This window comes from Chelonia mydas, chromosome 4, assembly GCF_015237465.2.
Source record: "Chelonia mydas isolate rCheMyd1 chromosome 4, rCheMyd1.pri.v2, whole genome shotgun sequence".
Lineage (NCBI taxonomy): Eukaryota > Metazoa > Chordata > Testudines > Cheloniidae > Chelonia > Chelonia mydas.
Genome location: NC_057852.1, coordinates 91,192,864 through 91,332,624, shown reverse-complemented (window position 1 = coordinate 91,332,624; position 139,761 = coordinate 91,192,864). Strand labels below are relative to the sequence as shown.

The 139,761-nt window shown below is 43.2% G+C and overlaps 1 protein-coding gene and 2 long non-coding RNA genes across 9 annotated transcripts; 2 read left to right on the top strand and 1 right to left on the bottom strand.

Moving 5' to 3' along the window:
* Positions 1–32,278: 32,278 nt before the first annotated feature.
* On the top strand, positions 32,279–115,279 carry DCUN1D4 (defective in cullin neddylation 1 domain containing 4). 7 transcript variants are annotated; one of them, XM_037897800.2, is made up of 11 exons: positions 32,279–32,456; positions 49,041–49,111; positions 69,325–69,364; positions 78,943–79,057; positions 94,653–94,744; positions 100,304–100,374; positions 105,335–105,426; positions 108,139–108,247; positions 110,415–110,519; positions 110,840–110,945; positions 111,041–115,279. In XM_037897800.2, exons 1-11 carry the CDS (start codon positions 32,432–32,434, stop codon positions 111,094–111,096), a joined length of 882 nt encoding a protein of 293 aa, XP_037753728.1. In that variant the 5' UTR covers positions 32,279–32,431; the 3' UTR covers positions 111,097–115,279. The 7 variants fall into 7 exon arrangements, with proteins under 7 accessions (XP_037753728.1, XP_037753729.1, XP_043400325.1 ...); XM_037897801.2 differs by having other exon boundaries at positions 32,304–32,456; positions 110,843–110,945; XM_037897805.2 differs by having other exon boundaries at positions 32,414–32,452.
* On the top strand, positions 37,541–40,465 carry LOC119566124. Its single transcript, XR_006290101.1, has 2 exons — positions 37,541–39,193; positions 39,699–40,465. It is a non-coding gene; the product is annotated as an uncharacterized LOC119566124 (long non-coding RNA).
* LOC122465344 lies at positions 81,950–83,568 on the bottom strand. The gene is made up of 3 exons (XR_006290102.1): positions 83,337–83,568; positions 82,446–82,550; positions 81,950–82,347 (listed from the first exon to the last, which is right to left on the bottom strand). It is a non-coding gene; the product is annotated as an uncharacterized LOC122465344 (long non-coding RNA).
* Positions 115,280–139,761: the final 24,482 nt, after the last annotated feature.

The window sequence follows — 139,761 nt, the reverse complement described above, 5'->3', positions numbered from 1 at the left end:
TCTTCATGGTTTGGCATCATGATACACATGCCAAAATTAAAACTCCCAGGCTCAGAGTGGAGTAAGATCTAAACAGCAGGCTACTAGCATCAAGATTTACATACCGCTTCTAGTGGCCAAGATTCATACTCTCAATATATTAGGATGCACCCAACAGGGCCATAATGACAGGATTCACATTAGAGAGATAAGGTGGGTGAGGTAATATCTTTTATTGGGCCAGCTTCTGTTGGTGATAGAGACAAGCCTTTAAGCTTACAGACCTGAAGAAGAGCTCTGTGTAAGCTCAGAAGCTTGTCTGTCTCACCAACAGAAGTAAGAAGAACTCTGTGTGGCTTGAAAGCTTGTAACTTTCACCAACGGAAGTTGGTCCAATAAAGATATTACCTCATCCACCTTGTCTCTCTAATATCCTGGGACCAACAGGGCTACAAAAACACTGCAAACAAAAATGGAGGATTCACATTAACAGCCCAGAGTGACCATCACAGCAGGACACTATTTTCAGGATTCATATTCCTAGCATAATGTCGTCATTGCACCAGGGAACTAGCACTACCAGCACAATGAGATAAATATAGCTGTGTATGTGCACACCAAAAATTCACAGTACAAGCACCCAGGGATCCATACATCAGGATAGCAGTGTCAGAATTTCTACTTTGGGGGGAATTCTGCACCAAAAAAATAAAAAATTCTGTGCCAAAATTTTAAAAATTCTGCGCACAATACTTTTAAATTCTGCAAAATTCTGCATATTTTATTTGTCAAAATAACACAATATAATCATACTAGTTTCAATTATTTTGGTAATTTATTTCAAAATACCTGTCAGCATCTGTAACAATAGAGACAACCAAAGAGTTTCCCACAGGAGTAGAGAATTAAAGAAACCCCTACAGCAATGCAGCTCTTGTTTCTCTGTTATGCTTTGTTGGGCATCTCAGTCTGGATATGTCACATGTGCCAGCTGGGCACATCTTTGGGGGAAAACTCTCTGCCTCTCTGGTCTCAGATACCCACACCCCTCCCCTGCCACCGAGCCCACCCACACCCCATATCCCTTAGAGTCAAGGCGTGGGGTGCCCCCCAGCCCAGACACGAGCACCTCCTACTGCCCAGGGATCCAGAGAGAGAAGCAGCCTGATGCTGGGTCCTGGGCTTGTATGGAATTTCCTGCATGCTGCCTCCTTTCTTCAGGATGTGGTGGGAACCACAGCTGCCCGCAACTCTCCGGCTCCCTCTTCCCCTCCGCAGTGTCCTATATTTGCGAGCAGGAGAGCTGGGCTCTGCTGAGTCCATTGGCCCCTAGTGGTGGCCAGCAGCTCTACAGCACCAATTCTGTGGGGAAAAACGAAATTCTGCTCAGAACATTAATTCTGCATTGCACAGTGGTGCAGAATTCCTCGTGGAGTACATACAGAAATGTAATTGCCGCACCTCTCAGAAGCAGTGCAAAGGTTTGGGGGAGTCAGGGGTAATGGAGGAGGTGAGGGAGAGGGAATTAATTGCTGGGAAGGAGCCTGGGAGTGAACCTGGTGAGCTGGGTTGTGGCATAGGTCTGCAGTTATGGTCATCAGTGTTACGAAGTGGTCCACTGGTGGAAGGCTTGTGTCATGATGGAGTTGAGCCGCGCTTGGGGTGTGGGTGGAAGAAGTATGGGACTGTTTGGGTTTTTTGATGGGGGAGGGATTGTTAGGGAGTTGGGGAACCTCCCCCTTCCAGACCCTGGCTGACCCCTAGCTTCTCCCATTCAGTCAGACACATCTGCCCCGTCTCGATGTTTCCATGCACCCACCCCATTCCCATATGGCACTGCACCCCGACTCCCATTCAGCCCCTGGCTCAATGTTGTCCCCCCACTAGCTTCTATGCTCCTGCTCCAGTCTGTCCTCCCCACTCGCCCTTCTGAACCCATCTGTATGACCCTCAGCAGCCCTGTGTGCCCTGCTCTGTCTGTTTCTCCTGCCCCCATATCCTGTGCCTCCTCACCTGGCCCCTCAGGCAGGACGCTGTGAGGAAGGCAGACTCTGCCCCCGCCCTTTCTGTGGCTGGCTGCTCCAGCTGCCCTCTCCTCTAGTGCCACATCAGCCCCGGTGGGTAAAAGATGCAATTGCAATGTGACCATAGGCGCCGACTCAGTGGCTGCTCCGGGGCTGGAGCACCCACAGGGAAAAATTGGTGGGTGCTGTGCACCCATCAGCAGCTCCCCACCCCACCCCAGCTCACCTGCGCCTCTGCTCCGCCTCCGCCTCCTCCACGAGTGCGCTGCATGCCCACTTTTCCCCCCTCCCTCCCAGTGCTTGCCTCCGTGAAACAGCTGTTTCACGCGGCAAGCACTGGGAGGGAGGTGGGAGGACGGGGAACGCGGCACGCTCAGGGGAGGAGGCGGGGATTTGGGGAGGGGTCCAATAGGGGTAGGGAGGGGGCGGAGTTGGGGTGGGAACTTTAGGGGAGGGGGGGCACAAGCACCCACTGGCGCCATGAGAAGTTGGTGCCTATGTGACCCCTCTTGTGGTTTCCCTTTGCCCCCATCAGAATCAATTATTCTCGGGGAGGGCAGAGGTGAAAGTAAGCCGGTCTGGTCCGGTCCAGAGTACCGGCAAGAGCTGGTACCCAGCCGACAGTACCAACAGGGGGCAGCTTTCCCAGGCCAGCAATTTAAAAGGGCCCGGCAGCAGTAGCCGGGGCCCCAGGCCCTTTAAATCACTCCCAGAGCCTCGCTGCTGGAGCCCTGGGGTTGCGGCAGCGGTTGGGAGCCCCTGGCCCTTTAAATTGCCACCAGAGCCCTGGGGCTTCCAGCTGCCGCCACAGCTACCGCTACCATGGGGCTCTGGTGGTGATTTAAAGGGCCCGGGGCTCTGGTGGTGATTTAAAGGACCCAGGGCTCCCAGCCACCAGTGCAGCTATCACGACCATGGGGCTCTGGCGGTGATTTAAAGGGCCCGGGGCTCCCAGTCCCTGCCTCTTCTGATTGAGTCCCCACTCCCTTCTGGTTGAGGCCCCACCCCCCTGCTCAGGACCCCAGCCTGCGTACTGGTAAGTCCTTTAAGTTACTTTCACCCTTGGAGGAGGGGGAAAATCTCTGGAGGGCATTGCTTCTACGCTTTTTCAGTGGCGCAAAATTCCCCCAGTACTGCATAGCTGAGATGTAGCATTAGTGCTGCAACAACTGTGAAGACTCGCAGAGTCGTCACTATGCTGAAAGGGAGGACTCAGAATTAGTACTGGTGGCATCCTGCCCAGAAGTGGAGAAATTTCCGATGGGCTGGATGAATGTCAACGTGGAAGAAGGCATCTTTCATGTTGAGAGTCATGAACCAGGCTCCCCAGGTAAGGAAGGGGATAAACGATGCCAGCATTATCCTACAGAATTTGGATTTTCTGATAAAGGTGTTAGGCACCTAAAGGTCTAGAATGGGCTCTGCCCTCTGCTCTTCTTCAGGATGTGGAAGTATGGTGAGTAAAAGCCCGATCCCCCTGTATTGAGGTGGGACAGGCTCTATGGTATCCTTGTGGAGCAAAGTGTCCACTTCTTGTTGGAGGATGTATTGATGGGACAAGTCTCTGGGGGAAATCTGGGGTCAGGGGCGATGAGACAGAAAGGATAGGAATTCTGTGGCGTATCCATGATGGATGATCTCCAGTACCCAAAAGTCCATGGTGATCTTGCCCCAATTGTGGGCAAATAGGGTAACACAGCCCCCAGAAATGATATGGGGTGCCGCGGGAAGCATCAGGAGAAGTTCACTGTTCTCAACCTCCACATCAAAACTGCTGTTTTGACTGTTGCTGGGATAGGGTAGAGGAGGTGGTTGTGAGCAGTGCCATCTACATAGCACCTCCTGCTGGCACTGGTAGTAGGCTGGGTAGGGCGCATGCGGTCGGGGATGGAACGGTTGCTCCTGCTGCCTGCGTCTCTGGGCCGGAGTGTAAATACCCAAGGAACTGAGTGTGGCCCAACAGTCTCTTAGGGAATGGAAGGATTAATCCATCTTTTCATGGAATAACTTGTGCTTATCAAAGGGGAGGTCCTTGATAGTAGTTTGGACCTCCCTGGGGAATCTGCATGATTGTAGCCATGAGTCTTTGCACATCACGATCCCGGTTGCCAGAGAGTGCGAGGATGTGTCATCTGTGTCCATAGCGGCCTGGAGGACCACCTTGGCCACCAGTTGCCCCTAGTCTACCAGCGCCTAGAATTGCTGCTGTTGGTCCGGAGGCAGCTTGTCCCTGAACTCTGCTAGCCTTCATAGCTGTTAAAATCATATTTGGCTAGCAAAGACTGATAATTGGCAAATGCGGTACTGCAGCCCTGCTGAGAAGTAGACTTTCCTGCCTAGCAGGTCCATCCATTTCGCCGCTCTGTCCGGGGGAGTAGATTTCTGTAGGTGTTAGTGTTCCTCTTCTGCTGCTGCATGGATTGCAAGAGAGTTGCAGGGCAGAGTGGGTAAAAAAGAAAGTCTGCCTCGTTAGCTGTTGTTAGGGGGCTTATTCCTTCACCCGCTTACTTCCCTGGTCCTTCTTGCATGATCAGAGAGCAACAATACCCGAAGTCCAAAGGTGCAAACAATTCGATGTTTATTGGGGTGAACTTCCAGCAAGCATGATTCCAGTTTCCTTCCTTAGTGTCCCCCTTCCCAGTTCTGACACCACAGAGCCTTACCTGTGTCCCTGTTTCCATCCCCCCCCTTAGCAACACATGATTCCAATTTCCCCACCCGCATTCCCTGTTCCCATTCCCCCACCCCCGGCTTCCTGATCGACTGCAGACTATATAGTAAAACTTGTGTTCTGCTTAGCTATACCTTAACCAATCATTTTACTGAAATTTAACTAACCAATCTTAACATATTGTAACATGATTATTTAATCAGTTATATCCCACCACCTTAATTAGTTTACACCCAGCAAAATTAATTATACAGCAGACAGAAACAATCACGGAACCAGACAGAGATTATACAGGCAAACAATAGGGAAATGGGGACTATAATGATAGAACAACACAGAAATGAGGATTTCACATCCCAGCTGTTGATAAGTGAGTTCTTGCCAGACAGCATGCTATCAAACTAAGTTTCCTTTTACATTTTGTAGGCACTTCCCTTTCTCAGGAGGTGATAGGCACTATCAGGACAGGATTGTATTCCTAACAGCCCAATAGCACCTTATTTCAATGTGACTAGTTTGGGTATGTCTACACTACGAAATTAGGTCGAATTTATAGAAGTTGGTTTTTTAAAAATCATTTTTATATAGTCGATTGTGTGTGACCCCACACAAAATGCTCTAAGTGCATTAACTCGGCGGAGTGCTTCCACAGTACTGAGGCTGGCGTCGACTTCCAGAGTGTTGCACTGTGGGTAGCTATCCCACAGTTCCTGCAGTCTCCGCCGCCCATTGGAATTCTGGGTCAAGATCCCACTGCCTAATGGGGCAAAAACATTGTCGTGGGTGGTTCTGGGTACATGTCATCAGGCCCTCCCTCCGTGAAAGCAAGGGCATACAATCGTTTCACGCCTTTTTTCCTGAGTTACCTGTGCAGATGCCATACCACAGCAAGCATTGAGCCCGCTCAGCTCACTGTCACCATGTGTCTCCTGGGTGCTGGCAGATGCGGTACTGCATTGCTACACAGCAGCAACCCATTGCCTTGTGGCAGCAGACAGTGCAATAGGCCTGATAGCCATCGTTGTCATGTCTGAGGTGCTCCTGGCTGCCTCGGTAAGCTCGGACAGGAGCGCCTGGGCAGACATGGGCACAAGGCCTAAAATAGGAGTGACTCGACCAGGTTATTCTCTTTAGTCCTGCCAGCAGTCCTATTGTACCGTCTTATGGCAAGCAGGCAGGAGATGAGGATGGCTAGCAGTCCTATTGCACCGTCTTCTGATGAGCAGCCAGGAAATGAGGATAGCTAGCAGTCCTACTGCACCGTCTGCTGCCAGCCAAAGATGTAAAAGACAGATGATCAAAACAAGAAATACACCAGATTTGTTTTGTATTCATTTGCTCCCCCCTCCCTCCCTTCGTGAAATCAACGGCCAACAATCATTTCGGTGAGGCCTGTCAGGGGCATCTTGAAAAGTTTAATGGAGATTCAGTCCTGCCTGAAATACCATGGGGGAGGTATCGCTCAGTGGGTTGAGGATTGGGTTGAGCATTGGCCTGTTAAACCCAGGGTTTTGAGTTCAATCCTTGAGGCGGTCATTCTGTGTGACAGTTGTTTTTGTTTCTCCTTGATGTAAAGCCACCCCCTTTGTTGATTTTAATTCCCTGTAAGCCAACCCTGTAAGCCATGTCGTCAGTTGCCCCTCCCTCTGTCAGAGCAACGGCAGACAATCGTTCCACGCCTTTTTTCTGTGCATACCATATCATGGCAAGCATGGAGCCTGTTCAGATCACTTTGGCAATTAGGAGCACATTAAACACCATGTGCATTATTCAGCAGTATATGCAGCACCAGAACCTGACAAAGTGAAACCGGGCGAGTAGGCGATGTCAGCACGGTGATGAGGACATGGACACAGACTTCTCTCAAAGGCCCTGGCAATGTGGGCATCATGGTGCTAATGGGGCAGGTTCATGCCATGGAATGCTGATTCTGGGCCCGGGAAACAAGCGCAGACTGGTGGGACTGCATAACATTGCAGGTCTGGGACGATTCCCAGTGGCTGCGAAACTTTCGCATGCTTAAGGGCACTTTCATGGAACTTTGTGATTTGCTTTCCCCTGCCCTGAGGCGCAAGAATACCAAGATGAGAGCAGCCCTCACAGTTGAGAAGTGAGTGGCAATAGCCCCGTGGAAGTTTGCAATGCCAGACAGCTACCGGTCAGTCAGGAATCAATTTGGAGTGGGCAAATCTACTGTGGGGGCTGCTGTGATGCAAGTAGCCAATGCAATCAAAGATCTGCTGATATCCAGGGTAGTGACCCTGGGAATGTGCAGGTCATAGTGGATGGCTTTGCTGCAATGGGATTCCCTAACTGTGGTGGGGCCATAGACGGAACCCATATCCCTGTCTTGGCACCGGAGCACCAAGCCGGTGAGTACATAAACCACAAGGGGTACTTTTCAATAGTACTGCAAGCACTGGTGGATCACAAGGGATGTTTCACCAACATCAACGTGGGATGGCCAGGAAAGGTACATGACGCTCGCATCTTCAGGAACTCTGGTCTGTTTCAAAAGCTGCAGGAAGGGACTTTATTCCCAGACCAGAAAATAACAGTTGGGGATGTTGAAATGCCAATAGTTATCCTTGGGGACCCAGCCTACCCCTTAATGCCATGGCTCATGAAGCCGTACACAGGCAGCCTGGACAGTAGTCAGGAGCTGTTCAACTACAAGCTGAGCAAGTGCAGAATGGTGGTAGAATGTGCATTTGGATGTTTAAAAGTGTGCTGGCGCAGTTTACTGACTCGGTTAGACCTCAGTGAAACCAATATTCCTATTGTTATTGCTGCTTGCTGTGCACACCACAATATCTGTGAGAGTAAGGGGAAGACATTTATGGTGGGGTGGGAGGTTGAGGCAAATCGCCTGGCCGCTGGTTATGCGCAGCCAGACAGCAGGGCAGTTAGAAGAGCACAGGAGGGCGTGGTGCACATCAGAGAAGCTTTGAAAACCAGTTTCATGACTGGCCAGGCTACGGTATGAAAGTTCTGTTTGTTTCTCCTTGATGAACCCCCTCCCCCCCACCCTTGGTTCACTCTACTTCCCTATAAGCTAACCACACTCCCCTCCTCTCTTCGATCTCCATCACCGCTTGCAGAAGCAATAAAGTCATTGTTGCTTCACATTCATGCATTCTTTATTAATTTGTCACACAAATAGGGGGATAACTGCCAAGGTAGCCCAGGAGGGGTGGTGGAGGAGGGAAGCACCAGGAGGGGTGGTGGAGGAGGGAAGGACAAGGCCACATAGCACTTTAAAAGTTTAAAACTTATTGAATGCCAGCCTTCTGTTGCTTGGGCAATCTTCTGGGGTGGAGTGGCTGGGTGGCCGGAGGCTCCCCCTCCACGTTCTTGGGCGACTGGGTGAGGAGGCTATGGAACGTGGGGAGGAGGGCGGTTGGTTACACAGGGGCTGTAGCAGCGGTCTGTGCTCCTGCTGCCTTTCCTGCAGCTCAACCATACGCTGGAGCATATTAGTTTGATCCTCCAGCAGCCTCAGCATTGAATCCTGCCTCCTCTTATCATGCTGCCGCCACCTTTCAGCTTCAGCCCTCTCTTCAGCCCACCACCTCTCCTCCCGGTCATATTGTGCTTTCCTGCACTCTGACATTGTCTGCCTCCACGCATTCATATGTGCTCTGTCAGTGTGGGAAGACAGCATGAGGTCAGAGAACATTTCATTGCAAGTGCATTTTTTTCACCTTCTAATCTTCACTAGCCTCTGGGAAGGAGAAGATCCTGTGATCCTTGAAACACATGCAGCTGGTGGAGAAAAAAAAAGGGACAGTGGTGTTTAAAAAGACACATTTTATAGAACAATGGGTACAGTCTTTCACAGTAAACCTTGCTGTTAACATTACATACATAGCACATGTGCTTTCGTTCCAAGGTCGCATTTTGCCTCCCCGCACCACGTGGCTAGCCCCTCCCCTCTCCCCCCTCCCCATGGCTAACAGCGGGGAACATTTCTGTTCAGCCACAGGCAAACAGCCCAGCAGGAACGGCCACCTCTGAATGTCCCCTTAAGAAAAGCACCCTATTTCAACCAGGTGACCATGAATGATATCACTCTCCTGAGGATAACACAGAGAGATAAAGAACGGATGTTGTTTGAACGCCAGCAAACATACACTGCAATGCTTTGTTCTGCAATGATTCCTGAGTACGTGCTACTGGCCTGGCGTGGTAAAGTGTCCTACCACGGTGGACGGAATAAGGCTGCCCTCCCCAGAAACCTTTTGCAAAGGCTTTGGGCGTACATCCAGGAGAGCTTCATGGAGATGTCCCTGGAGGATTTCCGCTTCATCCCCAGACACGTTAACAGACTTTTCCAGTAGCTGTACTGGCTGTGAATGCTAGGGCAAATTAATCATTAAACATGCTTGCTTTTAAACCATGTATGCTATTTAAAAAGGTACACTCACCAGAGGTCCCTTCTCTGCCTGGCGGGTCCAGGAGGCAGCCTTGGGTGGGTTCAGGGGGTACTGGCTCCAGGTCCAGGGTGAGAAACAGTTCCTGGCTGTCGGGAAAACCGGTTTCTCCACTTGCTTGCTGTGAGCTATCTACAACCTCCTCATCATCATCTTTCTCGTCCCCAAAACCTGCTTCCGTGTTGCCTCCATCTCCATTGAAGGAGTCAAACAACACGGCTGGGGTAGTGGTGGCTGAACCCCCTAAAATGGCATACAGCTCATCATAGAAGCGGCATGTTTTGGGCTCTGACCCGGAGCGGCCGTTTGCCTCTCTGGTTTTCTGGTAGGCTTGCCTCAGCTCCTTACGTTTCACGTGGCACTGCTTCGGGTCCCTGTTATGGCCTCTGTCCTTCATGCCCTGGGAGATTTTGACAAATGTTTTGGCATTTCGAAAACTGGAACGGAGTTCTGATAGCACAGATTCCTCTCCCCATACAACGATTAGGTCCCGTACCTCCCGTTCGGTCCATGCTGGAGCTCTTTTGCGATTCTGGGACTCCATCATGGTCACCTCTGCTGATGAGCTCTGTATGGTCACCTCTGCTGATGAGCTCTGCACTCACCTGCAGCTTGCCATGCTGTCCAAACAGGAAATGAGATTCAAAAGTTCGCAGGCCTTTTCCTGTCTACCCGGCCAGTGCATCTGAGTTGAGAGCACTGTCCAGAGCGGTCACAATGGAACACTCTGGGATAGCTCCTGGAGGCCAATACCGTCTAATTGCATCCACAGTACCCCAAATTCGACCCAGCAAGGCTGATTTCAGCGCTAATCCCCTCATCGAAATCAAAAAGGAAATCGATTTTAAGAGCCCTTTAAGCTGTACCGGGACCAGCTTTCCCAGAGGGCAATTTAAAGCCCTGGAGTAGTGGTGGTGGGGCTCTGGCAGGGATTTAAAGGGCCCCAGGGCTCCAGCCACCGCTACTGCCCCGACCCTTTAAATCCTCGCCTCAGCCCTGCTACCGAAGCCCTGGGGTAGCGGCGGTGGGCCTCAGGAGTGGATTTAAAGGGCCGGGGCGGTAGCGGCGTCTGGAGCCCCGGGGCCCTTTAAACCCCTGACGGAGCCCTGCTGTCGCTACCCCAGGGCTCGGGCAGCAGGGCTCAGGTGGGGATTTAAAGGGCTAGGGGCTCCGGCAGCCGCTACCACAGTGGAGCCCCAGGCCCTTTAAAGCTCTGCCAGAGCCCAGAGCCCCGAGGTAGCAGCGGCAGCCGGGAGCCCCCAGGGCTCCTCAGTGATTTAAAGGGCCCGGGGCTCTGCTGCGGTAGCGGCAGCTGGAGTCCTGTGCCCTTTAAATTGCCCCTGAGCCCTGGGGTTCCCAGCCGCCTCTGCAGCTGGTAGCTCGGGGATGATTTAAAGGGCCCCGGGCTCCCAGTCACCACTACCACAGCTGGAGCCCTGGCCCTTTAAATCAAGATTTAAAGGGCCCAGGGATTTAAGGCCCTGCTTCTTCCGGTTAAAGCCACGCCTCTTCCAGTTGAGGCCACGCCACCGGCTCAGGACTACAGTGTACCGGTAAGTCCTCTAACTTACTTTCACCCCTGGGGGTACGGCAATCTGGGTTGCGAGTCCGGACTCATGACGGCGTATGGGAGAAAATGAGGGCTCCCGCTCTGAGAGGCTCTCAGACTCTGAAGATGGTTCCAGCAATGGGGGAACTGTCGGTACCAGAGGGCTGCGATGCAGCAATGGCATGTGCTTCTCCAGTAGCAGCAGCGCAGGTTTTTCTGCTGGAGAGGGGAGGACGGTGGTGAGTGGGGATCTGGAGAGGAGCAGAGAATGTGGGTATGGGAGGAACAGTTTCTCTGTCGGTAAGAGAGGCTCCAACTGCCCAGGAATGTGTCTCGTCCCTCAGGACATGAAGAGGGCCCACGCAGTGTTAGCAATGCCAGCTGCTCCAAGGGGCACAGAGGCACCAGCAGGACGGGTGGTGCACTCGCTCCTGAGGGTGCCAGCCTGGGTACCAGGGCAGTCATCGGTTCTGTCGGATTCCGCTTGTGCTTTGCCTTATCCTCAACATGGGGCAGCTTGGGTGCTGGGCTGGCTGGATCAGTGCGTGACCTCTCACCCGACCTGACTTGGCTCGGAGAGGAAACACTGTGCTTATGAGCGGTTCAGGTTAGGGATTTGCTCTTATACCCGTGGCCGTGGTTTTTACCCTCATGACAGGGCTTGTCTGTTGCCTTCAGTAATGGAGGAGCTGAAGGAGAGAGCAGTAATGGCCGGGAAGGAGCCTGTGAGTGAAGCTGGTGCGTTGTTGGGTGTCGGTGGGAGAAGTATGGAACAGTTTTTTTGGGGGGGAGGGACTGTTTGGGAGTTGGGGTCCCATTCAGTCAGACACATCTGCCCCTGTTCCCATGTTTCCCTGCACCCCCACTCCCATCCAGGCCCTGGCTCAATGCTGTCACCCCACTAGTTCCTGAGCTTGCACACCAGTCTGTTCCCCTCACTAGCCCTTCTGAATCACAGCAGTCTGTGTGCCCCACTCTGTCTGTCGTAACCTGGCTCCACAGGCAGGGTGCGGTGATGAACACAGTGGGCTGCTGGCTGTTCTGGTGCCACAGCAGCCTCTGGTGGGTGAAAGGCAGAACTGCAGCACTTCTTGGGCAGAATGTATTTTCTGTGAGAAATTTTTTTTGCACCAGACGTGAATTCTGCACATGCACAGTGGCACAGAATTCCCGCAGAAGCATTGCAGAGGAACATTTGGAGGTGGGAGCAGTGATGCCAGGAGCTCTGTGCGTGTAGGGCAGTTTCCCCCACATGGTATGCATAAGGGGAGGGCAGGAGAGGTGCACCTGATGACTCACCGCACAGCCCACATGGGGTAAGTGACCTGCAGGCACAGAGCACCTGGGGTTGCAACTCGCCCCGCCCCCCACCCCAGCACTCTTGGGGGATATGGAAGAACATTCGGGGGAGGCAAAGTGGTGATGCCCCAGGTGCTCTCTGCTAGTAGGTCAGTTTCCCCATATGGGCTGAGTAAAGGGAGGGCAGGAGAGCAGACCCTCGCAGAGCTCTAGCTTTGGGGCCATTTTCAGGGAGGGGAGCCAGGTGGCTGAGCTGCTTCCCAAGCTTCTGTGCAGTCGTGTCAAGCCCAGAGTGAATTACTCCTGGGGGAATTGTGCACCTGGCTCAGCTGCTAGTCCTGGCAGGGCGGGGGTGGAGAGTGGGGAGAGGACATCCTCTTCCCTGCATGGAGTGGCCAGGGCTGGGGCTGGACCAGTAAGGAATCATAAAGAATCTATTTGTCAAAAAACATTTCCATAATCTTTTTTGTCTGTATTAAAGTCACACTTACCAACAGGTATTTTGAAATAAATTACCAAAATAATTGAAAATGGCGTGATTATATTGTATTATTTTGACAAATAAAATATGCAGAATTTTGGAGAATTTTAAAATATTGTGTTCAGAATTTTTAAGTAAATAGGGAAGGTTAAATGTGAGTGGAATGTGCTTAGGCAGATGGGCAAAGGGGACAGGCTTTAGTAATGGATTTGTTTGATGTACGCATTGCATGTGCTGAAGAAAATCATAATTACTGGACAAGTTGTCTTTTGGACTGAGAAACCAGTTTAGACTTGTTTTATTGAACAACAACAAAAGATAGTAGCCACCCCAGGAGAACAGGGTATATTTCTTTCTAAAAAGGTGACATAGGGAAAGAAAAAATCTGACTTACCGGTCTTTCTGAAAGACATATATTTTGACATATGTCATGTAAAGATTTCATTTCAGTTTAGTAAGGTTAATAAAATACAAAGTAGTTATTACATGTTTGTTCTTATGATTAACTTTGTGACCTTTACAAGTTTTAACTGGAGTAAAGAGCTTAGTTGTGTTCATTAAAGAATTTGTTTTATGCTAATGTTGGTTTTTAAGTTGTAGCTGGTAAACATGGCAAATAATTAAGGACAATTAAATAATGAACATAAACTATATTTGGGATTTCAAGTATACTGTAATTTAAGTACCACTAACAATCAGTAAATCCAGAAGTTAGATCTATGCCTATTATTAATAGTATTAAGCCTTTTGCTCCCTCCCTGAATATAGAAGTCATACTACACTTATCAACGCACGTGCGGGTCAATGAACACTGCTAAAGAAAACCTTCTGGCACATGGCGCGCATGTGCAACCACGTTTAGAATACATATAGGGACGGACCATCACACGCAGAAAAACTACATATTACACTTGCAGTCCTGCTATTACAACAAAAAATATACATATTGGCTGCAGTCTTTTCCAATGAGAAGTTGTAGTGCACTTTTTTCATGGGAGGGGGCGGGAGAGTAGGACAATAAAATAGGGTCTAAACCCTACAGCATGCATTTGCAGCTATTTTAAATTGTATTTTAAGAAGTATTTTAATTAATTGATACATTTTGACATGCACAGTATATTTAGAAAAGGATGTGATTTTTTAAGCGTAATTATGTTTCCACGTGTTTTTAACAAATTGCTAGACTCTGAAATGTTGTAAGGTTTCAGAGTAACAGCCGTGTTAGTCTGTATTCGTAAAAAGAAAAGGAGTACTTGTGGCACCTTAGAGACTAACCAGTTTATTTGAGCATGAGCTTTCGTGAGCTACAGCTCACTTCATCGGATGCATAGCATATCGTGGAAACTGCAGAAGACATTATATACACACAGAGACCATGAAACAAAACTTCCTCCCACCCCACTCTCCTGCTGGTAACAGCTTATCTAAAGTGATCATCAAGTAGAGCCATTTCCAGCACAAATCCAGGTTTTCTCACCCTTCCCCCCCCCCCCCCCCCACACACATACAAACTCACTCTCCTGCTGGTAATAGCCCATCCCTCTTTGAAACCTCTCTTTATAATGCTCATGATAATCAAGGTGGGTCATTTCCAGCACTAATCCAGGTTTTCTCACACCCACCCCCACACACCCCCCTCCAAAAACCACACACACAAACTCACTCTCCTGCTGGCAATAGCTCATCTTACAATGTGCACAGCAATAATCCAAGTTTAACCAGAACGTCTTGGGGGGGGGTTTGTAGGAAAAAAACAAGGGGAGATAGGCTACCTTGCATAATGACTTAGCCACTCCCAGTCTCTATTCAAGCCCAAATTAATAGTATCCAATTTGCAAATGAATTCCAATTCAGCAGTTTCTCGCTGGAGTCTGGATTTGAAGTTTTTTTGCTTTAAGATAGCGACCCTCATGTCTGTGATTGCGTGACCAGAGAGATTGAAGTGTTCTCCGACTGGTTTATGAATGTTATAATTCTTGACATCTGATTTGTGTCCATTTATTCTTTTACGTAGAGACTGTCCAGTTTGACCAATGTACATGGCAGAGGGGCATTGCTGGCACATGATGGCATATATCACATTGGTGGATGTGCAGGTGAACGAGCCTCTGATAGTGTGGCTGATGTTGTTAGGCCCTGTGATGGTGTCCCCTGAATAGATATGTGGGCACAGTTGGCAACGGGCTTTGTTGCAAGGATAGGTTCCTGGGTTAGTGGTTCTGTTGTGTGGTATGTGGTTGTTGGTGAGTATTCGCTTCAGGTTGGGGGGCTGTCTGTAGGCAAGGACTGGCCTTTCTCCCAAGATTTGTGAGAGTGTTGGGTCATCCTTCAGGATAACCATCCTTCAGGATAGGTTGTAGATCCTTAATAATGCGTTGGAGGGGTTTTAGTTGGGGGCTGAAGGTGACGGCTAGTGGTGTTCTGTTATTTTCTTTGTTAGGCCTGTCCTGTAGTTGTAATGAATGTTGTAATGAAAAGTAAATGAGGATGTTACTAAATTGCTGCGGTTATGATTATCAAACACTTAGGGCCATATTCTGTGCCTTATGTGAGTACAAAATTCCTATTGACAAAAATAAGGCTTCTGTGCATGGTCAAAAGGCAGATTATGGTTTTGTCTCAATGTGCTGTTTTTTTTAAAAAAAAGCACATTCCTTTGCTAGCATTTCCTTTTTAGCATATCATGCAATGAAATATTTGTTTACATAAATTGTATACAGCATGTATGGTTTTTTTGGCATTACAGCAAATTCCCCACCATGTCACCATAAACATGTTTCTCAAAAGCACTTGGCAGAGTTTAAGTTCTGACACTAGTGTTGCCAGCTCTTACACTGATCTAATGATATATCCTCTAGGTCAGTCGTTCTCAAACTTTTTTTTTGCAGACCACTTGAAAATTTCTGAGGGTCTCAGCGGACTACTTAATGATCTTTCCAAATGTTGTTTGTACCATTAGCTAACTATTGTAAAGCAGGTTTCAGAGTAGCAGCCGTCTTAGTCTGTATCCGCAAAAAAAAAAAAAAGGAGGACTTGTGGCACCTTAAAGACTAACAAATTTATTTGAGCATAAGCTTTCATGGGCTACAGCTCACTTCATCAGATGCATTGAATGGAACATATAGTAAGAAGATATATATATATATATATATACAGAGAAGGTGGAAGTTGCCATACAAATTGTAAGAGGCTAATTAACTAAGATGAGCTATTATCAGCAGGAGAAAAAAACTTTTGTAGTGATAATCAAGATGGCCCATTTAGAGAGTTGACAAGAAGGTGTGAGGATACTTCATATAGGGAAATAGATTCAATATGTGTAATGACCCAGCCACTCCCAGTCTCTGTTCAAACCCAAGTTAATGGTATCTAGTTTGCATATTAATTCAAGCTCAGCAGTTTCTCATTGGAGTCTGTTTTTGAAGCTTTTCTGTTGCAAAATTGCCACCCTTAAATCTTTTACTGAGTGACCAAAGAGGTTGACGTGTTCTCCTACTGGTTTTTGAATGTTATGATTCCTGATGTCAGATGTGTCCATTTATTCTTTTGCGTAGAGACTGTCCGTTTTGGCCAATGTACATTGCAGAGGGGCATTGCTGGCACATGATGGCATATATCACATTGGTCGATTTGCAGGTGAATGAGCACCGGATGGCATGGCTAATGTGATTAGGTCCTGTGATGGTGTCACTTGAATAAATATGTGGACAGAGTTGACATTGGGCTTTGTTGCAAGGATAGGTTCCTGGGTTAGTGTTTTTGTTGTGTGGTGTGTGGTTGCTGGAGAGTATTTGCTTCAGGTTGGGGGGCTGTCTGTAAGCACCACCCGGAGCCCACAGCCCGAACCTCTTCCTGTGCCCAACCCTCTGCCCCAGCTCGGAACCCCCTCCCGCACCCAGACTCCCTCCCAGAGCCCGCACCCTACACCCTCTCCCACTCTCCAACCCCCTGCTCCTGCCCTGAGCCTCCCACACCTCAAACCCCTCAGCTCCAGCCTGGAGCCTCCTCCTACACTCCAAAACCCTCAGCCTCGTCCCCCAGCCCAGCACTCCCTCCTGCACCCCAAACCTCTCATCCAAGTCCCACCCCATAGCCTGCATCCCCAGATGGAGCCCTCACCCCCTCCTGCACCCCAACCATCTGCCCAGCCTGGAGCTCCCTCCCACATTCTGAACCCCTCAACCTCACTCCCCAGCCTGGAGCCCCTTCCTGCACCCCAAATCACTCATCCCAGGCCTCACCCCAGAGCCCGCACCCCCTCCCACACCTCAACCCCCTGCCCGAGACAAGAGCTCCCATTCCACACTTCGAATGCCTTGTCCCCTCTCCCCAGCCTGGATCCCCCTCCTGCATCCCAAACCCCTCATCCCTGCCCCCTCCCCAGTCTCGGGTTGAGAATACAGTAAGGTGGAGTCTCCATCTGAGGAATCTCCATCTGCATTTTTGTGTAGATTAAATGCTGATTTTTCAACTAGAAATTATCACACGCACAATGGCAGAGAAATAGAGGGGTGGTTAAAAAGTCAAACAGACTAAAATTATGATTTGAGGGGTTTTTGAAATGATTTTTTGTGGCAATCTTGTGATTTTTGAGAGTCCAGCTCATGATTTTTCATCTCCTGAGGTTGGCAATACTGTGGTGCTGCAACTGTGTTGTGCATGCAGAGCTGCCATTGAAGAATATGGAAATCTTAAATACAGGTCAATTTCAGTGTCAGATAAAACCTTGCATGTCTTGCAGTATGTTGTTGAGTAGTTTATTAAAAGGACACTGCCAACTTGGAAATCAGAATTGTCTGAAAACTTGGTATCTACTGTCCTTCCAATAACACCTGAAATTACTGTTACAAAAGAAATTAGTGGAGGGGAAATTCCTTTTTTTCCCCAATTTTGTTTGCTTTGTGCATTTGACAAGGACTTTGTGCATACTCAGTTTCCCTGTGTAATCAGTTAGAGGCTGACTCTGCAAATACTTAGTAGTTTTACTCATGTGAACTTTGCAGGAAAAGACCTTCCTAAACATCAAAATCGGACCAGAAAATCCCTTATAAAGAATTTTTAAAAATAATTTAAAAAATAAAGAAAACCAGGACATTCCATTTAAAAGCAGAATTTTCTTTGTGCTTTCTCAATGTAAAATAAAAAATTCAAGTTGATTTGTCCTTTTAAAGCAGGAAATTATTCTAATCTTTTCAAACCTCAGTTACCTTATCTAAATGGACAACTTTATTAAGAATAAACTGGTTCTGAAGTCAGCCATCAAGTTCTAATTTATGGTATAGATTATACACGATGCTGTTTGCTCTATAAATGTCATCCTGGGGGCTTAGTATGCATGTTCAGACATGGCTTTTGTTCTCTGTGTATTATATGCAAAATTTCCATTAAAAATGTTCTCCAAAATCTCTACAAAACATGAAGGAGTTTGAACATCATCCTTTTAAAAATAAACTATGTACCTGAATGTGATTTTATATAAATGATGTATAGGTTTATGTATTCAATGCTGCAGATAATAACATACATGTATAAACTACTATTTTATCAGAAAAAGACAGTGTGCAAATGTAAATATACTGAGTAATAGATGTATTACACATTCACAGTTATATTAACTCAGGATGGGGTTCCAAACAGTCTAGGGCAGAGGTGGGCAAACTACGGCCTGCGGGCCACATCCTGACTGCGGGACTGTCCTGCCTGGCCCCTGAACTCCCCACGGGGGAGGCTCTCCCCGAGCCCCTCCCCTGCTGTTCCCCATCCTCCACAGCTACGCCGCCGTGTGGGCAGTGCTCTGGGCAGCAGGGCTGCGCGCTTATGCAGGGCAGTGCGGCAGCGTGTCTGGCTCCGGCAGGGCGGCGCAGCTCCAGACATGCTGCTCTGAGTGGCATGGTAAGGGGGCCGGGGCTGGGGGGTTGGATATGGGGCAGGGAGGCAGTCAGGGGACAGGGAGCAGGGGGCAGTTGGATGGGGCGGAGATTCGAGGAGGAGCGGTCAGGGGACGGGGAATGGGGGGTGGTTGGATAGGGCAGAGGTTCGGAGGGTGCAGGGGATGAGGAATGGGGGGGGGTTGGATAGCGGGTGGGGTCCTGGGGGGCAGTTAGGGGCGGGGATCCCAGGAGGGCGTGGTCAGGGAACAAGGAGCGGGGGGGGGGTTGGATGGGTGGGGGGTTCTGAGGGGGTCAGTCAGGGGGCAGGAAGTGGGAGGGGTCGGATAGGGGATGGGGAGGCACAGCCTTCACTGCCCGGCCCTCCATACAGTTTCGCACCCTGATGTGGCCCTCGGGCCAAAAAGTTTGCCCACCCCTGGTCTAGGGGATGGTAGAGAATACTAGTATATGTATCTACTACAACCACTAGAGCTGGAAAAATAACATTACTGCATGTTTTTCTGAATCTGCACATCAAGCCTAATCAGCTATCTGTGAGATCCTTCATGCTTTTTTCAGCAGGTAGGATAACTTGATTTATGACTGCCACCAACAAACTCACTGCTTTAAAAACCAATACACACCCAGAGATTTTCAAGGTATGAAAGAGTTGTGCCAGTACAAGTCCTGGGCATAATTAAGAAAAATGCCTTTCCAACTACTGTGGTACATGACTGATCTTGCTATTTTCCATCAGTAACATATTTTCTCATGTCACAAGTAGAATGCCATGTGAAATTGAAAGTTTGTGTGTCTGCTTAATTGTACATTGAGACAGTATTGAAGTAGGCATTACAAGCTGTATACTGAGAAGTGATGACATTATGGCAAGGTTAATCTCTCTTCCCCTCCCTTCTCTCCCTCATTCCATGCCGAATTTAGGACCGTCACCAGTGCCTTCCATTTTTGCAGGTGTCCTGCTGCAGTCTTAGCTTCTTCCCATGTCATTTAACAGTTATTGTGGGTTAATAGGGTTAACTTATTCTTTCCAGGATACATAGATACAGTTTAGGTTAGAAATGTATTGTATTCATGTGTATCTCAGTTGACAGAGACCATATTACAATATATCTTTTTATTACCAAATTACTGTTTATCCTGAAAATATTAATTGTGTTTGACTGTTCCAATTCTATTGGCCCTTAGTTCACTCCATTCTGATTCTTGAGATATTGAGGAGGATTTTAGATTTTTTAGATTAGAAGGCTTTAAATTTTTCTAACATTAATAGATTTGGATTTTATGAAGGTGCATAATTCCAACACTATGTGTATTCTGTGTCTGATTTCCTAATATGGGGCCAAATACTGCCCTCCCTTAAACTCATGCAACCCCATTAAAGACCTAGGAATACATGGAGTTACAGGAAGGCACAAACTTAACCCATGATTTATTTATTTGTCTCTCCCCGCGTGGTTTTACTGTGTTGCATTTCCAGTTCACATAGAAGAATGCATTCCCTCCTCTGCTCTGGATGTGCAGTACTTATTCATGGCTGGGATTCCAGTGGTCCCCCATCATTCTGGTATCCAATATTTCTGCAACTAATTCAACAAAAATCCTGTTTTTGTTCTGAGGTCATTACTTTTTATTAAATATTAAAGTAGATTTTAGTGTTTGTTTGGAGTGTATGGATCTAAATTCAGTGGGTGAAATCCTAGCCCTATTGAAGCCAATGGAAGTTTTGCCATTGATTTGCAAGGGACAGGATTTCCCTCCATATGTTTTGTGGGGATGAAAAATAGATGGATTAACTCTGGCTATAATGTACAAATATTTGCTTTTCTCTTACTTTGTTTTCCCTTCAACTTATTAAACATATTCTCTCTGCTGTATGACCAAACATGTTCTTGATTAAAAAGTTTAAACCAAAGTAAATCATTAATAATAATAATAATTAATAAAAAGCAATACAATACAACATATATGATGATATTGGAGAGAAAGTGTTCATTCTACTAGCTCATTATAATTGGAGGATAATGCTTTCATGTCTGGAAACCCTTTGATGATAACCAAAGGTCTCTGCTGAAAAACTGGGTAGCCCACTGATCCAGATGTTGGAGAGAAGGATGAGGAGTATGGGGAGCCAGGAGAAATTAAGAGCAAAGCTGTACAAAATCAGGGAAAACTCAAACCATCACTTGGCCTTGGCTTACAATAGGAATGGATAATTCTATAAAGCTTACTCTTTTCTATGCAACACAGTGCAAGTGATTTCTTAATATAAAGTATTAATTTGGTTTGTCCCTAAAACTGTTTGATTCAAAGGTTTGGTGGTAAGGTTTGAATAAACCACTGAACATGGGGGTAGGGTGCCCATTATTGTAAAAGTCTGGGTAGGTGCTCTTATGTGATATGTGTGTGTGTTATATTTCTTCCTAAGGTGAAAAAGGACATTCTGCTATATGGGAACACTAACTCTCAATTACTTGTTTTTTTGTAATTTCAGAATTTTACCATGTACATTCAGTCCATACATTCATATGAAATTAACATAATCGGGGGCTGTTTTTTCTCTTTATTGTGTCTGTTTTTGCTTTTGCCTGTTACATTGTGTGCTTTGTTAAACTCTTATTGGTCCCTTTTTAAATGTGATGGGATTTTTTTTGTAAATGGGTAAGGTTTATTCCATTACATCTTACTCTACCTCATGGATCATCAACAGTATAGCCAGCTAAATTTTGATTGTATTGACCAGCAATAAAGATTCTGCAAAGTAGTAGGAATACAGCTTGATTTTTTTACATGTCAGATTAAGCATGCGCTGGGCTGATGAGAAAAAATCTTAATTTGTAAACTTGATGTGGAAGTCACTGATAGAAAATAAATATGGAACAGCAAGAGATCATCGTTACAAAGTCATTTTATTGTGGTGGCCTCATTTTAAGACTGACCTTGCTGAAGTCATGATCAATTTCCACCCAGCTAACTTTATAAATGTGGGTTAATAAAAATCCTGAAACTCATTCAGTCCTTACGTGTGTGTTTTAAATATTAGGATGGCAAGTTCTCAAATAAGCATCAGCGATACATATTGTGTTACATCTGCACAACCTATTAAGGCCATTTAAAGACACAATTCTGAAGCAATTTTTAGGAGATGATATCGTAGGTTGGTGGTGAAATTCCTTATGTCTCAGTAACTGGGTAAAAAACCCTCAAACCTTCTCTCCCTTCAGAGGACTGGGTTAGATTGCTGACTCAAATAATGTATTCTAGTTTATGGAAATGTGATGGTATCTCGTTATACAGCTCAATTTGAGAAACTCTTGTTTTGATATTTATACATTATTTGAGCAACACATTCAGTTTAAAAAAAATGGGTAACTTTCTGAATCAGAAATACATAAAAACAGAGGGCCAAATCCCTATTTTCTTCTAGTATGTGTTAATGTGGATCCCGTTGTATGTGTGCATGCACCTTGTGCCCATGGGATCAGAATATTTTGAATAGCACTGTCTATCAGGGCTGCACATGCATCCTGTGCCTCTTTGTGCTTCTCTATGAGGTCATAAATGGTAGGATGGCCCCAACCCTCCCCCAGTTCCCTCTTATCACTTGTGGTAGCAACATGGAACCTGGCAAGTGTCCAACATACTAATCCTCTCAAATTCTTAACAAAAGTTTCAAACTCTTTTGATGCATTGATATGACTGCCATGAACACTACTCACCTAGCTGAACTGAATATTGACAGCCAGACTTCCCCATGTAGCTCCTCAACATGGCAGATTCAAAACCTGTGGGCTACAAACCTGGCCCATCCTGCAACAGACTAATTCTATGGAAAGATGGGCAAAGCAGGTGCCCCTCCGGTTAGGAGAGTCTCATATACTGTGTAGCTGCTCAGCATGCCTAGCATTCTCCTTATATAACCTACAAGTCAAGAGCTGCATGGTTGAAGCATCATCTGAAGAAATCTGTGAAGGTTTCTTTAGACCCTGAGGAGATGAGCATCAGAGTCCCACCAGCTTCATTCAGCATCTCAACAAGCACACAAGTGACACAGAAGACCAGCACAGAGAAGAATGCCAAGAAAAGACCTGGTACTGACACACACACCCCTTGCCACAGAAGCCAACTCCATTAGTGCCATAGACACCATTGTCACTAAAGCTGATGCCGACACTGAGAGGGACAGTTCTGAACACAGAGGCAGAGCCCCAGGCAGAGCTCAATGATTTCCTACTGCAAGGACAGGATACTTATCAGGACATAAAACCATCAAGCCTCCCTCACGGGCTGGTGACAAGAAGCAACCTGCAGCACAGTGTGAGACTTCTCTGGCACCCACCTCAGCTCCACTGATGTATTCTTCAGCATTGACGCCTACAGCTGAAGATGTGCCTCTGGAAGAACCAGGACCATCACTGGTACAGAGGCACCTACCTTTAGACCCAAATACCAAGAATACCTTGGCATTACCCCAGATGAAATTTATTCTTTCTGTCACTGGAGCAACTTTGAGTACAGAACCCTCTCCTCTGACATCCATGGTGACACCATAGAAAGTCCTGTTTGCTTTTGCTACAAGACCCAGCTGCCCTCTCACTAGAAATGGCACTGGACTGCTCAATATCAAACAAGCCAGTCCCATTCCTCCAGCATGCTAATATGGCACTACTGGGCTTACTCAGGTCTGCCACTGCATGCCTCTCTAGGAGCTAGTGTCCACTGCACTTAAGGAGTTAAACATCCCTCCACGGCACTCTCCCAATTTGCTTCTCCCGCAGAACAGACAGGACACAGGGAGGACTACCGGGAAGAACCAGACCTGGGGTTAGGGCAACAATAGTGTCCTTTGTCACCACCAAGACACCCTTCATTTTCGTCATCTGATGAAGCAGTGTCCTCAAGGTGGGATGACTTCAAGGCATTCTAAGAGTTCCTTGTGAGAATTGCAGAGACTCCAGAGACGTCAGTCATATCAAAGAAATCTCACCAGCTGTTCAATATTCTGATAATTCCTGATCCAGCCAAAATCATCCTTTCCACAAATGAGGGGTTGCTTGACCTAGCTAAGACCCTGGGCCACACACTGGCTAGGATAACACCCATTGCAACAGTAGTAGAGAAGCAGTAACAGCTCCCTCAAAAAGGGGGTGAGTACTTTTATGCTCACACCAACCAGGGCTTGTTTAGTTGTCTCGATAGTACATGAAAAATCTAAATCAAACAAGAATACCGTAAGACAAGGACCCCAAAAGTCTCAATCTGTTTGGGAGAAAATCTTACTCCTTGACCTCCCTGTAACTATGAGCGGCAAATTGCCAGGCTTGACTTGCTAAATATGACTTTCTGTCCCAGGCCAGAGTGACACCTTTTCTATCCTTTCAAAATTCCCTAAAAGAAAAGGAAGAAAACTCTAGAAAATAGTCAAGGAAGGCCAATTGGTGGCTAAGATGGCCTTACACATGGCAATGGATGTCTCTGACACCACAGCCAGATCTATGGCCATGGTGGTGACAATGCATAGAGCTTCATGGCTCACACATTGCGCATCCCTAGGTAGATATTGGCCATGTCTTCCTATACCTGAATACTTTGCTGATCAGAGGAAGATGCCAACAGGAGACTGCTGCAACCACAGAGTACATCCCTTCCCTGTTCCCCCAACTTGGACTCCTTGTGAATTATGAGAAATCCTTTCTCACACCAACACAGATGATAGAGTTCATGGAAGTCATGACAGACTCCCGACTGGCAAGAGCTTACCTTCCAGAGGACAGGTTCTGGTCTCCAGTTGATAAAAAATGACCTACAATTAAGTCCAACAATGACAGTGTGTACATGTTTGAGGCTATTAGACCATATGCTGGTGTGTACGTGTGTGATGCTGCTTGCCAGACTTCATCTACAGCCCTAACAACTATGGCTGAGGTTGGTATATTCATGTGACCAGGAAAATCACAGACCTGCCCTCAAGTCTTATGAGAACTCACGTGGTGGCTGGACCCGAAGAACATATAAAAATGGCTGTCATTCTTTGCCCCCTCCTCAAAAATGATTTATAGACATCTCAGGGACAGGTTGGGGTGCCCACCTGAATCATCTGCAGATGCAAGGGACCTGGTTCTAGGTGGACCTCAAACTATGTATGAGTGTCCTGGAACTCAGGACCATCAGATTGGACTGCATGGTGTTTGTGCTCTTCTGCAGAACTCCACAGTGCACATTTTGACACACATCCAATGCACAATATAAAGAAACAAGGAGGAGCTTGGTCATCCCTACTTTGACAATCAGAGTATAGGCATCCTAAGGGGAGAACAGAAGGTTTAAGTACCCCGAAACAAGCAATTAAACCAACTGACTGCATACTGTCATTTTACTATAAAAATATCAAGGTCTTTTATGAAAGCTTGTTATGTTCAGAATTTGATGGTCATTATGAGATATGTATAGAGACCATGGTTATGAATGTATGTACGTTTATGTATGTATGTATGTGTATATATAGAAAATAGTAAATTGTAACTGTGGTGCAACTTTAGCATCATCTCATAATAGGGTAGTGAAACAATGCGGGAGAGAGGGTCTACTAGGCAAGCCAGTTGTTTAAAAAAAATACAACGTGAAGTACCCATGCATCCATTATCTAACTTGGGAAAAGGCAATGGAGGACCATTAAAGTTAATGGGAAGGCACTGAGACATCCTGGGTATCAACTCAAGAGGGAATTTCTGCTGCTCTGAATAACCATGAGTCACCCTGCCAGAAGAGGGCGGGGGGTGGGTGGGAATCCTTTTAAAAAAGAGGCCTGAAGATGAAGTTTTCATTCAGAACTTGAAGGACAGTCTCAAAGGTGGAAGGCTGTCTGTGAATGCTGGAACCTCCCACCCTCCAAGCTAGGGGGTATGCTGGAAAACTGTTTAAAAGCAATAAGTAACTTGTGTTAGAAAAGGGATTTTATCTACTATAGATGTGTAAAGCCTGAAGTTGCATCTTTATGTTCATTTACTGAATAACTTGTATGTGTTTGCTCTCCCCTACTATTTCATCTTTGAATCTACGGTTTTTCTATTAAATAAACCTTTTGTTTATTTTCACCCAGGTCTCTTGTGCAAACTATATGGAGTATTCAGAGTAGCAGCCCTGTTAGTCTGTATCCACAAAAGGAAAAGGAGGACTTGTGGCACCTTAGAGACTAACAAATTTATTTGAGCATAAGCTTTCGTGAGCTACAGCTCACTTCATCAGATGCATTCCTGACTGGTTTCTGAGTAGCAGCTGTGTTAGTCTGTATTCGCAAAAAGAAAAGGAGGACTTGTGGCACCTCAGAGACTAACAAATTTATTTGAGTATAAGCTTTCGTGAGCTACAGCTCACTTCATCGGATGCATTCAGTCACTGAATCAAGATTCCTGCAGTCACTGAATGCATCCAATGAAGTGAACTGTAGCTCACGAAAGCTTATGCTCAAATAAATTTGTTAGTCTCTGAGGTGCCACAAGTCCTCCTTTTCTTTTTGTATGGAGTATTTGTCCAAAAGTAAGCTGGTGTCTGGGGGACTGGTGTCATGCCTGCAGGGGTGATGAACTAGAGGGAAAAAATCAGAGTGTCTGGTGCTTAAGAACCTGTGAAGGATGGAATTGGAGAGACTCAAGACGGGAAGGGCTGTTAGTGTCATCTTGCAAGGAGGAAGTAGGCTGGTTGGAGTCAGGGTGAGATCTTGTGTTTGTGGGCAGGCTGCTGGTGTCAGGGATCTGAGCCAAAGCAGCACAGCATTAAGGAACCCCAAAGTTACAGGGCAGGTAGTGACAGAACCCTTTCCTGGTCTTGTGTGATCCCCAAAACATCACACCTACATCTGCCAGGAAGCCATCAGGCTTTGGACATGGTGTCATTAACAAGGGGTAACCCTGTTGGCTCTACACCTTTCAGGAGTCAGCAATGACCTAGCAGGCTTCTTAAGCAGACATGTGGCAACAAACTACAAGTGATCACTGCAAAAGTCCATCACAGAGCCGATATTTCATCAGTGGGGGACTCACACAATAGACTTGTTTGTCACAGACAATAACACCAAATACTTGATCTTCTGCTCCAGAGGAGACTTGAACCTGGGATCACTACCGGATGCTTCTTGCCTTTGGTGGTCTCAAGTTCTCCTTTATGCCTTTCCATTGATTTCCCTGATCCCCAGGATAATATCCAAGATCAGACAGGACAAGGCTATAGTGATCCTGAGAGCAACCTACAGGGCAAGACAGTTTTGGCTGTCATATCTATTGTAGATGTTCAGGCAGCCTCCCATACACCCTCCAAACTGTCTGGACATAAAATCTCAGCACCATGGTAACAGACTGCATCTGGACCCACAGCTGTTGCACTTGATGGCTTGCATTTTGGCTGGCTGAGCATGCCTGAAAGAGACTGCTCCCTGCAGATTCAGTAAACTGTTTTACAGAGCAGGAATCCTTCCACTAGGAAGACCTACTCCTCAAAATGGAAAAGTTTCTCCCGATGGGAAACCTAACACCAATCTAGACCCAGTAGAGGCTTTGATACCAAAGATCCTTGACTACATGCTACACCTGAAACATGCAAGGCTAGCATTTAGATCTCTCAAGGTCCATCTTGCAGCAATGTCAGCATGTCATGCTCCAGTACAGTCGTACTTTACCTTCTCACATCTGATAATATTAAAATTCCTCAAGGGCCTCTTTCATACTTACCCACAGATTAGAGATCTGTCTCCAGATGGGAACTCACTGTCATCCTAAAATTCAGAGAGCCTCCTTTTGTGCAGCTGTCAGATTGTTCGGTACACCACCTTACCCTCAAGACAGTCGTTCTGGCTACCATCGCCTTGGCACAGAGAGTCAGCAAACTCTGACAGACACTGCTATTCAAAAGAATGCCACCTTGTGCACATGAGATGCATGCACATCTACAGTGGGATCCGCACTGACCACGACATCCCAAAAATCCAGTTACCATAGGATGAGTAACTGTTCTTTTTCACTCAGTCCATATTAAGTCAAAACTTCCATTGACCTAAAGAGTTTTGCTTGAGGAAGAACTGTGGAAGGACTTCAGGTTTGCTCACAGTGCACAAGATACAGAAGAATTAGATATGTAAATTCAAGTATTTAAACATAAACCACCACCTTTAAAAAAAGCAATAATGCTTTTCTAATGAAAGAGTACTACATTTGTGGTCAGTTCTATAAAGGGAGAGCTCAAGCTCAGAACAGATAATAATCCAGAACTCCTACGCCAGTACTGGGAAATCAAAGCAACTAAATAAATGAATTTAGTTGCTCCCTGAGTGGGGAGCACGAAGTCGGGCAGGGAGTAAGGAGGATTAAGATGGGCTGGAATTATTTAGCTGAGTGATTTGGAATCAATTACATAAATTCAGTTGCCCCTTTCAACCACATGAGGTCTCCTTTATCCCTATTTCAGTAATAGAGCTATGATATTGTACATGAACAGAGCTCACTCTTGTGGAACTCTGTTGTATTTCCTAAATTAAATCTTTTCAGCAGCATTATGTAAAACTGTTTCGTTTGTTTTTACCAGGGATTCATATCTGTAAATGAATGAGATCTGTGATTATTAGATTTTTCTGAATGTATTGTTTCTCAAATCTCTGATCCACCCCTTTGTTCTGTTTCTGTGATAAGGGTGCTGTTCCCTAGACAGTTCTCTTCATATTCTTAATTTAAAAGGTGTAGTGGTTTGTAGCCATATGGATTATGTTTCTGGCAGTCAAAATTATTTTTCAAGACTGTCCTTTAGCAAAGCAAGATAAGCAAGTACTTTAAAGCCATGTGGTGGCCTTAACAATTCACAGCCTGATTCCCTTGGTCATGAATCGTTGACACTACTAGGACCCCTCCACCCCCAAGAACTTGTGCCTCAGTTTTCTACTCCACATTTCTGGTAGCTGGAGGGAAGGTGAAGACAACTCGCAATGTGACTTCTGTCACTAACTGCAATTTGGCCAAGTACATTGCACAATATGCATTTTCCTTTATGTGCTCATCATTTTAACTGTCAATAAAAAAATAAAAGCAGCATGAACTGAAAAGGACAAAAGTCCTCTTTACATCTGGAGTAAATTCCATGTGGAGGGGGAAAGGGGTAAGAAAAGGACGGGAAAATGTATATAATTTTGCCACATTTTTCCAGAAAATCAAAGAATTTCCCAATTTCTGTCCTGTTTTTGTTTGCCCTACATGGTGAAGCTAATTCACACATTGTGTGATCGATTTCCCATGCAGTTATGCTAGACACTTTTTGCTTTTAATTTATGTAGAGCTAGCAAAATCTGCAGAGAAATGTCAGAATCCACTAAGCTCTCAGTTAATTCACATTATAAAATATAAGGGATGGTCTCAAAGACTTGTAATGCCACAAGAGCCTTATATCTAAAATACAGTATTTATGCAATAACAGCCTTAGCAATGTAGAAGACCAAAGCTCTTGTCAGACTCAACAACTCCCACTCCTCAGCACGCAAAGAAGCTGGGAACCACAAAGATGTCTGCTGAGTCTCTAAAAACAAAATGTAGGCTGGATCAAACCACAGCACCTCTGTCTGGTGATTTATACAGCACTTCACAGCCACAGTTAAAGGGGACATATGCACGTTCTCCAGGCTGGAATTAAGGTGCACATTATAATAATGGCCCTTGCTCACAGGGGGCGGACTGTGAAAATTAAAGCAAGTTTTGACACACAGGAGGCAACAGAAAATGAAGTCATTTCAGTGTTTATCTATGGGTTTCTTTTGCATTGGTAGCTCAAATTTTAGGGCCAGTACCTGGAGGGGAAGAGAGAGAGAGAGAATGTACGTGTGTGTTTGTACACCAACTTGTTTAAACCATCTTGGATCACTGGGTACAGTGTCTGGAACATTTCAGGTGGTTTTTTTTTTTGTTGATTTACAATATTATTTGCTTTATAATTATAGAAAGTCTAAGCAGCAACATTTCTCTCTGAATTTCTCCAATGTTCAAGGATATTCAGATCTGGGTATTATGATTCTGTCCTTCCCCTCTTTATAATGAAGTCAGCTTACATCTAAGTAAGATATAAAAACGAAGAGTTTGCTGTTTTTTCCGCTGCTTTTTCTTTATCATTTGGCTTTTGTGTCAAGGTGGTGATGTACCATTAATGCCAACTAGTAAGAGGAAAGGAAAATAGTGAAAAAAGGAAAAATACTAAAGATGAAGGGGAAGAAAAATTCCAGTTTTGCAAGACTTGGCAATATGGCAGAAAATTCTTGCTTGTACAAGTTTCAGAGTAGCAGCTGTGTTAGTCTGTATTCGCAAAAAGAAAAGGAGTACTAGTGGCACCTTAGAGACTAACCAATTTATTTGAGCTTAAGCTTTTGTGAGAGCTGTAGCTCACAAAAGCTTATGCTCAAATAAATTGGTTAGTCTCTAAGGTGCCACTAGTACTCCTTTTCTTTTTGCTTGTACAAAGACTTTTATCCATGGATATGTGGACTGTGCTCTGATTTCAGAATTAGTGTATAACATTGCCCAACAAACATTAGGAATCCATATTCTGAAATGAAGTTTGTCTTGTGGTTAGTACAAGAAACTAGGAGTCACAAGCAATGAGTTGTATTCCGAGCTCTGTCACCTTCTTTGTATGACTGTTGATGAAGTTACTCAGCCTCTCAGTGCCTCAATTTCCCTTTCATTAAAAGGGAATTAAACTTAATCTGTGTTGCCTGTGCAACCTTATCTACCCTTTTGTGAGTCCAACCTATGCACCTAATGAGGCAAGGATTTTGTGAGAAATCTAGTATGTGATTATGTCATTAAAGGTTGTATCATAATGCATATGCACAAGGGAGCAAAATTAAGGTTGCATGGGCAACCATAAATCTGGTGTTTTCTACCTTTTGAGTCTGACTTTGTAAACTAAATTTTCTTTAACATAGTTTTTTTCTTAAATAATTCCCTAAGATTCCCCCCCCCCCCCCGTGGTAAAAACAACTTCTATGGTAGGTACATCTCCCCCCCACTCCCCTTATATATCACTACTGGGCTTAAATCCAGGACTTTCAGCATTGTGGTTGCCTTCTTCCACTTGAGCTACAGGACTATGTTAGCTGGGAGCAGAAGGCTGTTATACCACTGGGGATGTGGGCCACTGGCACCATGTACTGGTCTAGAAGGATGGGTGGCAGGCATTTGGACTGCTGTCTGTCTTTCTCTCCCCTCATCCATGCCCAGAAATGGGGAGCTCCTTCCCTATGTGTTCCCTCAGGGTGGAGGGGAACGGAAGACTAGGTCTCTGCGTTGGAGTTTAGTTAGGGGAAAGGAGGAGCAACCACTGCTGTTTTGTTGGTCTTCAGGTGTTCCCAGTACACTACTTAGTAGTGCTTTGCAATATGCCTGACTCGTTAGCATGTTTGGGAGCTGCAGGTGGGGGCATTATTTTGGTAGGCTGCCAGAATTTTACCACAGAACACAACAGGAAAAGGAAAATAGAGATTTTGAACAGCTTTTTAGTCAACTAAACCTGAATGATGTTTCATGAGACAAATGAATGGCACTCCTCTGTGCCAAGGACTTTCTTCCCTGCCACATTTCAAATGCCTACTGTGTTAGGATTTTTTTCTCAAAAAAAAAAAAAAAAAAAAAACCACACAAAAACAAAACAAACCCCAAAACAACCCACCACCAACCAAAAAGCTACACTAATATTTTATAAGGGAAAATTTTATACAACCTAAATACATGAGGTTCTTGAAGCAGGAATGGCCCCAAATAGTTTTTGGCCTCCTGTGGAGAAGCCAAGCCAAAAAAACCCCCCAAAAAAACCACACACCTGAGCAGAATAGCAGTATAGCACCCCCTAGAGATAACACCCAGGGCAACCACCCTGCTCGACTGCCCCTAGAATTGGTCCTGTCTAGAAGCTCCCATGTTATACTAAGGGAGTGTCTACACAGACAGGTTTCAGAGTAGCAGCCGTGTTAGTCTGTATCCACAAAAAGAAAAGGAGGACTTGTGGCACCTTAGAGACTAACAAATTTATTTGAGCATAAGCTTTCGTGAGCTACAGCTCACTTCATCAGATGCATTCAGTGGAGAAAATGAGATAGCCCCAGCCATTCTCCCAAAGCCCCCACCCCGCAAGGCTGCCACCCTTTGCTGGAACCCTACCAGGCCCCCTCAGGAGGCAACCACCCTTTGCTGGAATTCTGCCATGCCCCCTACCCCCAAATGCTGCAATGCTGCCTCCCCGCTTGCCCCCCCCCCTGCAGGGGGGGCTGGCATCTCTGCTCACCTTTCCCTCCACCCCACCTTTTTGACACAAGTGGGCATTTGTCCTGTTTGCTCTTGCCAGCTGATCAAGTCAGCAAGAGAAAACGGGACAAATGCCTCCTTTTGAAAAACTAGCAGCAACGGCTGGGACAGGACTTAAAAAAGAGACTATCCCGACTCCCAGCCAAAGCGGAACATGTGGTCACCCTGGCTAGTTCCGCTGCCCCAGCCCATCCTCTGCAGCTGTGCTGGAAGCCTGTTCTTCCCCTCGCGGGCTGGAGGAAAGTCAGCTCTCAACAGCTTCTTGCAGGGCATCTCTGCACAGCTCCCGGCTAGACCAGACTAGGTGTGAACACGGCGCGCTCCACAGCCCCTACGTTACTTCACTCAGCTCCCCTACCCCCGCGAGCTGCTGGTCTGGACTCTGCTCTCTTTAACCAATCACAACAGCCCGTGGGCGTGGTCCATAGCCTCCAAGACCAATCAGATTCACGGGAGAAACAAAGTAGTGTTCTTTGCACGCGCTATCCGAGCCAGAAATAATTGACGTAGGCAAAGGCCAATCAGTATGGCCGGGAGGCGGTACTCGTCGAGAACTATAACCAATAGGACGGTGGAAGTAGGCGTATCGGGTAGTGTGGGCCAGGCAGAGGGGGAATGACAGGTGCGTGGCCTAATTGCGCAGTGAGGCAGGCGTTAGCGCACGCCAGCCCGAGCCAATGGCGTGCGTGTATGGGCGGGGCAGGAGGCCCCGTGCCTGGGCTCTGTGATTGGGAGATAGAGACAGAGAGAGCCCGGTCGGGCAGTGTGTGCGCTGCACGAAAATGCACTCGGATGCCGCCGCTGTCAGTGAGTAGCGGCCGGGCCGGGCATCCTGCTGCGGGGCGCCCGCAGGGGGCAGGCTAAGGGAGTCTCTGCCCGAGGGTCGCGCGGCTCGGGGGGGGGGCGGCCTCTCGCAGCCCGTCCTGGGGGCGCTGTGCAGGGCCCGAGGGGGGAAGCCCGCGGGACGGGGGCAGCGTGGGGCCTGCTGGGGGCATTTGCGGGGCATCTGACGACGGGGGCCCCGTGAGGGCGCCCCCCACCTGAGAGCCGCGGCGGGGCCGGCTGGGCGGGTGGGGAGCTGAGTGGGGATCCCGCAAGTGCCGGGGGCGGCAGGCAGCCCGGTGCCGGCTCTGCGGCATCGGAAATTCTGCCAGGGAGCAGTTTGTGCCACTACACCGGGCGCTGGCAGAGACTGTGACGCAGTTTCTCCAGCCTCGCCCAGGGGCCCCGAGTCCGGGCCCGGCCCCGCAGGGTCCCTCTCTGGGGCCGGGCGTGCTGAGGGGCGGGTGTTCCGTTCAGGCGCCGCCTTGCGGCTCGTTCCACCGGGGGTAATTTAACGGGTTCAGTGTCAGTCCGGTGCGGGAGAAACGGGCTGTGAAGGGGAACGAGCCCGGTGCATTGTGGGAGCGGGAGTCTATCCTGCTGCAGAGCGCGGTTGGGGTCAGCGCCGAGGAGGACTACAACTCCCAGCGTGCACCGCGCCCCAAGTCTCCCCTGCCTGGGTAACTGCAAGTTACAGCCTGATGCTCTGTGGCCAGCCCGGGTGCCCCGCAGTGGGGGTCGGCTTAGGCATCTTGCGGGGGCAGCGCAGGCAGCGACATGCTCCCCACACCGGCGTGGGAGTCTGGGAGACGAGGCTAGAGCTGTCCCAGGAATAGCTCTCTTGAGGTGGGGAGCAGGAGGGAAGGCTGGGCAGCGTGCTGCCCTTTGCAGGGAGAGGGGGGAGCACTGATTGGGCTCTGTCTCTGGGGTACGATGCCTTCCGGGGTAGGGTGCAGGGGTCCTGAGCACGGGCAAGGCTTTGTTTTAGGAACAGGTTGCCTGCTGAGGTGGGGGGAGGCAGGGATGCTGAGCACGGATAAGAACGTGCTTCAGGAACTTGTTCCACCCTTAAAGGGTGGGAAGGAGGCTACAGTCCCAAGCACAAGACTCAGTAACATGAATTTGTTGCCTGACTCTGATGCGTGAAGAGGCACAGCACTGAGAATAAGCACTTATTTATCTCATGGCAAAGACTGATCTCAAACATTGCTATGTCTTCATATGTTCTTTCTTATTTTCGGTGGTCTCCAAAAGTCTGAAAATAGCTTTTAGAAGAGAAACAGTGTACATCTTGGATTTTCTTGAACCCATCTTCTACCTTTGAAAATTAGAGGTTGGAGAAAAAGAGCCAGGCATAGGAACATAGTGTATATTTAACCATATAGGGTTGGGTCATTGCTCCAGCAAGCCTGATTATTATTAATTTGTATTGCCATAGCTACTGGGAGCTGGTAACTAGCACTTGTTGCTTCAAAGGAATGTAGAAATGTACCATCCCAAAATTTACATAGCTAATGGCATAGTGAAATGTACATTGGTAAATAAAATTCTCTTGAGCCCTGCAGTGCAGAGTTTATACCGTGAAGTTTGAGGTTACACTAACCCTGTTTTAACATAAATAATACCATATATTTAACATAAGGTAAACAAATGGGATAATTATCCTGCAAACACGTTCTCTACAATACAGATATGGGCACATCAGCATATGTTTTATGTTCTATTCAGTCTTTTCAGAAGTTATTACTAAGAAAAAAATAAAGGTTCACACCCTTATTCTGAAGATGTGTTAGCTGGAGCTGATGGATACTTCCCTCTGCTCCCTCATTTGGGATGTTTTAGGTTATCTAATGCCCACTTAAGGTCTTCTTTTAATTTCTCAGTAGGAAACTGAGAGTACTGTTTACGGTTTTCGAGCTGTCACTGGCTTCTAGTACTCCCCATCTTTCTCTTCCACACTGTCCATTGAAATGCAACTGTCCCTGACAGTTCTGTGGATTTCCTTTTTTTTTTTTAACCCACTTTCATAAAATCATTTGGGTATAATATATCTCTATGCCAACTAATCAAGCTTTGCAAAACTTTGCTCCTCAAGTGTGAGTAAGTCATTTTCAGTATAGATTTAAAAAATAATTTTTTTTATCATTAGTATTATGGTTTCAGTAAGTAGATGTCCTGGGCTGGTAAGCTTTTATGGTAATTTTGCAAGACCTACTTAATCCTTTTATTTTTCTTCCCTCTTCCACCTAATCAGGAAGGACTTAATTATTTCTCAAGCATCTCTGATAGTTTAATATCTTCTGTAGTCTTGAAAATCTTTAGTGATGGCCATTCTTTAACTCCTTGGCAATTTATAACATTGCATGTCTACTTACATATAAATATTTTCCTAAATTAACACATTTTTTGTCTCTAGTTTATTCTTCTATTCTCGTTGATTAATGTGGATGATTGAGATAAGAATTAACTGTTCTCTTAATAGCATAGCTGTCCATATATTGATGAGTCTAGAACAAGACTAAGATGAGACATGAACAATCCTCATTCTTTTAATCTTTCCTCAGAGATTTGATCTTGCTAAACCTCCGTTGTTGCTCTCCTATGATATGAACTCTGTCAATCCAGTTTCTAACTCTTCTCAATTTTTTTTCAATCGTTCTTTGAAGATGACTACTTGCTTTGAAACATTCCCTAAAAGATGTGAGGTATGCTTGCCCACCTCATCCCCAAAACAAACATGTCATCTCAAGATTTCTAGCCAGTTCAGTGATATAATTGGAAATCACTTCTGTCTTCTGTATTATAAGGCCACATAATGAGTTTCATTAATGGTAAGTGGAGTGGCTTTTTCTCCTCATCATCTGTCTCCATTCTTTCAAACTGGGGAGTGTTGGATGTGTGTGATTCTAACATTTTAGTGTGGTTTTGTTCTTATGTGTGATCTACTCTGACATTTTCATCTGGAGGTACCAATTCTCTATTTCGCTCCCTTTTTTGTCCCTCTATGGCTTTGGGGGGACTGAAAGAAAAATTTTTTTCTTGTTCTTCCTCTTTGGTCCTGTTTGAATTCTTATTTCTCTGTCTTAGGGGAAAACTCTCTTAGATACTATGTCTCCTATGGTTTTCTAAAGGCACTGGCCTACTGCTGGCTATAAGGCTGGTGATTTTGCATGAGTTTTGTGCTTGAGGAGGAAAGAAAGAAGTACTGGAGGACCCATGACAATATGCAACTCCTATACCCATTGTAAATACTTGAGCACTCAACACTACCACTGGTTCAGTCGGCCTATACAGTGATAACTAAAACTAACAAAAACTGCAAACAAAATGCGTCTTGTGGGGTGAAAAATCTTTTTTTGTGGTTATACATTTTTTTTGAGGGGTGGAGGCTTATGTATTTAAAGAATTTCTCCAGTTTTTTTACCCTTCTGTTTACATTTCTATATCATTCTTTATAATTTGAACCTGAAATTATATCTTAAATGCTAAATAAAAGGGAATTTTGTGACATAGTAAGATCTGAAGATGATTTTCAAATTATGCACTCTTGTTTAAGACCAGTTTTCCAGTGGAGATGGTATCTGCCACTTGAGTTCTATATTTGCTTTATTATGAATGAGTCAAAACTGCTAATCCTTCTTCAGTCTAGGAAGGAGTCTCTGAATATTCAGCTAAATAACATGTCACACACAACCAACTGGAACATTGTTTGAGCCAAATTAGGTGGTAGACATAGACCTTATTTATTTCCCCAGGTGCCCATTGTTGGCACTGATTTTTACTGAACCATGGCCCATCATGTCACTCCTCTTTACATTTTGTTAAGATTCTCTCAGGAATGTATACAACCATTTTCATATTTAATGGGTGTGCAAGTCATGGCATCTTGCAGAGACAAAAACTCATGCAGTATTAGGCCCTGCCTACACATACATTTGCACTGGTTTAGTTAATCTATTTTAATTAAACCAGTGAACCCCTGTGGGGACCCTCTTGTTTTGATTTAAGAGTGAATTATTTTGGGTTAACTCAAACATGTTCTTAATTAATTTAAGGTAAACTGAAAAGTTTGGTTTAAACTAAATAACTGTCCATACAGCCTTTTGTATTGGTTTAATTAAGGTGTGATGTCAAAATTAATTTTATGTTTAAAGCAGTGCAATGCTGTAGGTAGGCCAGCTGTTACTGTTAACATTTGTCAGATACCTAGTGGAATAAGGATTTTCTCCATAGAAAAAAGTGACTTTTTTTTTTAACCTTGCCCTTATATGCAACATGCAGATTGAAATAAGTAATCTTGGAATCCTGAGTTGCAGGTGACCTATGAAACTGATTAGCAACACTTCACACTAGTTTAAAAATAACATATTATGCTTTGAGTCAGGTGTAAATTAGTGCATCAAATGACTCGCCTCCCTGAATCAAATTTTGTTTCTTTTCTCTGTTTTTTAATGTTAAAATTTATGGCTATATCTTTAAAACATACCAGAACAAAGTTCAGTAGGAATCTTCATAAAAAAGAAACCCTAATCTTCAGCTTTTTGTTTTCTGCCTTTAGTTATGAATATAGGGGTTTCAAAGCTGTGCATTTTGGAAATTGTGGGGTTTAGGTCTTGATTGAAAATCTTGATGCATTTCAGATCTGGGTTTTCATTTTAAAGTTTCTTTACAAGGTAAACTGAGACACTGTTATGAATCTCTCTGGTTACTCAATTACAGACCTAAAAGTTGCAATTCTTCAACAAAAAAACTTCAAAAACAGACTCCAATGAGAGACTGCTGAATTGGAATTAATTTGTGAACTGGATACAATTAATTTAGGCTTGAATAGAGACTGGGAGTGGATGGGTCATTACACAAAGTAAAACTATTTCCCCATGTTTATTCCCTCCCTCCACCCCCCCCTGTTCCTCAAACGTTCTTGTCAATTGCTGGAAATGGCCCACCTTGATTATCACTACAAAAGGTGTGTCCCTCCCTCCCCCCTGCTCTCCTGCTAGTAATAGCTCACCTTAAGTGATCACTCTCATTACAGTGTGTATGGTAACATCCATTGTTTCATGTTCTCTATGTATATAAATCTCCCCACTGTATTTTCCACTGAATGCATCCGATGAAGTGAGCTGTAGCTCACGAAAGCTTATGCTCATATAAATTTGTTAGACTCTAAGGTGCCACAAGTATTCCTTTTCTTGTTATGAATCTGTAGGCAGACCTAGGTCTTGTCAATTCTGAAACTTAACTGTTTTAAAAACTGATTCCAGTTAATGTGGTTTGCCTGAGTGAGGAGAGGTAATATTTTTCAAGTGACTTTGTAGATAGGCTGGCATGAAATGTTGTTTGGAATTTTTGTAAATAATTCTGTTTCTCCATTGTGCAGTCATACCCTTTTTAAACTAGGTTCAGGGAATACAATTTTGAGCATATTTCCTCTCTTCCCTACTTCCTCTTCTTCTCTTTCCCAGGGGATGTTGGCTTCAAAGTCAAATTATTATAATCTAACTGCTGAACAATGGACTGGGTACATTCAGCAATTGGATTTTCTTGCTGTGTCCCAGTGTTTCATAGTACACTGTGGCCAATACATCTGTGTTTTAGGTCTGGTTTACACTACAGAGTTAGGTCGATACAAGGCAGCTTACATCAACCTAACTGTAAGCATCTACACTAAAATGTCGCTCCCGCTGATGTAACTATGCTGTGCTATGCTGACTTAATAGCGCTTAGGACGATGCAGTGTCAGTATAGGCACTGCATTACGTACGTTGACTTTAGTGGCCTTTAGGAGGTGTCCCATAACGCCCGACGGTGACCACTGTGCTCACCATTTTGAACTCCGCTGGCTGGCTGCTAGGTACACAGATACATGCTCCTCTCCTTTTAAAGCCCCTCAATTTTTTGAAATTCTGTTTCCTGGGTATGGAGCGCTCACCTAACAACTACCTAGCTGACCATGCTGGCTCCATGCTGCAGATGCACTGCTGCCTGGTGTACACAGGAAATGATGGATCTCTTGGGTCTGTAGGGATAAGAGGCTGTGCAGGCACAGCTCTGCTCCAACCATAGAAACGTCAATATCTATGAGCAGATTGCTTGAGGTATGGGGGAGAAGGGCTACAAGAGGGACCTGCATCACCTGCAGCAATGCTGTGTGAAATCTAAGGAGCTGCGGCAGGCGTTACAGAAGGCAAGAGACAGTCGCTTTGGTGCGGAGCCGAAGACATGCCATTTTTACAAAGAGCTGCATGCCATCCTCTGCAGAGACCCCATTACGACCCCCAAGAGCCCTATGGATACTTCGGGGGAGATGGAATCACAGCCCTTGGAGTGAACAGCAAGGAGGAAGTGTTGGGTGAGAAGGGGTAGGATTATGGGGGACAGGTGTCGGGGGATCCAGTGGTGCAGCAAGCCCGGCCTTTTTTTTTGACTCCAGAGCAGTCGAGCCAGTCCCTACAGTCCAGTATGGTGAACTTGATGCAGGGGAAGGAACCTCTGGTAAGTATGCAGTTTGCTTTGATATGGCAGGGACACATCTGTTCATTTACTCTTTTTTTTTAATCATGTTAGAAGAGGTAGTGAAATAACCCATAGAGACAGAGTCACTATTTGCTTCACATTTTCATGTAGAATAAGGCAGAAGGGGCCCTGCAGAACAGTTTGTTTTTGTGTACCAGGATGTCCCGTGAATCCTCCAAAGAGATCTTGAGGAAACTTTCCTGAAGGTAGTTCGCAATCCTCTAGGGATGGCTGCCTTATTTCTTCGGCAGCTGTAAGACACTTTCCCACGCCACTTTGCAATTACTTCAGCAGGCACCATTGCAGCATACAGGGCTAGCAGCATACAGACCCAGTCTGCAGCCGGACACATGCAGGAGCTGTTCCCTTTCACCCTCCGTTACCCTCAGGAGTGAGATATCCTCTAAAATCACTACTGCCTGTGGAAAATGGTGTCAGTATTCAGTTCATTTTCCCTGTCCACATATACTGATTCCTGTATATTTCCTTCCCTCATCTCCCCACACTGTATTGTCCCAAATTGCTCCCTCCCCTCTGGGCTGTACTCAATATGGCTGGGACTGCCGCCATGCTCTGTGAGTCCCAAAGAGAAGTGAGAATGTAGTGTTTGTAACTTGTGTGGATCAAGGGGAGTGAGTTCAGTATACCAAGTTTGCATTTATCTTGTGAATACACTCACAGGAGTACCTCTGTGCATTGTATCTTTTGCAGCTGGAAATGTGGCCTTGCTGTCTTTCCATCCACAGTAGTGGAGTGGCTCAGCCAGATGAGGAGGAGAAAGAAGAGGACGCAGGATGTCACGTTCCAAGAGATCCTGCAAGCCTCTGGTGCTTCAGATATCGAGCACAAGGCTTGGAGAATCCCCTAGCAGAATGAATGGATAGGGGTAGTACGAAGAAGAGAAAAGCACAGGAAAAGGAGAGAGATATCCAGCAGGAGATGCTAGCACTTCTCAAGTAGCAAACAAACATGCTGGAGGCTCTTGTTGACCTTCAGGTTCAACAGACCCGTGCTCTCCTCCCTCTGCAACCCATAGAGAACTGCATTCTGGGACATCCCTATGCACTCCCACATTCCACATGGTGTCTTGGGCAGCTTCAGCTACCCCTACCGCTCCACCCTGCGGGAGAATACAGGCAATCACAGCCACCAATACACTGACCTGTGAGAGAGACGGTTTATGTATGTGTTGTGAAATGGAAATGACTGTTCTTTCCCCTTCAAAGGTTCTTTTCCCTGTATTTATAAAGTTTTGTTCAGTTATAAATGTCTGTTTGCATGAGTTTGGAATAAAAGTCCATTTATGGAAACTTAATTCAACTTTATTAGTTCACAACATATGCTGGCTGGAGCTGATATCATTCACAGATAATAGCAATAGGTGCATTTGCAGTGTTATAGTACTACACACGCAACACTCCTTACAAGGTTCATACCGAGGTGCGCAAAAAAAAAAAAAAAAAGCCAGGCAGGGCACACTACAACAACACACGTTACTGTGGCTCACTATGGAAAAGGTCTTTCAAAGCCTCCCTGAGCCGCATAGCTCCCTATTGAGTTCTTCTTATAGCCCTGGAGAAAGGGATAGGCAGAGTCTCCTAAGATCACTATTGGCATTTCAACATCCCTAATGGTAATTCTCTGGTCTGTAAAGAAAGTTCCTGCTTGCAGCTTTCTGAATAGGCCTGTGTTCTTAAACATGTGTGTGTCATGCACCTTCTCTGACTACACCGTGTTGATGTCAGTAAAACGTCCCCAGTGATCCACCTGCGCTTGCAGTACCACAGAAAAGTAGCCCCTTCTATTTATGTACTCTGTGGAAAGGTGGTCTGGTGCCAAAATAAGGATATGCGTGACATCTATTGCCTCACTGCAGTTGGGGAATCTCATTGCTGCAGAAGCATCCACTATGTCCAGCACATTGCTCAGAGTCACAGTCCTTCATAGTAGGATGAAATTAATAGCCCTCCACACTTGCATTATAGCAACTCCCATGGTGGATTTCCCAACTCCAAATTGATTCCTGACTGATTGGTAACAAACTGGTGTGGCAAGTCTTCGAGACACTGATCACCACTTGCTTTTGCATTGTCAGTGCAGATCTCATTTTGGTGTCACTGCTCCAGAGGACTGGGGCAAACTCCACACACACTTCCTGGAATGCGGCCTTGCACATCCGAAAGTTCTGCAGCTACTGCTCATCATCCCATAGCCGCATAGTGATGCGATTCCCACCAGTCAGTGCTTGTTTCTCGGACTCAGAACCGGCACTTCACCATCTGCAGCTGCTCCATGAATGCCAACAACAACCCTGAATTGTTTCTTTCTATATCCCACAGCAAGCTAGCCACGAAGGAGTTTGTCATGTTTCCCACAGCTCCTCTGGTGGCTCTGCAAATACTGCAGGATCAGGCGCATTGTGCTCGCAGTGCTCATCACAGTAGTGCAGAGCTGTGCAGGATCCATGTTTCTCACAGAGATAGTGGATGTGTGGGTCTGCAGGGGTTTTGAAAAAAGATGCGACACATTATGGGATGCAGATAAAATTATGGGATGGAGAAAACTGAATCATGGCACGTTGAAATCATGTTCCCACTCACGCCTTTGCAACTTGTTTGCTCCATGAAGCACTGCAAACCGTTCCCCAAACACCCAGCACTGGATGGTGGCAAGTTGCACAGTGGGATAGATACCCACGGTGCACTGTTCTCTGCATTGATGCAAATGCTAGTAGTGAGGACATGCACCACTGACAAGAGCATAGTATGGATGTGCAAAAGCGATTTAATTACTGTGGCGGCTGTATGTCGACTTAACTTAGGTCGACTTAATTTTGTAGAGTAGACTTGCACTCAATAATAGAAAGCAATGAGAGCTGGCTCTGATCTAGATTTTAAATAAGAGTACACATGGAGGGGAAAATAAAAAAAGAACAAAACAACCACATAAGGGGATATTTGCTGGATACTTAATTTTTCAATATAAACAGTAGATATGGCAGTTAATCTGCATATCCGTTTTATGAAATACTTTGGAATCAATGGGTATGAATAAAAGAGAGAGAGTTCATGTAGATTCTCCCACACACTCAGCAAAGCATTCCAAAATTTTAAGGGGAGGTCTTATTTGTTTTTCAGTTACTAATCTCTTTAATACCAGTGTTAATTGATAGTGAATCAACACTGCGCAATAGTTATGGTTCTATTTTAGCTTCAATTAGAGATTTCTTAGTTAGTCAATTCTGCAAACTAATTAGTTTAGCCTTCAATTTTCTACTGTGTTCAAACTCCAAGGTGACCTTTTTTTGAAAACCCAGGCGAAATAAATCAGTTTGTAGTTCATGCAAGTGCATGTGGGTAATACTCTTGGCTGTATGTTCTGATCAAGTTTGAACTCAGGTAGCTCGACAACAACCAAAGGTAGATTAGATTTCCAACGAGAACTGAAACACAAACCAGGTTTGAAGAAAATTGGTTCAGTTTTAAATTTGAACACTTAAAGTTCAAAATTTCACAAATGCACAGTAGAATTTTGGTATGTTTTTAAATCCATTCAGCGTTTTGGGTTGGTTTTTACGCATTGAGTTGCTGCTCATGCAGATCTTCCTGTGGGATCTGTAGTCTTAAACTGACTGTCATCTTGACTGTAATCTGTTTCTTCTTGAAACATGCCAAATATATTGCAGGTTCTTTCGCTTTGGCTGTGATTGTCAGATAGTTGATGAAGGGCATTTTGCAAACACTATGTAGTTTCTTTTCTATCTTTGTTCTGTAGTTTTTTTTGGTTTTGGTCACATCATGATTGATCATGACAACTTGACCTGGCTAAGCCAACTTTGTCAATACTTGTTCTTAATTCAGGCAGCATTTTCTACTGAACTTCATACCAAAAAGGTTTGAAACTCGTAGTCTTGGAACGCTTCTTATCTCTTTTTCTCTTCTTACAGTGTTGGGATTGGAAAATGTTAACAGTATTTCCCTCTTCATCTGTATTACATAGTTCATTTTGAAGCATCACAAAGTATTTTAGGAAATCTGGAGTTAGCAATTGCTTCAGTCACCAGTGCAACACGGTTAGCATTAGGGTGGAAACCAGTGGACAGATATACACAATACATCAGTTTTGGCAAAAGACACTGAAGCAAGCCTCATATTTTATTGAAAGTGCCATAAACTAATCTTTTTAGTGGCCACAGAGCAAGCAGACTCTCTGGTCGGCTACTTAGAATCATAGAATATCAGGGTTGGAAGGGACCTCAGGAGGTCATCTAGTCCAACCCCCTGCTCAAAGCAGGACCAATTCCCAATTAAATCATCCCAGCCAGGGCTTTGTCAAGCCTGACCTTGAAAACCTCAAAGGAAGGAGATTCCATCATCTCCCTAGGTAACGCATTCCAGTGTTTCACCACCGTCCTAGTGAAAAAGTTTTTCCTAATATCCAACCTAAACCTCCCCCACTGCAACTTGAGACCATTACTCCTTGTCCTGTCATCTTCTACCACTGAGAATAGTCTAGAACCATCCTCTTTGGAACCACATCTCAGGTAGCTGAAAGCAGCTATCAAATCCCCCCTCATTCTTCTTTCTGCAGACTAAACAATCCCAGTTCCCTCAGCCTCTCCTCATAAGTCATGTGTCATAAGTCTCATGCATTTGACCCCAACACAATAAATTGCATGGAATTCAGCTGCCATAGACTACCTCGTTTTCCTGCAGGAAAAAACTGAGTAGTGTCTGACAAATCGGTGTTCTCTCTATCCTTCCCTTAGTAATTTTGGCTGCAAGATATTGGTCTTGAGAAGGAGGAGGTGATAATAGTTGTGAAAATGTTTCCATCTCTGTTCATGTAGAGCTGTAGCGTGAAATAAAATCATTCTGTATCTTGTCTTGCTTTCACTTCTCCGAGATGTGGGATCAGTTTGAAAAGTGGTGTATAAAATCAATAAGTATTAATAAAACCAGGCCCCATCCTAAAACTACAACACTGCTTTTGTGACTGGTTAGAGGCATGTTCATCTTAACAGGTTACGTGATTCAAAGTGTTGATACAGCAAGTCTTCTGCCATCACAGTCAGAGTTGCACATCCACACACAACCTTTTACCTTTTTGTATGTTGCAGTCTGAGAAAATCTGGGCAGCTATCCCTAAATGCCTCTTCAAGAAATGAAGTACCCAGAGTTCGTTGTCACAAAGTAGAACCATTTATCTTATGGGGTAATGCACTTTGGGATGTCCCTCCCAATGTAGCTAGGAAAGAGGAAGGTTGGCTAACTTGGTAACACAGGCATGCTTAAGGTATCCTGTTAACACTCCGAAGAAAGTTTACTGAGCTAGCTAGGCTAGCTTCTAGCTAGCAAAACATGAGTTGCCATGATTATTACTAAGAGTGTTTAAGTCAAAGGGTGTGCGGGGCCCATGTATAAAGCCAGCAGTACTATTAATTGAAAAACTCAGTTAAAGTTGTAGTATGGACAGGACCTTAGTCTTTCAAGACCTACTTCATTTCCAGGTTTGGAAAACTAGTCAATGTTGACTTAATTCCTTTTCTTAAGATGTTTTCAAATGCTTTTAGATCCCCAACTCTACTCTTACCACCAGTTTCAAAGACACCAACTTATGGCAAACTGGGAAAATGGTATATAGGAGAACTTGAGACCACCAAAGGAGAGAAGCATCTGATTGTGATCCCAGGCTCAAGTATCTTCTGGAGCAGAAGTGCAGGCATTTGGTATTATTGTCCATGACAAGTCTATGGTATGAGTCCCGCACTGATGAAATATTGGCTCTGTGATGGACTTCTGCAGTGATCACTTATAGTTGGTTACTGCATGTTGTTAACATGATGTCCAAAGCCTGATGGCTTCCTGGCAGATGTAGGTATGATATTTTGAGGATCACCCAGACCAGGGGTTCTGTCACTGCCTGCCCTGTAAGCTTGGGGTTCCTTAATGCTCTGCTGCAAGCTCAGAAGGAGCTTTGAGCGCCTTAACTTGGTTCCCTAGCCTACTGCTAGCCTTTACTTTTCATAATTAAATCCCCCCAAACTTTCTGTTGTTTTGATTTTAAATGTATAACACCACTTTACCAATTAGGAAAAGATGTGATTTTTTTTAAATCTTTTCCCTTTTGATTGGAGTTAGAATTAAAATGTCATCTGTTTTCACATTATCATTAATAATGTTCACATGAATACGGTCAACTTGGGATGGACTAGGGTTTAACTGCTGCTGTAAATAAATGTAGAAAACATTTTTGTGTAGGTCCCATCAAATGTGATAAACAGCTTTAATTCTTGAATTTTTAAAAAACATTCACTTAAAATTTGAAGACATTTCCATCAGACTATAACTGTGAGAAAGTATATTAGATATTAAGATAAATTAAGTGTCTTTGAAACCCCTAATATAACACATTCTTTTAATGGGCACCAATTTAAATCATATTTTAGATTGAAAATATTTTGCCTAGTATTGTTACAAGTACCACCCACAATTACTGTAACTGTTAGTTTAGAATAAAACAATTGTTCAACATTTTCAGCTCATTTACTCTGTACGTTCTGTTACTCTTGTCAAGGTTCCCTCTCCACTCTGAACTCTAGGGTACAGATGTGGGGACCCGCATGAAAGACCCCCCTAAGCTTCTTTCTACCAGCTTAGGTTAAAAACTTCCCCAAGGCACAAATCCTTTCTTGTCCTTGGATGGGTACTGCTGCCACCACCAAGTGTGTTAGACAAAGATTCAGGAAAAGGACCACTTGGAGTTCCTGTTTCCCTAAAATATCCCCCCAAGCCCCTTCACCCCCTTTCCTGGGGAGGCTTGAGAATAATCTACCAACCAAATAGGTAAACCAGATTCTTAAAAACCAGAACTTTATTATAAAGAAAAAAAAGTAAAAGAAGCACCTGTGTGTAATCAGGATGGAAGGTAACTTTACAGGATAATCAGATTCAAAACACAGAGGATTCCCCTCTAGGCAAAACTTTAAAGTTACAAAAAAACAGGACTAAACCTCCCTGTAAGCATAGGGAAAATTCACAAGCTAAAAACAAAAGATAATCTAACGCGCCTTGCCTTATTTACTTATAATTTATATATTACTTATATTTACATATTTTGCAATATTGAGACTCATTTTAGGATGATCTTAGGAGAAGGAGTTTTCTGACCTGATCCTTCTCTGCTTCCCCAGAGAACACACAACACAGAGCACAAACAAAGACTTCGCCGCCGCGCCCCCCCCCCCCCCATTTGAAAGTATCTTCTTTCCCCATTCTTCCTTTTGGTCAGGTGCCAACTAGGTTATTTGAGCTTCTTAACCCCTTAAAGGTAAGGAGGAATTCTAGGCTACCCTTAGCTGTATGTTTATGACAACTTTAGATACTCAGTTTAACTCTGTGTGGAAATTTCACCTAGCAACAGAGAAAAGAAAAATATTTAGATTGTGAAATCCTCAGGGTAGGGATTGTGTCTCACTATATTTGGACAGTGCCTTGCACATTATGGCTGCTACTGTAATACGAATGATCAGATTTTTTTAGTAGGAAAACTGAGTATAAAAGGACAAATTGTAAGGAGGGCTCAAGAAGAAATTTAGTACCTGAAACTATTTTTTACTCATTTTGATTGAGGTGTCCAGATCCTCCTTGAATGACTTGCATTACTACTATTTCACATCTTTGGAAAGAAGGTATATAGGTGATACTGCATGCACCTTGTGATGTACCGAAGGTTCTCCATCGCCATCTCACAGTTGCAACAGTTGTCATTTCAGCAAATGATAAAGGAACTGGTTCTTTTGAGACCATCAGCAACATTGCTTTCATTCTCATGGTAGCAGTGTGCTTCAGGTGCATGGTTCCAGTCCGTAAAGGTTTTTGGATTGAGACTACTTTTTAAACAAGAAGTCAAGGCCCAGTCTGCTTTGTGGCAGTAAGTGTACTTACCACCATGTTTCAAAAAGGTCCATAAATGTTTCTTTTTTAGTGAGTTTGGCTGTTGATATTTCAGCTAGTCTCTTTTAAAGAAATTTCTTCTGATTTTGCTGTTCTGTCCCTTTGTTTTTAGAATTACTATATTAAGTAGAAAAGGATTACTTGTGGAACCTTAGAGATTAACAAATTTATCTGAGCATAAGCTTTCGTGAGCTACAGCTCACTTCATCGGATGCATCCAATGAAGTGAGCTGTAGCTCACGAAAGCTTACGCTCAGATAAATTTGTTAGTCTCTGAGGTGCCACAAGTCCTCCTTTTCTTTTTGCGAATAGGCTGCTACTCTGAAACCTATATTAAATAGATTATTTATATAGAGTAGCTCAGTTTTTGGCTTTCACTGTGCAATTTTTTTGATCAGTCTTGTTTGGCTGGAAAAAAATCAGGGTAAATCAAACAATGCGAGAGAGAATCTAGCCAGTATTGTTAATAGAGCATAGTAATAAGATGTGGTCTGCCCTTGAATTAAGCTATACTAGGTATGGTGAGGAACAGAATTATAGATCAGCAAAATTATTCCTTCCAGCCAAGGTACTGAATTAAAAACTATGACTTTGTGTCTCTGAAATGTTAAAAACACTATTTTATCCACTATTATGAGAGAATTCCAAATCCATGCATAATGTAGATTATTAAAGAGTTGGGACTTCCCTCAACTACACTTTTTCACTTACAGCAGTGTTCCTCTTATGAGAATAATCAGAATTGTCCTGTACTTTTATATAGACTTAGTTTGTAATGTCTCACATACCTTACCTATGTACTCTGGTTTCCATAGAGTGTGTATTTTGAAGACTATTTTAGAATATTAAAGATGGAGGTGTGGAAATTATATTTTTTTGCTATTTTCTGTGACCGTTTTATTTGTTCAGAAGCTGGAGAGAGACAAATGAAATGTTCCTATGCAGAAATGCTTTAATATAATGACTGGTATTAGTAGTGTGACCATATGTCCTGATATTAGGAGCTTTGTCTTATAAAAGCAACTGTGCTCCCCTCCTCCCCTAAAAAAGTCCTGATTTTTCACACTCGCTCTCTGGTCACCCTAGGTATTAGTGGATCCTCCAGGTAAAATTCTTTTATGCAGGAGGGTTTATGCTGGTTATATGGTTGATATCTCTTTGACTGTTCTGAGAGGGCTGTTCAGATAGTGTTGTACAAATGTTCACTACCATTTTTGGTCTCATTTAAGTTCATAGAGCTACTTATCACTACATTTGGTAATGTTTGCATGATTAGTCCCAAATAGGATGCTTCTCAGGTTATGCACTTTGGCCCTGGACTGTGCTTCACTACTGACAAAGGTTAACTTTTGCTAGCTTTGGATCTTGGCATACTTTTATTTTTAGCAAGAATATTACGCTTTGAATACATGGAAGAATTCCATTGACTTAGTGTTAGACATGAAGGAGCCTTAGGCATGGGGAGGAGTTTTAAAAACATAAATATAAACTCAGGTTAAGAATCTTGCATGAGACATCAAAAGTAAGGAAATACAAAATTAATGTTTTCATTCCTTAGCTAGGTATTGCTGCTTTGTGCCTCTTGTATCTGTAGGCAAAAGTCAGCATAGGTCTTGTATAAATGTTTCCCATCGCTTTCGTTGGAGAATATGTACTTGCATTTATATTAATCTGACTAACTTAAAAATGTAATGTTTGTGATAGTTAATCAAATTTTCCTAGAAGGAATGTGCTTTGGCTATTGACTTACCATAGGGATGGATGGGAAAGTGAGAGGATAGGTAGAGTGAATTTAATTTTGCCTATGGTGGAGGAGATCTGTGTGTGATAAAAATACATAGAATTTCTTGTAATGAGTTGCATTTACTAATTCCCATGCTGTGGCGAAAATTGTACAGTCTCTTTCCCCAAAGAGATGGGGAGAGCTTTTTATTGATGTTACGAAGCCTGAGTGAATACTTGTCATCAGAGCCTGGTAGTGGGTTTTTTTAAAAAAGAAGAGAATACATAAAATCTTGTTTCTAGCAGTAAAAACTATATTCCATAGTGTAATTTAAACCAGGATAAGAGACAAAACTAAATTTTATTTTTCCTCTAGATTTTCAGCTGAACTCTCATCTATCAACACTGGCAAATATTCACAAGATTTACCACACCCTCAATAGGCTGGTAATGACTTGCAATCTTCTCTATATTTAATAGCTAGTTATTTACTCTTGAATGCATTTATTTGTGCTATGAAATATTATTATACTTAAAAGATTTTTTTTCTTTTCTTGTGGGAGGGCAATGGGTTTGGGGGAATCCACATTAAGGTTTCACAGTGAACTGTCACTTCTTGTGCTTTGATTGCTTTAGGTTGCATGTGTATGCACAAGAGGTCAAAATTAAGATATGGCTGTGTCCAGTGGAGCCCTCGTCTCAGTATATGTACATTACGGTATGCATGGAAGCATGTGTGAAAACTGCATTGTTCCTTTTGCTTACAGTTTTCATCAGTGTGAGGCTCCTTACAGTAAATGTGGGAAAACACACTGTAAACACTTCCGTCCATTTAGAGCAATACAAAGAATGAGGCATGGGCTGTTGATGATCCTTGCCTCCTTCACTGAACAGTCTCAGTATTTTCCACAGAATAACTAGCCATCCATACTCTTACAGTTTAGGGCAACTGCACCTGTATTTCCCGCAGTGGTCCACGCACTGTCAGGCTTTCAGTTACTCAGTTTTTTCTCCTGGATGGATACACATGTCTCTCCCCCTTCTGACTAGAGTATTTTTAGGCTGCACAGATGCCTGTCTTCACTGTGCATGTCCCAGCACAGATAGGTTGCTTGAGAACACCTGCTTGCTTTTCTTTAGGGATGGTTACCACTTTTAATTGCTGCAATTGTAAGGTGCCACACAGCACTTTCTGTGCAAGCCTACTTTATTTGTAAGGTAAAAAGCATTACAGAGAAAACATTTAAAACAGTAAAAGAACCCAAATGGGTGCTAATAAGCTTACCAGAATTAACCACAGCCCTAACATGGATTCTGACAGGAGCTGTTCTTTAATCTCCTCACCTAAGGAGATTTCTTATGGTTACCAATTTATTACAGCTTCAGCTCAGAACAAGCACCCAGTCTTATGTGACCTCAGTAGGCCAACTCCTTCCAAACCTATTTTAAGGATTGGGGCTTTCTGTAAATCAAGGGCCATGTCCATTTTCTGGATCAGGAAGAAGGCCATGAGCCAGTTTAATACCAGGCTGTTTTATTTAAAAACCTTTTTTGGTCTGTTGGTTTCTGGAGAAAGCAGTTTGAACTAGTATATATAAACTTTTCTGGGGAGGTGGTTTCTCTGGAAATGTTACAATCTTGGTGAATTTGCCGAATTATCCCCTGGTGTTCTCCTATTTACCTTTCCCATGGCAATACACACAATTCCACATACATAATTGATTTTTAATGAAACAATGAACTCCAAAGATGTTAAAATGAATTCATTAAGGTTTAATTTAATACAATATGTTTATTTAAGGTATTGAAGGAAATTTAGAGCATTATATCTTCCTCCTACAGAAGTGGGTGTAACTAGCAGGCTGGCTGACACCCTAGTGGAACCCACTAATTGAATCAGGGCCGACGCATTCTTCCTGAAAGTGCGGGGGGGGCATGAAGCCCCACCCCCTCTGTGGCTCCTCCCTTGTCTCCCTATTTCCCCTGAGATGCTGGCCAAGCTGGAAGCTGGAGCCGGGCTTGGGAGCTTCCACATGCCCAGGGTGGGGAGGAACCTGAGAGCAGCCCCCAGCCTGTGTCCTTGCCCCCCAGACTCTTCACCCAGGGCAGGTGGAAGGTCTGTGGCTCCCCACAGCTGCCCAGGCTCCCCAGGCTGCTCTTATCTGGGCCAGGCTCCAGCTTCTGGCCTGGCCAGGGGCAGGCCTCAGGGACTGAAGACCTGCAGCCAGGCTGTGGTAAGAACTGCAATGGCAGATGTGGGAAGCCATGTACCCTCCATCTGCCCTGTCTGGGGGGAGGGGCATAGACTGAGGGCTGCTCTCGGCCCACCCTGTCCTGGGCAAGTGGAGAGTCCCCAGCTTGGGGGTGGAGGGGGTGGAGAGGAGGTGCAGGGGGCCAAGCCCATGGCGAAAAGTGGACGGGCCAGGCCCATCTACTTTGAAAAGTGGGAGGGCCATGGCCCCTTGGCCCCCCCCACAGCCTGTTCTGGCACCCCTGGACTGAATGCTTGGACAGATTTATTTCCTGGATGGCGGTTTTGTTAGTACCTTTTGTAATTTCATGTTTAATTTGTTTAGGTAACAAACATTTTGCTAGCACGCTAGCATATTTTCTTTAAAAATTTGTACAGCATCGTTGCATAACCGTTCTACACAATATCTTTTTTTAGAATCTATGAAGCTGATCTGTTACACGCCCCTTCTTACTCTTGTTGTTCCACAACTTTTGGGTGTAAACTTGAGACCTAATGTTCCCCACTTACATCTCCCATGTCTCTTGGTTGTCCAAGTGGTCAGCCGCCTCAGTTCTGGATTGAGGTTCCCCAGCCCCCATGGGAATATTACATTTGAGCCATTCTTTGGCTCAAAGGGAAAAATAGAATCATAGAATATCAGGGTTGGAAGGGACCTCAGGAGGTCATCTCGTCAAAACCCCTGCTCAAAGCAGGGCCAATCCCCAACTAAATCATCCCAGCCAGGGCTTTGTCAAGCCGGGCCTTAAAAATCTCTAAGGAAGGAGATTCCACCACCTCCCTAGGTAACCCATTCCTGTGCTTCACCACCCTCCTAGTGAAAACGTTTTTCCTAATATCCAACCTAAACCTCCCCCACTGCAACTTGAGACCATTACTCCTTGTTCTGTCATATGGTACCACTGAGAACAATCTAGATCCATCCTCTTTGGAACCCCCCTTTCAGGTAGTTGAAAACAGCTATCAAATCCCCCCTCATTCTTCTCTTCTGCAGACTAAATAATCCCAGTTCCCTCAGACTCTCCTCATAAGTCATGTGCTCCAGACCCCTAATCATTTTTGATGCCCTCCATTGGATTCTTTCCAATTTTTCCACATCCTTCTTGTAGTGTGGGGCCCCAAACTGGACACAGTACTCCAGATGAGGCCTCACCAATGGTGAATAGAGGGGAATGAACACGTCCCTCGATCTGCTGGCAATGCTCCTATTTATACAGCCCAAAATGCAGTTAGCCTTCTTGGCAACAAGGGCACACTGTTGACTCATATCCAGCTTCTCGTCCACCATAACCCCTAGGTCCTTTTCTGCAGAACTGGTGCCTAGCCATTCGGTCCCTAGTCTGTAGCAGTGCATGGGATTCTTCCGTCCTAAGTGCAGTACTCTGCACTTGTCCTTGTTGAACCTAATCAGATTTCTTTTGGCCCAGTCCTCTAATTTGTTGAGGTTCCTCTGTATCCTATCCCTACCCTCCAGCATATCTACCACTCCTCCCACTTTAGTGTCATCAGCAGTGTTGCTGAGGGTGCAATCCATGCCATCCTCCAGATCATTAATGAAGATATTCAACAAAACCAGCCCCAGGACCGACCCTTGGGGCACTCTGCTTGATACCGGCTGCCAACTAGACATGGAGCTATTGATCACTACCCTTTGAGCCCGATGATCTATCCACCTTTCTATCCACCTTATAGTCCGTTCATCCAGCCCATACTTCTTTAACTTGCAGGCAAGAATACTGAGGAGATCGTATCAAAAGCTTTGCTAAGGTCAAGAAATAACACATCCACTGCTTTCCCCTCATCCACAGAGCCAGTTTTTTTTTTTTTTTTTTTTTTTTTCATAGATATTTAGGTCAGAAGGGACCATTATGATCATCTAGTCTGACCTCCTGCACAACGCAGGCCACAGAATTTCACCCACCACTCCCACAAAAAAACCTCACACCTATATCTGTGCTATTGAAGTCCTCAAATTGTAGTTTAAAGACCTCAAGAAGCAGAGAATCCTCCAGCAAGTGATCCGTGCCCCATGCTACAGAGGAAGGCGAAAAACCTCCAGGGCCTTCCAATCTGCCCTGGAGGAAAATTCCTTCCCGACCCCAAATATGGCGATCAGCTAAACCCTGAGCATATGGGCAAGATTCATCAGCCAGATACTACAGAAAATTCTTTCCCGGGTAACTTGGATCTTGCCCCATCTAAAACCCATCACAGGCCATTGGGCCTATTTACCATGAATATTTAATTACCAAAGCCATGTTATCCCATCATACCATCTCCTCCATAAACTTATCGAGTTTAATCTTAAAGCAAGATAGATCTTTTGCCCCCACTACTTCCCTCGGAAGGCTATTCCAAAACTTCACTCCTCTGATGGTTAGAAACCTTCGTCTAATTTCTAATCTAAATTTCCTAGTGGCCAGTTTATATCCATTTGTTCTTGTGTCCACATTGGTACTGAGTTTAAATAATTCCTCTCCCTCTCTGGTATTTATCCCTCTGATATATTTATAGAGAGCAATCATATCTCCCCTCAACCTTCTTTTAGTTAGGCTAAACAAGCCAAGCTCCCTGAGTCTCCTTTCATAAGACAAGTTTTCCATTCCTCGGATCATCCTAGTAGCCCTTCTCTGTACCTGTTCCAGTTTGAATTCATCCTTCTTAAACATGGGAGACCAGAACTGCACACAGTACTCCAGGTGAGGTCTCACCAGTGCCTTATATAACGGTACTAAGACCTCCTTATCCCTACTGGAAATACCTCTCCTGATGCATCCCAAGACGACATTAGCTTTTTTCACAGCCATATCACATTGGCAGCTCATAGTCATCCTATGATCAACCAATACTCCAAGGTCCTTTTCCTCCTCCGTTACTTCTAGTTGATGCGTCCCTAGCTTATAACTAAAATTCTTGTTATTAATCCCTAAATGCATGACCTTACACTTCTCACTATTAAATTTCATCCTATTCCTATTACTCCAGTTTACAAGGTCATCCAGATCCTCCTGTAGGGTATCCCTATCCTTCTCTAAATTAGCAATACCTCCCAGCTTTGTATCATCTGCAAACTTTATTAGCACACTCCCACTTTTTGTGCCCAGGTCAGTAATAAAAAGATTAAATAAGATTGGTCCCAAAACCGATCCCTGAGGAACTCCACTGGTAACCTCCCTCCAACTTGACAGTTCACCTTTCAGTAGGACCCGTTGTAGTCTCCCCTTTAACCAATTCCCTATCCACCTTTCAATTTTCCTATTGATGCCCATCTTATCCAATTTAACTAATAATTCCCCATGTGGCACCGTATCAAACGCCTTACTAAAATCTAAGTAAATTAGATCCACTGCGTTTCCTTTATCTAAAAAATCTGTTACTTTCTCAAAGAAGGAGATCAGGTTGGTTTGGCACGATCTACCTTTTGTAAAACCATGTTGTATTTTGTCCCATTTACCATTGACTTCAATGTCCTTAACTACCTTCTCCTTCAAAATTTTTTCCAAGACCTTGCATACTACAGATGTCAAACTAACAGGCCTATAATTACTTGGATCACTTTTTTTCCCTTTCTTAAAAATAGGAACTATGTTAGCAATTCTCCAATCATACGGTACAACCCCTGAGTTTACAGATTCATTAAAAATTCTTGCTAATGGGCTTGCAATTTCTTGTGCCAATTCCTTTAATATTCTTGGATGAAGATTATCTGGGCCCCCCGATTTAGTCCCATTAAGCTGTTTGAGTTTCGCTTCTACCTCAGATATGGTGATGTCTACCTCCATATCCTCATTCCCATTTATCATGCTACCATTATCCCTAAGATCCTCTTTAGTCTTATTAAAGACTGAGGCAAAGTATTTGTTTAGATATTGGGCCATGCCTAGATTATCCTTGACCTCCACTCCATCCTCAGTTTTTAGCGGTCCCACTTCCTCTTTCTTTGTTTTCTTCCTATTTATATGACTATAGAACCTTTTACTATTGGTTTTAATTCCCTTTGCAAGGTCCAACTCTACTTGACTTTTAGCCTGTCTCACTTTATCCCTACATATTCTGACCTCAATAAGGTAGCTTGCCTTACTGATCCCTCCCTTCTTCCACTCCCTATATGCTTTCTGCTTTTTCTTAATTACCTCTCTAAGATGCTTGCTCATCCAGCTTGGTCTACAACTCCTGGCTATGAATTTTTTCCCCTTTCTTGGGATGCAGGCTTCCGATAGCTTCTGCACCTTTAATTTAAAATAATCCCAGGCCTGCTCTACCTTTAAACCCATAAATTCTTCAGTCCAATCCACTTCCCTAACTAATTTCCTTAATTTTTGAAAGTCAGCCCTTTTGAAATCAAAAACCCTAGTCGCAGATTTATTTTTGTTAATCCTTCCATTCAGTTTGAACTGAATTAGCTCATGATCACTTGAGCCAAGATTATCCCCTACAACCATTTCCTCTATGAGGTCCTCATTACTCACCAAGACCAAATCTAAAATGGCATCCCCTCTAGTCGGTTCAGCAACTACTTGCTGAAGGAATCCATCAGCTATCGCATCTAGGAAAATCTGAGCCCTATTATTATTACTAGCACTCGTCCTCCAGTCTATATCTGGGAAGTTAAAGTCTCCCATGATCACACAGTTTCCATTAGTATTTACTTTATTAAAAACATTAAAAAGGGCTCTATCCATATCCAAATTAGATCCCGGCGGTCTATAGCACACCCCAAGCACTATCCCAGGGGAGGCTCTAATAGTTTTCTTCCCCAATTTAATTTTTGCCCAGACAGACTCAGTCATACCCATTTCATCGCTTCTTATTTCTTTACATTCTATCTTATCATTGATATACAGTGCTACTCCACCACCTTTACCTTTATTTCGGTCTTTCCTAAACAGCACATACCCTTCAATACCTGTAGCCCAGTCATGACTACTATTCCACCAGGTCTCTGTTATACCTATGATATCTGGTTTCACTTCCTGCACCAGTAACTCTAGTTCCTCCATTTTGTTACCTAGGCTCCTTGCATTAGTGTACAAACATCTTAATTTTTGCTGTTTAGCCTCACTCACATTCTGTACCCTATTAGGCACGGTTATTTTACTACCAGTATAACCTATTAGACTTGTATCTACACTGCCCTTCCTCCTACCTACAGCTGTATCCACTCTTACTTCATTTTCTTTCCACTCTATGCTGAATTCTGGCGTGGAGATTACCTGGACATCTCCCAACCATCTCCCCCAATTTCCTAGTTTAAAGCTCTCTTAATCAGTTGTGCCAGCCTCCATCCTAGAAGTCTATTTCCTTCCCTACTCAGATGAAGTCCATCCCGAGAGAACTGTCCTCTATCCATGAATGCCTCCCAATGGCCATACATCCCAAAGCCCTCCTTATAGCACCACTGCCTAAGCCATCTATTGATAGTCATAATCTTGTCACACCTTTGTTGCCCTTCTCTAGGAACAGGCAGAATCCCACTAAAGATCACCTGAGCCTCAATTTCCTTAAGCGTCCTCCCCAGCCTAGCATAGTCTCCCTTAATACTTTCCAGCGAGAATCTAGCCGTATCATTTGTTCCCACATGAAGGATAATTAGGGGATTCTTTCCCGCTCCCTTTAGAATCCTTTTCAACCTCAGGTCTACATCCCGTATCTTAGCACCCGGAAGACAGCACACCCTCCTATTTTCTGGATCAGCTCTGGTTACAGGCCTATCTATTCTTCTCAGTAAAGAGTCCCCAATCACATAGACCTGCCTTTTCCTAGTGACGGTGCTATTCTCCAGTCTATCCCCTGTTCCCTCTGGCTGCAAGTTCTTTCCATTCCCATTCTCCCTTGTAATCCTTTTTAACCCATCCTGTATCCTCCTGGGGCTCATATTTGGTGTAATCTCCATTAACTCTTCCCCTTTTCCTATAGGACTAACCTCTCTTCTCTTCTTCCTTGCCCTGTCACCCTCAGTGACTACCTGCTGAGCCCCTTCTTCATTTTCCAACTCTGCAAACCTATTCTTAAGCTCTATTTCTCCTTCACTAGCCCGCCTTTTCCTCTGCCTAGTTCTTTTAGTCACATGCTTCCACTGACCACTTTCCTCACCCAGTCTCCCCTCAGAATTCCCTAGTCCTGCTTCCATCTGCAAGTCTGAGCTTTTCCCTTCAGATACCTCATGTCTTTGCTCCATAATCTGCTCAAACCCCTTCCTAAACTCTACCAGACTTTCCACCTGCATCTCCAAACCTCGGATCTTTTCCTCCATCAGCTCTATCAGACGGCACTTCATGCAGACAAAACTCTTACCAGGTGCCCCCTCCAGGATCATGTACATACCACAGCTTCCACATCCAGTCATCTTCATTGTGTCATCTGCTACATGGGTCACTCCCACTGCCACCTCTGTATCTGTCATATCCTTTCCACCTAAATCCTGTTAATCTGGGAAACACAAACCACACCAAAACACCACCACCCACAGCAAAACCAAACCCCACACGAGCACCACAAGACAAACTCCCCTTTCAAACTCCCACTCAAACTCCCCTGTTTACAGCTCTGTTTGCTAGCTCCTGTGCCGCTGCAGCTGTCTGTGCCGCTGCCTGACTGGCTGCTACCTTTATAGGACCCCTAGTCAGTGAAGCCCCGCCCCCTAATCAGGGCTCAGCTTCTCTCCCAGCACAAAGCCCCTACAAGCCTCTGCACATACAAATACTACCAATACAAAACCAAGCACACACAAATACCTTCTCCTCCAACAGAACTCCCACTCAAACTCCCCTGTTTACAGCTCTGTTTGCTAGCTCCTGTGCCGCTGCAGCTGTCTGTGCCGCTGCCTGACTGGCTGCTACCTTTATAGGACCCCTAGTCAGTGAAGCCCCGCCCCCTAATCAGGGCTCAGCTTCTCTCCCAGCACAAAGCCCCTACAAGCCTCTGCACATACAAATACTACCAATACAAAACCAAGCACACACAAATACCTTCTCCTCCAACAGAACTCCCACTCAAACTCCCCTGTTTACAGCTCTGTTTGCTAGCTCCTGTGCCGCTGCAGCTGTCTGTGCCGCTGCCTGACTGGCTGCTACCTTTATAGGACCCCTAGTCAGTGAAGCCCCGCCCCCTAATCAGGGCTCAGCTTCTCTCCCAGCACAAAGCCCCTACAAGCCTCTGCACATACAAATACTACCAATACAAAACCAAGCACACACAAATACCTTCTCCTCCAACAGAACTCCCACTCAAACTCCCCTGTTTACAGCTCTGTTTGCTAGCTCCTGTGCCGCTGCAGCTGTCTGTGCCGCTGCCTGACTGGCTGCTACCTTTATAGGACCCCTAGTCAGTGAAGCCCCGCCCCCTAATCAGGGCTCAGCTTCTCTCCCAGCACAAAGCCCCTACAAGCCTCTGCACATACAAATACTACCAATACAAAACCAAGCACACACAAATACCTTCTCCTCCAACAGAACTCCCACTCAAACTCCCCTGTTTACAGCTCTGTTTGCTAGCTCCTGTGCCGCTGCAGCTGTCTGTGCCGCTGCCTGACTGGCTGCTACCTTTATAGGACCCCTAGTCAGTGAAGCCCCGCCCCCTAATCAGGGCTCAGCTTCTCTCCCAGCACAAAGCCCCTACAAGCCTCTGCACATACAAATACTACCAATACAAAACCAAGCACACACAAATACCTTCTCCTCCAACAGAACTCCCACTCAAACTCCCCTGTTTACAGCTCTGTTTGCTAGCTCCTGTGCCGCTGCAGCTGTCTGTGCCGCTGCCTGACTGGCTGCTACCTTTATAGGACCCCTAGTCAGTGAAGCCCCGCCCCCTAATCAGGGCTCAGCTTCTCTCCCAGCACAAAGCCCCTACAAGCCTCTGCACATACAAATACTACCAATACAAAACCAAGCACACACAAATACCTTCTCCTCCAACAGAACTCCCACTCAAACTCCCCTGTTTACAGCTCTGTTTGCTAGCTCCTGTGCCGCTGCAGCTGTCTGTGCCGCTGCCTGACTGGCTGCTACCTTTATAGGACCCCTAGTCAGTGAAGCCCCGCCCCCTAATCAGGGCTCAGCTTCTCTCCCAGCACAAAGCCCCTACAAGCCTCTGCACATACAAATACTACCAATACAAAACCAAGCACACACAAATACCTTCTCCTCCAACAGAACTCCCACTCAAACTCCCCTGTTTACAGCTCTGTTTGCTAGCTCCTGTGCCGCTGCAGCTGTCTGTGCCGCTGCCTGACTGGCTGCTACCTTTATAGGACCCCTAGTCAGTGAAGCCCCGCCCCCTAATCAGGGCTCAGCTTCTCTCCCAGCACAAAGCCCCTACAAGCCTCTGCACATACAAATACTACCAATACAAAACCAAGCACACACAAATACCTTCTCCTCCAACAGAACTCCCACTCAAACTCCCCTGTTTACAGCTCTGTTTGCTAGCTCCTGTGCCGCTGCAGCTGTCTGTGCCGCTGCCTGACTGGCTGCTACCTTTATAGGACCCCTAGTCAGTGAAGCCCCGCCCCCTAATCAGGGCTCAGCTTCTCTCCCAGCACAAAGCCCCTACAAGCCTCTGCACATACAAATACTACCAATACAAAACCAAGCACACACAAATACCTTCTCCTCCAACAGAACTCCCACTCAAACTCCCCTGTTTACAGCTCTGTTTGCTAGCTCCTGTGCCGCTGCAGCTGTCTGTGCCGCTGCCTGACTGGCTGCTACCTTTATAGGACCCCTAGTCAGTGAAGCCCCGCCCCCTAATCAGGGCTCAGCTTCTCTCCCAGCACAAAGCCCCTACAAGCCTCTGCACATACAAATACTACCAATACAAAACCAAGCACACACAAATACCTTCTCCTCCAACAGAACTCCCACTCAAACTCCCCTGTTTACAGCTCTGTTTGCTAGCTCCTGTGCCGCTGCAGCTGTCTGTGCCGCTGCCTGACTGGCTGCTACCTTTATAGGACCCCTAGTCAGTGAAGCCCCGCCCCCTAATCAGGGCTCAGCTTCTCTCCCAGCACAAAGCCCCTACAAGCCTCTGCACATACAAATACTACCAATACAAAACCAAGCACACACAAATACCTTCTCCTCCAACAGAACTCCCACTCAAACTCCCCTGTTTACAGCTCTGTTTGCTAGCTCCTGTGCCGCTGCAGCTGTCTGTGCCGCTGCCTGACTGGCTGCTACCTTTATAGGACCCCTAGTCAGTGAAGCCCCGCCCCCTAATCAGGGCTCAGCTTCTCTCCCAGCACAAAGCCCCTACAAGCCTCTGCACATACAAATACTACCAATACAAAACCAAGCACACACAAATACCTTCTCCTCCAACAGAACTCCCACTCAAACTCCCCTGTTTACAGCTCTGTTTGCTAGCTCCTGTGCCGCTGCAGCTGTCTGTGCCGCTGCCTGACTGGCTGCTACCTTTATAGGACCCCTAGTCAGTGAAGCCCCGCCCCCTAATCAGGGCTCAGCTTCTCTCCCAGCACAAAGCCCCTACAAGCCTCTGCACATACAAATACTACCAATACAAAACCAAGCACACACAAATACCTTCTCCTCCAACAGAACTCCCACTCAAACTCCCCTGTTTACAGCTCTGTTTGCTAGCTCCTGTGCCGCTGCAGCTGTCTGTGCCGCTGCCTGACTGGCTGCTACCTTTATAGGACCCCTAGTCAGTGAAGCCCCGCCCCCTAATCAGGGCTCAGCTTCTCTCCCAGCACAAAGCCCCTACAAGCCTCTGCACATACAAATACTACCAATACAAAACCAAGCACACACAAATACCTTCTCCTCCAACAGAACTCCCACTCAAACTCCCCTGTTTACAGCTCTGTTTGCTAGCTCCTGTGCCGCTGCAGCTGTCTGTGCCGCTGCCTGACTGGCTGCTACCTTTATAGGACCCCTAGTCAGTGAAGCCCCGCCCCCTAATCAGGGCTCAGCTTCTCTCCCAGCACAAAGCCCCTACAAGCCTCTGCACATACAAATACTACCAATACAAAACCAAGCACACACAAATACCTTCTCCTCCAACAGAACTCCCACTCAAACTCCCCTGTTTACAGCTCTGTTTGCTAGCTCCTGTGCCGCTGCAGCTGTCTGTGCCGCTGCCTGACTGGCTGCTACCTTTATAGGACCCCTAGTCAGTGAAGCCCCGCCCCCTAATCAGGGCTCAGCTTCTCTCCCAGCACAAAGCCCCTACAAGCCTCTGCACATACAAATACTACCAATACAAAACCAAGCACACACAAATACCTTCTCCTCCAACAGAACTCCCACTCAAACTCCCCTGTTTACAGCTCTGTTTGCTAGCTCCTGTGCCGCTGCAGCTGTCTGTGCCGCTGCCTGACTGGCTGCTACCTTTATAGGACCCCTAGTCAGTGAAGCCCCGCCCCCTAATCAGGGCTCAGCTTCTCTCCCAGCACAAAGCCCCTACAAGCCTCTGCACATACAAATACTACCAATACAAAACCAAGCACACACAAATACCTTCTCCTCCAACAGAACTCCCACTCAAACTCCCCTGTTTACAGCTCTGTTTGCTAGCTCCTGTGCCGCTGCAGCTGTCTGTGCCGCTGCCTGACTGGCTGCTACCTTTATAGGACCCCTAGTCAGTGAAGCCCCGCCCCCTAATCAGGGCTCAGCTTCTCTCCCAGCACAAAGCCCCTACAAGCCTCTGCACATACAAATACTACCAATACAAAACCAAGCACACACAAATACCTTCTCCTCCAACAGAACTCCCACTCAAACTCCCCTGTTTACAGCTCTGTTTGCTAGCTCCTGTGCCGCTGCAGCTGTCTGTGCCGCTGCCTGACTGGCTGCTACCTTTATAGGACCCCTAGTCAGTGAAGCCCCGCCCCCTAATCAGGGCTCAGCTTCTCTCCCAGCACAAAGCCCCTACAAGCCTCTGCACATACAAATACTACCAATACAAAACCAAGCACACACAAATACCTTCTCCTCCAACAGAACTCCCACTCAAACTCCCCTGTTTACAGCTCTGTTTGCTAGCTCCTGTGCCGCTGCAGCTGTCTCATCATAGAAGGCAATTAGGTTAGTCAGGCATGATTTGCCCTTGGTGAATCCATGCTGACTGTTCGTGATCACTTTCCTCTCCTTGAAGTGCTTCAAAATTGATTTCTTGAGGACCTGCTCCATGATTTTTCCAGGGACTGAGGTGAGACTGACTGGCGTGTAGTTCCCTGGATCCTCCTCCTTCCCTTTTTTAAAGATGGGCACTACGTTAGCCTTTTTCCAGTCGTCCGGGAGCTCCCCCGATCGCCATGAGTTTTCAGAGATAATGGCCAATGGCTCTGCAATCACATCCGCCAACTCCTTTAGCACTCTTGGATGCAGTGCATGGACTTGTGCTCGTTCAGCTTTTCTAAATAGTCCCAAACCACTTCTTTTTCCACAGAGGGCTGGTCACCTCCTCCCCATGCTGTGCTGCCCAGTGCAGTAGTCTGGGAGCTGACCTTGTTTGTGAAGACAGAGGCAAAAAAAGCATTGAGTACATTAGCTTTTCCCACATTCTCTGTCACTAGGTTGCCTCCCTCATTCAGTAAGGAGCCCACACTTTCCCTGACCGCCTTCTTGTTGCTAACATACCTGTAGAAACCCTTCTTGTTACTCTTAACATCCCTGGCTAGTTGCAACTCCAGTTGTGATTTGACCTTCCTGATTTCACTCCTGCATGCCTGAGCAATATTTTTATATTCCTCCCTGGTCATTTGTTCAAGCTTCCACTTCTTGTAAACTTCTTTTTCTGTGTTTAAGATTGGCAAGGATTTCACTGTTAAGCCAAGCTGGTCGCCTGCCATATTTACTATTCTTTCTACATATCAGGATGGTTTGTTCCTGCAACTTCAGTAAAGATTCTTTAAAATACAGCCTGCTTTCCTGGACTCCTTTCCCCGTCATGTTATTCTCCCAGGGGATCCTGCCCATCAGTTCCCTGAGGGAGTCAAAGTCTGCTTTATTGAAGTACAGTATCCATATTCTGCTGTTCTCCTTTCTTTTGTCAGGATTCTGAACTCGACCATCTCATGGTCACTGCCTCCCAGGTTCCCATCCACTTTTGCTTCCCCTACTAATTCTTCCCTGTTTGTGAGCATGAGGGAATATGTCAGGGCTGCCTCCTTGTGCAGTGGCTCTCAAACAAGCACTGCTTTTAACAGCAGAAGTGTTGGGCCAGGGAGTGTCTTCAAACCTTTCCCATAGCCAAATTCCTTTCTTTGTCCCACATCCCCTGAGGTTGCAACCCAGAGACTCTGCTGGGCTCACCTTAGCTCTTCTGGGGGTAGGGGAAGGAGTATTGATCCCCCACTGGGGTGGCTTTTTGTTCCCCACACTCTGAGTCAAGGTGAGCAGAATTTCCTCTCTCACCTGGGGGAGACCATCGAGCAGTCAGATGCTGTGGGAAGATGTTCCCTTTCTTTCTTGGCTGTAGTTACCTTTGTAATTTCCCAAGTAGCTGTCTTAACCTTGCTTGGGCATTTCCCACCCTGTGGTCGGTGTTATATAATTGGCAGCATGCTGCAGCTGCCTCAGTCTCCCTACTTTTGGCTGGAGACATCGCCATATTTTGCTCCATACTGCTCCGGGTCCTTTTGAAGGGTTGGCAGAGAGCTTAATTCCTTTATTCGGGGCCCAGTGAATTTTCTTTCAAGTCAGTAGTCTTGTCCTTTCTTTGAAGCAGCAGGCAATCTCATCCCCTTCCTCCTAAGGTGTTTGTAGATGCTGGGGTTGCAACCTGATTCTTTTTGGACACTAACGGGGAATGGGACTCCCTCTTCCCCTTGTAAGCTATGCTGTTTGCATTTTTGCTTACATACTCTCGTCTGAATTAGGCTAACTGAGAGAGTCGTTTACTTTTTCTGTTTTCAATGCTATAACATCATTTTCTAAAAGCAAAGAATATGGAATATCTGAAAATACCTTACACTTTCTAGGTCTGTATAGAAATTTGTGCTGTAAGTAGAATGAAGGCATTCACACCAGGAACCTTAACTCGCATTTCACACTATGGCAGCATTTGATGGGGCTTCACTATATGGGACTAAACTATAATCCTGGCTGTCCCCATATCTCTGCATACAGTGAATTTATCTCCATTAACCACCACTGTCTGCTCCCACTGTCACTGGGATGGATTTGCACCTCTGAAGGTGCAGCTAGACATGTTTGCAGTGGTTTAGCATGAACATTATATGCTTTTGGCAAACTGGCTGTGTGACTTTCTCCCTCTGGAGGTTCAGTCACACACCTAACTCTGTGAGGTTGAGGTGCAGCTGGCTTTCCCAGCACTGCAATGGCACTCAGTGGGTGTTGTGAGCATTCTTGGACAAAGTGACCCTGCTGGCCACCTGTGGCACACCATTTCTCCTCCTGATCCAGGGCTTTTGAGAATTGGTTTCCCTCCCTGTTGCTGGGCGACAACTCACTGGTGCAGCGCCACCTGTCAGTTTTCCTGGGAATGAGCTCTTTCGGCCAGGAGCGCCCTCTGCAGGCCGATGTCTCGCCTGCCGCTGGTCCCTGTGTCCCTCCCGGACCCCTGTGCCCTCCTCGTCAGGGTTCCGCCCAGGCAGTAACCCACAATCTGAGTCGCCCCACCCAGGGGATCCCCCAACCTCCACCTTGCCTCAGTGGCCACTGCCAGTCAGCATCTAGCCCCCGCTCCCTGGGTCAGACAGCAGTCTACGAACCGCTGATCATCAGCGAGGGGGATTGGACCAGCTGCCTCTGGGCTGCCCCTCTGCAGCCCCAGTATCCTTTCATAGGCCTTTCACTGGGCCTGCAGCCTGGGGCTTTGCTAGGCTGGAGCTCCCCAGCTCCCTCTGCCCTTCCCCAGCACAGCTCCACTTCAGGTACCCTGCTAGGACCTTTTGTGTGTCCTTAATTAGGCTTGCAGCCTGGGGGTTTGCTCGGCTGGAGCTCCCCAGCTCCCTCTTCCCTTCCCCAGCACTGCTCCACCCTAGGTGTTCTTCTTAGCTTCCTAGGCAGCCAGGTCCTTCTCTCTCTAGGGAGCTAGAGAGAATGTCTGTCTGCGCTTCTGGCCCACAGTCCTCTTATAAGGGCCAGCTGGACCCTGATTAAGCTGGCCACAGCTGTGGCTGCTTTCCCAATCAGCCTGCTTTTCCCATTCACAGCCCTCTCCTGGGCTGCTTTAACCCCTTCAGGGCAGGAGCGGGGTAGTCACCCTGCTACACGCCCCCTTGGGTGCAGGTCTTCGCTTGGGCCCGATTTCTGCCCTCTGATTCAGTTCCCTTCCTGTTAGTCAACCTGGATTTAATAGAAAACTTATCTGCATATTGATCAGCCCATTTCCCAGGTATGGTTAGATTTCTGGAATTTTGTCTGTTAACCATGATTTCAGGTTAGGGTGCCAGAATTTATAGAATTGTTGTTCTATACCTATTATTCATAGGCCTCATTGATAGTGGTACTCCTCCAATATACTTCCCCACGTCCTTACATAACCATTATTTGATTTGAAACATCAGCATAAGTCATGTCTTTATTTCTGAATTCCCTGTACTCTTCTAACAAAGCTTGTTTCCAGCTTTCATAATCTTTATAGTCCGCCCTTCCAATTAGGATAAAAATGTCCAAGACCTTTGTCCCAGGCAGTAGTGGAGCCAGGTATCTTACCATGTGCTCCTTTCCCACTTTATTCAATTTACATCCTATTTCAGAAATGTGTAGGGACACATCCATTTCATCCCTCTCCCTAAAACAAGGAAATAGATTAGAGTCTGCACCACTCACCAATACAGGTACCTGGGGGGGGCTGGCTCCACTTGTTAGACTTTGGTTCTGCTAGCATGGTCTTTCCATTTTACAGTAATGTTGGTGCTCCCTATTCTTCTCTCTCTCTCTCCTCCAGCTGTTGCTGGTGCTTCTCTTACTGGTGCTGGTTCTCCTTCTGTTTTTTCTTGTACTGACACTGCCTTCTCTGGTCTGCGAGCTGCTGGGTTTCCAGACACATTCTGTCCCTCTTCTGCTCCAGCTGTTGAGCTGTCCATCACTCCTGTTGCAGTGGTGTAGATGGAGCACAGTTGCTGTCATTGCCAGCTTCGTCCCTCTTTTGGGCGTTGGCTCCAAGACTCACCCCGTCTGCTGGACCCTCTGTCAACAGGCTGGAGGTTCTTTGTGAATCTGGACCATCATTCCTCAACTGATCATTAGAATACAGCAAATTTATTGGCTATGATTTTGTCTGGTCCTCAGTATTGATCTGCCTTTTTTTGCCTAACTCAACCAGCTGATTTTTCTTCAGCTATTTATAATTCACTTTCCCTGTTTTTTTCTCTATTATTCCTTTCCTGAAAAGACTATTGAGACCTTTGTGCTTTTTTTCCCTGCAGTACTTGCTTTTACTGTTGTTGGCACTTACGCAGTTTACATTGTTGCAGCATTCCACTACTAACCATACACATCATAGTTCAGGGTAACTACATCTGTATTTCCCTTCAGTGGTCCAGTAAGGGCACCCACTCTCAGGCTTCAGCTCCCCAGCTTTTGCCTCTTTTGAAAGATGACATGCAGCCCTCTCCCTTTTGACTGGAGTGTTTTTAGGCTGCACAGTTTCCTGCCTTCACTGTGTATTTCTCAGTGCAGACGTTTTGCTCAAGGATGCCTGCTTGCTTTCTCTTCAGAGACGGTTAACAGGTGTAATTGCTACAGTTATAGGGTACTGCACAGCACTTACCATGCAAGCATACTTATTTTTAAGCTAAAAAATTACTGTATAGAGAAGACATATTAAAAATAGTAAAAGAACCTACATGCATGCTAATAATAAGCTTACCAGAATCAGCATGGATTCTGACAGGAAATGTCCTTCAATCCTTCACCAAGTGAGATTCCTTATAGTCAGAGGTGAAAGTAAGCCGGTATGCCCCGATACGGCGTACTGGTAAGAGCCGGTGCGCCATACCGGGACCAGCTTTCCTAGGCGGCAATTTAAAGCCCTGGGGTAGAGGTGGAGGGGCTGCGGCGGGGATTTAAAGGGCCCCAGAGCTCCAGCCCCAGCTACCGCCCCGACCCTTTAAATCCCTGCTGCCGCTACCCCAGGGCTCGGGCAGCAGGGCTCAGGTGGGGATTTAAAGGGCGCCGGAGCTCCAGCCGCTGCTACCCCCTTCCTCCCCCCGGGGCCCTTTAAATCCCCACCTGAGCCCTGCTGCCTGAGCCCTGGGGTAGCGGTGGCGGGGCTCAGGTGGGGATTTAAAGGGCCCCGGAGCTCCAGCTGCCGCTACTGCCCCGGCCCTTTAAATACCCCCTGAGCCCTGCTGCCGAAGCCCTGGGGTAGTGGCGGCGGGGCTCCGGAGGGGATTTAAAGGGCCAGGGCGGTAGCGGCTGCCGGAGCCCCAAGCCCTTTAAATCTCCGCCTGAGCCCTGCTGCCCAAGCCCTGGGGTAGCGGTGGCGGGGCTCTGGCGGGGATTTAAAGGGCCCTGGAGCTCCAGCTGCCGCTATCGCCCGGGCCTTTAAAGTGGATTTAAAGGGCCGGGGCGGTAGCGGCGGCTGGAGCCCTGGGGCCCTTTAAATCCCTGATGGAGCCCGGCTGCCGCTACCCCAGGGCTCCGGCAGCAGGGCTCAGGCGGGGATTTAAAGGGCTCGGGGCTCCGGCAGCCGCTACCACAGCGGAGCCCCAGGCCCTTTAAAGCTCTGCCAGAGCCCAGAGTCCCGGGGTAGTGGTGGCAGCCGGGAGCCCCCAGGGCTCCTCAGTGATTTAAAGGGCCCAGGGCTCCGCTGCAGTAGCGGCAACTTGCCCCCTGAGCCCCAGGGTTCCCAGCCGCCTCTGCAGCTGGTAGCTCGGGGGTGATTTAAAGGGCCCCGGGCTCCCAGCCGCCACTACTGCAGCTGGAGCCCAGGCCATTTAAATCAAGATTTAAAGGGCCTATGGATTTAAGGCCTTGCTTCTTCTCGTTGAGGCCATGCCCCCTGCTCAGGACTCCGGCGTACCGGTAAGTCCTCTAACTTACTTTCACCCCTGCTTATAGTTACTAGTTTATTACAGCTTCAGCTCAGAACAAGAACCCAGACTTATGTGACCTCAGTAGGCCAAGTTCTTCCAATCCTATCCTAAGGATTAGGGCCTTCCATGGAAAAAGGGGCCCTGTCCATTTGCTAGATCAGGAAGACGGCCATGAGCCAGTTTAAAACCAGGCTATTTATTTAAAAAACCTTTTTTTTGGTCTGTTGATTTCTGGAGAAACCAGTTTGAACTAGTATATGTAGACCTTTCTGTGGAGGTGGCTTCTCGGGAGAGGTTACAACCTGAGTAAATTTGGCTAATTATCCCCTGCTTTCTCCTATTTAACTTTCCCATGGAAACACAGTTCCACAGTAACACATTCATAATTGCATTTTTAATGAAACAATGAACTCTAAAGATGTTAAAACTAAGTCAGTAAGGTTTAATTTCATTAAATTAAGTTTATTTAGGGTACTTCAGGAAGTTTAGTCTGTTATATCTCTCTCCTACATAAGTGGGTATAAATAGTGTGTTGGCTAGCACCTTAGGAGAACCTATTGGCTTTTTGTTTGGGCAAGTTTATTTCCTGGATGGCAGTTTTGCTATTTTATACTTCCACATTTTCCTGTTTAGGTAGCAACCATTTTGCAAGGAAGCCAGCATATTTTCTTTAAAAATTTGTACAGAGTTGTTTGATCATTCTGCATAATATCTTTTTTTAGAACCTATGAGGCTGATCTTTTACATTTTTAATCCAATGAACTCCAAAATATTTAAAGTAATTCATTAAGGTTTAACTTATTTAATAAACTTTATTTAGGACATAGTACGCAACTGTTAGTCTGAGACACATACCCACCCAAATCCCACCCCCACCCCCGTTAGCTGCACACTTCATGAGCTTAGTGGAAAATGTATTGTGTGTTCAGAGTATGATTTTTCAAAAGTTCATAACGCAGTCAAATCTCAACTAGTTTTCCTGGGAACATATAATGGTACTTTTCCTCAAGACCATTTCCGTGCCAAATTTCAAATTTTTGCTGCCAGCTGCTTCAACACTAAAGCTGTTCAAAATAGCATTGCCAATTTTTTTTCCCCTACAGTGAGCACATTTGTGTTTCACTATCTTTTTTTCTCAAAATAGCTGACCAGTTTTTGCTCAAGCTTTCAAATATTTTAAAAAGAGCACTCCTGGGTAGTTTCCTCACCTGGAAAATTTCAACTCATAAGGGTAATGCTTCAGAAAATTAAGAACTGAAAACTGGGTTAGAATGGAAACCATTGTGCAGCCTCAGCTGTTGCAGTTGATAGTGTTTCTGTCATAATGAAAATTATTTGGAGTACTATATCAAGTGATAGTTGAAAACACTGTTATAGAGCTTTATATTATAAAGGATACCATATCCCTTAACTGCATTGATGAAAATGTCTTACTTACAGAATCTGACAGAAGACGTTGGTCAAGACGATCACCAGACAGGTACTTGATAATTACTTAATTGAAATATACTGTAGGAATTTAAGCATGCATTCTAAAAGAAAACTAACTAAAATGATTAGTTCTAATATGTTAAATGGCTAAAAGGGGGATATCTACTAGAAAATAATAAAAACAGTTTGTTTTCAAAAGCAGTGTTTGGAAAAACAGCTGTGCTTCTAATTTCTCCAACTGTGAATGGTTCCTGTATGTCTCAATGACATCTGCCATTTTACTGCTACTTCATAACAGGAATTTGCTAGACCAGTGTTGCTCAAATGCGCCCACCGTGGCCGCATGTGGTCCCCAGGGGTTTTTCTTGCGGCCACGGCCTCCTGGGTGATGATTGCGGGGGTGGTGGGGCGAGCAGCAGTCCCTCCCTTGGAGCAGCTAGCAGGGTTTGAGCCTTGTCCCCTCTGGAGACACAAACACTGAAGGGTCAAGCAGCCAGTGAGTTCCCCACCTTCCTGGGGGTGGTGGAGTCAGGCTTCAGTCCTGGGATGGCGGGAGGTAGACTCCATCTCCAGGGCTTCAGACTCCATCTCCAGGCTCTGGGATCTGTCTCTGGGCTCAAGGCTTCGGGCTCTGTCCGCCAGCTGCACAGTGGTGGGCTCCAGCCCTGGCCATGTGGCAGTGGGCTCTGGCCCCAGGCTCCCCCTGCCACATGGCCCCAGGCTCACCCCCTGCCATCACTCCAGCCCCCGCTGCCTCCCCCAGGCCTCCATTCATTCCCTCTAACACCTTTGGCCCCGCTGCCTCCCTATCCACCTCACCATTCAGGGCTTAATTTGTATCCTGGCATGCCAGGACTGAGTAAGTCTGCTGTGAAAAGTGATATTTGTATGTTTGTTAATATCACTTTTCACAGCAGACTAAGGCTATGTCTACTCTAGCACTTTCATCAGTTGGTGTGAACAAAACACCCCCGACCAACAAAAGTTTCACAGATAGAAGCACTGGTGTGGACAGCAGTATGTTGGCGGGAGACGCTCTCCTGCCAACATAGCTACCACCACTAATTGAGGGTGGTTTAATTATGCCGCCAGGAGAGCTTCTCACACCGGCATAGAGCAGCTACACAGGAGACCTTACAGCGGCACAGCTGCAGCAGTACAACTGTAAGGCCTTTAGTGTAGACTTAGCCTTAGTAGCTAGTTGGGAAGCTGTGAAAAGTGATATTAACATACAAGTATCACTTTTCACAGCAGCAGACTTACTACCCAGCAAGTCTAAAAAAAAAAAAAAGGGCAACCAAAAAAGCAAAAGAAAAAACAACAAAAAAGACAAGAACGTGCAAAGCACCTTATTTGTATTTCTAGTCTGTTTAGGTCTAGTAAAGAATAGAAACAACTGTACATTATTTTATTATTGCAAAAAACCCTACATAAATCAATTACAATGATTTGGACATGTATATGTGCATATTTATTGGTTTTTCCTAAAGTTAATTAAGTATTTTAGGAAAAATTGTCAGAGCGGCCACCAGCAAGAGTTGGTGGCTGCACTCTGAAGCTGCTAAAAATTTTGTTGTGAGCACCCCTGCGCTAGTCTCTATCTATACACGACTCTCGCTTCTGGGATATAGGTTCTGAGCACAAGACTAGCAGAATCCCCCTTGCTGTTAAGGTGTTGGACTCTTGTGAGCTGTAGTGGGAATAGAGCACAACTCAGGCCCCCACTGGCCATTATGTGGTACCCCTTTCTGCACTTCAGACACTCCATAAGCTTTTTCTTGACTGGGAATGAGGAAGGAATCTTGCTTACAGAGACCTGAACCTCTCTCTTTGTTATTTGAGTTCTTTTCCATATTCCAGTGATATTTGATGGGTACGATTTTTTGGTTCTAACCCTGTCTTCTAACTGGGTCCAGCAGAGTTCTTTGAATTCATGAGCCCCTTGTTTTGAAGGCCTGGCATAGTTGTGACGTTGTTCTCTGTTAACTGGCACCAGCGTTTTCTTACGTGGCTTGATGTCTTACCAGTTTTTGGTGCCTGCATTAGTGCTTGTTTCTATTGAGCTGGTGCTGTCTTTGATACACAGTCCCTTTCTCTTTAATTTTAGGTATGGTATCTAAAGAGGATCATTTAGTGGCCTCACACCTTGATCATGTAGTAGAACAGTGCCTTAAGACTGACCATGTTTGTTATGTTATCTGCTTCAGAAGTGTTAGTTCTGTTTCATATGTCATCTTGAGCACTGAAGAAAAGTAGGGAGTGCCTGTAAATTCTCGAGACACCCCAGGAAGATTCTTGTAAGTCCAGTGTATGGTCAACATTGAGCAATTAAAAAGGCAAACTCTTGAAGCTCAGGGCTGAGTTGGCCAGGACTGCTGAGTGCTAAGATTCAGAGCAGACCTGTCTTCCACCCTCCCTGGTAAGCCTAGTGGGATCGCTTCACCACTGAAGTGCCTTGCACCATCAGCAGAGAAGGGCTTCACAAGATGTTGTCTCCTGAATGCATTCAGGGCCTTGGCATTTGAAGTTGTTGATGCCTAGCTGTGGTTCATCAGATGAAATGAAGCCTCTGTACGAGAGGCTGAGGCAGGTGATGTTGAGGAATCAGAAGCTTCCCAGTGTGCGTATGACAAAACCCATAACTCCATCTCCACATTGAGGTCTCAGGATTTCCTCTTCCTGTATCCATATGCTGGAAGTGGAAATGGGTAGGTTGATTTCAGGTATTGGAGTATGCTCTGTAATTTGGCCTGGTCACTCCTGGTCCTTTATATGGCTGCTGAGAAGTCCACAGTACCTATTTTGAGGTAATTATCTTGCTCTGCATCATCAAGGATAGGAACTCTGCATGCATTTGGAACTTTTCTTCCTCCCAGGCTAGCACTTGTATCTCAAGAGTCAGTACAGTAAACTCAAGCCTCAGTGCTGCTGCTGCTTTGTGGTGGGGATTTGTGCGCAGCCAGGGTTAGTCCTGCCAGTGTCACTTATGACACTCCAGGTTTCCTTGTCGCCTACATAGTTCCAGCCATTTGAGTTGGGGCAGGCTGAGAATTAAAGTGGTGAGAGCTGTTATTTGAACCCATGTTAGCTAGAGGAGTCTTCTGCTTCAAAATACACATCCACTATGAGGAACATGACAATAGAGAAATCCTCCCTTTATCGTTTCTCACAGAAACTGTCCAAAACAGCTGATTTTGAGTTAAAATCAAGCTAGAAGTCTACAAGGGTTACTTCTGTGTGGTAGATGGGCCAGTAATTTCTATCCAATAGATTTGCTGTACTTTTGCATCCTGTTCTGGGTGTGTTGGTGGAAAAAGGTTAGGTAGATCCCTTGCATATCTTTCCCAGTCTTTAAGGCAATTGAGAGAATGTTTGTTCTCTGGAGACGAAGTGTACAAGTAAGGAGCTATTTTGCCTTTCAGGAGCTAGTTAAAGGTATACCAGTGTATGTGGCCCCATGTTGTCAGATTCTTAGGGATTTTGGCACTTCTGAAACATCCTGTTTAAAGAGGCTTCTAAAAATCTAATGAAAACTCTTTTTGAACTACTCTGTTCCTGTGAGCGTAAGTTTGGATGGAAAGTCACTTTCCTGGTGGCAGTGACTGCAGCTGAGAGAGTTTCAGGGCGTAATGACTTGATTTACCTTATCCCAAATTACATAAGGCTATAATTGGTGCTGTGAACTCCTCTGACATTCCACTCTTAGGTGATGTTTGAGGTGACCTTAATGAGTTTCACCCATCAAAATTCTCCCATGCTGGCATGCCCATTCTGGAGAGAAGATCCTTCTTTACAATATGCTTAATTAACCCAAGAATCTTTTGACTCTTTGGAGCAAACAAAGCCCTTAAGTCCATTCAACTTTTGGTTTCTTTTGAGACCAGTCTACTGGGCATTGCTGTTACTAAGTGGACCCTGTCCTTAGGATGGAGTGATTTAAAATCCCTTGATTTTTTTTTTTGCAACCATTGGTTGAGGCTTTGTAAAACTATTTGGAAATCTTTCACTGTAGTAGTTTTAGATTAACATTTGTAATGAACCAAGTACTTTTCTTAATGCCACTGCAGATGGGAAGTTTTTTATTTGAAATTTACAAATCTGATATAGACAAAAACCAAAATACTGAAAATTAATTGCAGGATCAGGGCCGTAAGCAGGTATGTAACTCTACTCACGTGAATAACTTCAGAGAGACTACATTGTGCTTAAAGTTAAGCATGTGCACAACTGTGTGCAGCCTCAGGGGTTAAAATTGGATTTTTATTAAGAACTTTTCTCTTAGTGGCATAACACCATTGTTGCTGCAAAACTAAATTACTTCAGTGTTAACAATGAAAAGTTATTTAGAGGTTCAGTATATTAACAAAGTTATTGTGAATTATTTTATATACACAAATTTTTCAGAAGTAGGAGCCTAAAGTTATACTCCTAAGGATGGAATTTGCAAAAGCACCAGAATGATTTGGGGCCCTAAGTCCCATTGAATTCAAACTGCAAACCCTAAGTAGGAGAGTATGACCTGACTGAAGCATTTTAGCTTTCATGTTATATACAATTGGAAGATAGTATTGATTGCAAAGATAGCATGGGCTTTTTGCTTATCAATTTCATATGAGTTTCTGGTGGTTTTCATAGTAAGGATATTAATGAGATCCCGGACTTGTCTCTTTCAGCATAGATGAATATTAACTGTGAAAGTACTTTAGTTGAATAAGTCTGTAAAATCTGAAATTATACTGGCAATTAAGTTGAAGTACATAATCACTTTAGCAATTTAGGACTCCAAGATGCAAAGAAAGTAAACTAGCAGTGTGTTGTTTTAATTTAAGCTATGTTTTAAAATCAAGATTTTTATCCACTCTCTCTAAATGAATGTGAGTGTACATTTTGTATTGTGATTTCGCTCTCCTAAAACTAGATGACAAATGCACAAAGTTTCCTTGATCAAAGGCAAAGCTACATCACTCCCCATATTAGCAATGGGTCTGTTGCAGGCACCTGTAAAACAACAATATTATTTTGTCTCCACACACTCTTATTCCTTGAATTTGACCTCCTGAAATGAATCTGCAGGGGTCTGAAACTTTTCTGGAGCATGGAATCCAATATAGGGAAGTCCAAACTCTCTCCTTCCAAAATAAACAAAGATGTCTTTTGAATATTCCTTATTTTCCTTTGGCCTTTTGCATGTTTTTCCATGCACTTGTGGTCTCATTCTGCACTTGTACACTGTATCTCATGTTTGGGTAGGTGTCTTAGTGTTCTCATCTAGTTTTTAAAAACATAACACACCTTGCTTGTTATCAGCATTGGCATTAGTTTTGTTATTATTGCTCACTGGAGCTTTGTATTTATTTTATTTTTGAACATCCCTCAAGTTGCTTGATCTCCATGAGTGTAGGGATTTGCACAGATGTTATCTCTGGAGAAAGTAAAAATTATATATCTGTAATTCTGCTTTTCTAAAGACATCCTTTGCAGATTCTCCTTTGCTTGCCCACTTTCGCTTGGTTCAAAGGTTTACCACTCTCATTTTTTTATCTCATATCTTGTTTTTCATTGTTTACTGGGGTGTGTTTTAGATGCGAGGTTGATCATCTTTAGTTGGCTTTTTTTTCCCTGGGAACTTTTATCTCCTGCACAGGTGAAGGAACTGAAGGGAATATTTGGCAAGCAACATTAATAGTTGGCTGTTCTTGGGTGGTGATGGTACATGACAGACATTTGGGGTATCTTCCTTGCAAACGTTATCTTTAAGTGTCAAAAGCCATTAAGAACTGCCAGTCTTGATCAGTTTTTAACTCTCAGAGGAAAGTTTTTCTGGGACAGCCTTCTAATGGTGGGGAGGAAAGAGGCAAACAACCTAACTAGTGTTAAAATGGAGCTGGATATGTTTATGAACAGAATCATATGATGGGGTTGCCTGTGATAGCAAGGAATCAGACTTGATGACCTAGGAGGTCTTTTCCTATGTTCAAGATGATATTTGTAGAGAAGCAGTTATACGTAAGAAAATTTTCTGTCGGTCTCAAGCAACTCCTATTGAAGACAGTGGGAGTTATGTGTACACATTTGTAGGCGATCAGACCTGTAACTGATTATTAGTCAGGAAAAGTTGGAGATAGAAATTACCTTAAAATAAAATAATCTCCTAGAAAAATCTGTGCAAAAAATATTCATATTAAATCAATACTGAGCTAACAAGCCTGTTAGAACTTGCCTTTAAAGAGCTGACAAGCTTTACATTCAGATGGGCACACAACATAGCTATATCTTGTTTCCCTGTGAATTTTCATTACAAAGAAGTATTTAATAACAGCTGTGTAAATGTATCATTTTTAAAATAAATGATACTTCTGTACTGTGGTTTGTTAGTTTATAGGTCATCATTTGGCAATTAAAAGTGCAACAAAAGATTTAATTAGAATGGAAACAGTAAGATCATAAATAAATAACATACGCAGTATGTGAAGACTTATACTTCTTGGAACAATATTTGAAAATATATTCCTCTTTCAGGTGTCTGTCTTGCTTGCTTTTCTTTTTTAAACAAATAGTTACTTTATAACTTCTGTGACCTCTACTGTTTTTCCCTTTCACTCAGTGGCTATAAATCTGAATATAGACAAATTCAGAATAGGAATAAGGTGCAAAATTTTAAGTTAGGGTAATAAGCTATTGGAACAGTTTATCTGGGATATGATAGTTATGGACTTGATGCAGGAATTCTTGAGTTAAATTCTTTGGTCTCTTTTATTCAGGAGGTCTGACAAGATGACCATAATGGTCCATTCAGGCCTAGAAACCTATGAATTATAAGAATACATAGTATTCTCCCCTCCTTCCATTGCAGGACCAGTATTATCTCGCTTCTCCTGCCCCAAGCATCCACATTCTGAAAAGTAACTTATTGAATTTTGGCAAAGAGTCCTATGGCACCTTGTAGACTAACAGATATATTGGAGCATAAGCTTTCATGGGTGAATACTCACTTTGTCAGATGCATGTAATGGAAATTTCCAGAGGCAGGTATAAATATGCAAGCAAGAATCAGGCTAGGGATAACGAGGTTAGTTCAATCAGGGAGGATGAGGCCCTCTTCTAGCAGTTGAGGTGTGAACACCAAGGGAGGAGAAACTGCTTTTGTAGTTGGGTAGCCAGTCACAGTCTTTGTTTAATCCTGATTATTGAATTTTGCAATCTCTACAGTTGCTTTGGCAATTTAGTAGGAACCCACAGCCCCTCCCTGTGTTTCATATAAATGTATATATTTTATATCAAACCCAAATACCTTTAGTCATATTTCTATGTTTATTTTTATATATAGTAATTGTTGCCTGAGTGACCTAGAAATAAAAAATCCACAATTGGTCACCTTTGTCTTTAAGCTACAGTTAGAGGGGAAGGAGTGGCCATGGGCTGTATTTAGTACTAGCATGTATTTTGGGCAGTCACATTAAAATTTAGGGGTACCCTAGAACCCATACTCCATTTACTAGGTTGTTTTGTACTGCTCTAGTGTGTGAGTGGTGGAGTCCGTAAATCTGCGCCTCTTGTCCTTCTCTAAACAACTGGTCAGTCCTGCTATCACCTTAAGACTTTCAGTTTGTGCAAGTGTTTATCTGTCTATTGACTTGCTGACAAAATCTCTAGAAACTTGACTTAAAAGGCCATAAAAAAAATTATAGCCTCTATAATTTGTAGGCATTTCAAGATTGTGTACATGAAATTCAGCAGATATCTTTATATGGACCTATCACTAATAAGATGACATAGTTTCTTTAATCCATTTTGTATTATGCATACTGAAGTATATTTTGGAGCATTTGACTCAGTTTAAAGGTATGTTGCTCTTCTCAAATAGCTGTTACTAGGGCTCTTGTCTTTTGCTTCACAACACCAGCAATGTACTGCTTGGAGTTCTTATGGCTTAACTAGCTCCTTAATGTATATTTTAAGTCCAAGACAGTAATTTTACAGTATTTTAGAGCTCTTTTTAAAAAAAAAATAGAGTAAAATAATTTATTATTTTGGAAGCCTTCCTGAGAGCGTGTTTAATATTTGCAGCGTACCTTCTCTTTGTCCCTTTCTTTCAATATTACCTTCTATTTTTCTTGTCTTTTGTGTGGTTTTCTTTCTTGTTTTTTCCTAACCCATTACCTGTATATATTTCCATAGATGAGATTTTTTGTTTTTACCTCTTCCCACTTTGCACTCCTCTCCAGCATAGGCTTGACCAGTCAGTACTTTCGTGAATAAAAAAGATACATGAATGCTGGGGGTTTGAAGAAGACTTGAACATCACAGGTAGGTAGTGTTAGGGAGAATTCCTGAAATGGAGAGAACTACCTTGTTCCTCTCTAAAATAATGTGGATGGGAGGGCAAGACCAAAAATGGATAATAGGTACGAGAGTACGATCAGCTAAACCAAAATTAGTTTGAACACCATACTCTGTACTTAATAGCACAAAAAATTATACATCTGAAGCTATCATGTGTAAGAATGTATGGCAAAATCTAATACAAACAATAGATCCTATGAAGTTATCTCAGTTGTGCATCTGAACTTCCTTACTTATATTGCTTTCAGAACACTTGGGAGAAATTTTCAATGGCACAGAAGGCAGTTAAGCACCAAACTCCATTGCCGTTTAATGAGAGTTGAGCAACTACCTTCAACCTGTGCCATTGTAATGTCTAAAAATGTAAAGTTTTATGGTTGGATTTTCTGAAGCCTCAAGCAGTGAAACATATTTAGAGGATTATATGGGGTTTTAATATATTAAGAATGATCTTGGATGCTATAGGAGCTACACAGAAGGTGAATTAAAGACTAACTATGAAGACTACCCTGTTCTGCAGTTCCTTGCAATTACCTTAACTTGGCTTCTCTGCCTTTTCTTACCCTTCTCTCCATTTCCTTTTTAAGTTATCTGCATACTATTCAGAGCTGTGCTGACTCTTCCAGCTGGTCTTTATCCTGTGTTTTATACACAACTTCTTTAGGGTTCTGTGCTGTGGTCATTATTTCTAATTAAGGAGGGTTGGATAAAACTCTGTCTCTGGGATCAGTCATCTTTGCTCCTAAGAGAGTCAAAGCAAAGCGACAAAGGTGCTCCCTCCCAGTAGCTGTTGAGTATGCCTCTCCCTGTAGAGCACTTCCTGTTCTTCTTGGGCCAAGAAATTGGGTTAAGAAATCAAACAAGGGTGTCTATTAGAAGTATTGTGCTCTAATCACTGGGACAGCCCTTTATTTTGACAAGTGATGGGCAAACCTCAAAAGTTCTGGTTTGGATAAGTAAGTAAAAGTTAGGATGCTTCCTGAGGCTCTAAAGCAGATTGTGGCCCTTATTTATACTAGACAGATTGAAAATAGTACAAGAGACTGGTCTTTGCTCCTGTAGTATTTTTCAGTGCTTGCAGTCTTCACAGAAACCAGGAAGTAGAGTGGCACATAAAAATGGGTGGTGGTTTGTTTTGAAAGGAGATGGGGGAATTTTGTTTAACTTTGAAATTTCAGTTCTTTTATTCGAGTCAATTCACCAGTCTCTAATTTTTGAGGAAAATGCACATGATTTCACTGTCCTGAAACTATTTTTATTCCTTGTTTTTAATACCCTCCATAGGAAGTCTCCGATCTTGCAGTTCATCAGACTGCTTTAGCAAAGTGATGCCTCCAAGGAAAAAGAGGAGACCTGCAGCCGGAGATGATTTATCTGCTAAGAAAAGTAGACATGATGGGTATGTCATCTTAATGTGAGCTAAGAATAATGAAATAACATTATTGATGAATAGTTAGGGTGATCATCCACTTATGAAATGGTAAAAATGGCACTAACTGTGGAATTCTATGCCTGTGCCTCAATGAGGAAGGATGGCTTTGTGATTATGACACTAGATTGGGACTCAAGATCCGAGTTCAATTCCTGGTTTTGCTATAGACTTCTTGCGTGACCTTGGGAAAGGTAGGTTAATTTCTGTGCCCCAGTTTCCCAAATGTAAAAATGGGCAGAATACTTCCGTTGTCTTGCCTGTTTAAACTAAGAACTTTTGAGGGTGTGTGTGCATAGTAGCTAGACAATGGGGCTTGTGCTGTGAAGCTCTACTGTATAATAAGTGGCTCAAAAAGCAAACGCACCCATAATAAGTGTCCTCAAATGTAAAAAGATTTCTCTAATTGCCAGCCTGGAATCTCAGCATAATATCTTATTCAGACTGAGTTCTTTCCGTTGTTCACTGTCACTAGCAATAAAGGGTCTCCAAGCCAAATTAGGCCCCTAATTATGTCTGGGCAACTCCATTGTGTTTAATGGGGTTGCACTAGTGTAACTGACTTGGAACTTATTAAAATCTGTTGATGCTGATGAAAGGAATAGAATCCAGCTCCCCTTTGCTTTGTTGGCTATGCAGTACTAACAAGAACGAAAAGCAATATACACATCTTTTTTTAAACAGTTTACTAATGTTCAGAAATAATGAAATTAAAAAGTAAAACAGGATGCACAAGAAATATTACAACATATCTATAAGAATGTGGCAAATGTATACATATAAATAGAATAATGAAGTGAGACCAGAAACAATACTTCTTTTTCACAAAACCTAATAGAAATTTTTATATTGAACATTTCCTCTGCCAAAACAATGAGACAGTATATGAGATCCAGAAAGCCGTGCTGTCTGTAAGCAAGGGACAGTTCTAGAAACCACATTAGACACCGCGAATGCAGCTGCCCGTGCCATATCAATGGCGGTAGTAATGAGGAGAGCTTTGGCGCTTCACTTTTCCGGTCTCCCAAGAGAAGTCCAAACAATTGTGGAGGCACCTTCCATTTGAAGAACCTGAACTCTTTGCGGAGAAGACACTGAAAGACTCAAGAGCCACGTTACGCTCCTTGGAGATCTACATGTCTGCACAGAAAAGGAAATACAGCAAATTGCAGACAAAAGAAAGGTCCTGACTGTCCCAGTTCCATCAACCCCAGAGGCACTACGAACCTCAGTGGAAAAGACAGCAGATGGAAAAACGAAAGCCGACAGCCCCCCAAACTTCAACTGTACAGTCCTCAATGTCGAAACATCAATTTTGAGACATTAAGGCCCCAGGCTATCACTCCCATTATCAATTACTGCAAAACTCAATCAACATCCCTTCAAATACCGTCTTGTTCTTTTGACAAAACTGGGAAAAGATAACATCAGATAAATGTGTACTGGAGATCTCCAATGGTTATTCAGTCCACTTTACCTCCCTCCTTCCTACCCATCCTCCCTCTGTTCCTCTTCAGGGACCGTTCTCCCGAGAGTTTGGTGTGTCAGGAAATAAATCATCTCCTAAACCTTGGTGCTATAGAATCAGTTCCCAATCAACAGAGGGAAGGGTTTCTACTCCAAATACTTCCTGATACCTAAAAAGAATGGAGGATGGAGACCCATTCTGGATCTGAGGTTTCTAAACAAATACATAAAAATGGTTACATTAGCAACAATAATTCCATCTCTGGACCAGGGAGACCTGTTCTTGGCTCTTGACCTACAAGATGCTAACTTTCATATCATGATTCCACCATCCCACAGGAAGTTTCTGAGATTCACCTTGGGTCAAGACCATTTTCAATACAAGGTGCTTTCCATTTGGCCTATCGTCCATACCCGGAGTGTTCTCAAAGGTCCTATCTATGGTAGCAGCCCATCTTTGCAAATCAGGGATCATGATACATTCCTATCTAGACAACTGTCTACTCAGGTCAGAATCCTTTGATGATGCCCTGTTAGCTGCGCAAAAGACTATAGATCAGTGGTCCCCAAACTTTTGAGGGTCATGCCCTCCCTTGCCGCTGTCTGTGCCTCCTCTGGGGCCAGGAGCAGGGCCGCAACTTGGGGTGGGGGCGCAGTCAGAGGTAAGGGGGCTAAGGCCGGAGCAGAGTTTGGAGCGGGGCTGGATGGCATTCCCTCCCTGCCCCCAGTGGGGGCTGGCCTGGGTCCAGCTGTGCCCTCCGAATGTTCTTCTGTGCCCCCCTAGGGGACTGCACAGTTTGGGGACCTCTGCTATAAATGTATTCATGCAGTTGAGACTACAACTGAATGCTCAAAAATAGACTGACTCTAGTGTAACAGCTAGAATTCATAGGAGCCTCTCAGTGTGGTAAAGACCAACGTTTTCCTCCTACTACACAGATTCAACACCCTAACCATGTTAATCAACCATTCAGATCAGCCCCCAGACCTTGGCCAGAAATTGCCTTCAAATACTCGGTCACAGGGCGGCAGACACCTTTGTGATAAGTCACGCAAGGCTCCACATGCGTTGCTTTCTGGCATGACTCAAAATGGTATACACACCAAACAGAGACAGATTGAACAAACTACTGTCGATGCCCTTGATAGCCAAAGACTCTCAAAAGGTGGAAAGATCTGCAGAAGGGGTCTGCACAGGGGTCCCCTTCACGCAGCCACCTCCAGTGTTGATACGGACAACAGACATCTTTACTGGACTGGGGAATTTACCAAGACAATCACATGGTTCAAGGCAAATGGTCCCCCTTAGAGTCAACACTACATATCAACCTATTAGAGCTCAGAGCAGTCAGAAATGCTTGCCTACCATTTGATGAAGGCAAACATGAAAGTCACGGCAGGCTACATAGCATGTATATTCTACTTAAACTGCCAGGGAGGAGCGAGATCACCATCCGTTTGCGCAGAAGCAGAGACACTATGGAACTGGTGCATTCGGCAGAGCATCATATCATCGGCTTACCTGCTGGGTGTGGAGAATACCACTGTGGACACTCTCAGCAGAAGATTCTCACAGAAACATGAATGGGAAATGGACCCTGTTCTCTACAATTAATTTTGGCATTGTGGAGTCTCAAAAATTTACTTATTTGCCATGTCCCAAAACAAAAAATGCTTTCAGTACTGCTCCAAACCTCGTCTGGGACACCATTCACTAAGAGATGCCTTTTTCTTTCACTGGGACACAGGTCTCCTTTATGGCTTTTCTCCCAATTTCTCTCGTATCGAAGGTCCTGCTCAAGATAAGAAAGAGTAAAAGTAACTCTCATAGTTCCCACGTGGCCAAGACAAACATGGTTCTCCTACCTTACTCAGTTAGTGGTGTGCCTACCAATCATTCTTCACCTCCTCTCTCAGAACGCCGGACAGATCCGCCATCCAGACTTACAGGTTCGCCAATTCTAGGCATGGCTCCTTGATGGTTCATAGAGATGACCTGTTCAGAAAATGTGAAAGAGGTGCTATTACATAGTAGAATAATAACTCCTCAACATATATGCAGAAATGGAAAAGATTCCAAACTTGGTGTGACTCAAAACATGTTACCTCCACATCCTCTCCCCTCCCACTAGTACTAGACTAAATCCTGATCTAAAAAAAGTAAGAATTATCTCTAAGTTCAGTAAAGATACAGCTCACAGCCATAACCGCCTTTCATTATAAGATAGACTGCTATTCCATTTTCACTCATCCTACAATCAAAAGATTCCTCAAGGGTATGGGTAACCTCTTCCCAGAAATCAGACATCCTACACCAACATGGGACCTTAACCTGGTCTCAAGTTCCTCACAAAGCCTCTTTTTGAACCTATGGCTACATGCTCACTTATGCATCTGTCTATGAAAACAGCATACCTCGTAGCCATCACCTCGGCTCAGGGAAATAGGGGCTGTAATGGCATACTCACCCTTCTCAATTTTTTGTTATTTTAGGGATAAGGTCACACTGAGAGCACATCTCAAACTTTCTCCCTAAAGTATCCTCTGACTTCCATATAAACCAACTTGCTCTCTTCCCAACCTTCTTCCCAAAACTACACTGTGACAACAGAGAAGCAATGTTATATATTTGCTATCAGGATTGCTTTGGCATTCTATTTGGACAGAACAAAAACTTAAGAAAATCTCCTAAACTATTCCTTTTGATTGTAGAGAAGTCTAAAGGATCCTCACTCTCAAAACAAAGATGGGTATCGAACTGCATTACCTACTGCTATCGTACCTGCAATCTTCAGCGTCCATCTGAAGTTTGAACTCATACCATGAGATCTGTTTCCACTTCTGTAGCCTTCATCAAAAATGTTCCCATCACAGAAATAGGCATAGCAGCACCTTGGGCATCTGGTCATACTTTTGCAGAACATTATGCGATCACCCATGACTCAGCATCCGATGCCATATTTTGCTCCACAGTATTATCATCAGTACTTGACTAGACTGAAGTCCAACGCCTCCATCAGGGGTACTGCTCTAGAGTCACCTACAGTGGAGCACCCATAGGCATTAGGGATATAAATATTGTTTTAAAAAGTACCCATTAAAACTATTAAAATTATATTGGTTAACCATTTAATTGTTAAGTTCACAATCTACCTCGTATATATTATCTTTGTCAAGTGTCTTTACGAACAACAAAAACAGACAGTCTTGTGTGTAAACCCACTTTTTCAATGTCCTGCAACTTCATTAAGTCGAAAATGCTGATACATTCTTTTCAGCTTTATAAATAGTTCATACTCACCAAAGATAAAAACAATGGGTAAATTTGCAGGAACTAACTGTAGCAACTTCTTACATAATATCCTCAAATATTACTAATGCCTTTAAAAAATTATTGGAAAAAGTCACTTTTCAGAGGCCGCTTTGTTTAACTTTTTACATAATATCCCTGAGCCGTCCAAAAACACAAAGTCTGATTAGGAAAAAAAAAAGTTTCATAGTCTGTTCACATGAATCAAATTTAAAAAATGCTACATTTCAACTTTATATATAAATCATGTTATAGTGTGCTTCAGTCTTTTCAGTTAGTAATTAGCCCTCCCCCTAAGGATTGCTGTGTTGCTAATTTCTGATGCTGGTAATTTCTTAAGTGTGAAAGATAAGTAATTTAGCAATAGCTGGAATTCAATAAACTTGCTGCTGATAAATTTCTATGTAGATCCATTACTTTCCTGGAGACTTTAAAACAGACTTCGTAGAAGCAGTGAGAAATTGAAGGCTCATAGGTAGCAGGTTATTTATAACTATATTTTGGACAGTTCAATTCTCTGATTGAGGAATATGTGCCTCTAATGCTTTCACTGTTTCTAATGGCTGAAAACAGTGGCAGAAAACTTCCTATAGTGCAGTGGTCCCCAAACTATGGGGTGCACCTGGGCCAACCCCCACAGAGGTGGGGAGGGAGCACCGCCCAGCTCAGCTTTGGCTCCAGCTCTTCCCCCCAGTTGCAGCTCTACTCTGCCCCCTGCTCCTCGCCCAGCCCAGCTCTGCCCTTATTCCTTCTCTGACCCCGGCCAGCTCCACCTCTAGCCCCAGCTCCTCCCCCACCCCCAGTTCCACGCCCCAGCTCTGCCTTGAGCCCAAGCTCTTCTGCTGAGGAAGCCTTGGCTGTGCAGTAATGGAGGGAGGGGGGCGGACACATTCCATTAGAGGTAAGTGGGAGCACTACAGGAAAAGTTTGGGCACCACTGCTATAGCGTGACTCTGCAGAAGCAATATTTTTGAAGCACTACAGTTAAGTCACCTTAATTTCTTCAGATGTGTGTCTATGGATTGTACTGCAAGTTGTGTGCAGGTGGATATTTTTGACTAGCTGTGTCCATCAAAATTACACGTGCATCCTGGGCCGCCTCATGCTCCCATATGAGGGCAGAAAGGGTTCCATGGCTGTAACCCTCACTCAGTTCCTTCTTGCAGCAAGTGGCAGTGAGACGGAACCTGGCAAGTATTCATGCCACTAGTTTTTAGCTCAGGCTACATGTTTTTGAAATCTTCAGAACCATTTCTTATCTCCTGTTTGGACCGCTGTGAACTGATCACCAGTCATCTGTACAGGGCTTTTCAAATGGCAGATTCAAAACCTGCAGGTTTCAAGCCCTGTCTATCCTGTGATGGGCAAAGCCCCATGAAGGATGGGCACAGTACAGGTGTCTCTTGTGCCTGGGGGAAGCATTCCAAGACTCATCTTGGAATGCTTTATTCCTCATGTGGACTTGCAAGTAATAAGATGCAAAGCTGAAACTCTACCTTTTGGAACAATCCATGAAGGTCTCATGAGAGTCAGAGGAAACAAAGTCCAGAATCCTATTAATGGACAAACCAACATCATCTCGTGTCCCACTGAGCAGACAGGCAACACCTAAGGTTTCTGTGAAGATGGTGCTGAGGAAAGACCCAGCACCAGCATGGACTCTGGCACCAGCATGGACTCTGGCACCAGCATGTTAGGTGTCTAAGGCAAGCTCTGAAAGGGGTGGCACCGAGCACTGAGGAAGAAGATCAAGAAGGAGTTCCATGTCCTCCCACAGGAAGAGACAAACTGAAAAGTCTCTGGAGAAAAGTCCTCCAAGTCCCCGTCCCCCCCCCCCCCCGCCCAGTGTTGAGGGATCGAGAGAGAGGGGGGACAGATTGTGATGCAGCAGACTCTACCAGCACTTTCCTGGCACCACCAGTGCTCCCCTCAGTATCGTTCATGAGGATGAGGGTCAGGCAGGACGGTCATCAAGACATCTTCTGGCACTAGTACAGACTCTGATACGGAATGCACTTTGTATATTGGTGCTCCCCTTGTAGGGGGTCTACTCCTCACTGTCACAGGGGCATACATATTCCCTGTCACTGAGCAGAGAATCTTCCCCTCTGAGGTCTGATCAGCACCACCAAGATGATACCTATGGGCTTCTGCTTAATGGCCCCATCCATGCCTGGCCCATCTACACTGGCATTGGTCCAGCCAGCAATCTGCAAGTTATCTGTACTCACGTTATGTCACCATGGCCCTATTGGGAGTACTGAGGCCTTCTTTCACATGTATTGAAGAGCTGGTCTCTAGCAGTGGGGAAGAAAAAGGTCTCCTTCCCCAGTGGCATCTGTGGCCAGACCCAGGATCCCATAATATCAAGAGGTGTTGGATCCAAGGGCTGAGCAACATCAGTGCCCTGTCTTGCCTCCAAAGGATCTCTTCTTGTCATCCCAGATGAAGTGTCTTCTGGAATGGTACTGACACTCGCACTGGATGACTCAAAAGCGTTCAGGAGCTCCTTATGAAGATTGCCGAGATTGAGACTTGGGTCATTTCAGATAAGTCCCACAAGCTGTTCGACCTCCTGTCAGTTTCTGGTTGAGCCAGGATCTCCCTCCCCATTAATGAGGGACTACTAGACTAGAGCTAAAGCCTTGTGGCAGATGCCAGCCGTTATAAATGCCAATGATTAAACAAGTTGAATAGGGCTACCACCATAGTTCCGTCTAAGGTACATGCCTGGGTGGCTGTGCACAAGAGACTGAAGGGCCATGCACTTAATTAGTGGTGTCGCACAGGCATGCCTCCACTAATTAGGTTCCTCCTGGACCCTGGAGAGGACATGGAAGGCTAGGTGGTGGGGGAATAAGGGGTGAGGAGTTTGGGGCATCTCTACTCCCAGCTGAGCTTTGGTGGCCAGGAGAGCAGAGTCAGACTCTCTCAGCAGCCCCAGCTGGGCTGCAGCTGCTGGGGAGAAACAGTACTTTCTCCCAGCCCCAGGCTGGGTTGTGGGGAGCAGGCTGCACGGGGATAGATGGGGAGTGTAGCGAGACGATGCTCACTGGTGCGGCGCCTCCTGCTGGTTGTCTCAAGAATTAGCTCTTCCATCCCGGAGCGCCCTCTGCAGGCCAGTGTCTCGCCTGCCGCTAGGACCCGTGTCCCTCCTGGACACCGATGCCCCTTTACCTTGGGGTGCTGCCCCCTGGCAGTACCTCCACACTCTGGGTCTCCCCTCCCCAGGGAACCCCCAACCCTCTATCCCCTCCTTGCCTCAGTGGCTACTGCCAGTCACCCTCTAACCTCCACTCACTGGAGCAGACTGCAGTCTGTAAACCACTCATCATAGGCAAGGGGGTTGGACCAGCTGCCTCTGCCTATTCCCAGGCTACACCTCTGTAGCCCCAGTACCTTTCCTGGCCTTTAGCAAGGCTTGCAGCCTGGGGGTTTTCCTAGGCTAGAACTCTGTAGCTCCTCTGGCCTTCCCCCAGCCCTACCCTATTCCAGGCACCCTTTTCTCCCAGGCAGCTAATCCTTCTCTATCAGAAGCTAGAGAGAGAGTCTGCCTGAGCTCCTGGCTCACAGCCCTTTTATAGGGCCTGCTGTGGCCTGATTGGGGCATGGCCCCAGCTGTGGCTGCTTCTCCAATCAGCCTAGCCTTTTCTGTCAGCCCCAGCCCTCTCCAAGTGCTGGCTTTAACCCTTTCTGAGCTGGAGCGGGGTGACTACCCCGCTACAGGGAGAATAGGGGGTGGAGAATTTGGGGTGTCCCCTCCCAGCCCCAGCTGGGCTCCAGCTGCCAGGGAGAGACAGGACTTTTTCCCAGCCCCAGGCTGGACTGGCGGGAGCAGGCTGCATGAGGTGGTGGTGGAGGGGCTGGGGTGCCGGGGGGGAAAGCAGGCTACATGGTGCCAAGATTTCAAGCGGATTGCTGGCATTTTGGGGATGTGGCTACATGGGAGGTGGGTTGCTGGGGAAACTCCATTGTCTGATTAATGCATCAGAGCACAGTCAGTCCAAACACATCTTTCCTTTTCTTGTTGTTACTATGAGACTGGGGTGAGGACGGAAATGTATTAATTACCAACTAATTATTGATATAATTGCAAGATCTGAAATATGCCAGGAATAATGTGGCTTCACCCCTGCTATTTTCCACTGTTAGAATTATAGAGCAAACACAAAACAGTGAATCCTCTGCAGTTCCAGACCAAAATATTTTTCACTTAGTATCAGCAGGGAGCGATGAAGAGCTTACTTTTGGCCATGTTGAGTTTCAGTTGACAGCTGGTGGACATCTGCCGTGAGATGTTAGAAAGACTGGGCTAAGATTTAGTTTGATTGGAGGGAGACAGATCCCCTTGGGCTTGAGTAGTTGTGGCGACAGGTCCCAGCGCTCTAAAAAACCCACTTTCACAAGGGGAGTAGCTAGCAGCGCTGGGAGCACTGTCTATACTGGCATGTTACAGCGCTGAAATTCGCTGCGCTCAGGGGAGTATTTTTTCACACTCTTGAGCAAGAAAGTTGCAGTGCTGTAAAGTGCCAGTGTAGACAAGCCCTTAGATACTGATCCTGCAAACAATTATGAATGTGGAGAGCTCCCATGTACAGGCATTCGCAGGATTGGGGCTTTAGTGAATGAATACTGGAGCAAAAACATGCGGAAAGGCCTAGCTCATGACATTTGCATGGTTACATTTCAAACAGAGTTTACATAGGTGTTAATGGCTTAAGGTAAAAAAGAAAAACATTCTTTTAACAACAGTTCTTTTAGAGTGTTGTAAATATCTGAAAACTGATCTTAATGATTTTTTTAAGAATATCCTGTGTTACTAATTAATACACAGTAAATTGTTAAAACTGGAAGAACTTTACTATGGATGCTGTTTATTAGTTTGGCCTTTCAGTTAGAGTTGGATTTCAGATAGGTGATTTCCATTAAGTTTTAGAATTTGTTTGGGGAGAGTTATTGGAAACCATGAAGGCCAGATCTTTGCTATCTAGTATAGTTCTGGCTCTTCAGAGTACTCCCTTTGACTCATAAGTAGCAAGCACTAGGTGTGGTGCTAGGTGTTTTGTAGGATGAAGACCTTATTTGCAAGCTCTTTGAAGCAGGGATCTGTCTGTGAACTCTGAAGCCATGTGTTAATGTGCTCCATGGCTTCTACTCTTGAGTTTTTGAGTTGGTCTCACACACACACACAAAATGTGAAACCATGAGAACTTTGCCTGTTTCTACAGGGCTCTGTTGCACTTGCACAGCGTGGGTCGTAAACACTACTTTAAAATACCCATAACCAACCACTTGATGTTTTACTTCCCTTCATAGTTTCAGTGTTGTCACTTGTTCGTTTGTGGTTTTGCTTGCTGTCTGTGTCGCTTTATTACTTATTTTTACTGTTTTATGTATGTGCAATATTAATCAAATTAAGAGTATAAGCGTATAAGCCTAAGTGAATGCCTTTTACTCTCCTTTCCAGTATCAACAAATATTGTATTAATATTTGTGATGAGAGCATGACTGTTTCTAGTTGACTCATAGATTTGTTTAGCATCTTAAAGCTGAGCTATGTGTGCAGATAATATGCATGCAAGAGGGATAGTTTTGTGTACTACAAAAGTCCGTAGCATGCTAGTGTTTTGGTAGATGCTTCATTTTTTGAGAGCAGCTTTCCCTGAAGATTTAGTGGTCTATGGTAGGAGTAGGTTATTAAATTGGGCTCTGGTGCATATTTTTTATCATCATCATCACTCCCATAACCGCATTGGTCGTTGGGACACCATCGTTGATGAGCAATCAACCAATTGTCTCCATCTCTGATGATTGTGTGTCAGTGCTTGAGTCTCCGTGAAGTCCATTCCTGTCCACTCTTTTATGTTGTCAATCCATCTTTTCTTCTGTCTACCTCTTCTTCTCTTCCCCTGTACTGTCACCACATGATGAGCATATTTTTTATGCTTTTACGTAATGCCCATGACTTTGTTTTATTTATATAGCTGTTTTCAGTATGCCACATTTTGGTGTGTTTACTAGCTTGAGTTGTTAGAAAGGATGATAAAATACATGTACTCGAAGGGCAGTGTTAATTTTATTTTTATTTGATTTCATATTAAATAAACATCTTAAGCAGTACACCTTGTTAATTATCCTTTGTTTTAATACTCTTGCTTCTTCCATATCTATGAACTGTTTAAAAATATATATTATATCTGTTTTTTGTTTGTGGTGGACATCTGCACATTAGCTCAATATTAGTGCTGCACATAACAAAATTAATTCCTCATGTGGATGGAAAAAATTAGCAGGAACATTGGATACCACTACCCCATATGGGGTTTGAGTACTTCTACACTCACCGCAACCTAGGCGCTTTAGTTGTATCAGCCATACTAGAAAATTTGAGATTGAACAAAAGTACCCAGAAGGACAAAGACCCCAAATGTCTCAGCCTGTTTGGGAGGAAATTGTATTCCTTAGCTTTGCTACAAATAATGGTGGGTAATTGCCAGGCACTGCTGGCCAAATATGACTGGTTGACACTCTTCTTTGCAAAGCTGCTTCATGACAGCAGAGAGTAGCTTAAGGCTATAATTAAGACATTTTAGACAGGTCTATGGCCACCACAGTAACCATGCACAATGCATTGTGACTTCAAGTTTTGGACATCCTGAGAGCGGTGTAGGTCATGATTGAGGACTCAGAGCTGTTTAGGGAGAAGACAGTGGTATGCACATGCTGAAGGACTCCAGAGATACTCTAGGGTATCTACATACTCTAGGGACTTACACCCCTTCTCTGTAATTCAAACAGTATCATCCACAGCTACAGCCCAGACACAGTGCACACTGTCTTACCACCACTATGATGGAATATCATGACAAAAAGAGCCCAAGATATGAGATTGCCAGTGTTTCTCTTCCTTGGCAGTGACACTGCATCTTCAACACATCAACAGATTTGATGGGGTGGTTGAGAGCTGCAGCAGACTCAGTCCAGAGAGCACACCCTTCAGAAGCCCCTTCACTCCTTTATGCCGAGCACGAGTTGTCTTGATATCAGACAGACAGGTGTTTAGGCCTGGTCTGCACACAAAGGTTTGCCAGCATAGATGTGTTGGCTAGGCATGTGGAGAAAAAATCACATCCCTTCTGGCATAGCTATGTCAGCTAAATCTGTGGTGTAGCTGCAACTATGCCAACAGGAGAATGCTTCTGTCGGTTTAGCTAATGTCATTAAGGGATGTGGTGTAGCTATGCCAGCAGAATTTCTCCTTCTGCTGGTTTATGCAGCATCTACAGTAGGGGGACTCTGCAAGCATAGCTATACTGGCCAATGCTCTGTAGTAGTGGTTCTCAACCTTATTTACCTTCATGGGTTGCATATGCAGCTCTCTGTGTGTTATGTGGGCCTCATCTACACAATATATATATTACCTGTATGGCCCTGGGGATATCGCTTGGGCTGCAGCTGTGTGCTGATTGGGCTGCAGATGGCCTGTGGGCCGCAGATTGGGAACCACTGCTCAAAGCTCTAGGACCAAGCTGCCTTACCCAGTCTTTTACAGAGAAAAGGTGGTGATGAAGCTACATACCAGTCATTCCAAAGATGGTTTTGGAAATCTACATGAACCAGTCCATCACCATACCTGTCTTCTCTCTTGGCGTTGAATGCAGCTTTGTGAAGAAGAAGCTGCATACTTTCAACGTCTCCAGAGTCTTGCTCTATTACCTCAACAGGACTGCCTTTCTGTCCCTGCCTCCTTGTGGCCATATTTAACACCTTGAAAGGCCAAGCTATCTCTTTGCAGAGAATCTCGAAGTGGATCATACTGCATCATTGGCTGGTGAGTCTCTCCCTCCAAACGTCAAGGCACATTCCACCAGGGCACAGGCAGCATTGTCGGCCTGCTTCAGAAATGTCCCAGACTCTGAGATCTGCAAGGCAGCTACATGGAGTAACCTCCTGACTTTTGTTAAATGTTATGCACTTGACATGGCAACTAGGTCAGATTGCAAGTTTGGGAGAGCAATCCTTCGGTGTGTTTTATATAGTTGGAACTCCTGACTCCCACCATCTAGGGAGGATACTGATTGCCAGTTACCTACAGTGGGATTCATATTGACACAGGCTGAAAGGTTGAGTGGTTGTTTACCTTACAGTAACGGTAGTTCTTTGAGATGTTGTACTCGTGGATCCCATGACCTGCCCTCCATCCCCACTTTTCGGAGTCCTCAGCAACACAGGCTTTGAATTGCAAGGAAACTGGGGGAGCATGATGTTCCCTCAATTCCTCCCCCCATTTTGCTCTTGTGTGGGAGCATGAGGAGGCATAGGGTGCATATGTTGCCCTAACGGACACTTTTAATCAAACAAAAAAAGTACTTGCACCTACAGTGGGATACACACTGACAAAAACATCTCCCAAACCCCTCATCATCTCCCTCCCATAAAAACCCTAGTTACCCTAATGTAACTAACAGTTCTATTTGAGCACTTGTGATGGCTTTCCTGTGTTACCAGTAATAGAAATACATGATACTCTTGTTTTGCTGCTGAACAAATACAGTAAAGGTAGAGACACTTCAAATTTTTCTATATTTCTCTACTCAAAGGCCTCAGCCCTCTTCTAGAGAGTTTCTGTTTAGGAGGCAACAAAGTTAGTTGTGTCCTTGGCTGTGGGCTTTCTGCAGAAATTGCCATTATTGTATGTATTGTTACAAGGGCAGTTCAGGAACTTAACTGAGACCACCAGCTCTGTTAGGAGTGCTAGTGATAATGTAGGATTCAGGCCTGTATATTCACATGAGATAAAATTTTGGGTCTTGTTTGCCTGTTTGATTTTTGATACACCTATATCCTTACTAATATGTGTGAACAAAGACACTGTGTGTTGCTTCTGCCTAAGCCAGGTGGGTTTGTTACTATAATGGAAACAGATAAGAACAGTGAAAGTGTTATTGGGGATGGTGGGAGTGTATTAGGTGAGCATACGCAGGAAGGCTGGCTTGCTGGCTCCTCTCTCAAGCCAAGGTCAAGCCACCAGTTAAGAGAGGCAAGGAGGCTTGGTGGGGAGGCATAAGACACACTAAGAGCCAAAGAAAAGCCTGGCTTGGCCAGTGCACAACCTCACTCCATATCCTTCCCATGGCATACAAAAGAGGTGGGACGAAGACCCCAGACTCATGATCCTCCAAAATGGAACATGACCATAAGTTGTAAGAGGTGGGACCAGGGGCGTGCATTGCAGGTATATATGGGGCTGCTAAGGAGGAGGAGGGGGGAATAGGAAACAGGGATACAGGCAAAGGCTCTGCGGTGTCAGAGCTGGGAACAGGGACATGGGTAAAAGCTCTGTGGCATCAGAGCTGGGAATGGAATACTGGGAAACAGACTCTGCCAGCGTGTAGAGCTATGGGTATGCTTGCTTGAAACTAACCCCAATAAATATTGTATTGCTTGCACTTCGGACTTCTGGTTTTCTGCTTTCTGTCTGTGTGACAAGAACCAGGGGTGGGCATAGGCTCCGTTTCCTCCCGGCCCAGAGGGTGCTGAACCCCCATCTCTGTCCCAGGTCCCGCCTCTACCCGCCCTCTTTCCCCCAAGCCTCCACCCACATCTTCCTGCCCTTGCTCTGCCCCAGGCACCATTCCACCCCTTCTCCCATCTCCCCGCCCCATCTCTTTCTGTTCAGTTCCACCTCACTCCTGAGCGTGCCCCATCACCGCTCCTCCCCCCTTCCTCCCAGAACCTCCTGCATGCCCCACTAATTGCAGGAGACGGTAAGCGTTGGGAGGGAGGGGGAGGAGTTGATCTGTGGGGGCTGCTGGCGGGCAGAGCTGGCTGCCAGTGGGTTCTAAAGCACCCACTAATTTTTTTTGGTGGGTGCTCCAGCCCTGGAGCTCCCACAGAATCGGCGTCTGTGGGTGTGAAGGGAAAGTCCTCTAACAAACTCTCATATCATTTGGTCACCCTGCAGGTTTTTTTGGTGATCACTGTCAGCCTGAGCTGGATTTTAAACCAATGATCTGTAGATGAAGGTCTGAAGAACTCATTACAGTTCCTTGAGCCATCTAGTCAATGTTGCTTAAAAAGTTCCAGACTTTGAAAAAGCGAGCTTTATTTATACATTCAATATTTCTAATATTTAGTTTTATGGTACTTATTCTGTTAAGCAGTTGTGTAAATAAGTGGATATATGAGGGCAAGATGTTGAGTAAAATGCTAAAGATTAAGTAGGGCTTCTGATTTTAACTGGTAAACACCAATAAGACACCCCTGATGCTGGAAAAGAAAAGAAAACAAACTGGTGTTTATGCAATAAACCTGGAAATGGTTACTTGTATCTAAGGGCTTGTCTACATGGATCAGTAAGGCACACTGTGGGCGTGTGATTTCTAAAGCGCACTCATATGTTGCGCATTAACTGGTCTGTGTAGCCCCTGCTGATGTGCATTAAAACTTCCCTAGTGTGCTGGTTGAAACAGTATTATGTTAGTGTGCTAAATAACATTACAGGGAGATTACTCATGACAGTATATACTATTATAATGAGTAATGTGTATAATATACATTACTCATTGCAGTATATACAAATTTTTGGACAGCTACATAAAGCTCAAAAATCTCCAAAAAATAGACTCCCCCCAATGAAATTAATAAACCCTGAAAAACAGAAGCCCTAAGTTTAAACTATCCATATTAGGAAAATGATATTGCCATTTGTATTGGCTAACTGTATCTTGACTACAAAGCTGTTTTTTAAAATGTAAATTACTTATTAATTATGTTCTCCATTTTTAGCATGTATAGAAAATATGATTCAACTAGAATAAAGACAGAGGAAGAAGTCTTTTCAAGTAAAAGATGCTTAGAATGGTTCTATGAGTATGCAGGTAAGCTGATATGTACCAATGCCTAACCCTGACAACTGTCTAAACTTGTATTAAAATTTAAAGACATTATTAAATGAGATTTTTCCTAGAAATTTCAATCTAATACAGAGATTTCTTGGTAAAGCAAAGAGTTTTAAAAAGAATCCTTGAATAAAAAAGACTCCTGTTTATAGACAGACACCAAAGAACTCAAGATGTGCCAGTGTCTGAAAGAATAATTAACACACTGAAGACAATATTTTCCCCAAACAAGAAACATTTCAAATGCAGATAATGTATCACTATTTTGGTTTTAAGTTACACAGAATTAAAAATAAATTAGTAACTGTACATTAAACAAAATCAAGCTTTAATTGTGGTTTATTGCTAAATTCTATACCAGAATTTATTGCTAATATCTGTACATTAAATTATGTTTCCAACTGAAGTTTGTTTAACTCATTGATTTAGAGTTCTGGCCCCTTACAATTGAGAAGTGTAGACATCTGGTGACATGGGCCCCATTTTAAAAGGGTTAGGAGGTTAGCCATATTTAGTTTTCACTTCTAAATCTGGTTTCAGTTCTAAGCAGAAAATGGAACTGATTCCTGAGATCACATTTCCCCAAGGAGTCTTTCCTTAGAATTATTTTTCATCATTAAGCATGAGGGTATATTTTTGTCTCGTTCTCACTATTGTATATTGAATAGGACTTGACTTGGCAATTTCTTCTAGGACCACCTATTATGATATACTTCATCTTCTGACAACATACAGGCAGTGACCTGCTAATTTTGCAGAATAGTACACAAAACTCTCCTAAAGGAAGCTATTTGCAAAGGGAGAAAATAATTCTATAGTACAGTACTGTAAAGAACACTGAAGGGGAAACTGAATAGCTGGTAGATAGAGAAATGGGGACCTTGGGTAGTTTCTCTGAAAACATACCTAGAACTTTAGGGAGTAAATGACATAGTCTTCTTTTTGCAGCGGCTGGTTTGGATGCATAATGTTAAATGCTCTCATCTCCATTCCTTTTTGGCATCTGTACAGCTAATAAATTATCACTTAATTTTTGGTGGTGATGCTATTAAAGAAAAACATGATTTATATGAACCAAACTAGTCTGAGGTCTTTGTGTCTGGCAGGTTTGGAGAAGAGAGACAGACAAGGGATAGAGAGAGAGAAAAAGGCAGGCACCCTATTGCCAGATTCTGTGCCTTTCTTGATGGCTGTGTGGATTTTCTATTCTTGTTCTGACTACTGGAATAACTCATTCTTGGCAAGAGTTCAGTAGAAAGAAGGATGAGCGGATAGCAGTGTGTGAAACTACTTTGGTTTTCCACTTGCTGCATCTGCGAAGGTGCTAAGAAGAAGGCAGAGAGGAGTGGGTATAGTTTTGTTCATAGTGGTGTTATAACACTTCGAGATAACAAATTTTCAAATGAGGATCTTGTATGTTTGCTTCGTAGGTTTTTCTCTTTTACACAAACCCACTGTTGATAACTGCCCTTTTCCTAATGTGACTTTCCCTTATAAAATCGCAGAAATCTTTTTTAACCGTTGTATGTTTTGAGGTGGCTGAATCGGGGGGAGGAGGGGATAATGGGAAGATAGGGAAATAAAGATGGGAAATGTGTATAATTAGATACATTTAATTATACACAAGGCTGAATATTTAAGACTGATATAAGATTGACTGTAACACAATATTGAAGGGTCAACTGCTGTTCTCATTATAAAACCTTGTTTTTTTCAAGGCTGACTATTATTTGTATATGCCTCTAGCAGTTTTCATACAGTGTATTGCAGAGATTGTGAAGTAGGAGTCTTGATTTGATTGCTGCTCTTCTTGCTGTTATATTTTCTGAAGCCTTTTTACATAGCAATTACTTTGCAGAGTTTTGCGGGCAGGGGGTTGTGTATGTGAAGTCTCCATTATGTGGTGTGATATGGTGTTGTTGCATTGTGAATAAAAATGGGCATGATAATCTTATTTCAGATTTTTTTTTAATGACTCAAAGAAGATAGTTACAGTTAATATAAACAAGTAAATTGTGCATTCGGTTCTGGGGGTGTCAATCCCATACTAGGATAATATATATTTGTTAGTCAGCTATATTCTCTCCCTTTAAAAAAAACTTATTGTATTCTAATACAACTAAAGATTTCTTGTCTGTTTACTATTAAGATAACTTTAAAACAAATTTGTTTCCTGGCTTGAGCCTTTAGTAAGTTCCAATAACCACTGTGTTCAGTTCACCCAGTATAGCAGCACTTCGGTACTGAGCCAGTTTCAGAAGTCTTTGTCCTGCAGTACCTTCCTTATTGATGGAATGGATAAGACAGAGTCGGTCTGGGCAAAAATCACATTGGGGAAGAAAACTACTAGAGCCTCCCCTGTGATAGTGCTTAGGGTGTGCTATAGACTGTCGCGATCTAATTTGGGTATGGATAGAGCCCTCTTTAATGTTTTTAATGAAGTAAATACTAATGGGAATTGTGTGATCACAGGAGACTTTAACTTCCCAGATATAGACTGGAGGACAAGTGCTAGTAGTAATAATAGGGCTCAGATTTTCCTAGATGTAACAGCTGATGGATTCCTTCACCAAGTAGTTGCTGAACCAACAAGAGGGGATGCCATTTTAGATTTGGTTTTGGTGAGCAGTGAGACACTCATAGAAGAAATGGTTGTAGGGGATAATCTTGGTTCAAGTGATCATGAGCTAATTCAGTTCAAACTGAACGGAAGGATAAACAAAAATAAATCTGCAACTAGGGTTTTTGATTTCAAAAGGGCTGACTTTCAAAAATTAAGGAAATTAATTAGGAAAGTGGATTGGACTGAAGAAGTTGTGGATCTAAAGGCAGAGGAGGCCTGGGATTACTTCAAGTCAAAGCTGCAGAAGCTATCGGAAGCCTGCATCCCAAGAAAGGGGAAAAAATTCAAAGGCAGGAGTTGTAGACCAAGCTGGATGAGCAAGCATCTCAGAGAGGTGATTAAGAAAAAAGAGAAAGCATACAGGGTGTGGAAGATGGGAGGGATTAGCAAGGAAAGCTACCTTACTGAAGTCAGAACATGTAGGGATAAAGTGAGAAAGGCTAAAAGTCAAGTAGAGTTGGACCTTGCAAAGGGAATTAAAACCAATAGTAAAAGGTTCTCTAGCCATATAAATAAGAAGAAAACAAAGAAAGAAGAAGTGGGACCGCTAAACACTGAGGATGGAGTGGAGGTTAAGGATAATCTAGGCATGGCCCAATATCTAAACAAATACTTTGCCTCAGTCTTTAATGAGGCTAATGAGGAGCTTAGGGATAATGGTAGGATATGGAGGTAGATATTACCATATCTGAGGTAGAAGTGAAACTTGAACAGCTTAATGGGACTAAATCGGGGGGCCCAGATAATCTTCATCCAAGAATATTAAAGGAATTGGCACATGCAATTGCAAGCCCATTAGCAAGAATTTTTAATGAATCTGTAAACTCAGGGGTTGTACCAAGTGACTGGAGAATTGCTAACATAGTTCATATTTTTAAGAAAGGGGGGGAAAAAGTGATACAGGCCTGTTAGTTTGACATCTGTAGTATGCAAGGTCTTGGAAAAAATTTTGAAGGAGAAAGTAGTTAAGGACATTGAGGTCAATGGTAAATGGGACAAAATACAACATGGTTTTACAAAAGGTAGACCGTGCCAAACCAACCTGATCTCCTTCTTTGAGGAAGTAACAGATTTTTTAGACAAAGGAAATGCAGTGGATCTAATTTACCTAGATTTCAGTAAGGCGTTTGATACAGTGCCACATGGGGAATTATTAGCTAAATTGGAAAAGATGGGGATCAATATGAAAATTGAAAGGTAGATAAGGAATTGGTTAAAGGGGAGACTACAGCGGGTCATACTGAAAGGTGAACTGTCAGGCTGGAGGGAGGTTACCAGTGGAGTTCCTCAGGGATCGGTTTTGGGACCAATCTTGTTTAATCTTTTTATTACTGACCTCGGCACAAGAAGTGGGAGTGTGCTAATAAAGTTTGCGGATGATACAAAGCTGGGAGGTATTGCCAATTTAGAGAAAGACCTGGATATCATACAGGAGGATCTGGATGACCTTGTAAACTGGAGTAATAGTAATAGGATGAAATTTAATAGTGAGAAGTGTAAGGTCATGCATTTAGGGATTAATAACAAGAATTTTAGTTATAAGCTGGGGACGCATCAATTAGAAGTAACAGAGGAGGAGAAGGACCGTGGAGTATTGGTTGATCACAGGATGACTATGAGCTGCCAATGTGATATGGCCATGAAATAAGCTAATGCGGTCTTGGGATGCATCAGGCGAGGTATTTCCAGTAGGGATAAGGAGATGTTAGTACTGTTATACAAGGCACTGGTGAGACCACATCTGGAATACTGTGTGCAGGTCTGGTCTCCCATGTTTAAGAAGGATGAATTCAAACTGGAACAGGTACAGAGAAGGGCTACTAGGATGATCGGAGGAATGGAAAACCTGTCTTTATGAAAGGAGACTCAATGAGCTTGGCTTGTTTAGCCTAACCAAAAGAAGGCTGAGGGGAGAAATGATCGCTCTCTATAAATATATCAGAGGGATAAATACCAGAGAGGGAGAAGAATTATTTAAGCTCAGTACCAGTGTGGACACAAGAACAAATGGATATAAACTGGGCATCAGGAAGTTTAGACTTGAAATTAGACGAAGGTTTCTAACCATCAGAGGAGTGAAGTTCTGGAACAGCCTTCCTAGGGAAGCAGTGGGGGCAAAAGACCTATCTGGCTTCAAGATTAAACTCGATAAGTTTATGGAGGAGATGGTATGATGGGATAACATGATTTTGGCAATTAATTGATCTTTAGCTATTAGCGGTAGATATGCCCAATGGCCTGTGATGGGATGTTAGATGGGGTGGGATCTGAGTTACTACAGAGAATTCTTTCCTGGGTATCTGGCTGATGAATCTTGCCCACATGCTCAGGGTTCAGCTGATCACCATAATTGGGGTCAGGAAGGAATTTTCCTCCAGGGCAGATTGGCAGAGGCCCTGGGGGTTTTTCACCTTCCTCTGTAGCATGGGGCATGGGTCACTTGTTGGAGGATTCTCTGCACCTTGAAGTCTTTAAACCATGATTTGAGGACTTCAGTAGCTCAGACATAGGTGAGAGGTTTATTGCAGGAGTGGGTGGGTGAAATTCTGTGGCCTGCATTGTGCAGGAGGTCAGATTAGATGATCATAATGGTCCCTTCTGACCTTAATATCTATGAATCTATTCACTTTTCACAGTTGCTGCAATTACTGGGTACCGTGGTACAAGTTAAAAAAGAAATGAAGGATAATGCTGATATTTTCTTTCTCTCTTCTTATGCCTTACCAGAGGTGTAAACTTTTATGATAGTTTAATATCTTCTTGTAAAGGGTAAATATTTGTATGTATCAAAAAGAAAACTGAATCCTACGGAAGTTCAGCTTACGTTGCATGAATACTTCTCTTTTACAGCAGTGATGTGCTTGCAGTGAATTTTAATTTAAACAACAATATTGTGAAATATCATTTGATTGCAGGAACTGATGATGTTGTAGGTCCTGAAGGCATGGAGAAATTTTGTGAAGATATCGGAGTTGAACCAGAAAATGTAAGTTTATGATTTTCCCAAAATATCCTTAAGCCACCAAAGTGAACACAAACCTGGCTTGTATCTCTTAGTCTTTTATCATCCAAGTTTGAAAAATTTTGAAATGGAAAATTGAAGAAACCGTTGTTAAATGGAGAAGCAAAAACCAGGCAGGTTTATTTTGTTGCTTTGGCACACCTTAAAATCACTTGCCTTCACTGAAAACGGGTAAATTAAACTCTGAAAACCCAAACCTTCCAAAAAGTTAGTGTTTATTTTAATTGAAACAATCCTAGAGTTTTAATTTAGAAATGACGTGGGTATGCACATTATTCGGCTCATATGTTTGTTTCATATTTCTGAGGGGGCAAATATTGTCCTGTTTGAAAATTTGCTAATCTCATCCACCTGATTTTGAAACACAAGTGATACAGAAAACATGTGTCTCTTACAGTCAGGAATGTCTTGTGAATTAGAAAAGACCTTTTAAAATTAATACATAATACACCTGTCATATACAAGAAAACAGGAAAGGCTGGTTTCTTGACTTGTCTTTTGTGGGATTTTTAAAGTATTAAATCTGGCTAGATAAAATTATAATTTTGTATTAAGAGATTTGTGTGAAATACAAGACACAACTCAGTTTTGTAGTGTAGTGTTAGACTGCCAAATTAAGTGTAAAAATGTAATAAGAAAAGCCAACAAGGAGTTTGAAGAACAGCTCGCCAAAAACTCAAAAGGTAATAACAAAATGCTTTCTAAGTACATCAGAAGCGGGAAGCCTGCTAAACAACCAGTGAGGCCCCTGGATGATCGAGATACAAAAGGAGCACTTAAAGATGATAAAGTCATTGTGGAGAAACTAAATGAATTCTTTGCTTCAATCTTCACGGCTGAGGATGTTAGGGAGATTCCCAAACCTGAGCCGTCTTTTGTAGGTGACAAATCTGAGGAATTCTCACAGATTGAAGTATCACTAGAGGAGGTTTTGGAATTAATTGAGAAACTTAACAGTATCAAGTCACCGGGACCAGATGGCATTCACCCAAGAGTCCTGAAAGAACTAAAATGTAAAATTGCGGAACTGTTAACTACGGTTTGTAACCTGACCTTTAAATCAGCTTCTGTACTCAATGACTGGAAGATAGCTAATGTAACACCAATATTTAAAAAGGGCTGTAGAGGTGATCCCGGCAATTACAGACCAGTAAGTCTAAAGTCAGTACCAGGCAAATTAGTTGAAAGAATAGTAAAGAATAGAATTGTCAGACACATAGAAGAACATAAATTGTTGGGCAAAAGTCAACATGGTTTCTGTAAAGGGAAATCATGTCTTACTAATCTACTAGAGTTCTTTGAAGGGGTCAACAAACATGTGGACAAGGGGGATCCAGTGGACATAGTGTACTTAGATTTCCAGAAATCCTTTGACAAGGTCCCTCATCAAAGGCTCTTATGTAAATTAAGTTGTCATGGGATAAGAGGGAAGATCATTTCATGGATTGAGAACTGGTTAAAAGACAGAGAACAAAGGGTAGGAATAAGTGGTAAATTTTCAGAATGGAGAGGGGTCACTAGTGGTGTTCCCCAAAGGTCAGTCCTAGGACCAGTACTGTTCAGCTTATTCATAAATGATCTGGAGAAGGGGGTAAACAGGTGGCCAAGTTTGCAGATGATACTAAACTGCTCAAGATAGTTAAGACCAAAGCAGACTATGAAGAACTTCAAAAAGATCTCACAAAACTAAGTGATTGTGCAACAAAATGGCAAATGAAATTTAATGTGGATAAATGTAAAGTAATGCACATTGGAAAATATAATCCCAACTATACATACAATATGATGGGGCTAATTTAGCTGCAACTAATCAGGAAAAAGATCTTGGAGTCATCGTGGATAGTTCTCTGAAGACGTCCACGCAGTGTGCAGCGGCAGTCAAAAAAGCAAACAGGATGTTAGGAATCATTAAAAAAGGGACAGAGAATAAGATGGAGAGTATCTTACTGCCCTTATATAAATCCATGGTATGCCCACATCTTGAATACTGCGTACAGATGTGGTCTCATCTCAAAAAAGATATACTGGCATTAGAAAAGGTTCAGAGAAGGGCAACTAAAATGTTTAGGGGTTTGGAACGGGTCCCATATGAGGAGAGAATAAAGAGGCTAGGACTTTTCATCTTGGAAAAGAGGAGACTAAGGGGGGATATGATAGAGGTATGTAAAATCATGAGTGGTGTGGAGAAAGTGAATAAGGAAAGGTTATTTACTTGTTCCCATAATATAAGAACTAGGGTCCACCAAATGAAATTAATGGCAGCAGATTTAAAATAAATAAAAGGAAGTTCTTCTTCACACAGCGCACAGTCAACCTGTGTAACTCTTTGCCTGAGGACGTTGTGAAGGCTAAGACTAAAACAGGGTTTAAAAGAGAACTGGATAAATTCATGGAGGTTAAGTCCATTAATGGCTATTAGCCAGGATGGGTAAGGAATGGTGTTTCTAGCCTCTGTTTGTCAGAGGGTGGAGCTGGATGGCAGGAGAGAGATCACTTGATCATTACCTGTTAGGTTCACTCCCTCTGGGGCACCTGGCATTGGTCACTGTTGGTAGACAGGATACTGGGCTGGATGGACCTTTGGTCTGACCGAGTATGGCCATTCTTACGTTCTTAATAGCTCACTAAACCCTTGTGGTTCATGGTGAGACTCAACTTTTGAGCTCTTGGGAAAATATTATTGTAATTGTAATTAGCAACAGAGTTTTTAACTGCATTAATAGCTGCAAGATAAGTGATTGACTAGGTTGCAGGCTTTAATGGCTGATCTTCCTTTCATGGCTGATCTTCTGTTTCCCAGGGACAGTTGTCCTGCACTTTATCCCAAATGTATCTCAAAAGTGGTGTCTGAGTTCCTGATCTAAATCTCCTGGTATTTTTTCCCCCAAACCTTCTTTCTCACCTGGGGGAATCTAAGCTTCATACCAGAGATCTCAAAAAGGTCTTGAGTTTTTGTTTGGATAGAACTAAGCTATTTAGAATTAGTCTATGTTTTTTGTATCTTTCGACATTTATTCTAGAGAGTTTCATTTTCACTCAGCATCTATGGGTATGCCTACTCTTCAGGCTGGAAGGTCTCAATTTCAGCTCAAAGAGACATACCTGTGGTAGTTCTGATAGAGCTTGTGTACTAAAATTAGAATGTAGCTGGGTCCTGCAGGCGGCAGGAGGGGCTAAATACCTTAGCTCAGAGGGCAGGCATATCCTAAACAGATTAGACTGTGTACTCAGATTTGTTATATGCTACTTAGGGTGACAGTACCTGAAGTTCTTAGTGCTAAGGCAGCAGCAGCTGCAGCCTTGAAATATTTCCATTTTGAAAATCTGTAGGACTGCAAGCTGGCTTTTCATTTAGACATTTACTTGACACTGCTCTCTGGATTTGATTTCTAGATTTCATGCGTGTTGTAGAAGAACAATTCTGCAATCTTTGTTTAATTAGAATTTACCAGCCCATGTTCCTGTGGACTGTGCTGCATGTTAGACTCCCCCAAGTGGGAGTAAGCAGTGACCACCTTAAAGAAAAATAGTAGATTAGCAGTAACTGTGGTTTTTGAGGATGTTGGCTCTACATAGTTGTGCTACCAGCACACTATCTATCCCCTGTTCCTCAGAGCTCTTCCTCATGGGACCCTCGGATTAAGTGGAAGGAATTGAGGTAGTTGGGGCCACATGGCCCTTTTATAGCCTTTAGCTCCAAATGTTTCATGTGTGAGGCCATTGGGTTGAGCCAACAGCTGTAGTGTTTAATAAGCTTTCTGAAGTTTTGCAACACTTGGGAGGCACAATCCACAAGTGAGATATACAGAGGCAATGCTCTCTTGAAGAACCATAGTAACTGACAAACTTTATATTTACAGGAGAGCCTTTATGCTGTAATAAATCCTACCTACAGCTAGGTAAAGGAGGTTTTCAATCACCTTAAATTACTTTAAAGTTGGAGTCAAGAGTTGGACCACTCTTTATGTAAATAGTCATTGCTGTTTGTATTACAGCAGAAGTTTAGGATATGTCTGCACTACGATAAGACTTGTGACACAGCCTCGGCCGGCCCAGATCAGCTGGCTCGGGATGCAGGGCTATAAAGTTGCAGTTTAGACTTTGGGGATCGGGCTGGAGACTGGGCTCTGAGACCTCACTAGATGGGAAGATCTTAGAGCCTGGGCTGCCTAAGCCCGAACATTTACACTGCAGTTTTATAGCCCCGCAGCCCAAGCCAGCTGACCTGGGCTCTGAGACTCAGCACTTCTTGTTTTTTATAGCAGTGTTGTCGTACCCTTTAGGGCCCAGTCATGCTACATGCTGTTCAGGCAGTTCCTGCTCCAAAGTTTAAAGATGTAGTTCAGTAGTCCTCAACCTTTCTGTGGGAATAGCACACTCTTATTCCCAAAAGACTGTGGCAGGCGCCAAACACCCCGCTGCCGAAATGCCGCCAAGAAGCGGCAGCAGAAAGAAACTTCGCCGCCAAAATGCCGCTGAGAAACGGCAACGCTTCTCGGCGGCATTTCGTCGGGCGGTTCTCCTGCGGCCGCGCTTGGCGGTAGCATTTCGGCGGCGCGGTGTCCTGTGGGCAAGCACAGCTGCCCCAGTGGGCGCCATTGCGCCCGTGGGCACCGTGTTGGGCACCCTGATGTAGTTTGATGGGCTTTATACATAGACTTAACAAATTGAAAGGTAGGATAGAAAGGGTAATTTAATACAGAAGTGTTTCTGAATAAATGAGCAGTGTACTCAATTTGTAGAACTTAAAAAAACATTATTTTAATTTTTCAATAGTAAGAGTTTCAACATCCTGCCTGTTTCACTCATATTTGAATGGTTCTTCCTCTAAACTGAATAAAAAGATTTGGCAAGCGGTCTAGTAATAACTGTTCAAGAAATCTGTTGTCCCCCTTCATCTTAATATTGTCTCCTTTTTAAATAGGTAGTTATGCTTGTTCTAGCTTGGAAATTGGATGCACAAAACATGGGTTATTTCACATTGCAAGAATGGTTAAAAGGAATGACATCGCTGCAGTAAGTGCCTTTTAAAAGGTTATAAGTCCTAATTTTGCTGTGGTAAATGTAATAATGTCAAATAATTTTTTGTCCAAAAAGACGTGTTGGATTAGTGAAGAAAGTCAAAGACTCTGCTCTTGAGAGCTAGTCATAAATGTTTATTCTCGACTGTCTACAGCAAGTATGGCTCAACTGCAGACATCTTTAAACCAATGTGTTCTTGCAGTTATGCTGCGCATACTTTGCTGACTAAATACTCATGGCTTAAAATGTCTGCACATTGGGCAAAATGCTCGTGTGAAGAGGGGGGGGTTAATATGTTCCAGAGTGAAGGAACAAGTCATCTGTAAACAGGTGCTCTTTTGCCTCACCCCACTCCAAATCAGACTTCAAACTCTTCAAGTCTTAATCAAAATCACCTCTCCTTGAAGTTGCTTTATTCATACAATGCCGTATCTCAAACATAGTGACTGTTCTGGATTCTAGTCTGTTCACACAAATTATTCCCACATGCAGTTTAATTGCAAGGATTCTCAGTCACTCCTTGGCATTCTTGGTTCTTTACAATACCTACTTCCAAACGCACTTCTGTAGGAAACCCTCCAGCCAAGCTTCCTCCCCAGGCTTTTTTCCTCTTGGGGCTCCTCTTGGCAAGTCTGGTCTATCCCACACCCCAGATATGTCTCTGTCATTTTAGAGTAGACCAGTCTGTTCAAGCCCCAAAGTTTCAGAATCAATGTGGATGTGTTAGGCCACATTGCCAGGCTGTTATAGCATGCAGGGTTTAACACATCAGTAGCAATAGGCCTCTTCAGTCTCATGAGACCATGCATATGCGCCCCAGAGAGGTAAAGAATTTACTCAGTTGGTTTTATGGCAGCAGTGGCTGAAGAGACCCACTCGAGAGAGACAATCACTGATGCATCTGTCACATTTAAAGGTGATATTTTGATCCTTTGGGCTCTGCCTTCTGCGAGCTCTTTTCTCCTTTGCTAAGCCGGACTGCTTCATCTCGTAACTGTGAGACCTTTGTTAAGATCTTGTTTCCAAAAGCTGCAATCCTTAGTGTGATCTTCCCAGTTATCCACATCAGTGTCCATTTCTTTGAGGTCTTGCTTGCACACATCCTTGAAACACAATTGTGGGCGTCCTTTGGGTCTTTCTCCAGATGCCAGTTCGCCTTAGAGGATGATGTCTGGGATGTGCTCATCATTCATTTAGCACACATGCCCAAGCCAGTGGAGGTGTCTGTATGTGAGGAGTGTTTGCATGCTGGGTATGCTGGTTCGTTTGAGTACCTCAGTGTTGGTGACTCTGTCCCTCCAGGAGATTCCAAAGATTCAATGAAGGCAATTCATATGAAAACTTTTGAGCCTCTTTTCCTGATGAGAATGTAAGGTCCATGCCTCGCTCCCATACAATAGTGTGCTGATAACACATGCACAATACACACAGATATGTCTCTGTCTTTGTGTGTTCTGTCAGTTTACTGTCTTGCTCAAGTCTAGATGTTGTTGTGGTGGATTTTCCAATGCAGATGATGTTGAGTTCCGTTTCAAGTGAACCGTTGACTGCAATAGTGGACGCCAGGTACGTGAACTTGTTCATCACTTCAAGTTCATAGTTGTTGATCTTGATGGAGGGTGCTTCTTCAACTCCTTGGCACATTATGTTATTCTTTTTAGGCTTATGGTAAGCCCGAAGTCTTGGCAGCTTTGGAAAAACTGTTCATGAGGTTTTGGAGGTAGGCTTCTGGGTGGGTGGTCATTGCTGCATCGCCAGCGAAGAGGAGTTGTTGGATGAGGACCTCCCGAGTCTTGGTTTTTGGTCTGAGTCTTTCAAGATTGAACAGCTTTCCATCAGATCTTGTGTGCAAGTAGATTCCCTCAGTTGGGAAGCCCAAAGCTTGTTTCAGTAGCAAGGAGAAGATGATTCCCAAACAGAGTTTGGGCAAATACACAGCCTTGCTTGACCTCACTATGAATTTGGAAAGTCTCGGAGAATAAGCCATCGTATTGGACTGTGCCATACATGTTTTCATGGAAGAAGTGAATCATGGTTAAGAGCTTGGGGGTGGGGACATCCAACCTTTTCTAGAAGCACAAATAGTCTGCTTCTACTGACAAAGTCAAAAGCCTTTGTGAGATCGATGAAGGCTTTGTAAAGGGGCCTTTTTTTCCCTCTGCATTTCTCTTGTAGTTGTCTCAGTGAGAAGATCATATCAATAATAGACTTTTCGGCTCTCAAGCCACACTGTGTTTCAGGATAGATTTTGTCTATAAATAACTGTCAAATAACTGCAATGTTGTGATAGTAGTCAAAGCCTTGTAAGGACAGGAAAATTGCAGTGGTGTAACTTAAATCAGTTTTTATATTGGTGCAAATCCTGTGTAGATGCTTTTACTTCAATTTGAGTGGCTTACTTAGGTTTAACTTAAACCTGCTCCCAATCAAATTAAACTTAAAAAAACTCCTACTCTTAAACCAGAATAAGAGTATCCATACAGGGGTTTGCACCAGTTTAAATAAATCCATTTCCATTCACACCTTAGGTTAAACTCGTGCAGTGTTCTTGTGTAGATAAGCCCACTGATGTGTATTTAACTTTCATGGAGGATGCATATAGAGGTGGGGGAATGAAAACAAAGCTAAGTATATTTGGGATATCTTTTTCTAAAAGTTCAGATGAAAATCTAGTGTTGGATTATAAATAGCTTCTCTTTTTTGTAGATGTGATGCAACAGAGAAACTGAGAAATTCCTTGGATTACTTGAGATCCTTATTAAATGAGCCTACAAATTTTAAGCTAATTTATAGATATGCATTTGATTTTGCACGGGTGAGTAGTCCAGGACTCAGTCTGACTTTTATTATTGTTGCTTTCTGTGGGTTCACTTTCACATACAACAGCTACAAGTTTGGGACTAGTTGTTCTCAGGATGCCAGTTAAGACTGCTTTCAACGCACACAAATGTTCACTCTTTAAAATTGATTTTGTGTGTTTCCAGATACTGTGTATGCCAAATATCAACATTGCAGAGGGGGAAAAAAGGGGGGAGGAAGGATAGTCCAGTGGCTAGTGTTCATTTTGGATGCAGTAGATCACAGGTTCAATCCCCTGCTTCACTAAAGACTTCCTGTGTGATCTTGGACAAGTCAGTTGGGCCCTGATTCTATGCCTATTGAAGTAAATGGCAGTTTCCATTGACTTCAATCACACAGGATCAGTGTCTTGGTCTCTATGCCTTAGTTTCCCATCTGTAAAATAGGAATAGTACAGTAGAACCCCATTTAACTGAGCCTCTATTATCTGGCTTTCCATATTAATCGAACCACCCGCTGCCTGGGGCTGACAGTGGGGGTCTCAGGCTGTCAGCTTAGATTTCACCAACCAGTTATCAAGTGAACTCCTCAGACACTATAACAGCCTTAACAAGGAGTCTCAGACAGTCCCTTTGGGAACTCTGATCTAGCTCAACATCTAGGGGAGCATACCTTTGTGATAGATGATCCCTTACACCAAGAATCACAGCAATATTCAGGTTACTCCCAGTCCCAAAGGACCAGGCACTTACACCAGGTCAATTGCACCTTAGATATCACACCAAAGACAATGCTTGTAACCAATCCTATAATGACTATATAAAAATTTCTGAAATAGGAAAAGGAAACAAGAGAGTTATTTACAAGTTAAAGCAGGTAAACATATATACACAAACGAGTTACAGTCTTAAGTTTCAAAAAGTAATAGAAGCTTCTATAATAAGCAGGCTCTATATGTCCTTTAGGGCTAACCCAGGCTCAGCAGCTGAGGATCTCTTGCTTATACCTGGAAACACTTTGCCATCCCAGAGTCCAAGCAGCATATAGATAATCAGTTACTTCTTGTTAGGGGTTTTATTCTCTTCTTCTCATATCCTCTGAGCTGCAAACTCAGCTGATGGAAGGAGTCCACTTGCATTACTCATCTTCACAGGGAAGACAGCAGGACAACAAAAGTCTTTTGTCCTCTTGTTGATGGTATGTAGGGAAATTCCAGTTGCAGTGTCCCACAATAGATCGTATGATATTGAGGGAACTTTCCTTTTGGGGAGGTGTAACATCTTCTCTTGAAGATCAGCCCTTCATGCCAATTAATGTCTCTCTCCTGTCTGGTGATTTACAGAGTCACAGGAGCTCACAATGTAACTGTTCAAATTTTGCTTTACAATATGGGATACAGATGTTATAAGTGAGATTAATGCATGTAGAACTCAGAAGCATCCAATAAAATCTAAACACTAAATACATTCTTAGAATTCTAATACTTGTTTTAATAACACTAACAAACAGGTGAGCCAGACTTATTCCAGCTATGTATTTGTCAGTGTTCAGTTGAGACATGGGGACCATGAGGAAGCTACAGGCGAAGACCAGGTCTTCCAGAAAATGTTGAAAACTTGCAATAATGACCACTCATAGAATTACCCAACTTGTCAACATTATAAATATCAAAATATCAAAGAGAGGTGACCTAAGCAACTGCAATAACAGGAAAGGTGTTAACCTTGTTTGTCACTGAAAGAAGTGTTTCTGCAATATCATCTTAAGCAGTATAAAGGAGGTGAATGAAGCAAAGCTAAGTCAAGAGCAGGCTGAATTTCCACCCAGAAGACCATGTGTTGACCAGATTTTCACTCTTTAAGTGGCTGCTGCTTCCAGAAAGTTCTGAAATTGTACCCCAAGAGTGGCTGCTTCATCTACAGTAGGGATCCTTGAACTACAGTTAGTATGAAAAGTAACTGGTCTTTCTATAGCATGGCCAATTGCTGTAAAGAAACATAAAGTTTTCATTGGGAAGTCTTACTTTGTTGTATATGTTAAAACAATACAGCGCTTAATATACAGGTTGCCTGCAATTTAGCAGTAGTTTTCATGATGTGCCAAGAGTGAACAGTGATTTAACTACTGGTGCAAATGAGAAATATTGAGATACCATTTTAACTTTGTTTCTTCCCTTCCAACAGGAAAAGGACCAGCGCAGCCTAGACATAAATACTGCCAAGTGTATGTTAGGACTTCTCTTGGGAAAAACATGGCCTCTTTTTCCAGTATTCCACCAGTTCCTAGAGGTACACAACAAAGTTTCAGTTTGAAACAGATTTACGTTTTACTTGGTTTTTCTCTGAAATATTAATATTTGAATGATGATAGTACTAGTAGACGACTGAATTATGACTCGGTGCTTATTTTCAAAGTTGTCATTTTGTAAATTCATAACACTTAAAATGCAGCGTCCAAGCCCTAAAACTACACTTTCCATTGGTTTAGAGCTTCAGTCATTGTCCTTTGTTGCATTTGAGTTCTATTAAAAACCTGCAAATTTGAAGTGATTTTTTTTCACATTGTAAACCCCAACATTGTTTTAGTAACTTACACTTCTTATCTTAAGCAGCAATCAAAATACAAAGTTATCAACAAGGACCAATGGTGTAATGTGCTAGAATTCAGCAGAACAATTAACCTTGACCTCAGTAATTATGATGAAGATGGAGCATGTAAGTATTTCTTCGGTTTTCTCCATATGCCCCTACTCCTGCAGCCCCTCTTCCAAGATTTATGTAAAATACAATTATTTGATATCTCTCTACAGGGCCAGTGTTGTTGGATGAATTTGTGGAGTGGTATAAGGGGAAACAGATGACATAGGAGTTTACTATGCACAGCCGCTCAAGAGTCACTGTTACCACAGTTGTCAACCATTAGCCATAAACTGCTGTTTGTATCAAAGCGCATGCTGCTTTTCTTGCACTGTATCCCTTTTGCAGGGAACTTTTGGTGTTTGCTATTTAACAGGCCAGCTATGCTTGCTGTGTAGCATTGTTCTCTTTGAAGGCTGCTTTGCATTTTGTATTTACACTACAGATTGGTGAGCTTGCCAGCATCCTCACTGTGATTATGTGTATATTGCTGTCTAAATTTTGTATATGTGTATAAAAAAGCTTCACCTAGGGATTATTTCTGGAGAAATGTATTGTAAAAATAATGTTGTGGCATATTTCTAGTCACCTTCAATGAACATGTAACTTCTAGTTTTTGTTTTTCATTTGGTCTCAAATGTAGCATTTCAGAAAACAAAATTAAGACTGTTTGAACATAGTTATCATGAGGAGGAACTGTTGGCAGTTCTAATTTTACTGTTTAAGATGCCAATTTTTGAGACAAGGAGAGGTGCATTATGATTTTCTTCACAGGCATATGTCAAACATCACTTTTGTTTAGTAAGAAGTATTGATGTCTTTTTTATTATTAATATTATTAAAATTGTAATAGTTGTACATGCCACAGATGATTTCCACTTGGAGAAGAAAGTACTGGCTTTTTAATGTCAAAACTGCAGTAGTTTGAATATAGGTACAAGTGAACAAATTAAAGTACCTTTTAAAAATGGGTTTTAGACTTTTGTAAATTGCCTTTGGCATATTCCTTTTATTTTTGGTGTACCAAGACTGTTCAAACTATGTTGCTACAAAGTAAAATTTAAACTTTTTATCTAAAATTAGTGTTTAGTTGGGGAATTAAGGCTCATTATTCTCAGCCAACAGTTAAACCTATGTTTAGTTTTTGTTTGTAACTTTAGTTAGTCTTTCCCATGCTATAATTTTGTGTTTCTAAGTAAAAAATATATTGAATAGTGAAAGCTTAAGTAATTTCATGCTAGGGATTGGATTTTCCTGGCCAAATGTCCATTGCAGGCAATGGGCATATTAAACACCAGCATTAAAAATTTAAATATACAATACTGTTAGTAAGGGCCACTTCTTAATTTCATGAATTTGATTATTTGTATAGGAAAGTTTTAGCCATTTATTTGAGGAAAATGAGTGACTGGGATGTGTTTTAAGTTCTGTATTTTGTCATGTCATATTTGACTTCCGTTTCATAAAATAACATCAGTATTAATTTTTTTTAAATAGATTGTCATAGTTTCTGGTGCTATTAAACTTATTTTGGTCCCAAAGATTTGTGAAAATGGTCCCAAAATGGTATATTTTAACAAAATCAGCCACTGAATATTTTGGAATAAAGCAGTAACATTACTTTGCTGCTGAAATATTTTTAAAGGTATTAGCAGTTTTGAAACCTTTCTAGGTTGTGATCCAAAAAAAGTACCTTACGTTGAATGTGAAATTTTCAGCTGTACTGAAAGCCCTATTCTGCTCTTACTAAAGTCACTGATACAACTCCTGTTTACTTCAGTGTGTGCAGAATTAAGCCTAGTTGACCAAAAGCATACTAATCTTGCAGCTCTGGACCAGAGTCACAGTTGCTTTGCTATTAGTGGTCATTTTGTGTTTAAACTTGTTTTTTCCCTAATTCAACCACCTGAGACAAAAGTTACATATGTATATCCAGTATATGCGCATATACTGCCTTCCCCCACCATGTTTTGTCATGGGATTAAAAACAAACAAAAATCTTAAATTTCATAGTGACAAAGCATACATAATTGTTGCCTGTTTGTATGCTGTTACGTTATAACATGACTTACATGTTTGATGCCAGTTTGCACAAGTCAGTAATTAAATGGTGTGTGGTATTTAATGTTTACAATAAGTCTCTTATTAAAACACATGTGTTTTAATAAGACTTCTAATGTAAATGTATATATTGCAGTGAGTATAGCCATAGGGAAAATATCTGTGGAGCTACTGGTTTAGTTCTTTTAAAAAGTAAACTTGGAAGCAATATAGCTTGTAAAATTAGGCTAAATAGTGGTTGCTAAAAAACTAGGTAAAATACTATAAGTGTTCTTACATGTTAGGCTAGTTACAATTCCAGACAAGTTTTTAGCACAGTGGCACAGTTAAAATACAAGATTTGTTGCATAATGAATTTTATATGTCATGAATAATCTGGCTTCCAATAATGGAGGCAGAAGCCAAAGAAACTTGTAATCATTATTATAGATATAACTGTCATAATCAGGGTCAACAGAAATCTGTTCAGATCACTCAGATGTTTTTTTGCAGATTTTACTGTGTTTAACAGAATCTAAATTTAATTAATCCCCCCCCCCCCCCCCCCCCCCCCCACACACACACACACATGCACTTTTTATGGATACTTGTGCTGGGTAAATTGATAATATACTGCTCTTATTTGCTTTGCATACAGTCCATGGGGAGCAGGGCCCAAGGAACTGGTTATTGTGAAACAGGTTAATAGTGACTGAAAATACATACTTTTTCATCTGCTTCCAGTTGCCTATACAAGTCTCTTAAATCAAACCACTAACATAGCTGCAGATAATTTTCACTTCTGTTGGCATTTACAGTGTAGAGGCCAAAAAAAGGAATGGACCCAAGACTGAACTAAGCCTATCCATGTTGACTAGTTAATGTATGGAAACTTGCACTCCTGTTGCTTGAGCTGCATTTGGTCTGTGGATAAACGGAGGACTTCATTCTTCATGCCTTTTGGTGATAAATCTCAAAAGCACTACCTTTTTTTTTTTTTTTTTTTTAAACAGTGGGAACTCCCTAAACAGTTCACTTTGCTTTTTGTTATGTACACTTTTCTTTAAATGTAATGAAATGACTGGCACTTCAGTTTATTCCTTTTTTGGCAGGAGAAGATGCACAAATTTTGCCAACTTCTTGGCCTTGAAGCTAAATCTGAGACATAGGTCATTATGGCAAAGTGTTGCAAGTTCTGTACATGTTTTTCTGATGTAAAATAATTGTGTAGTTGCGGTTTAATGATTTGTGTGTTAACTTTGTTTGGTATTAAAGAGAAATGAGGCAGTGAGTTGGTTAGTGAGGAAATTAGTACCCAGATACTACAGTATTTGGCACCCTATAAATACTTAAGATTGATAGATGATGGGCTTTGTGAGAGTTCCTTATTTAATAGATTTTAAGGATAATATTAATTAGAGGAAAACTTAACAATATCAGATTTACACATATGATTCCTTCTATCGCCAAATAGACTGAAACAATCTAATACTAACAGATGGGAACTTGCTCCATTTAATTCTATGTATTACCTTTATTGCCTAGTCTAGATCAACCTACCCTTTTCTTTCTTTAAGGAAGTCTATTCAAGAAAGTGGCAGCTCCAGTTTTCAGTCTAAACAACCTATTTTAATGTTTTTTAAACTACAGTACAAATTTGGAATGAATGCATGTAGTGTATTTTAACCCTTTAATCATTAAGTTTTTGACTTCTTTTTATAGAGAACTGTAGTTTCCTGTTACATCACATACTCATTGTTTCATTATTTCATCACAAGATGTGCCTAGTGCAATCAGTTAGTGAGACCTGGCATGGGGTACTGACTTAATGTTCTGCAGCCTTGTTTTTGGAGGGGTAGAAGTATACCTCAATTTTGCTAGGATTTTTCCAGATTTCTGTTGGCCCTTGGTCACAAGCCTAACAAATTGTTAAATACTCTTTGAAGTTTATACAGACAGCTTTAAAAGTTAGCTTGTGCCCCTCATTTTAATTATAACTGCTAAAATACCTCTTATAAGCCTTATACTTTCTCCTTTCATATTGTTGTATAAGTGTATAGAATCTATCCACCAACTAAACTGTAGGTTGTCTGTAAATGAGACCAAAATGTGGGTTGATTTTGTGTTATCACAAAATAGTTTCTACTGATATTGCTGTTACAGGAACAGCAGTTAACCTATAACTGTGAATGCTTTTATGTCTTAGGTATTTGCATCTTATATGAGGTGTGCTAAAGTCCTGTGATTCACAACCTGACTAAAGAACTGTTATGCCACCTTACCTGAGTTCAGCTGATTGGTTTTTAGGTTTTGCTGGAGTTAATGTAAAATGATATCCCACAAATAAACGGTATTTGTGTTGGTTTCAGAAACTGACTTCAGATTTTTCTGTGGCTCATGTTTCAAATATACACTCATCTGAACTTGCCACACAAGGTGTTGGTCTAGAACTGCTACTTAAATTCATCTTAGCTGAGTTTAATTTCTGTTTACAACACCGATTTAAGATGCATTTATGCCTATGTAATTCAGAGTTCTTTCTCTTCTGATTCATTAAATTGGGTTAAACTTCAGTGTTTAGGCTTAGTAGCAGTGCAGAGTGTTTCTGTGCTGAAAATCCCAGTATGTTTTGCTAAAGGGCACTCGTGCAATCTTATTATTTTTAATTGTGTTAATATAAAGGCAAATCTATTTAAAAAGAACTTGCTAGGATATACTGTATGCTTCAAAAGATATGTAAGAGGCTAGTGTAATGCGAAAGATTTTTCTTATGCAGAGACAATTTCTCCAAGCTCATCTGTTCAAGAGGAACTGCACAGTGAGTATCTATCTTTATAAACTGGTCATTTCTTAAATCACACATTATTCAGGGAAAGTCCATAAATTATTTTAGGGTAACATTGGAAGAAGGGGTTGTTCAAGTAAGCTTAAATTTACTCCTGGGGGAATTCTGCACCAGTACACATGTGCAGAATTCATGTCTCCTGCATATTTTTCCACCTGCAGAAAAGACATTCTGATGGAGAGACATTGCAATTACACCTTTTGCCCACCAGGGGCTGCTGTGGCACCAAAAGGGAAGTCAGCCAGCTCTGGTCCAGAATAGCCAGTCACGGAGAGGGAGGGGGCAGTGGCTGTGTTCCTCACAGCACCCTGCCCATGGCCAGGTGAGGAGGCACAGGATATGGAGCGGGGGGGACAGAGCAGGGCACATGGTGCTGCGGGGGGTCACATAGACTGGGTTTCAGAAGGCTATTGGGGGGGGGGACAGACTGGGGTGAGAGCACAGGAGCTTGTGGCGTCACAGAATTGAGCAGGGGCTGCATGGGAGTGAGGGTGCAGGGCCACATGGAGATGGGGGAGAGGGGGCAGGAGGGGTGGCTGAGTGGGGGTGCAGGGACATGTGGGAGGGGAGTGCAGGGACACATGAGGCTAGGGGGAGGCGAATTGGCTTAGTGGGGGTACAGGGACACATGGGGATGGGAGGAAGGTGCAGGGACAAATGGGTGACGAGGGGTGGCGGAGTGGGAGTGCAGGGACACCTGGGGGAGAGGATGCAGGGACACACGGGGACAGGGACAGATGTGCCTGACTGAATGGCAGAGGCTAGGAGTCAGTCAGGATCTGCATGGGAGAGGCTCCGTAACTCCCTAATAATCTCTCTCTCACCCCAAAAGAACCTTGTTTCATACTTCTCTCACCCACACCCAGTAACCCTCCAGGTTCACTCCCAGGCTCTTTCCCAGCAATTAATTCCCTCTCCTTCAGCTCCTCTATTTCCCCTGACTCCCCTAAGCCTTTGCACTACTCCTGAGGGGTGCAGGAAATACGTTTCTGTATTGTAGTTTAAATGGATTATTACTCAAAGTTCTGAATTAATATGCCTAGAAAGGAATCTATTTGTCAAAAAACATTTCCTGAATCTTTTTTGTTGTCTGTATTGTTACAGACATACTTGCTGACAGGTATTTTGAAATAAATTATCAAAATAATTGAAAGTGGCATGGTTATATTGTGGTGTTTTGACAAATAAAATACGCAGAATTTTACAGAATTTTTAAATATTGTGTGCAGAATTTTTAATTTTTTGGTGCTGAATTTTAATTTTTTTGGCACGATTCCCCCAGGAGTATTAAATGTAAGTGATACTTTATTTTAGACACTGTGTGAAAAGTCAAGTACATACATTTGTCTTTCTTTGGAAGGAACCACTTTTAAACAGAGTGTCTGCTTGTTGTAAGCCTACAGTACATTTTAAAAAAAATCTGCTTTTACTATTGAAGTGCAGTTGCAAATCTGTTTTTGAGTTAGTGACCAAAAAAATGCAGAGAAAAATAATCACTAAGGTTGAGGCAGATTTGAGAGCTCTATTCTTCCTTGACTGGATCTTTAGCAGCTTTTTAAGGTATGGTTCCCAAGTCTCACCACTTTTCAAACTTATTTTAAAAGTGATGAAACTTGTTCCAGAGAAGCAATGCCTCGGATATAGTTGAACTAATAACCAAGGGTGTGCTTGTTTTCTACAGTTTAAGAATGTAGGCTACTGCTTATATTTACTCTCTAACTTAAGCCTTGGTCCTCTGTAGCAACAGTATCTTCATGCTACTTCCCAAATAGGCTTGGGGGAGCAATTATTTATTACAAGCATTTATTTTACAAACATAGACAAACTCCTGTCAGGGATAGTCTAGATAATACTTTGTCCTTCTTCCGTGCATAGGATGGAAGTAGGTGACCTATCAAAGTCCCTTCCAGTCCTACATTTCTATGATGCTGTGGATACTGTCTTCATAATATCTGGATTCACTGTGTGTAGCTTAATTTAAGGCAAAAAACCCTTTCATATGTAAGTGACTACAATGATACACCATATTGCTTGTCAAGCTCCATGACTTTAAAGAGATTGATCAGAGAGACCTTGTACGTAAATCAAATTATCAGGGAAACCTAGCTGGCAGTTATCAAAAACCTAGGGCAAATAGGTGAGTGTTCAGAATGTGGCCAGGTTATGGTGTATGAGTACTGGTGGCTGTTTGTATTCTGGAGCAAACCTACCCTCAAATTCAAAACTCCAGTACTGTTCATAATGAACAAATGCATGACAGGGAAAGCAATGACACCTTGTCCCTTCCACCCTCTTACCTGAGCGCAGAGAATCCTTGTCCGGCTGCATCACTGGAAAAGGGTAAGTCTGGAATAATAGTCTAAAATAGAACTGCAGATGCATCTAATAAAGTGAGATCTCCTCTATGCCCCCAGTGGATAAGACTTCTGTCTTCAATCAAGAGTTCAGACAGTTAATGCTCATGCTGCTCTTAATGGAGCCTCTTTGTGGACAATCTATTTATCCAGTATCAACAGTGTATGCAGTGACTTACAGCTTGCTAAATATAAATGTACAGCATTAATTATGCTAGTATAGTTGACAGTTAAAGCGGTATAGCTCCCTTACTGTGGATGCAGTTATATGGATATAAAGGTGCCTTATTCTGGTATAGCCTGTTACTGTACAGGGACAGGAATAAGCTATACCAGTATAACTGTAGCCAGGCGGGGGCTTACTGGTATAATTTCTGGTAAATCGTCTCTAACTGAAAGTTATACCAATACAATCTTCAATGTAGATCAAGCTTTACTGGGCAAGCAAGGCTTGAATTCTGATTTGGCAGGTTTAATGTAAGAAGAAGATTTTCAGTTCACAAAGGGATTCTGTTCTGAGCAGAAGGGGAGTATAGAAGAAAATGAGTGGAAGGAAATAGATGGAATAAACATTGAGAGGGTTAGGCTAAATGAAATGGTGGGGGGAGGAGTAAGAGCTATAGGAAAGGACAGAGCTCAGGACCTTGAAGAGGGGGAAAGTAGCTTGAACCTGATATGGAAGGCAAGGGAATGTCAGTGAAAGGACTCTAAGGGAGCCTCATGTTAATATGGTTAGAGCAGCTAAGGAAGCATTGAGAATTTGATGTTCTCCCTAGATAGCTGTCCCAGCTTGTGCAACTGGAAGCATTTTGGAGAAAGCTACCCACAGAGGTCCTGAACCTTCTCTTTCCCCTCCCCCCATTTACATTTAATTTCAAGGCCTTCTCTCATACACCTCCCTACATGAATGACACCAATGTGGAATGACATTAGGTCCTCTTTGGTACTCACTAAAGTTTATCTAGATGTCTCATGAGATCTGTTGCCTTTGTACTTGGAAGGAATCACTGTGCACCGAGCTATCAATATGCTATTGATTGAATCTCTGTTTTACACAAATTGTCTCACATCTGTAATCACATCTGCTGGAATGATACCTAGGTCTGAGGACTGATCTGCTGTCCTCTTCTTTTAGGGGTATGTGGGTCCCAAGTAAGTGAGTTTCATGTTCCTTCATTCCATGATGAATGCTTCTAAAATGAATACCATGTATAGTTTTCTTTCAATCTTCCAGAGTTCTCAGTGACACTTCAAAGAGTGGTTTAGTAAGATCAGTAGCTATTTTTTTAATACTATAGGATGAATGTCATCTGAACCTGCTGATTTCTATATGGGTAAGTGCATATTTCCAAGCATGCCCTTTTCTTAATCACTATTTTTACAAGGGCTATGTTTTTATTGTACAAGCTTAGTTAACAAAAAACAAAACAGATTTTATGTATAAATAAATAAAAATAAAGATCTCTGTATTAAAAAGGAGGACAGCAACCAAACAATGCTTTAAACTTTGAGATTCTTGAATGAAACATAATAAGTGCTTTACCAACCATTCATTAATCCTAATAGCAACCTGTAAGGTAGGAAAGTACCCTTTATAAAACAGTCAAAGATACCATGGAAAAGATAAGAGCTGAAAAAAGTCATCTAAATTTGTTTGAACTTATTTTTATCTACTGTTGTTACCAGTAAAATTTAAAATTGCTATATCTAGAAAAGATTAAAAGGGAAAAAATACCTTCCCCAGTTTTTCCTTTGTTCATTTGACAGCATAGCCACTTCCACTGTTTTTCTGTTGGTTTGTTGCACTTCTTTCATGAACTAGAATAATATAACTTTCATGCAGTGCTGTGACCGGACCTCACTCTTGTGCTCTTCCCCAGGCCCTGCAATAAATAGTGTGTTAACTAGTAGCAGCAGCAGCAAAGCTGTAAATGAAAAAGTAAGTACCGAGGGAGGGAGGGATGGGCCTGAATATGCCTGAGCTGTTGCTTTCAAGCCTGCACACCCACGTCCCCCCTCCCCAAATCCACCCAAAACCTACCACCCTAAGCATTAACCAGGAAGCAGAAAAACCTATGGTTGCTGTGACGTTGCACTCTATATGATTTTATGAAAGTATGCTGATGAGTGTGAATATAATGTAATTAAAATATGCTTCATGCTAAAGATCTCTTGCAAGGTATCATTACAAAGCTTATAATCTACTGAGTGTGGTCATCCTATTTGTATAAATGTATCAGTCTTGTATCTGAAACTAGAAATATGAAATATAACTCTGAAGGCCTACTGTAATTATGCAAAGTGTGGGCCATTAGTGGTGGTTTGGAATCTTGATGGCTCCCATCAACTAGGACAATTGACTGTGGATGGCTCTGTTTGCAGGCAGGCCTTCCTGTGAGTCAGGCTGGGAGGAATGAAGGCTTGGGGTCTTACAGTGACATGTCATCATGTTACCTGAACTGGAATCCATCTTTAACCTGGTGTTTTTCCATTGAGAAGGACGGGTGGGAACCCAGAGGGACAAAGGATTCCTGCCTTATGCAAAAGATATGTAAGTGGGTGGAACAGAACAAGAAGGAGCCATCATGAGAAATCCCCTAGCTACCACCTGAGCTGGAACAAGATCTGTACCAGGGGAAAGGATTGTGCCCAGACTAGAAAGGTGTCTGGTCTGTGAAATAAACTTATTGAAACATCTCTAAGGGTGAGATTTTATCTGTATTCAGTTTTTATTACTGCACTAGACTTAGACTTGTGTGTTTTATTTTGCTTGGTAATTCACTTTGTTCTTTCTGTTACTACTTGGAACCACTTAAATCCTACTTTCTGTATTTAATAAAATCACTTTTTACTTATTAATTAACTCAGAGTATGCATTAAAAACTGGGGGAGGTGAGAGGGGGAAGCAAACAGCTGTGCAGGTCTCTCTGTCAGTGTTATAGAGGGTGAACAATTTATGAGTTTACCTTGTATAAGATTTATACAGGGTAAAACAGATTTATGTAGGGTTTGGACCCCATTGGGAGTTGGGCATCTGAGTGTTAAAGACAGGAACACTTCTGTAAGCTGCTTTCAGTTAAGCCTACAGCTGTTAGGGGACATGGTTCAGACCTGGGTCTGGGTTTGCAGCAGGCTAGTGCGTCTGGCTCAAACCAGGCAGGGCACTGAAGTCCTAAGCTGACAGGGCAGGAAAGCAGGGGCAGAAGTAGTCTTGGCACATCAGTTGGCAGCTCCCAGGGGGTTTCTGTGATCCAATCTATCACAGTTGCAGCCCTAGCTGAGCTCCCTCTTGAGAATCCTCAACACGCTGCTGTACTAGACCTAAACCTTTGGATCCCATGGGCTTTTAAGTTTACGGAGTCTGAGCAGTGTTTATACATTCTCTCCCTGTCTGGTTTTAGGCACTCCCTGTATACAGACTCTGTCATACTCCTGAGGGAATTCTGTGCCAAAAAGTAAAAAATTCTGTGTACAATATTTTAAATTTCTGCAAATTGTATTTGTCAATAAATAAGTGTGGAGGCTCCAGCATGGCAGTGGGGAGCACAGGCCACTGGCGGCATGAACGTGAGAGATCACCCTGCAGCCCTCCCTCTCTTCCTAGGGCATGGACTCAGCGGTGAGGCTGCACCCAATCCTGACACAGTGCAAGGACCGGGCCTGCCCTAGAAACAGCCCGGGGCCCTGCCCGTCCATGCCAGGTGCACCAGGTGTGGGTAGGAAGGTTCAGCCCAGGAGAATCCAAGTGTGGAGGGGCTCAGTGTGGGAAAGATCCAGGTGTGGGGTGAGAGGGTTCTGTATGGAGAAATCTGGGTGCAGGCAGCTCAGTGCAGGGACCAGTAGCGGAGGGATCTGGATGCAAAGGGGCTTATTGGGGGGTTCTTGGTGCAGGGGCAATAGGACTCTGTAGGGGGGGTTCAGGTGAAAGTAGTTGGGGCTCAGCGGAGTGGGCTAGATATGGGGGCCAAGGAGGGGGGGCTGAGTGCTGGGGGAGTTGGGGTTGGGGGTCTAGGTGCAGCTGAATGGTGCTCAGTGGGGTGGGGGTCTGGGTGCAGGGAGCTCATTTGAGTGGTCCAGGTGTAGGGGGGTGGGTCTCATCGGATGGAGATTTGAGTGTGGAGGGAGCAGCAGGGGATGGTCGGAATGGGGATCTGGATGCAGGGGGTGAGACTTGGCGGTGTGCAGGGCTTGGAGGGAGGTCTAGGTATGGGGGATCCATATGCACAGGAGTTGGGTGGATGGGGGAGCAGCTCCCCGTAAAGTAATCTCTCCCCTTCAGCTGAGGAGTGATGGGGGCAAGAAGCGAGAGGTGTGTGTGTGTGTGTGGTGCTTCCTGCAGCCAGGGGAAGTTTCTGGGGGTGGGTCTGATCTGGCCCTGGGTTACTCCTTGCAGGTGAAGAGGAATTCCTGCCTGCCCCCAGCTCAGCCACGATTAGCAGCTGATCCCGGCGCAGAGTAGGAGCCACTGGCTGGGCTGTCCCCAGCCCTGCTCTCCCCCCAACGCTGATTTACCTCTCTGCTGACTGCTCCAGGTGCCCAAAACGACATGCCTGTGCTGCTTGGGAGGGGTGCGTGACTGCTCTTGTGGTTCCCTTTGCTTCCCCGTCAGAAAGTCATTTTTTTGAGGGGAAGCAAAAAATCTATGGGGACATGACCATGATCCAGGTAACTATCAGCCAGTTAGCCTGAAATCAATCTCAGGCAAAATAATGTAAAAACTGATATGGGGTTCACTTGATAAAGAATAGGAATATAATTAATGCCTGTCCACGTGGTTTTATAGAAAATAGGTCTTGTCAAACAATCCTGATTTCATTCTTTGAGGAGTTTATAAGATTGGTTGATAAAGGTAACTGCATAGATATATTTAGACTTTTGTAAGGAGTTTGGCTTAATACTTCACAACATCCCGATTTAAAAAATTAGCGTTATGCAACAGAGCATACATTTAAATGGATTAGGGACAGGCTAACTGACAGAATTCAAAGTAGTTAGTTAATGGGGAATCATGATTGAACGGGGGAATTTCCAATGGGGTACCTCAGAGGTTGATACTTGGTTTCATCAACATTTTCTCTAAAAGGGATTTAAGAGGCATAGTGGACAAGCAACTGAACATGAGCTCAGTACGATGCTCTGGCAAATAGGGTTAATGTGATCCCTGTATGCATAAATGGGAGTACTGTGTAGGAGTAAAGGATGTGATTTTTACTTCTGTATGCAGCATTGGTGAAACTGATACTGTAATACTGCATACAGTTCTGGCGTCCACATTTTTAAAAGGAGGTTGAAAAATTAGGGTGCAGAAAATATGAGCTACAAAAATGATTTGAGGGCTGTAGAAAATGCTTTTGAGTGAGAGACATAAACAGCTCAATCTGCTTAGTTTATCAGTAAGAAAATGTGAGAGGTGACTCGATTAGTATATAAATATCTTCATGGGGAGAAAATACAGAATCCTAAAGAGCCCTGTAATATAGCAGAGAAATGTGTAATAAGGAACAGTGTCTGGAAGTTGATGCTAGACAAATTCATATTTAAAAATCAAGCACAATTTTTTAACAATGAGGGTAATTAACCATTGGAACAAACTACCAATGAACGTGGTGGATTCTACTCTGTCTCTTGATGTCTTCAAATTTAGACTTTCTGAAACATGCTTCAGCCAAACCAATGTTATGCTTTAATCAAACACAAGTTAATGGATAGGGGTAACTGGATTAAATGTAGTGGCCTATGATATACAGGTCAGACTAGGTGATCTAATGATCCCTGGTGGCCTTAAACTATGCCTCACTTTCTTCACTCTTCTGAAGTTTAATGAGTGTTCTTCCAGGGAATCCAGAGACTCCTTCTGCCTCGTTCACCTCCTGGCCAGTCCTATTTTCTGCTTTGGGTCTGCTGATGCCAGGCTGGTGACAGAGAGCCAGCTCAGAGCAGAACTTGTCCTTCTATAAAGTTCCAGTCCCTTTTGTCAGATGACACCTCACCCTGCCCCTCTCCCTAAGTGGCTTCATGGCTCTCATCAAGTGATGTGTTGCTTAGTTCCAGCCAACATGAAATCCAGACTGGCAAAACTGGTTTCCCTGAACTGCACCCAGCTCATTATTCTAGTGGAAGACCATCCACACTGATGACTCTTGATTGCTCTGTGTTGTTAGCCATCTGCTACGTGCAAGGATCTCTCCTGACACCTCTTGGATGTTCCAGCTCAAGTTAGAGGCGGGAGTGCCAAAAGTCACAAAAGGGTTTTACAATCAAAATGGCATTCACAGAACGTATTGGGGTTTGCAGATTTATATTGAAATATACTATATTAAATGTGTCTTTAAAATTCTGTAATTGCTATTGAATTGGTCCTCTATTAGAAACATGCTTTAAAACAGCTTAAAAAATCAAGTTGACAATGTTCATTTGTCAGGCAAAGGGGAATAAAGGATATTTTACAAGGAGACAATTTCCAGGGGGAAATATCTTTTAAGGTGCCTTAGTGTCTATGCACCAATACTAAATACTAAACAGGAAAATAGACCTATTAAAAATGAAGCAAAGAGAAAATTAATCTAATTTTGAACTTCATTGCATAGTCGCAGCTGCTGAGTGGCTTACATGTTTGAGAAGGTATAGTATATTATTCCACTAAAACCATTTTGCTTACTAAAGCTAACTCTAGTTCTACTTGTTTTGAATAAGAATTTTTCTAAAAACACACTATTTTTGCCAAAACACTTGGCTCTTTGGAGATATGTGATTTTGAATGGACATAGCGGAATACTGGCAAATCAAAAGTGAAGTATGGCTGCTTGTGATGTTCTGCTCAGGACCCACAGAACTGTAAGCCACTGTGTTACCTCTCAGCTTCAGCAAGAATCAGTTGTGCTGAGATTAGACTGTGTGTCAGCTCCCTGCCACGTTCATCTATCTACTTCACCAGCAAACTCCTCAAGCCTCTGCCAGTCTAAGTCTTCCTTTGCAAGTAACAAGCAGTGAATCTCAGCTCTCAAGTTCCACTCAAGATGTCTCTCCGTAGTGTCCAGTCCCTCTCACTAGACATTCACAAAAATTAAGTTTGCTGCCTCCAAAGAGACAATATACACACCACCCTCTTTGGTTAGCTGAAGACACACTTCACTTTAATACACAGCACTGAGATGGCTTTGTAATAAAACAGAATAAGTTTATTAATAAAGAACAGAGATTTAAATGATACAAGGCAAATGAAAAAGAGACAGGTTTGGTTACAAACAAAACAAAATTTGATGACTGTAAAATTTAATTTTAGCACCTTCTAATCTTTGCCTGAGAGGCTTTCTCGCTTATATCCAGCTACCAGCATCTCTAGCCCTCCTGGCCAGGGGACCCAACATTCACAGACTCAGAGGGTGCTGTAACCTATGTCCCCTAGGTGATGGATAATTAACATGTCTTTTTGGTCCCCCTATGTTTTCCAAAGTCCATTTTCTCTGCCGTAAGAGCCGGGAAGACTTCATGGGGGTGGGGACTCTGTCCCTCTGTGTGCTTACTAAGCTGCTGCTTGTTAGATTGGTTGCTTTGTTTACCTTATATGTAAATGTACTTTCATTTTCCTCTGCTTGTAATCAAGCCAGTCAGACAGGGGAATACATATTCCTTTGCTAGGGCAGGCTCAATGTATGCACTGCCTCCCAAACACATTTTAAAGAACATACTTCCAGCACACACATAACTCTTTGTACACAATTCGTGCATGTATCAGATACTGATTTTGGGGGCCAATTTACCTGTTTACATATGTTACCTTACATGATACCTTTTAGATACATATTATGACAAGAGTGTGTTGGGGATAGTGAGTGTGTCAGTCCTGATATGAGTTACAATATAGCAGACTCTTAGGGTCATACTACTGTCATCCCCCTTCATTTTTAAAATAGTTTTACAGCATGGGTTTCTGAAATAATTCAGGGCAGATAATTATGCTGAGAAAACTGGGCACAATGGATGGGGTTGTTTTAAGTTTAATATTCAATATTTATCAGTATATATATAATTCAGGAACCATACTCCATTTTAAACTAAGCACTTTTTGACATTTACTTGGGTACTGTGTAAGATTGTGTACCCTTAATAAATGTTGCGGAGTGTCTTAGTACAGTCATTTAATATCCTACATCTTATTTTGTGGCATCCATTGTTCTGCTTTGTAGAACACTTGCAAAACCATCAAAGGCTTTTTTCTTCTTAACAAAAAAGCTGCCCTCTGTTAAAAGCCGCCCTCTTGTGGCTTCATTTTTTTTATCAGGTTTTTCGCTTGAATTTTGGAAGATTGCATCTGCCTTAGAACTGTTTTCTAATTCTGCCAATGAAATTTCATTCTTAGTCTCACTGGAATTGGTTCTGTTGGCGATTGTATTTCCTTGAGCATTCTGTGACACCTTATATAAACTGTGTTGCACATTTTCATTAAAAAAGCTCTGGGAATATGTTGAGAAACGTACATTCTCTTCACTCTCATGATCAGGTTGTAGGTATTTTTCTTCATTGAAAACTGATTGCATTGTCTCAGAAGAGGTAACGCAGCTTGAATCTGTCATAATATTGTGAAACTGTATTTCTGCTGTACACAAGCTAGAATTGCCTTTATCTATTCCAGACAAAACTTCTTGTTCTGTGTATTTATCACATTCCCTTTCATTAAAACCCCTGTGCATTCTTTGTGCACAAGTCCCAGACATGTTCATATGCTGTTGCTCTTGCACTGATGAGCCCTGTCTCTCAGTAACGTTTGCAACTGATTTTTCATCTGTGCTTTCCGAATGAGATTGAAGAAATGGTTCATCAGTGGTTATATTGGAATGCAGAAGTGATGCTTTATTAGCAACACAGTTCCAACCAAAATCAATAGACGTGAATATAAAATTATTATTCATATGAGGAGTGTTAATATTTGCTGTAATGCCATCTTCCCCATTATTCTTCAGGGGAGAACTCTGAGCAATATGATTTTCTTCTGTATTGATCTCAGTAACATTTTCTTTTTGATCAGTGGGGGTGGATCTGTCAAAATGCTGAGTTAGAGTAGAAAATTCACAAAGCTGCAAATAAGTGTTTTTAGAAATAATGTTCTCTTTATCTGGAAGAGCTCTGGGAGAATACTTTAATGGTGGTAATGTTACGTAATTCAAATTTATATTTTGTTTGCAGACAGGATTAGAAATTATATTCTGGGCTGGTGAATTTGGGCTGGTAACATACTCAGATATACCAGGAACTTCACAACATGGAGGATTATTTATATTTGAATCTGACAGAGTTACATGATCATCAACCTTATCAATATGAGATGTGTCCGATATATCACTGTGAGATGAATCTATATGAAGAACAGATGAATATGTTTCAGACATGCCAGTACCTGATCCAGAAATAATAGCTGTTTCAGAATATGTTTCATTCTTATTTTCATGTTTTTCCATAATATCTTGAAATCCAGTAGAAATTATAGGACTCTGTAGCAATGTGGTGAATTTGCCAGTACCATTGTTTAAGCTAATCACCTGCTCTGTTACTGACAGGTTGGTCAGATGATCATCACCAGCATTAGAGCGCCCCAGTTCACTTTCTGTTAAAGAACTAGAATCACTCAGTGTGAATGCAGACCCTTCATCTGTGGAACTGCTGTCATTAAACCTGTCCACTAGATTGTCTTTATTTCTAGTATTTTCTTCTTTACAATCATACTCTTGAATACTAGCAGAATTTTTCTGTGTTTGGTTGGTGTTTGAATTCTCAATATTTATATCACTTTCACAGCTAGGAGGTAAAATAAAATTCTCACTGTTACTGAGCATATCTATGTTGTCATTTAAATCAAGCTCTTTATCACAGTTATGCCTTTTGAGCATAAATTGTTGAGTATTCAGTGACTGAGTGTGGGAAGTCATTTGTCTCGTGTTCTCCTGCAGAGACTCTGCAATTTCAGACTGCGACAGATTAGATCTGTTGTTTACATCATTGTATTCAGAACTCTGTGCATTTGTTTGTATTTGTGCTTCAGAAAATGGAAAGTTAGTTTCCCTTGCAAATGGTGAATCTAAATCTGAAGATTCAATGTGGAGTGAGTAAGAGTCCATGTTAAATCTATTCACTGTAGGAGAGAACCTGCTTTTTCCTGAATCTTCATTAAAAAGGTATTTTGAATCATCACGTGATGAAGTGTCATTATTTGATGATTCTCTTTGAAAGGCTTGATTGCTACACTGGTGATCTGACATTGCAGAAAAATTTTCATTATTATCAATGTCTATATCTGCTTCACCAGCAGAATTAGTTGCTTGGCTATTCTGAGACATCTTTTCTTTCTTTACTTTGATATAGCTGCTGCTTTGATCTTGGTTTGCTTCTTCTGTATTTAGTGCAAGTACTTTGTTATGAAGGGCAACTTTATGCAAGCTAGTAGCTTCCACAACGTAACAGCCTACATTTCTTGAAGAGTTTCCACTACAAAAAGACAAATTTTGCTGTACGCTTGTTTGTGTGTTTGTAGTGTTCTCTCTTGTCAGGGTTTCAGCTGAAAATCCTTGATTAGAAAATGTATTTTCTGAAGCTGAGCTTTTCTTTCTGCATATTTGTCTCCAGATTCTGCCAATGTAAGGTCTAGTGAAAGCACCAAGACAAAAAGCACAAACGAACGTAATGAGCACTGAGAGACAGACTGCCAACTTGAAGTCTCCTTCTGTTCTTCCTTGTCTAATAACAGTATTGGTGTCTCTGGCATTTCTAACCAAGAACGGTGAATATTTTTGCTTCACATATATGTCATAGATGAGATATTTTGTCTTCATTCTGTTACAAATACATGCATATAGCCCTTCTGCAGTTTTCCCAATATTGTAAATTATTAAGTTTTTCATTTCATCCTGTCTAATATGAGGAAGCCAGTTATCCTTGGAAATTCTGCCACTGGGTGTCCACCAATAGATTTCTTCATTCCCTGAAATGAAAAAAGACAATGAAATACATATTTAAAAATGTAAATCTGTTCTGTCTTAAGGCTAAATAGTCTTCAGTGTGGTAGCCATTTCTATACAGACACTATGTCTGATATATCTTTAACAATTTTAGATGTCATTAATTCTTAAATAATAAATAACACCCATTTTCTACTTATCCGCCAACAGTACCCTAATACCCTGCCACCTTACTGTTAAACCACCATACCTCCTCATCCACACTTCCAATTTGGACCATAGTCTTTCAAACTTCCATACTGTAAATACTATAAAAGTAGAGAGGGAAATTACTGGAGTTACATCAATATGCTTTTGGTTCATATTGGAAATACTTTACTATTGAACTATGGCAGTATCTTCCTGACAACCACTTGAAACTTCAACTGGTGCAGAATGTGGCTGCTTGTTAATTACTAGCATACCTTTCTGGGGACCTACTTATGCATCTGTTCCAGAACCTGTGTGAGCTACCACTTTTATCTTTGGGTGCAAGCCAGTGTATTGATTTTGATCTATATACCCTTTATGGTTTGGGTCCTGCACATTTTAGAGATGGCCTTTCTCTTTGTATCCAACCCTGAAAGTAGATATTGGCTGGCATACCTGACAGTTCCTATCCGTATTTCAAAAGGAGGGTCCAAAAGCCTTCAATTTACTTTCCCATTAGTCTGTTAGAGCTCATCTTTGTTGAACCTTCAGGACCATTGCAAAACTTGTTTGTGTATCGGGCCCTATTTTAGAGAGATTGCTAAATGGGAAAAGTCTTAGCCCTTATGGATGTAGTTAATATTGAGAGGGGTTAGTGTTGATTAATGGGTCAAGAAGAATTTCTTTACAAAGTGAATTATGTGTTAAAGCCTTGGGTAGCCACACTTATAAAATAAATAAAAACTTCCCTTTCCCCTTCACAGACATTACAGACCCAAATAAAAACCTTCTTTCACTTTACCCAGTGAGAAGAAAAAATACTGCGGTGTTACCTCTCATTTCTCTACAAACAGTCCAGAAACACTGTCCCATAGTCATCACTCTGGTAAGGATAGCAAAGCTTATTCTGCCACCACCATCCTCCAGAATATGTACTGATTTATAATACACCACCTGTTCTTAACTTCCTGATACGACTGAGTCTGCACCATAAATTTGTTGGATGAAGAGGTGGAGTATGACATCAATATTTTAAAATAACTATTCAAATGTTTGAAAGTCAAGTTCCCAAAAACTTTTAAAATCACACATTCTAACATTTTAATGTATCTGAAATCTATTTATTGTACAACTATTCTTAATGAAGATTTTATCTGAAGAATTGTTCCCTTTATTGTGAATTAAGCTTGATTATCATCCTACATGTATTTTACAGGAACTTAAAATGTTGGATCGATATAGTAATTGTTACACATACCCCAGATTTTATCCAAGCCACAGTCTAGCACAGCTGTTTCTCCTATTGGGACAGCAATTTTCTTAAATGAAACATTGTTGTCTTTAGACATTTCACAGTTTAAATGAAACCTTTTGAGAGACAACAGAGATTGTTCTGAGTTGCTGGCCAGTTCACTGCAGAAGATACTCCACTTTTTCCTCAAGGTTTCAGAAAGAAAACTAATAAAATGTTTGAAAGCAATGAGCCTGCAGTCACATATCCAGGGATTGTTTGATAAATCCACTTCAGATTGAAGTATGTTCAAGTCAATGAATATCGCTGGTAGAAGGGTTGTCATAGCATTGTTGCTGAGATTCACAACCTATTTGAAAATAAGTTACTCAAAATTAATTTATAAAGAGCTGTATAGAGCAGAGGTTCTCAAACTGTGGTCCTTGGACCACCAGTGGTCTGCGAGCTCCATTCAGTTGGTCACCAGATAGTTCCCTCTAAGGTGCATGCCTGGGCAGCCACACACAAGAGAATGAAGGGCCACCCACCTAATTAGTGGAGACACGCAGGCGTGGGTCCACTAATTAGGTGCCTGGACCCTGGAGAAGACGCACATGTGAGGCAAGGTGGTGGCCTGTCGGGGAATAGGGGGTAGGTGGGAGTGGGCAATGGGGTGAGAAGAGGGGGTGGGGGGAATATGGGGTGTGCAGGGCTGCAGCAGCCAGAGAAAGAGGTGACTTTCCCCAACTCCAGGGTTGCAGCTGCTGTGGCGAGACCCCCCTCCTTCCCAGCCCCAGCTCAGGGGCTGCTGCGGTCAGGGAGAGATCCCCCTCCTTCCCAGCCCCAGCTCAGGGGCTGCTGTGGTGCGGGAGAGGGCACATCCATCGCATTAGAAAGGTAAGACTACTGTTCATGAAGCAGACACTGACAGGAGAAAAATCCTGAGACATATGCACTGAACTGAGGGCTTAATTCTGGAAATACATGGGTTGGCCACTTAGATGGGTTCGCGTATACATATGCTGTAAAAGCAGTGTTAGAATACATCCATATAAAATACATCCATATTCTGGTCAATAGTAGGCCCATGCACATTGCTTGTGCTTTTAATCTTTGTGTGTGTGTGTGTGTGTGTGTGTGTGTGTGTGTGTGTGTGTGTACAGGCCATTGCCATGGTTCATGTAGCCTAAGCAATGCCCAAAGCACTTTGCCTCCTGTTAAATTTGGTCCAAATTGCAAGTGAACCCATAAAGGTCTCTGTTCTGATACTTGGTTTCCACTTAATTTAAAAGGAGCTGTGTAACACGCACACTCACTTAAATTATGCAAAAAGAAAAGGAGTACTCGTGGCACCTTAGAGACTAACCAGTTTATTTGAGCATGAGCTTTCGTGAGCTACAGCTCACTTCATCGGATGCATAGCATATCACGATATGCTATGCATCCGATGAAGTGAGCTGTAGCTCACGAAAGCTCATGCTCAAATAAACTGGTTAGTCTCTAAGGTGCCACGAGTACTCCTTTTCTTTTTACGAATACAGACTAACACGGCTGTTACTCTGAAACCTTAAATTATGCAGTTATTGATATTCTGTCACCTTGAAATTGGTGTGTAAACACATGTCCTAATAATGGTTAGGATTAGGAAATATATAAAGAGTGGAGTTAGCCCAAAAGAGAAGATGAAAGGTTTGCCCTTGATAACTGGAACATTTATGAAGGATTACAAGAAAAAATAGTCTGCATATTTTATGACTTCCCCCAGATAGCTATGGGTTAAAGCTGTTGTCATAAGACTGTTTGAGGATTTTTTCAGATATACCCCATTTTCTTTAGATTAAGTTTTACACTTGTAGACTGATGATTGTGAATTAATATCTTATTGCTTAAGAATTATGACACTTAATGTCATTAAATATTCTATGCACACCATTTTCATTTGGAAAATTATAATGCCACATTTACAACCTGCAAGTTTTTGAGATCCTTGAAGGCACCAGGATGAATTTTGGTTATCTTGTTGGTCTGTAAGTAGATGTTCCTTAGCTGGGAACAGTCTTGAAAATCACTCTGATCAATCTGTGATATCTCATTGGATGACAGATGCAGACTTTGTAAAGATTGCAGCTTCCAAAGTCCTGAAAATACAAAAAAAATTGTCTAACATACACATAAAGCCCAAAGTGCTTTCCCAACGTTTCACCAATTTTGTCTGATGATAATGGTTTTCTGTTTTCTTAACAACTATAGCAACCATTTGTAATATCCAGTAATTAAAACAAACTGTTTTAATTACTGGATATTACAAATGGTTGCTATAGTTTTTGGTTTATAATGCATATTCTATTCAGCATTATTGTCTTATTTTTAAAAGGGTACAGATTATCAATACCATCTTTTAGTAACTCAATAACATCTGAAATGTTTTGGTAAATCAGTAACATCTGAAATGTTCTTTCCAATGTGCGAGTTCATTAAACTAGTAACATTCCTTAGTGTTGTCAGAAATGTGCATATTTCCCGTCTGCTGCCTGCTGTAGCTTCACGCAATTTATAATGTTTAATTTGCCTAGTAAAACATAACTAGTTGTGGACCACCTGAGCTCCAAAAAAACCCAAAACAAACTGTTGTGATATCAGTCTTAAATTTGTGTGAGTGTGAATAGGTTATAGGAGTATCTCTGGCTTCAAAGCATATGCACTAAGTGGCTTCAAAGGGATGTTTAAGTTAAGATGTGCTTCCCTGCTTGGGGCACAGAAGGGATTTAGCTCAGGGGTAAAACTTTTCAAAACACCAAGTCCAATTCTCAAAAGTGACTTAAAAGCCTAAGGGAAAGACTACACTGGAGCGGAGGTGTAATTTCTAGCTCAGATAGACATACCTGCGCTAGCTCTGATCCTAGCATGCCAAAACTAGAAGTATAGCAGCCCTGGCATGAGTGGCAGGACAAGTTAGTGGCTCGAGCACGAACCTGAGGTTTCAAACAGGATTGTACTTGAGGCAGCTATACTCTATTTCTAGTGCGCTAGCTATATCAGAGCTAGATGGGTATGTCTACCTGAGCTAGAAATTGCACCTCCATCTGCAGTGTAGAGACACCCTAAGTCTCACTGGAAGTCACTGGGACTTAGGCTCTCCTACATGCCTAAGTAACTTTTGAAAATGTTACCCCAGAGCTCATACAGCTCATTAGATCCCTACATGAGAAAACCCTTGGGCTGAATGAACAGTTGCTCAATCCCACCCTCTGGAACCATTGTGGAAAGTAATTCCATTCCTACCCAGGTGCTGACTTGTCCATTCCTGCAGTAAAGTCAACCAAGTCTTGTCATTGGTATCAAAGCTCTGTCTTATTTATAATAATTAACATGAACATTTGAACCTTTGTCCTTTTGAGAAGAGGAGATTGTGACGTTGCACTCCATATGCTTTATGAAAATATGCTTGGAATGTGAATATAATGAAACTGGAATATGCTTTATGCAAAAGGTCTCTTGTAAGGTATCATTACAAAGCTTATAATCTACTGAGTGTGTTCATCCTATTTGTATGCATGTATCATTCTTGTATCTAAAACTAGAAATATGAAGTTAACTCTGAGGTCCTATTGTAATTATGCAAAGTGTGGGCCATTAATGGTGGCTTAGGATCTTGATGGCTCCCATTAACTAGAACAATTGGTTGTAAATGGCTCTGTTTACTTGTAAGACTTCCTGTGTTTGTGTGAGTCAGGCCAGAAAGAATGGAGGCTTTGGGTCTCACAGTACATGTGACCATGTCCCCTGGTACTGGAATCCATCTTAAACCTGGTGCTTTTCCATTTAGAAAGAGGGGTGGGGACCCAGAGAGACAAAGGATTCCCGCCTTGTGCCAAAGATATAAAAAGGGGTGGAACAGAACAAAGGGGGTTGCCAGTCATGAGAAATCCCCTAGTTACCATCTGAGCTGGGACTAACAAGAACTATACCAGGGGAAAGGATTGGGCCAGACTAAGAAGGAGTCTAGTCTGTGAAAGAAGCTTATTGGAACATCTCTGAGGGTGAGATTTACCTGTATTCAGTTTCTTAACGTATTAGGCTTAGACTTGCGTGTTTTGTTTTATTTTGCTTGGTAACTTACTTTGTTCTGTTATTACTTAAAACCACTTAAATCCTACTCTTTATACTTAATTAATAAACAAAAGTGATTTTATTAACCCAGAGTAAGTGATTAATACCTGAGGGAGTGAACAGTTGTGCATATTTCTCTATCAGTGTTATAGAGGGCGGACAATTTATGCGTTTACCCTGTATAAGCTTTATAAAGAGCAAAACAGATTTATTTGGGGTTTGGATCCCACTGGGAGCTGGGTGTCTGGGTGCTGGAGATAGGTGACTTGCTGAGCAGTTTTTGATTAAAGTCTGCAGCTTTGGGGGCATGGACCAGACATGAGTCTGTGTTGCAGCAGGCTAGTGTGTCTGGCTCAGCAAGGCAGGGTTCTGGAGTCCCAAGCTGACAGGGAAAATGGGCTCAGAGGTAATTCCAGCATGTCAGGTGACAGCCTCAAGGGGTTCTCTGTGACCGAACCCGTCACAGAGATCTTCAAACAGAGAAACTTACATAGACTCCTTTCTGTACTCAGGTCAGAAATGCCAGGCTTCCAGAAATGCTGCCTCACTGTCACTTTAAGTAATGTCCCTACAGGGCAGGTTAGAATCAGGGCAATAACTTAGGTGTTTTCTTGAACAATAGATAGCAGGAGGTTTTCCTGAACAGGGCCTAACAGCTTTTAATAAAGATGGCACCCTGCCTTCCTTAACAGAAGCATTAATGATGTCTTAGCAGTAGACACTATATATCCTTGCTCATGTCCACTACCCATGAGGGACATGTGTCTGACTTACAGGCAGTGGCCTCTAAAGGGATATTCAGCAGTGCTTAGGATTGGCCTAACTCTGCTCCCAGTGAAGTTAATGGAAATTTTACCATTCACTTTATCATTGACTTCAATGAAAACACATTTAGGCCAACCCTAAGCGCTATTGAAAATCCCTCCCTGAAGCTGTCCTACCACTTCTAGCACCTTGTTAGATGAAACTGGCCAAAACTCAACCAGAGAGAAGTTGGACATGGCATTTGTCCCCACCAGATATGGGGGGTGCTTCAACTGAAATTGCCAAATCAGGCTGATTCTTATTTTAACTGGGAAGATAGAAACCTGTTCAGAGTAAGAAATGTTCACAATATGCTTCACGGCAAAAGCAGCTTTGCTATATCAGAATGTGCATTACATGATCTAGTTCGGTTGAGCAAGATCCTCTGGATGATATATTGAAGCAGAAGAAAACTTTTTTTGCCTCTGTGACAGCAACAGCACAGAATTTAAAATATCCATTCAAAAATTATTTATCCTCTGAACCACAAACTCTAATGACACTAGCATTCTGAATTCCACCTGCTACATTGTTGTTACTATGCTGAATTGTAATGTCACTGCATATTCAGTGAAAAGGGTGTCAACCTGCAGCCAACTCTGATCAGTTTCTATTCAGAAGATCTATAGGACAGTCACTTGGAATTCTCTGTACAACTTTATGAAGAACTTTATTGGTTGGCTACCTCCTTGAGGATATGGCTACCCTAGAAACTTTTCCCAGTATAGCAAATGTCAGTTAGGGGTGTGATTTTTGTGTGTGTCTGTGACATTGATGTGCCTACAAAAGCCCTACTGTAGATGCAGATATACTGGCATAAAAGGGCATTTGCTGATAAATGCACTTTTTTTTGCCAGCATAAGCTGCTTCTAAACTAGGGAGGCTTTGGCAAAGCTTTTCTAGTGTAGATCAAACCTCTAACAAGAATTAATGCTTAGCTTCTCCTACTACAAAACCTACTTATGAGGTGAGAGATCCCTAGGTCTACCCTCCCCCATTCACCAATTTTATTTTATTTTTAGGATACCTTTATTTTGTTTTCTATGTTTATTGAGGAGTTCCTTGGTCTTCTCTATAATTAAAAATCAATTTTAAATGCTTGTCTTTTAAAAAAAGTTTTCTGTTTATGGTGTATTTACGTTGTATCCCCTGCTACTCCCAGTGATATTTTGAATGTTCCAATATTGCTATTGTTTGGATTTTTATATTTACAGAGAAAGATAGTGGAGCAATTCAGGCTTCAGGCTAGTCAAGGCTCTTAAAGTATTTCTCTTTGGAGAAACAATGCCTGTAATTGGTTCACTGATCACCATATGCCCACCTACCTCTCCTTCAAGCTGAAGGTTCCATACCCACTTTTTGTTGCATCTCGTTAAACAAAGATTTATTTAGTTTGTATCCACCGTTTAGTTTGAAAGGAACTGATGACAGAATGCAGTGTCCCTGGCTGAAGCTACTAGCGCAGAGCTGAGATCTGGGAGTTCCCTATCCAGTCTGTGGCACACTGGCCAAATAGCAATCTGCTGCAGTTAGGTATTTTTGGAAAATGACTATTAAAGGCAAGTAATTATTTCTTCTTGATGTCTTAAATATCAAACTTTAATGCAACATTGTTACTGCACATTTATTATTTAATTATTTGAATTGCAGGAGCACATAGAGGCCCTCTTGTGCATGTACTTTGCACACACACAATGAAGACAATTGCTGCATCAAAGAGTTTACAATCTGTGTACATTCATATTTATGCATTTATTCTTGTGGAAAGACTTGTAGCCTCCATTTGCTTATCTGAAGGACATGGGCACAATTCCCCTTCAAATCACATGATTCAAGCAAGAGCCATGTGTGACAAACCACCATATAGCCACATTCTTCCAGGGAGTGTAATGTTAAGTATTCTATTCAGGTAGAAGGCACCATCACTCTACTCCTTAAGTAAGTGTGTGCTAGCAGCCATTCACTGATGCTGTCTCATTGTTAGGACTGGAGGGTTCGGAAAGGGGAGAGGAGCTGCCAATAAAGTGTGAGTTACTTGTTGCAAAAGTTGCAGAAAAGAGGTCCATCTGTCCATAAACTAACAATGATGAGTACTAAATTTGTACAAGGACAGGTCTAGTAGCAGATCAGAAATATAAAACTATAGTTGCGCAGTCCTCTTGCTAGTGGTTATGTATGACGGGGGGCTATTTTATCACAGGGTAGGAATAATTTATGACCCTAAAAAGGATTTTCAGACAATAGAATAGAAACAAGTACATTGTACCCATATGTTTTGGTTAGCCCATATGCTAAACTTTGGTGCTCTACCATCAGTAATGTACAAGGCATGTGGCCAAATTTTACTCTCAGGTTCGCATGCATAATTTCTACTGAAGTCAAGGGTAGCTGCATGCATATATCTAAGGGTATAATTTAGTCAACAGTTAACTAGCTTTAACTTCCAGCCACTAATAAATTGCACGATCCTGTCCTTATGTAGGTATCATTAATTTCAGTAGTTTTTGCAAATATCCCAGAAGTGCAAGACTACATTATATTCATGTAAATCATGACAAAGTTCCTCTCTCTGGTGTTTGCATTTACCATACACTAAGAACCCAGTATGAGCTAATTCATCGGTTCTCAACCTGTGGGTCGGGACCCCAAAGTGGGTCATCACCCTGTTTCAATGGGGTCACCAGGGCTAGTGTTAGACTTGCTGGGCCAGGGGACGAAGCCACAGCCCGAGGGCTTCAGCCCTGGTGGCAGAGCTCAGGTAACAGGTCCCCCACTTGGGGATGAAGCCTTTGGGCTTCAGCCCCACAGCCCAGGGTGATGGGGCTCGGGCTTCAGTCCCCCTCCCTGGAGTCGTGTAGTGATTTTTGTTGTCAGAAGGGGGTTGCGGTGCAATGAAGTTTGAAAACCCCAATCTAATTTATGTATGTTAGTGAGTTTTCGTCCTGTATGCCAATATTTTCATCAAACAGCGTTCCTGTGTGATAGAGACAGCCAGATCCTCTCTCCCATTTATGACAGCTTATCAAGCATAAGGTTATGTTTATCTAGCAAAACAATCAGTAAATAAACTCAACAATGCATGTTCTAACACAAGCTGTGGCTACAGCCTTCACAGAAAAGCATGATTGGTTCAACAAGATAACAATGCAAAACATCTTACCACGTGCTATAGAACTATTTGGAGATAAAATGGCAGAATAGTGGGGTGAAAATTAACACACTTGCTGCTGAGTAGTTGCTTCTTCATGTGCTGAAGGATTTGTATGACTTTAGGCTTGTTTAGCCTGCTGTACAGGAACTTTTCCGTATGCACGTAAATCTTTTTCTCTGCAGACCATACACTTATTGTGTCTAAACTGCATGCTTCTTTCAGCAGCTGTAGTGTACGTACCTGGGTAGGCCCCTCCCCTTGCATGGGTGTGATTAGCAGTGTAGACTGAGGCATGACTTAGGCAGTGAAGACGTACCTGAAGGGTATGGGTATGTATTTGAGTACATACTGTACGCAGCTCTCGATTCGCCCAGCCATGCGTCCCTGTCTACAGTATTTTTAGTAGTGTAGTGTCCTACTGCCTCCTCACTGCTGGAGCCTTTCCCCGGAAAGGCTGGCAGTGGGGAGGCATCAGGAAAAGGCTTCAATAGCTCCTCATGTTTGGAGCCCTTCCCTGCTGCAGGGACTCAGCAGCAGGAAAAGGCTCTAGCAGCAGGGAAAGGTTCTGGTGGAGGGTAGGGGGAAGGGTGGGAAGAGCTGCTGAAGCCTTTCCCTACTTCCTAACCTCTGCCAGAGCGTTTCACTGAAATAAGTAGCTACACACCACAGCATGGACGCAGTGCACTTTTCACGGCGGTGTGTAGCTACCTGTAACCTATATTCTGCCAAAAGGGTTGTGAAATGTAGACATAGTCTTAGACACTAAAGTTTGTGAATCTGATCAAAAAATCCTGTCCAAAAGACAAGCAAATGAATTTTCCCTTTTCTTCAACACACCAGGAGCATCATGAACAACTAATATATATATATATATATATAATCTTCTTCTTAGTTTCTTGCTCTTGGCTTAAATTTAAATTGTGGGCTCTTTAGGGTAGGGGTTATTTTTGTGTCTGTGTGGTGCCTAGCATACTTAAGTGCTCGGTGAATAAATATAGCTGCAGTAAGTATCTGAGCCTTAAATCCTTCCCCTCCTAGCCACAGTTGCTAGTTTGGTTGAACTTTTTATTGAACTGAATTAATATACAGCTAAGTGTTAGGCAAAATATTTGTTTTGAAAAAAATTCTCACAATTTGCCTGTTTTTAAATTTGTGAAACTTTGAAATTACTGAACTATTTCATGCAAAATTTTCTCCATCTCTTAAAATAGTGTCTTATAA

Bases quoted from the DNA above. Each gene is read 5' to 3' on its own strand.
- DCUN1D4 (XM_037897800.2), top strand. From the start codon at position 32,432: ATGCACTCGGATGCCGCCGCTGTCA. The intron at 49,112-69,324 runs GTAATGACTTGC...TCTTACTTACAG, and splicing joins ACCACACCCTCAATAGGCTG to AATCTGACAGAAGACGTTGG. The intron at 110,946-111,040 runs GTAAGTATTTCT...ATCTCTCTACAG, and splicing joins TTATGATGAAGATGGAGCAT to GGCCAGTGTTGTTGGATGAA.